Raw genomic sequence first — 109642 nt, forward strand, 5'->3', positions numbered from 1 at the left:
GCCCGGGAGCCCTCCTCGCCTTGTCCCTCCCGGGGAAGTGAGCCCTTCTCGGCTCAGCTCATCCTTTGGATGATCTCCTGCTAGCTGGAAACACGCTGGAGGAGCTGGGAGCAGCTCAGTAGCATCTCAAGGGGTTTTGGAAGTGCTGTACCAGGGTTTCCTCGTAGGTGCTCCTGATGGATGCAGGGTGGGCTTTGAAGGGACAAGGTGGTGACGCCCAGGTTCCCACCTCCCGTGTTACGCTGCTCGTGCTGGCACATGCCATAAATCATCCTGCTGGGAATCACCCTGGGGAAGCGGCACGCTGACGGGGCATCCCAGCACCCCGGGCGCCCCGCTCCATCCCAAATGCGCCCCAGGATGGACTGAGGCAACCCCCACCAGCACCCAAATCAGCCCTGCAAGAGCAACAGCAACCTACGGGGCATCGAGCCGCGGGCCTGTGAGAGCCCCAACAGTCTTTAAAAAAAAAAAAAAAACCCACGATACGAATCGTTGCCGCACAAAAAAAAAATAATCACACCGGAACCCCGCGACGTGCCTAAAAGTAAAGCTCATAACACTGGTGAAGCATCGTGCCTCGCGCAGGGCTGGGTGGGAGAGGCAGGAATTGGGGGAGAGGAGAGGACACGCACACACACACACACACACGCACGCGCGCGAGTTTCTATCACGCTTGAGGTAGAACATTGCTTTCAAGGTTTGGAAGTGCTTTACATGGGAACGACGACAAGAAAACCACCAAGGCGCCAGGTACAGAGCGTGACTGCTGAGGTAGGACCAAGCTTGTACTGACCAAGTGCTACGCTACTTGTTTTTTTGTTTTTTTTTTTTGTTTTTTGAACACGAAGGAAGACGCAGGTTTTTCTGCTTCCCAGAAGACATTCATTCCGGTTGAGGTAGGTTCTGAGTTCACTCGGGTTGTCTGTCCAAGTCTTTCAGTAGCCCTCAGGCAGGCATCCTTTGACACACACACACACACTTTTTTTTTTTAATCTTTTTTTTTTCTTCTTTTTTTTTTTTCATATCCTTTCGAGTCAATCAGCAAAAAAAGTATCCTGAGAAATAGCGAAAGTGTACAAAATCATCAAATCCACGGAGAGAAGGCCTTCCCGGGCCTCGATTTTTGGAGTCAAGTTAGGATTTCTCCGAATCCAGTCTTCTGGAAATAAAAAATAGATCCAAAAAGTAGTCCTAAAGCTGCTGATCAGGAAAAAGTCTGGGATGCCAAGAGAAGGAGGCTCCACCATATCCCCAGTCTGTCAGAGACGGGAAAGTTTGCCAAACTCTGCCAAGGACTCTTTTACTTAGCAGCTGCGCGGAAAATCCATCGTGACCAGTCTCGAGAGAGCCATCGTCAGAAGAAACGCACCGAGAGGCCCGAGAGAGGTCAGAAGATAAACTTCACAGTTTCCAAAAGGCTGTATACATATATATATATTTTTATATATATATATAAAAATAAAGCAAAACAAAAAAATAACAATCAGACCGTAGAAATCTTCAATTGACCTGAGATTGACGACTCGTTGTAAAGACATCACCAGCCGCGGGTTTGGTTTCTGGTAATTCCTACAAGAGGGTTCGAGTCTTGGCAGTTTTAGCCTTCACTGGCGGGACCGTGGGCGGGAGCCGGAGCTGCGGGGCTTTTCGGGAGGGGGTCTGGCCGCTCCTCGACGATGCTGAACTCATCCGGAGGGAGTGCGGATATCTGGGTGTCATCGTGGGCGGCCGGCGGGCTGCGAGTCGCCTGGAGAGAGAGAAGGGGACAATGCAATGATGGTGGCAGGTCACCGATGCTCTTAGACACGCAGCCGCGTCTGCGTCTCCCAAGCGCGCTCCCGTCCCGCTGGACTTACCGTTATTCCCTTATCCTGCTGCTCCTGGGATGGGGATGCTGGGAATAACCGCTCCAGCTCGTTCATGTCCAGCTGCTTTCCATTCAAGTCCCGGTCATCCCTGTCCCTGCGAGCGGCCCCGTTCAGGATGAGGCCCGTGGCATTTCGCTGGCTCCTGGGGATCTGCGGGGTTGACAGCTGCTCCTGCACGTTTTTGCACATCAGCAGCCTGAAAAATAAAGAGACGGAGCCCGAGGGTGAGCAGAGCTGGTGCCTCCCCCCCTCCCTTCCCCATACCCTGAGTCTGCCTTATCCCTGCGCCACATTCCTTCACTCCTTAAATCCCTCGTACAAAGTCACGACTCTTCCCCTCGCCGTGAAAGGGCTCTTGGTTTACAGGGAGGATCTTGCCAGAGCAGAAGCAGCGCTGCTCCCGGGAAGCAGCAGGTCCCTCGATGGGGACCGGAGCTGACGGGGTGTATTCGGAGAAGCCCGCCGGGTCTGGGTGCCCGGGAGGAGGCAGGAGCCATGCTGCAAACAGCACCCGGCATTCACGGCAGCCGGGCTGCGCAATTGCACGCCGCGGGATGCTGAGATGTCCGCGGGAAACGGCCCGTCATCCCACTGGGGGTGTGAGGCCCCCGCAGGGATACCCGCACGGCATTAGGGACCAGCACCCCTCGTGAGCATCGGCGTGAGCAATTCCTACCTTCCTCTGTACCCAAACATGAGGAAGAGGACGCAGAATATGATGCACGTGACGCCGATGTGGATCCCAATGATGATGCCGGTCGTGGAGGTTTTATTGTTCTGCTCGTCCTTCATGCAATCGCAAGGGGGATTCAGCACTGCCAGAAGAAAAGGGGAAAGGGGTCAGTGGTGCTGTGTCCCTCTTGCTCCTCCAGCTTTTGGGGAGCCCAGAGACAAAGCTGGAGCCGGGGTGGTGCTGGGAGCCGTGTACGGGGAAGAGCAGAGCAGGGCGGGGGGCCGGAAGGTCCGTAGAGGGGCAGCCCCGTTACCCAGGCTGCTGTTATTAGACACAATTAATGAACAAAAAAGACTCTGATGTTAATTTTTACAACGCCCAGTGTCCGAGGTGGGAGGTGAGAGGCGGGCTGGTACCTGATGGGAAGCACCGAGCAGGCAGATGCCAACGAGATTAGTATTTACTTCAACAGAGACAGAGCAGTAATAACTGTCTCTTGAAGATATTCCCACTGGAAGGCTTAAAAGGCTTCCAAGAGCAGCAGGATGTTTTTTACACGTAGATGAATAGGAAAGGTGTGATCAGTTAGCGATTCCCTCTAGAGATTTCCCCTTTTTCTGCCACACAATGCAGTGCTCATGCTCTGCAGCCCTTCTCCTTTCCAAAGCCATCACGTCCTCCCTTTCCGGCACCAGCGAAGGTCAAATTATCCAGGAGAGCTCCAGGAGAGCAGAGATGCTCTGTGCACCATGTCCCACCTGAGGATGGGCAGCTCTTAGCTTAGGGGGTTTGTTCATATCCATGGGGACAAAACTGGCAATTACAGGAACATCTGGTTTGTCTTCTCCACCTTGGTGAAAAAGTCACCAGGTTGAACTGTGCTGTGAAGGGGTGTCAGCTCGCTAAGGCTAATGAAGGCTAACGAGGATGGTGCAAGCCACCCCAACCAGCACCAGGTGGTCCCAGCCCCACAGAGTTTTGCTTCATCGTTATTTATGACGCGGAAAATAAATGAGCGGCTGAAAACGATGGTGGGGTAGAGCCCTGGGCGCCTGGGGGATGTGTCCGGCCTTGCCACCTTTCTGCAAAGCGGTTTTCACAAACCACCGCCGGGACGAACGTCCCGTCTCACCTGTCCTCTCCACAGTTTCCCTCAAGGACACGAAGCGGACAGTTGAATTTCCATCCCCGTGCTGGTTATAGGCGAGGAGCTTGACTTCATACACCACCGACGCATCTGTTTTGAAGAAGACACCAGAAGGGCATTTCAGGTTTAATCATTAGCGTTATCTCCCCAAGCGATGCTTAGTTAGGAAAACACCTGACCAAATGCCCACAAGATGCTGCAAACAAGTACCTGCTACTGGCAAGGCACCCCAAAAACCTGGGGGAGAGCTGCAGCATCTCCCGTTTAATGGTCGTGCAACACATCCGAGCTTTCCCGAGGTCAGGAGGGGACAGGGATCAAGCTGTCACCATACTCACCCAGGTGGGTAATGTTGTACGCTGTTACGTTGCTGGGCAGTAGCACCGGACCCGTGTACTGGGAGAGGTGGACCTTGCGGTAATACAGCTTGAAGCCTTCGTGCTGGCCCAGTTTGATGGAGGGCTCCCACGTAGCCCGGACGGTGGTGCTGTTAATGACTTTAATAAAGAGGGACGGCATGGCTGGGACTGAAACAGAGAGAGAAAGACAGTGGGTTGCACGGGGTTTTTTTTTTTTTTTTTAGTTTGCACGCTGAGAAATTCCCCAGCAGCCTTTCCCTGCGGTCACTGCACCAAAGAACGTGCTAGATGAGATTGAGAAAAATCAGGTCAGGCCAGATGCTGGTTTAACAGCTTTGAACTTCTTCAGGGAGCTGTAGGAGTCTCCAAGGTTTTCCTACGCTGGGTTCAGCAAGCACACAGGCTACTTTTACACTGCCGTTGCAACCTGATGCTCAGCCCCGTCGGGTCAGGGCAGGAATGCTGCAACTTTGGCAACACATTCCCAAATTCCACTTTTCTGCTCTCGCCCTGATGGTAGCGAGGACCTTTCGGAGTGATTAATCCCCCAGGGAGGAAAGAACCAGAAGGGATGGAGCCGGAGACATCTGTCTTAAAAGCGTGCTAGGTACCTGCACTGGCTTGCAGGATGCGTGGGAGCTTGCTCTCCCCGGCGGCTTTAGGAGAGAGGTTTGTGATTCTGTGCTGGGGACTTAGGAGAGAAACGGGGCATCTTCATTAACGCACTAAATACCTGGGCAGCCCGAGATCCCTGCGCAGCTGCGGCTGGCTTGTTTTGGTGGGCAGGCACTTACCTGGCCTTAGGGGCGCACGGGGCGTTAGCTGGGAAGATGTCCCTGCTGCTGCCCAGTGTCACCGAGACCTGATTCGAGGTCCCCCAGGATGCCCACCAGCCAATGCCCCCAAACCCTGCCCTTGTTCTGGGGGTGCGCTGCAGCAGCGGGTCACGGCCGTTCCCTCCCTCCCCAAAAAGCTGCTCAGCCCCATCCTGCCCCATCATCCTGGGCTGAAAGGCAACGATTTGCAAACCAAAGCCAATTTTCTGGCGATAGTGATAGCTGGGTTTTCCAAAGCTGGTTCTGCACAAACCCTGCCCCTGAGCTCTGTGCAGCGCCGGGGCACACAGGAACACGTTTCCCCCCAAGCCTCTTCCTTCCCCTCTCCCTCCCTTTCTCATACACTGATCGCACCAATGCAGAGATGTGTCTCAGCAGCACATTTCACCGATGATTTTTTTTTCCCCCCCACCTCGTTTCCACAAAACAACCCCAGGCCAAACGCTCCCGTCAGTTCCCCAGCCTTTGGCACCATTCAGAAGGTGCAAAGCACCGAGCGCTGCCGGCTCTGCCCTGCCCAGGAGGGAGAAGGGATTTCGGGCACTGCTAAACCCTGCAGCAAAATTACCCAGCGGAACAACAGCCCTACTCTTCCAGCAGCCTCCAAGCTTTGAGACAGAGCTATTTTTCCAATCCCACATGATTACAAGCTCGGAAGTTCCCAAATATAAGGATTGCTCGGCTTGAATTGAACCAATGCTGCTTTTTGTCTTGTTCTTCCCCAAAGGGGCTCTAAAGGATGAGGAAAGCAAACCTGGGCCTTGCCAGCGTCCTTTGGCAGAGACTTCAGCACAGCCACTTAGCGAGCGATGGTGAAAAGCGGATTGGCCGCGTCAATCCAAGACTGACGAGAGCTAAAAAGGCCGTTTCCTCCATTTAACAGTGCAGGCAGAACCGCACAGCACGACGCTTTGCCTTTTCCCAGGCACCCGCGGCTCAAGCTTTCCCACGAGGAGACTCAGGGGAAGGAAAGACATCTCTCCTGGTGAGCAGGAGGGTCTGGGCAACGCCGTCTCTTCCCAAAGAGATGCTCTCCTGCAGGTTGCAGGGGGGTTTTGCCTGACGCCCACCGAATAAGCACGGGGAGAGGAACAAGTCCCTGCTGAGTGGTTGAGCATCTCCACGTGGGTTCAGGAGGAAAGACTCAGAGAGCAGCTGTCCTCGGCCAGGTTAATGAGATCCCATCCTGCCTGAGCGCTGCCAATGGGAAAAAACGGGTTGAAGTGCTTCTTCTTGCTTGGATTTGTTCTGATTTCATTGATGGGAAGGCTGTGCTTAGCAATTTCTGGGTGCAAACCAGAGTAAATTCTATTTATACCAGAATGTACCATTCTTCCCAAGGCTGCATATATTCGCAATCCAATTAAATACTCTTTTTTTTTTTTTTTTTTCCCGGAAGTCTCCCAATTCCCTTTAGGGCAAAATTAGGAATTGTCTGGATCGCCCCTCTGAGACGTCGGACCCTTGCTTAAAGCATCATTTTCCAAATCACAGGTGAAAACGCCACGGAAAGGGAAATCACATTATCCCATGGACAAAGAAACACTGATGTGGGCCATCCTGATTTGCGAAGAGTTGGCTTTATTTTACGGTTGCAGAGCCTTACATTTAATAAAAACCACAAGAATATCTCTCCTTCAAAGTATGGAATATATAGTGTTTATTCAAACTTTGAGTATATATATATATGTATAATATTGATTATATGTATGCACTCGCAGAATGCATGTGCTGTTTATAATGTTATTACACAAATAAGTGTATACAGATGGAGTATATCGGTGTGTGTGTATAAATATATGCACACACAGCAGGGTATAGGTGCTTCGCAGAAGTATATATAAGACATAATATGGATCTACTATAAGTGAGGCATCTCCCTCATGCTAAGGGCTGGGATACTTGTTTTCCTCTTCCGTGCTGTTTGGAATTTTCCCCAGGTCATTTCAACTTTCTTCTTGAAGGCGTCTTTAGCCGAAGATGACTAAAGGAACAGTCTTCACCCTAGAGAAATGTCAAAAAGTCCTGGAGAAAACCCTAAAAAGCATTAAAAGACAAGAACAAGGAGTGTGTGCTGCTTAACGAAGCGGAGAGAGTCTGAGATTTAAAATACCACGGCATTTGTGAAACGGCGTAAAGGAGAACAACAGGGAGGAGACACGAGGACCTTCCTAGCAAGAGGTTTATGGAGGACAAGGTTCACTTGGGTAGTTTCTCTACGGCATCTTCCCTTCTACTTTCCATCCAAAATTACCACTGGCCCCAAGGAAGGAGCACCGCACTTCTAGAAAGCACTGGAGGCTTCAGCCAAGCGCGCTCTCAGCATATCCCTAGCCCTGAGAAGCCGACCTCCCCGAGCCGAAACCAGCCCTGCTCCTCGGTACCTCCACCACATTCCTTCTCCGGACAACACCAGTACAACGCGGTCACTCAGACCAGTCTCGGGCTGGCAGCATCTCTACTGGCCGCTCCGACAAGCGCCGTCCCGGCTCCGCCGAGCCGTCCCTGGCCGGCAGATGCACCCACCGTGTCCTTTCCAGGGAAAGCAGGACACGGCAGCGCGGTGACGCGGGACACCCTGCGTACGTCTCTGCACACATCTCACGCACGTCGTGCTGAGCCGCGATGGTAAAACCGAGACGTGGCGTGTCGGGGAAATCCCGTCCCTTTCCGAGGCTGTTAGCACAGATCCAGGGGCTCCCCGAGCCCGGAGGGGGGGGTGTCACAGCTCTCCAGTGCGCCTCAGGATTGCACGGGGTGAAATGGCTTGGCTGCGAGAAGAGGCAAATCTGCAGCAAAACCTTCGCTTGGTGACAAAAGCCGCTGGATCCCGGCTCCCTGAGCCGCTCTCACCTCCGTGAGCAGAAAGCAACAGGCACCCGAGCGAAGCGAAGCAAAGCAAACAAATCAAGCCAGAACCGGGGCTTTTAAATCTCTCTTCATCTCCCTACCCAAGCTGGGGTTCAGTGAGCTTAACCAGGCCAGCTTCTCCGTCCTGAACATGGAGCTAATTGCTGAAGCTTCGTTATGCAGGACAAGCCTTTTTTACAGGATATAGAAGAGAGCAGGACAGGGATGCCTTGAAACTTCAAAGAGATGGGAAATTTATGATCCCATTACCAGATACCTAACTATTCCTGTCATGACTGAAGGTAATAATGACAAAAAGTCCTCTCGCACTTGACCCAGACTTCTGCAGAAGCACCAAGCTCTGCGAAGCGTGGCTGGCTTGTAGCTCCAGTAGCTGAACTCAGAGCGTTGGGTCAACGACTTTCAAGTTTTGCCTTAGTCCACCCTTGTCTCTCTAAATTGGAAGGAAAAACAAACTCCAAGGGTGACCGATTCCCTGCAGAGTACCAAGGAAAATAAACTTGCAGGGCAACAACCCAGCAGGGCGAGGATTTTTTGGTGTTGTTGCTTAAATGTTGTAGCAAACGACTGCAAGGGCTGAAAACGGAATGAGAACTGGATCCCCCACCTCAGCCAACACACTCTTTCATTTGATCCTAAATAACATCCTCACACCCGAGGCCCTCTCTGCTGCAAATTCAGAATTACTGAGTGTTCATGAGAACGATGCAACGCTCCTAAGAAATTAGTCTCAGTAAATGAGCCAAGCCAGGATTCAGAAACCCTGGAGAGGTACCTGAGTCTCCAGGAAAACGTTCCTAAAATGCCGGCTGGGGCTGTGGTTTCCGTGGTTTCTGTGTGCAAGGATCCCACATTGCAGCACCCAACTTTCGTACTAGGGAAGGCCAAGTCAGGAAAAAAATCTTGGAGGTCACCCTAAGTTCTCAATGAAATGGCAGGCGGGGACTCGCAGGTCAAGGCAGCTCAGCTCTAGTGTGATTTCCCCACCGCAGAGCAGAAAAAAGTCAAATTCAGAAAAATGTGGTACCTATCAAGTAAAAGCTGTGAGTACCAGAGCTGCTGGAGGATGCTGAGACGCTGCTTGAAGAGGAAATCTGCATTTAGCAAGCGGTTTAGGAAAAGCCCAGAGCAGCCGCAATGCACGAGACCAGCCAGACTTGCGCTCCCCCCCCCCAACATCAGCTGCGAGAGGCAATGCCGTGTCTAAGGCAACCAGCCGGCCCCCGCGCAACGACACAAGCGAGTTTTACACAACAGCCCGGAGTACGAGGAGCAGCGGGAACGAGGTGCAGCAACACCGCAGGCTGCCTGCCAAAACGCCCCGGGGTGCGTATGGGGGTGCCCGGCGCTGCTGCTACGTGCAGCGGGTTTCAGCATCTGATGGTCCAAGCGCAAAGCGTTCCTTACCTTCTCCCAGCGTGCTCACCACTGTGACTTCTGAGGCTTTGCTGGCACCCCGGGAGGTGTAAGCCTTTATATAAAAGCTATAGCTGGTCGAGGGCTCTAAATCAGTCACTAGCTGCTGGAAGGTGCTCTTGCTAACAGCCTCCTGATACTCCATCTCTACGGGATCTGAAGTGCAAAGAAAGAGAGAAGAGAGCGGTGTTAGGCTTTGCAAGACGTAAAGAGACTAAACGGATGGTGCAAGTGGTAATTTTGGTCCCTAAGGTGGGTATGTATCTGCCCACATCATTTTCTGCTGATATTTCTGTGCGTTTTGCCGGAGAGCTAAGCGGGCAGCAAGATCTGACCACGCAGCTTCACCCTCCCCACCCTTTTGGTATTTACATCACCGTTACTGCCTCATCTCTGTCTTTCAGAAACGTGGCGATGATGGAGAACATGGGTGGCAGCATTGCCTACCGCAGTGCAGACCTAGCGGGCCGCCTTGCTAAATTACGGGAAGGCTGAGGACGCTCCAGGCGGTGCGTTGAGCACCCTACCTGCAGCTTTCCGAATGTGCAGCACGTAGCCGATGATCTCCTTGGTGTTCTGCAGAGGCTCTTTCCAAGACACCTGGATGGTGGTTGCAGAGACCGTCTCAGCCTTCACGCTCTGCGGAGGACCGGGCAGCCCATCTGCCCACAGGACCGTCAGGCGAGCGCTGGCTTGCGTGGAGCCGGCGCTGTTCTCGGCGATGCACTGGTAGATGGCTTCATCCGCCTGGTTGATCCCGTAGATGGAGAGAGTGCTGTGTGGGGACACGAGAGGGACAAGCATCTCACTGAGCTCTCTGCAGCGGACGTCCCTCCCCTCCAGCCACGCCGTGGCCCCCACGCTGGGCGATGGCAGGGCATCCCAACACGCCTCTATTTCCACGGAAAGCTTCCGGGAAGCTGTGTCCTGGTGCTTTTGGGGAAGGAAAAGCCCAGGAGGAGGACGTGGCATTCCCCGGATCCTGCGACTGGGCAGATTACCTCTGGCTTGACCTGCAGAGACTGGGGTTCAAGTACGGCCAGATGGGGACACCGGGTGGGACGGGGAGGATCTGGAACCCCGAATTCAGGAAGATCACAGCTCTGTGGCAAGTGCATCATCCATACACCCAAACCAGCTTTAACTGGCTTAGGTCCAGTACACACCAGTGAGACCCATCCAGGCACCGCACACGGTTGCTAAGCCAAGTCTAATCAGGCGCAGGCAGAAAGCCCTCTGGCGATGCTCTAATTGCATTATAGCACATTAGAGCAGTCTTAGAGTAACACCGGGATTAGCTGACTTATCCGGCAGGGTTATAGCCTCAGCTCCTGCTTCTGCATTTTCAGAAACACGATCACCTCCAGCCAAAAGCCAAAGCTGATGAGCAAGTTGCAGGTTTTGTCTGCAAAAACCTCTGAGCATCTTTCCGATGCTGGCACATCAAAGCTTGCTCTCCCAGGGCAGCAAGCAGGACAGTTCCTCCAGCCTGCTCTCAGGGATCTCCACACCAGGCTTAGGTGCTGTTTTCAGCCTCCAAGATAGAGACAGGCACTGGTTACCCTGATGGAAACCATCCCTAAACTGGGGGGACGCCGCCGCCAGTGATGTACCAGCTTCCCAAATGAGTGCGTTCCTGAGCACGGTGCCCGTCTCTGCACCAGCTCTGGGAGGGCTGTTCAGTGGCTCAATGGGCACAGGGACAACCGGAATCCGTGTACACGTGGGCACTTGGACTGAAGACCCTTTCGGAGCTGCATGAGCCTCCAGCAGTGGTTGTGTACAACCGGAGCAAGTCCAGGGCCAGCCCAAGGGTTGCACTGCCCAGTGTCTTTAAAACAATGCCAGCAAATACTGAGTCAGAAATAAACGTACAGCACATCGGCTTTATCTTGCCATTCAGCGTGCAAAACAGCTTTTCTTAGTAACATTTGTTCACAAACAGGGAGCCGTCAAGGAAAGCTCTGCTCTCTCCAGGGCTTGCGCCCCTCCTCAGAAATCCAGCCAGAAACAACACGATCCGATTTGTGACTCTCCAGCAGACACAAGGCCCCACAAATAAATACCCAATGCGTCTCCCTTCCAAGACACGGGGCAGGGAAGTCTCACTACGCTGTGTCCGGCTCCGAGCTGGACGTGGAAAAGCAGCCTTTGACATTGGAGATGTTTTTACCAAACAACATCTTGAGGCGGCAGCTCGGGTTATGATACAATACGCTTACGATGCCCTTAGTCCTCGGATGTAGGATGTTCTCACAAACAGGGCATCTTGGGGAAAATTTCTGAAATAAAGGTCCAGTAGGGGCCCAGATGGGACCAGCTAAAGCAAATATAATAAATTGTATTTGTCACTGCTATTGTGGGGATTGACTAGTCCTATACATAGGCTATAGGATATACCCCTACAGCACTGAATAAAGCACCGCTCACCACTGCCTCCCCCTCCGTTTTAGAGCATCACCCATACGTGCCCCACTCTGGATTAATCCCTATTTGTGCATCTCTATTTCCAGTCCTGCCCAGTTCATTTGAATTGTGGTTTTGCTTCTGGCTTGGCACGAACGTGGTCTGAGAGACCACGATGCCTCCAAGCTTCATCATCATCGTGTTGGCTAACGCCAAAGCTCGCATGAGCTTTTTCATTGCTATTTTTCTGTAAGAAATGACCTGAACCTAACCAAATCCACATCCACTGCTTGCTTCTGGGGAGAAATAAATTATTTTCTTCTCCTGCGGTGAATTCCAGGTGGACTCGCGACTTGACTGCACATGAGTAAATCCCAAGCATCCCCGCTGATGTGAGGGGCAGTTCACGGCTTTCTGGGAGTTGTAATCAAAGCTGCCCTTTATGTAAATGAAATATTGTACATGGGAAGTGGGAATGATAAATAACCTGCCACTTCCTGCCTGTATGTCAGAACGAACGCTTCTTCTAATTGCAGCAAAATATTGTTCTTCCTATATTAAAATTTATTATTGCTGTTGGTTTAACACTCATATTTCTGCCTTACAAATTATCGGGGCCACGGCGAGTGAGCAAATGTTTAACAGTCATCTATTTATGTCCTGTGCCTTTGTTTCCTTGGAAACATTGTAAATGGAATATCAAATGTGATGGTTTCAGCTGATATGGTGATTTTAGAGAATCAGCCCTAAGCTCCCCCCATAGCCACAGGCCCAACGTATCTGATTAAATGGAAGGAGAAAGCCGGAGCCGGGGCGGGGGGAGCGCAGGGAGGAAAGACCCCGATCCGTGGCTCAACTGTGTCAACAAGGCTTGATGCCTGCGAGGACAGATGGCAGAAGGCAGGATTACGCCGTCCGAAAGCTGTACTTGCAGCTCCGCACAAAGCAGATGTGCGGAAGGAGCGGCAGCCCTTCCTTCTGCCCCATCAATGCACGGATTATTTCCACGCGGCCGCTGCGCATCTGGGCACCCGGGAACGGCCGGGCTGGGCTGGCACATGAGTCGAGAGCGGCGTTAACCTTCCCAAGCACAAAACAGCTCAGGAACAACGAGGAGCGTTCAGGTTCCGCTGCCTCCAAGTGTATTTATTTGCTTTACAAGGAGAAGTGCAAAGATGCGGAGGGGGGGGAGAGAGGAGCCTGGTGGGATAGCGGTGCCTGGGTGCAAGGAGCCTGAGGACAACAGCATGATGCTGGGGCCAAAGACATCTCTCCTGGGAGGATTAGGGGCTGAGCAAAGCTCCTCTTGTGCAGCACAGATGATGTGCTGGATGCCAGTGCTCCCGGAGCCAGACAGCACTTGGCCACTGGGACCGGAGCTGGGCAGAGCCTCAGACATCCCAGGTGCTTCTCTGCAGAGGTCCCAGGGCGGCCGGTAACCCTGTCACACACAGTCAAGTCGGAAGAAATAAATAAAACAAATTTCTGCAAAGTGGACGTGGCAGGTAGCTGGAAACTTGCTTCAGGCTTTGAAAAGTTCATTTGCATTGAGATTTCCAAGGCGGTGTTTGGACGTACCGCGCAGCAAGAGCCTCGGCCATCCGTTCGTTACCTAGGGCCGGCGTTACCTGGAGCGATGCGCAGGCAGCGGGCTCAATAAAATGACTGGATTTTTCGGCTATGCCTATAAACCTGGGCAAGGAGCAGAAACCAAGTGATGTTTGTCATGGCTCCATGAAAGTAAGGAATTCTCCACGAGAACGAGGATTTTCTCTCCGCCGGTCCCTCTAACACCCACCGGCAGACCTCTAAAGGAGGCTGCTGAGCTCCCTGCAAGCCCCGGCGTGAAGCTCGCTGGTAGCTGCAATGAGGAGGGCAGGAGCTGGCAGGGAGTTACATGAATCCCACCACCATCCCGGCTGATACCTCTGCTGTGCATCCGTTTTCATCTTAACTACTGACAAATTCTTCCTGCCTTCGCCCACCGCATCACCCCCCAGGATGCGGGGTGGCAGGGTCTGCGTTCGGTCCAGCAGCTTTCGCAGGTTTTGCTGGGTTTTTTTTTTGTTTTGTGTTTTTTTTTTTTTTTTAAGGAAGCTCAAACAAAAGGAAAATATGTAGTTGCCGTGCGAGGAGGCGCGGAGCATCTCTGCGCGCCAACCATCTGAAATATGCAGTGTCCTTTTATTTCTTCCCATCAACAGGAAAAAAAAAATCTGTCACTTTGGGACATCTGCTGTTGGAAAACTTTCCCGCGAGTGCCAGACCGGCAGCGCTGCGAGCACGTCAGACGAGGCGAGATGCCAGAAGGCTTTCTGCTGGTCACCCAAGCCGCTCGGCGAGCCGAGGGCTCCATCACATCTCCACACAATGCCCTGACAGGCATTGATGGAAGTGGGGAGAGGAGCCGCTGCAGATTCACACCCGGCTGAGCTGAACCGAGAGGCCTCCGCCGCTCCAAAGCCGTGCTATTCCCAAGCTGTCTTCCCAGTTCATGGGCAATCAGAATGACTGATCTGATTCGGGTCAGGGGTCCGGGCCGATGACCGGAGATCGGCTTTCCAAAGGCTCCTCTGAAAAACTCTGAGAATTGAAGGAAGCCTCTTCATCGATTCAGAGGCACAAAGAAGAAGAGGGGCCCATCTGGAAGGATATCAGCGTGCGCGCGCACACAGGCGCACAAAAGAGGGAGTGTGATGAAATTAATGCAGAGAGCAGGCTCTGGCTAGCGGGGAGAGCATTTTAAGCGCTGGCAGCTACAGAAAGCCACCAGCGCCGCATTCAGACGCCCCGTCCCCGTGCCCTGCTCTGCCTCCATTTGTCACGGGTCGCGTTGTGCCGTGCTGCGCCGAACGAACCGCTCCCGGGCTGCCGGCCGGTGCCGCACGGAAAGGAGCTTTTTTCCCTCCAGTGCTGGTTGTTGGCAGCTTCGTGGAAATGGTTTTTTGAAGGTTGCCTCGTACAGGCTGAGAATAAGGTGCAAAGCTTGAAGAGTGACGCTCACCGGTCCAAAGGGACACTGCAGATCGTGCCCAGCCCTCTACGAACGTGTTCTTGCACCTCCAGAAGTTCAATAGCACGTAGGGCTTCCTCGGTGAAACTGGGTTGCGTTATGCAGGAAGATGAACCCTTTCCGTTACCTTTAGCAGGTGCTGCAGCCCGCTGGCCAGGATCCCAGCCTGCCCGCAGTTTCTGGAGGGATGCTGCTGGTCCCAGCGGTGTGCACAGTGCCCATCGGTGCCGATGAAAGGGCCGGCAAAGCTGGTTAGGGTTAGGGATGCTGCTCCTTCTCACGCCCCTGGGAGAGGATGGAGTCCGGCAGGACGGGGATTTGGCTGTACGGTGTGTTTTCTGCAGGTGGGATGTAGTGAACGGCATCGCCTTTGCTACAGGAGGCACAGCAGTGGCACCGTTTCATCCTGAAATACTGACCCTTCCTTGCTGGCTTCATGACACCTGGGTTTGCAGTGTGTGACGTGACACTACGCGCACATGCTGAACCCTTCTGGGAACCGCACCACGCTGGGGACAAGCCGGGGCAGGCTCAGCTCCACAATCCAACCGCACACCAAACGCTGTAGCACCGGAAGCTCGAGGTCCCTTGGTTCAGTTCTGGTCCATATCAGAGGTGGTCTGAGCCTTCCCAGGTGGGAAGGACACATCCAACTGGTGCTGCAAAGCAGCCCCGCCTTGGAGCATCTCCCACCACAGCATTGAGCTCCACGCAGAAGACCTTCAGCAAGTGAGTGCCTCCAATTTCCCATGTACAATTAAAGGACTTTTCAGAGGTCTGTTCCCTCAAATCCAAGGCAAAAGGTTCCAATTGGACTGACGGTGGTGGAGCTGTGTCCTCCCATCCCTGCAGAGCTGGGAAGTGCACCCAGGCAGGAGACAACAGCCAGAGGCGTTATCTGGTTATCTGGTGAATGCGTTGGCTGCCACTCAACCTGTTTTCACAAGTCAGAGGCAGCAATCACAGATTTAACTGAATCCTGTCCCAGGGAGGGAGCAGAAAAATCTTTACAGCTGCAGGACTGCAGGGAAGCACAAAACATCTCAGGAAGGGAGGGCAGATGCCTGTGTTGATAGAACTTCTGGGAGAGCTATCTGCTGCTAAATGGAACGTTCCCCCAAACCTATTTCCCAGCAAAGGGGGAGAGGTGTTGGAGAGGAAAAAGACCCGGCCTAATCCAGGGGATGTTGAGTTTGGGCTGTCCCACGACAGGCTCAGTCCTGCCTTGAAGGCTCCTGCATAAGGACCATTCTCTGCAGATGTACTTTGCTGCACCCAACAGTTTGAAGAGACACTTAAAGCCCTGAATCAGTGATGCACTTCAAGAGCAGCTCAGTGGCGCAGCACACAGAGAAAAATTATGCGGGCAGCTCGGTAGCAAAATAATCGTAGCCACATGAGAAGGAGAGACTGGTGCCCGTCACCGTTGGCTGCTCCGGGGCTGCTGCAGATCCCTTGCATGGATACGGCTGTGTGATCCCGGCACGGGATCCCTGCTCGGTGCAGGGAAGGCTGGATCACGCTGATGCCCCACTGCTTAGCAGGGCTTTGGGCGCTAGTGCGGAGACCCTCCCTGCAAAGACCATTTCTTCCAAACAAAGTCAAATCCATAAATTATTCTTAAACCAGGAGCAGCTGGTTCACATCCGAGTCCTCCACGTACTTATTTGTCATGCTTCTGGGAACTAAAATGCGATTTGCTCTCCGGTACCGTTCCCATAGCCATTAACGGTCTTCAAGCTCATTGCATAAATAACCTGTGGGCTTGCCCGTCCTCTCTTAAGGTGTCCAAATCCCTACAAATTCAAGAGTTTGTGGGGTGTGCGCACCATGAAGGGATGTGCAAACCCACCTGCATCTCTCTGCACCCAGCTGACGTGGGTTTTATAGAAAAAAGCCACCTCGTGAATGACAGGCTGTAGTTTCCCTGCGTTTGGTACCAAAAAGGTTGTCCCGTCCCAAGTACTTGGATTAAGCAACACGACAAGTGCAAGAAAAGCAAAGTTGTCCTCAAGTTTATTTGCGGAGGAATATTTTCCCTGATGAACCTTGAACATTGGTGGCCCTTGAAGTGAGTCATTCCCAGAACACTAAAACAAGCGCAAACCAGTGAGGAAGAATTTAAAAAGGAGATAGTTCATAAGCGAAGGTCACCGAGGAGAGCAAACGCCACCTGAGCCCAGGTTCTAACGAAGCCTTTTTCTGGTGGAACAAATGAAGTCCCTTAATTACCATTTTGTAAATAAAATCTTCTTGGAAAATCAATATTTAGAGCCTGGCTTCTCTGAAGATGTTGGCCTTTGTTCCTTGCTATTACGGCAATATAAACCCCATAGTGTGATATACTTCTGGGCTGAAAATTACCCCCCTGAACCTGATTGGGTCAAAGGAAGAAAAGCAATAAACCTTTCACAGAAGTAATTCAGGTACTATTTCATGCTTCCTTGTAAATTTTGAAGTAATAACCTAGAAAGCACGATTTTACACAGGCCCACGTTAACTCGGCCAGTAACCATCCCTTCCTCCTGCAGCGATAGACCTGCTTTCAGGTCGGGCTGGTGATGCCGGGTGGGAATTTTGCTGGAAATGCCCATCACACCTCTCAGGCATTTGGAGAATGATCGATCTAATTCACCCCAGGAACCATACGGGCAAAATAGCATCTCTGATGAACAGCGAGGGACAGACCCTGCGGCTGCTGGACACAGGGACGGCTCCACCAAAGTCAAAAGGGCCCCATCAGTTTCTCCATCCGAGAGCGTGGTTCAGTGCAGCATCACGCCAACAGCTATCGGCTCCATCCCCAACTGGGGAATCGCAAGACAGCCCCATCATCAGCTCCTTCAGTGATTTTTATTCACAGCTTTTAATGGAAAACCCCACAATTCCCTACGCCCGAGCCTTCATGCATTTTTCATTAACAATTATCCGCTATCCCAGAACAGCTTTTGATTTTTGCTAATCATCGATTGGATATTTTGTTCCCACACAGCTGGCATTTTCAAAACATAACAACCACCTCTGGAGAGGGCACAGCAGAAGGCTGATCTTTAATGCTAATACGCCCAGAAACCATCAACACATCAGGTGATGAGAATTCACATCCGAGGGACCGCGAGGGAAGAGGTATTTATCGGACGCAGCCTGTGAGGCTTATTTTACTCTGCTGAAAGGCTGGAAGTTGCTTAGCAAGTGACCATCTGATGTCATATCAGCAGCCACATCCAACCTGCAGTAAATCCAGTCCTGAAGCTGCTGTCCCATCTCAACAACGATGGGCTTCTGAAGTCCCCTGCCCTTGAGGGTTTGTTCTCCTTGGGTTTGCAGTTACTGCGTATGAGAGACAGCGTGGGGTGACGTAGATGCCAAAGGGCCCTTCACAATTTTGTGAAGCAACACTTCTTTGATGGACAGGTCTTCCCATCGGCTGTGGGTTTGTGCAGACACCCTACCGCCTGCAGGAGCGATGCCTCAAGCTCGCAGGAGCAGAGCGGCATCTCGAACGCACCGTGTTCTGCAGGTCTGGACCTCACTTCTAGCTGTGTTCGTTTACAAGAACGAAGTTGCTCATAATGATACATTTTTGCAATCAATTAGCACATGATATGATTTGGGATGATTTACTCTTTTTTTTCTGAAAATCCCTTTGGGGGGCATTCAGACCTTTATTGCCATATTAAGCAGAGTTTTAATCCAAATGAATTTTCTAGGAAACCATGTAATCTAATTAAAAAGCTCATAGTGCAGTTTAGTAGCTTCATTACTAGTAGATTCGAGATCCATCTTTACACAGACAAATATCTTCCAAGCGCAATAGATTGATAAATCCAAGGCATAATCACAAACCGGTTCTGCCTGGAACTAAGGGGGTTACAGCACTTAGTCATGCCCATGAGAATGAAACAAAGGACAACTTGAAAAAGCTCAGAAAAAAAAAAAACCAACACAACCGTTGATCTGTTTTCTCCAATTCATGGAGCACCCAAGCCCTGTTGTACCAACGAGGGCATTTTTCAGACTGACAGCTTTGGAAACCACCGGGCATGGCCACTTGCCTCAAGTTGGCGGTCAGAATAGACCAAGACTAGTGTGAAAGAAGCCAAAAGTTCAACATCGTCAAGTATGATGGCCTTAGGGCTCAGCTTTACAATCACGTTACTATAGCTTGAGAAGATGCCATGTGTCAGCTGAGCCCCAGTAGCTGGCTGAGCTCCCCCAGCCTGTGCCAGATGCAATGTAATCTGATCATTTAGCTCGCAGTGGAAAAGACCGACGCTAAATTGCATTAAATGATTGCCATAAGAAAACGATTACAGCAGTGTTCACCAAGTCGCAGTCCACACGCGTGTGTAGCGCAGCTCCGGGGACCTGGCCTGGAGACATGGCCATGACCAAAGACCCTACTTTTACTTTCCTCAAACAGTGACAAGGAATGATTTCACAGGGAAGACATCAGGGCGAGACACAGAGCTGGACTCAGTGTGAGTTTTGTCATGGATTTAATGACCGCTTGTAAAGTCATCGGTCACATCTGACTCAGCCTCCTGGTCAACAGAAGAGGATGGATGCTCTAATTTCCCTTCTCCTATTTCTGCTCTGTCCATATCGTAAGGGCAGACGTGCCTCAGAAACTCATGAGATGAATTAGAAGACCACGAGACTGGACTGAGTTGGCATCTGTATGTGCACACACAAAGTTCCCTGAAGCTCTAAAAACTTCCAGCTCAGAACAAACCTTTACTGATGGAAAAGATTTTATTACAATTCACACCTTATCCTTCTCACAACTCACATCCTCCCCTCCTCCACATAACAAAGCTTTATAAAAGCCTCAAACCTCAAAGCAAAAAGCCACATTATAGAGAAACTTAGAAAAATAAACCCGCTGTTCTCCCCTGAGGAACAAGCCACAGTGCTTGCACAGCACTTCCCGACCATCTGAACTGAAGGTCTGGACCCTCCAGCGAGGTTGGGTAGCTGCGTTCATGAGATGCATTTGTTAATACGGATAGCAGCTATATGACAGCATAGAGTACAAATCTCTACCAATAATTTAGGTTTGCAACACAGCTACTATTATTTTTCAGAATATTGTTCCATGCTATTTCCATAGAAACTATGTTGTCAACTTGTCATTTTCACACTAAGAGCATCCCACCGTATCATTTCCTCCGTACAAACATCCCCATCCCCTCGCAGGAAAAGGCAGCTATTTAGTACTCAGAGAAAGCACTCTTCCCCGGTGAGATAAAAAGCTGAAGTTTAGTGAAAGTCAGCTTCCACGCAAATATTATTTCAAATGTATTTGCATTTGCACACCCAGGCAGGTCAACGTTCAGGGGTTAAAGTGTGGTTCCTCCTCTGTGGAGTGAGTTTGGTCCCTGCCAAGTGCAGGAACAACACGTGGACCTTCCAGAAATACCCAGATGATGATCAGGACTGAGGACGGACTTTTGCTGGGTTCCTGCATCGTCAGTCAAAGTCTAACGTTGATGTCCTGGTACAATAAAGCACAAAGCACTGAAATGTAAGCCTCCTAAGTGCAGCTAGTAGGACTGGAGCAGTGTTTTAGTCTGTCAAAGCCCAAGTTAAATCCACAGACCTGCTTCTGAACATTACCAGCTTCACATTAGCTCTTTGCTAATGCAGAAAGAAAACCAACTTCTCTCCCGCTCCACTGGAGTCTAGAGAGTTCAAAATAATGGCTTTTGATCCAGCCCCCCTCCAAAGCAGGGTCAGGGAACATTGCGTCAGTCCAAAGGATGCGTGACAGCAACCCGCCTCACCTGCCGAAGCTGAGCCGGCTCTGAAGCGCTCCCTTTTCAAGGTGCTCAAGCAGCAGGGGTGCAGTGTTTTGGGATCACTCACGCCCCTCTCAGCCTCAAGCACATTAGTCACTGCTCAGCGTTAACGGGGCTACAGCAAAAGCAGGGCTTGCACGGCTCACCAGGACACGCTGCAGACCCCGCTGCTCTCTGCCAGCCTTCACCAACCGCTCCAAAACGAACTACTGCACACATCTGCCTCAAATCCGCTGTCTGCACAAAAGCTGAAGCCTGTGTGAGTCAACGTGCTCTTTGCCCAAGAATGACACCTGCAGGGACAGCTACTTCTGGACCATCAGGTAGGCGATGTCAGTCCTCTGTGCGTGGTAACTCCAGGTTGATGCTGGAGAACGGCACAACCCAGCTGTACGTCTCGCACTACCCTCCACCCCGTGCCGCAGGGCCAGCGGCCGGTGCACGAGGACTTACCTGTTGTTATTCTTCAGCTTAATGTGGTCGCTGGTCTCCAGGATCTGCCCGTTCCTCAGCCAAGTGATCTGCGGGGGTGGTTCCCCTTGGGCCACGCACGTGAAGATGGCAGTAGTCCCCACAGGCCTGGAAATGGACTGGGGATGCTGCACAAACTCTGCGGGGGCTGCAAGGAGGAAGGAGAAGAAGGTTGAGAAAAGTTGTGATGGTCCCACTTTATCCTGGTACAAAGAGCAAGCTCGTAGTTTGGGCTACAATAAGCCTCGTCTGCCTGGGAACGTGACAAGGAAAGCCCCAGTGCTGTCACATCCAGCCATACTTGGCCAACCCATGGTGTAGGCAGCAGACAGCTATGGTTTGGACGGTGTGTCTGTAATCGATGCAATGCTGCAATTTGGTTGCCCATCCTGGTAGTCACAGCATCAGAGCAGGCACCTGGAGGTCACCTCAGCGCTGTAGGGAGAGCAGAGGCGAGTCCCGCAAGGTTCAGGCAAACGGCGTCAAGGTCTAAGTCCCCTCACCTCTCCCCAGTCTCCCACTGAAAGCAACTCCAATGCTGAAAATAATCCATGTTTGACAAAAGTTCTTTACAAACGCATCCTGCTCGGGGAGCAGGCTGGCAGCTCGGCAGTCTCCGGTCGTTTGCACACGCACAAAATGGAAAGCGTGCGAAACCCTTCCTAGAGCGTGGCACCACACACGGCCATCGCCCCGGCAGAAACGAGCCCTCTGCCGCGGAGGTTTGCACGAATCAGCACGTGTCGCCAGTAGGAAGAGTGGTGAGGAGGGAAGGCTGCAGCTACCTGTGGCAATCACAGTATTTGTGGTTGGGGAGATCTGCTGCTTCATCAACGGCCGAGCTAGAGCAACTCCCTGGCTTTGCCCAAAGGATCCGCACGGTATTAGCAAACTGCGGGAAAATGGAAAGAAACGTATGGATGTGCGTACAGCAATCCGGCAGGGTGTTCTTTCCCCAGTAAATACCAGACTTGCTGCAGACTCTCCTAGTAGCAATAGACTGGGGAGCCCTTTTTTGCCCCAGATCTACAGCCTGGGACGCTCGGGGTCCTGCCAAGCCTGGCAGAAGACTCCACCATGTCTGTAACTGCTGCTCACCTCGTAACCAAACGGTGTCACCTTTAACATTTTTAAACGGAAAGTGATTTCCCCCCTTCCAGCAGCTCAAAATAGATTTAAAGTCATTTAAACCAGCGCTCAGCCTACAGAGCGCAGGGCCTGAGAGACGCTGCCAAATCGGTGAGTTTACTCAAGCAGTTACGCTTCAAAGGGCGAAGTGATAAATACACCCCACGGTGCTGCTGAAACCTAAAATCAGGAGGAACTGGCAGCAGCCACAATGAAGACAAACAGACGAGAGGCACGGGCCCATAATGAATTTACCGACCAGAGTCACGTAATGGATGGCTGGCGTTAAATTTTCCTGACAAAAGCAAGATTATCCAGGGAGATACACTCGGTGCCGCTCGCTGGCATTTTCCAAGCACGGGGTTGGTGAGCTCTGCCGCCAGCAGAGATGCGGGGATGGGAGAAGGGAGCAAACTGGTCCAGCAAAATGCATTGAGGGCTGGCCAGGCTGCCCGGTGGAAGCAGCTATGCAAAAGCAGAGCCTTATGGTTCACAGCCAAAAAAAAACCCCCAAACCCTTCAAGGCTTGCTGCAGCAGCATGGGGTGATAAAGCTTTTCCCCAGCTGCATGCAAGGGAAGAGCATCACTGCTGCTGCAACAAGGCCAAACCGCAGCGAAAGGCGCTCGCGTGTACGAGCGAAGTCACGCACGTTGTAAGTCCTGCAAGCAGAAATTCATTGCAGAGCCCGTCGACCTCGAAGGAGCCCCCTCTTTCATTTTTAATAATCAAAGGGAAGCGGAGCATGGCAGGTCTGACTTATGTTAGCAGCAGGGGGTGTCCGCCGGCAGAGTTTATCGTCAGGCCACTTCTGCTGGCGCTCGGGTCTATTAATGAACCTGATCTCAGCAACCTAATGGCCACCTATTTCCAGAACCTCCTGCTAAACTTCCCCAGGTGCCAATCGATCCCTTGTCCTTTTATTTCCCTCCTACATTTCTGCCCCCCACCCCACCCCCGGCTTATAAATGAAAATAAAATTCAGGATGGGTTCAATAAAAGTTGGAAGCACGGATCAAGAGGGGGAAAAGCCCCTCCGCCCTGCAGTGAATGGTCCCTTTGTGGTGTACAGTGAGAGCATTAGAGACTTGATTTTCAAGACTTCCTTAACCTCCCGCCCCCCGCTTTGTGCTGGCGCGGTTTTGCAGGAGCAATTATTTTGCAAGTGGCTGTGCACCTCCCTGCTTTCATCTGGGCTCACGAGTTGCACCCGCAATACTCGCAGGTGCAAAACCACGATGCCAAGGAAGGGCACAGCCTTCTTCCAGCTCCTCGCTGCAGCTTCGTTAAAGATCCTGCCGCTTGGCTCTTTGCCTCTGCCCCCCCCCCCCCCCACGACTTCACCAAATCTCAAACCCGCCGGTTGTTCCAGCAGAAACGAAGTTTAAATATGGAAAGAAGCATCCGGCGTAACCCTTCTGGAATCGCCGGCTCTCTTTATCCTCCCTTATTAGCCCGTGTCAAGAGGGAGTAATTGGAGCGGTGTCGCGTGTGACTCGGGGCTAACGAAGGCGCAGCTGCGGCCGCTGGCCGGGCGCCAGCGATGCTATTCAGGACCGCGGCCCCTCGGGTTCCTCAGGTCCCTGCTCCCCTCCGCCGTCCCTCCTCTTTGCCGTCTCGCTAAACACAACCAGATCAAAACCCCGGCCCCCTGTTTAAGTTGCTTAAACTCTCTGGGGAGCGGGCGGCCGCTCCTTCGAACGGCTCCCGCCTGCCCTGTGCCGAGCTGTCCCTGCTCGGTGGCATCCCTGGCTGCGAGGCACGGGACGCCCTTCTGCTGTTCCCGGCTTTCTCCAGGCATCGCTCCGTCCTGCTCAGGTCTCGCCCTCCTCCTTTGGGCGCGGAAGGAGCAGCAGCGTGGAGCTGTAGCGGCAAAAGGGCCCAGGTTGCAGCCGAAACATGGAGTTAAAAGGCTCCTTGTCCCCATCACCAGCTTCCGACAGCATCAGAGCAAGGTCTGGGTGCCACCAGGGTCTTAACACGGGGACGGACACCGCTGCACGGAGATGTCCCTCTGCTACCCCGGAGCACGGGGTTCGTACCAGCGTCCCCAGGCAGGGTGTCCTGGGACGGCTCCTGGTGCGTGGTCTCCTGGACAGAAGAATGTCTGGGTCCTCTCCCTGCCCTGTCAAATGGTTTCGACAGGAACCGAGAGTTTGCCACCTCTGGCCCCGGGTTAGCAGGAAAGGAGGAGAAGCCAAGCCCTGCCTGCTGCCAGCCCTGCCTGCTGCCAGCCCTGCCTGCTGCCAGCCCTCCTCCACCCCCCTCGTCACTCATAATTAATAGAGCATCTTGTCAGTGCTCATCTCGCCCGGCAAGGAGGCGCAGCGGCCTGAACGCCTCTCGCCCTTCCACCCTACGTGCCAAAAGGCCATTGCAGGCGGCGAGAGGAAGCGTCTCTCAGCCCGCCGTGAAGAACTCAACGAAGGTATTAATGAAGATCACTGTTACGAGCAGAGGATTCAAACCTGGCGAGGAGGAGCGGGCAGGATCCAGCCCTGGCTTGTGAAGTGTGAAGAAACCAGAGCGTTGATTATTCAGGACTTAATGGGAGGGAGGGGATCGTGCAGTTTTAATGAATATTTAAAGGCGTGACATTGGTATCAAAAAGCAATAATGCTTAATACCACCCCCAGAATCGTTAACGAAGTGCTTCAAGAGCTTTTACTGTGCTCAACAAACTGTGGTGGCATGAGGACGCGCTGTAACAGCGGGTTGTAACGGGAGACCCGGATGGGTTCCATCTCTTTAGGGACACCTCATCTCAGCAGTGACCAGCCACCGGTCGCCGTCCCCAAGATAACGAGGAGCTTTGCTGCCCTTGCTCTGAGTTTGCGGCGTGGTGCTTATTGCAGCACCCCACAGCTCACTGAGAAGGATCGGGGAGCACTGACAGCCAATGCCCCTTGCACCTCGCTATGAAGCCATCGTTAATTTTCAGGTAGCCAGAGTGGCAGGGGGAGGGAGGGAGGGGGTGAAGGAGAAGAAAGAAAAACATGGAAACAACAAACCTCATAAATTAGGCTACCAGAACCTAGAATAAGGGTAATAAAGGAGAAGGCAGGTCGACGGGGAAGTCAGTCAAGCACAGCATCAGCTCACAGGAGATTTAAGACAGAACTGCTGCCTGCTTGGCTTCTCTCCGTTGACTGCAGAGGATGCCCAGATGCTTCACGTAAGTAACTTAAATGGTGAAGCTGTAGAGCTGGTGGGATTGCTAGGGCCAAAGTCAGTGATGGGAACTTCTCGTTCCCAGCAAGGTGCAGGCTGGAGTCCTCCACAGCAGTGGGACGTGGTCCCACAACACCTACTGGAGTGCTCCTGGGAGGATGCTCAGGCACCCCAGCTCCCTCCAGCATCCCGACGGATGAGATCTGCGTGCCCGCCTGTCCCCGTGGCTTTTCTTGAGAAGAGAAATGAACGCGTGGGCAGGAAAGGGACGGCTCCACGGGGCACACTGACCCACGCAGCACATACTGAAGCTGGTTTTGCAGTATGAATTTAAGGCTAAACTTGAGGACAAACCAAGTCCCACTGAGCCGAGCCTAAAACACAGCAACCACCATACATCTGCTGCTGAATCCAACCCCGCAGCCAAGGCTTGCAACGCCAGCGAGCAAGAACGATGGAAGAAACATCAGGAAACGCAGCGGTGGCCGGATCTGCTGGACCAAGGAGCGCTGCCCGGTTCTGCCGGCACAAAGCAAGGCGAACAAGGCAGTCATTGTCAGCGGAGCCTTCAAAAACATGTCCCTAAGATGGGCACTCATTTATGAGATGGGATCTCATTTTTCTGCATAGCTTTCAGGAGGAAATGAAGCGTGGAGTGGAGAACACTGGTGACCATCTGGCCATTCACAGCCCATCAGTTTGTTATGACACCGAACACATAATAAAGCACAAAAGATTGCACAGGAGGTAGAGAGAAAGCGCTTTGATATATTTTTTTTTCCTTGCCACTGAAGCCTGCTCTTCCCTTGCACCACATGCACGCACACCCTCCGTTTCAGCCGGCAACGCATTCGGTCCTTCGACAACTCCCCCCGTGAGACTTTCATTCGCAGCCCGGCACAAAGCAATATTCAAATGGCTGCGCCAGGATCTGAAGAGAAAATGGAAACTTTCTTGTGTGAGAACCTTACAAAAGAGATCAAAGGAGCCTAAATGGCCAGGGGAGGGCAGGGAGGGAGGGAGCGGGGGGGGGGGGACGGGACTGACGCCTTCTCCTCTGAAGGGAGGAGGAATTCCCAGGAAGATAATAAGGCGGCGTTAGATGATCTGAAGGAGAGCCTGCGACACGAAAGGACGTTACGGCTGGAGCAAGGGCAGAGCCCTGCGCTGGGACACCTCTGCCCACACGGCTGCTGTGGCGGGACGAGGACCACCGCTGGCAGCAGGAGGGCGGACGTGGTCTCAGTGCCGGCCTCCCGCTAACTCCTTGCCTTACAACAGGAAACATCGCCCCTTCTCCCCCGGTTTCCCACCTATAAAGCGTGCCTCCTTCAAAAGACGAGGGCCACGTTAATTTGTGCCTCCAGGCACTTCTAGGGCCCCTACATAAAGGCAGCAAGTACCTGGCCTGGCGCGCTTTGAGGACGCTGTATTGTCCTAGCCCTGTGCTAACTTCCTCTCCAGCCAGGCTTTTGATAGCCCGCCCTTTGCTTTTATTCTCTTTACGGATGTAATTTGCATCGCTGACATCTTGACAAAGATAAAACCCACAGTCTCCCATGTCAGTCATTATCGGTGTTTTCTTCCCAGCCAAACCTGAACAGCAATCGTTTGTACCTCTCAGCTGGAAAATTCAGGCAAAATAAGATTCGGAGGAAGGAAAAGCTGCTTCCAGAAGGAGGGTGAGCGAAGCTGGGATGAGTCCAGCTGCCTGGCCAGGGTCTGCCGTTAGCTTCCCTGGGGAAGGACAGCTCCCCCCCCCAAAACCCCATCAAGCACTTTATGGATGGGCAACACAGGTTGGGGTGCTGGACACTGCAGCTCATGTCTAAGGGCTACCCCGAGGACGCACTGGCCACGCTTCTGCCTACCACTGCCCACTGCTGTGCTGATGCCGAATGCAGGAGCATCCTCCTTGCACAGCGAGGCTGGGCCCTCTGATTACCATTTTAAGGACAAATTCTCCTCTTGGTTCCCCAGGTGAAAACCCACAGTAAATCTACCCCAGACGAACTCCAGCACTAGATCAGCTGCTCAAGAGCTGATGTTCAAATCTCCAAAGAGACCGAAACTGCCGATCTGCAGCAATGAGGCGTTGTGTTACCTTTCCCCCTCTCATCCAATTGCTAACAGGAGCCGTCACCAGTATTCAATAGCTGTATTTTTACAACTTCATAGATTTTCCAAGTAATTTCTTTGGGCTCTGCCTGCCTGCCTCCTGGCTATCAGCTTTGCGTTTGGGTTTAGCAGACCTCTGCCACATGCACCACGCGCAGAGCTGTCCTGCAGTAGCTCTAAAGGGTTTGTATCAGTACGGCGAGGTTGTTCTTAACGCCTGGGTTGGTGTTTTTGAACAAGGGGACTCATAGGTGTGCCCACCCCCCACCAGCTGGGAGGTCCCCTCACTGCATTGCTCACCCAGAAACCCAACTGCGAAAGAAACGCTGAGTTTTCACCTCCTCTCGTGTCCGACCAGCACCTGGGACTCAGGAGGCATGAGCAGCCCTATATAAACACCTTTTCTACATTGCTCCTCGCTGCTCCCAAGGCAAAGGGGAAACGGGATGCCAGCACCCAGGGCCCACCGCTGCTGCACAAGCGGTGCGGTGCCGGATCAGCGCCAGCGACTCCCGGGACCTGTCAGGTGAGCATCAGGGCTGGAGCAGGGCACTTTCCCCATCACCACATGAAAGGTTCAATTAGCTCACTCCGGCAGGAGGTGTATAATTTTAGATTCAGGATATCATCAGTCAATGGTTAATGAGTGAACTGATGAGAACGCGAGATGCTTTAAGTGGACTAGCTTGAAGAGGAGGTGAGTGCCTGTAATCAGGGATGGATTACTGCCATTCAGAGCACGCTGCCAGCTGGGTTTGCCTTCTGAAATACTTGCCTGGCTCCTCTCACCATGGAGACTGGTCGCACGGAGCATGTGGAGGGGATTTGTTTGGTTTCTTGAGTGCTGATCTCTACTCCGGGCTGGATCACCCTTTAAAAGTGGCATTTCAGGACAGTTGCTGTGGGGAAGGGGAGCAACCTGCATCTCCTGGGCATGGCACCCAAAGGGTGCTTTACTCACGATGTGGCAAGGGGCTCAGATGCAGTGTCAACTGCTAAAGAAAACAGTCTCATGGACTTTTTTGGAAATGGCTTTAGACTTACTTGTGCCACTTCAGTTGGAGAACAATAATATGAGTGATATCCACTCCTGGATATCACTGCAGGAGCGATATCTGTCATGTAGAGGGGTCCAATATGAGAGCAGTGCCCACGTCCCCGTATCACTAAGGACTATGCAGGGGTGAGAGATGAATTTGGCTGATTAATTCAGCCCAGGCTTTCTGCTGAGATGTACAAGTATGATAACAAGTAAAAACCAGTGCCTGCTAAGCCAAATAAATGCCTGTGATGTGGTGGGAAACCATTGCAACCCATGCAGCTGAGGCCTCAGTTGAATGAGGTTGCCACTCATCTGCATGGTACGCAGAGACCTACGTGGAAAACCACGTATCTAGAAAAGAAGTCCTTTGCCTGATACCACCAGAGAAGCAAAGCCAGCACCTGTCCAACCCAACCCATCACAGTGCCCAGGCGACACGTAGAGCCTGTGCAGAGGGCACAGCGACGTGGGCATCACCACTCCCCAAGCCCCGGGTTTGCTCACCTTGTACAACGAGCCTGCCCTGCGCAGTCCTTCGCACCCGAGTGCCGGGTTTGTTCGCGGCGCACACATAGATGCCAGAATGCTGCACGGTGAGGTCCGAGATCATGAGATTTCCTGTCCCCAGCACCTGGATCCCCTCCACACCAATTGGGCGGCCATCTGAAAGAAGGCGAAAAGGAGAAGAGTCACATGCTGGATCTTTGTGTGAAGTTCTCCAGGGCACAGCCCTTGGTGAAGTCCAATCTAAGTACTTATGGAATGGTGCCGTGCTCTGCTACTGGGATTTTGCAAGTAAAGTCAATGGGGTTTAGCTGATGCTCTTAGCAGAACTCCCTTCTGGAGAAAACCAGGATCCTCAGTCAGATGTTTGCCCAAAACCATACTTTGTGCTGCTTAGAAAACCAAGGTACTGTCACAGGAAACGTGAAAGCTTTCAACCACGTGTTCAGATTAAGATAAGGCACCCAGAACATTTTTCAATAGAATGGTTAAACCATGTTAAATCATATCAGCTTCTGTGAGTTCTTACATTAGTCTGACCAAGGATCCAACCAGCTCAATGGCCTGCTCCCAACAGAGACACTCTGGGAAGGAGAAGACCAGCCAACCTACAGCAGTACTTCCCCGATGCACTCTCCCAGCCACCAGCAATTCATGACTTGTGGATATCCTGAGCCTTTTTGCCTGCTAACCTTTGATGGATTTTTGTAGCCCAGATCTGTCTCACTGGTTTTGGAAACTATGTGAACGCTGGATTTTCAATCCCTTAGCTCTTGAACACACAACAGCTCAGGGCCAAGGAGCCAAATGCTGAGCTGGATGGTTACATGTGCTCAGCTGCTCTGGCTTGGAAGCGCAACTGGAAGGGGCTGTCTTCATCCCGAATGCTGGGTCTGAGGCAGGCTGAAATAGCTCAGTATCAGGGAATTCACCTTTTTCCAACAAAGCTTGTTTTTGCTGGAAAATTCCCAGCCAGCTCTAATTACAATGTGTTTCATTAGTATCAGGCTATTGCTTTTTATTGTTTCATTGGTTTGTGTTTTGAGACGCTGGCTGACAAAGGCAGCTCTAAATCAGTCCTAGCATGTGTCAGAGCAGAGGGGCAAGGCAGGGGAGTAGTTTTACTGGAGGAGCAGTTAAAGGGAGCACACATCCATGAGGTGGGAAACGGGAATCCAGGTTCCTCTCTCGCCTTTGCTCATGAAAGAGTTCAAAGAACCTATAGAAATGGGATCAGCCTTGGTCATCTCCCCACCTGACCATCCTACGAGCCCTCCATATGTGTGCGCTCTGCAACAGCAGAAGAGCCTGTCTTGTGCTTCAAAGTTGTGGCTAGTGAAAGGAAAAATTAATCTGAAAAATGCCTCCTGGGAGCTCTGTTGGTCTGTGCCGTAATCTTGCTAAGGAAAGGGAAGCCCAATAAAACCAGAACTGCTCTGTAGGAAGCAACAGTCAAGGGGAAAGACCTGAGATGCTCTAGCTGGTTTCCATTCCTGTTGGCCACCTCCCAAGAGATGCTAGATAATAGCCCTCCAACCTGCTTCAAAATGCATCATCATCCAGCGGGCAGAACAGTTGCCAGGGACCTTTAGCGCCGAAGGACCTCAGGCTGGTTACCAATATTCACGGCACACAACCACTTCAGTGGCTGCTTCTGGTGTAATCCAGCAATAGGAAACCTTCACGGACAACACAGAGGGAAACTCAAGTTGCCATGGGTCTGCTGCAGTCACCCCGAGACACCCCGTTATCCTCAAGGATTTCCTTCGTAGCCTCTGGTGTACACCAGTGTGGTCCCTAACTGAGACCTGGCTCACGCTTGACCTCAAGCAGGCTTCATGCTTCAACATAGACAGGCATCCAGGGCTAGTTAAAAGTTATCTTGCCATCGTATGCTTTAGATGGAATATCAGGCTTTGCATAATAAAGAATATTACAAAGATTTGGGCCATTCATAACCAACAGGTTCTGGAACAGACTGAGAAACCATGAAAGCAAAGCAGCACTCAAGGAGAAGGACAAATTAACCATCAACCCAGAAATGGCACTTTGCAACTTGCTGCCCAGCAAGTGCTTGGATCCCCGTGGAAAGGCACATGATGGGATGGAGAGCAAGTGTCTCTGGCAGCATTAGCGAGAGCAGCGCACGTTCATCAGCTCGCAAGCCTGAGCCGTGGAAATGAGGGATCCCATTTCAGATTAACGGCTAGGAAACATCGGCAAAACACGGACCGAAAGCTGCAAAGCACTTCACAAACGTATCCCCTGCCATGCTCTTTATATATTGCTTTTCAGGAAATTTTTAAACTTAAACTTCATTAGGCAGGCAATGCCAGACAACTTCATTATTTGCATTGCAACGAAAAATGCTCAGGTCTTTTAGAGAGAGAAGAACGATGTCATTAAATGATTAAATGATCACATAGCTGGCCAAGCCACTGCGGCAGTAAATGGCTCGGTCATAAAAAGGACAGTAAAACATGACCTGTCCCACATTTAATGAGCAATAAGAAGGAACCATTCTTTTCAAACATCATTGGAACTGAAGTGTAAAGAGGTCTGAATTAAATTCAAATTGAACTTGATTTCATCTTTTAAATTAGACCTTTTAGAAGTCCATATTTACAATAGGCGTAAAAATCAAATCTCTCTCTCGGGGGAGGGACGGGACCGGTGAAAGATGCGAAGTGACCATACCTAGATGCTTCATCACGTCGTTGCCTTAAGAAATACCACAGAAATGTGACTTGAATGTCAGTAGTTTTATTGTATTATTTATAACGTGCTACATAATTTAAGCATGCAAAGACCCAGCCTGCAGCAGGTACTCCACACAATCCAAATACCAGCATCGATGGGTCCTCCGTTGCCTGTCTAGCTCCAACTATTAATTAGAGGTGTGGTGGTCTGAACATACGACTCCTGTCAACCAAGAACCTTTCCTTTCCCTGGAGAACAAAGCTCTCCAAGCTCAGAAACCTCGGGGGATCTGCCACTTGATTCAGAGAGCACGGCCACCTCTCCCAGCCAGCAAAGATCATCGTGCCAGATCATCCCATATGCCTCTTACTCAATTCCTCCCTTCCAATGAGCGCTGAAAAGGGCTTCTAGAGAAATATCTCAGCTTCCCCAGCCTGCTCCATCCTTCTTACTCTACTCAACCTGTGATCGGTTAGAAGCTCTTCGGCTAATATCAAGTCCAACTTAGTAACACTGACAACACATATAAATAATACAGAGTGTTTACACAAGAAATCCCTTGCATCCAGAAAGCTCAGCACTTTGTAGAAGTGCTGTGCAGAGGGACTCGTATCTCACACCTGCTTTGCGAAGGTTGCTATCTATTTTAACCCTGTTTCACCTACCCAGAGACCTGAAGAGTAGCTTGGATCAAGGGATCCAAACCCTGAAAACCCACCTTCCTGGCACCGTTTGCCATCACCAAGTCATCTCTCCACAGAGGACATCCCAAAGACTGCAAAAGCTAACAGTGCTGACCAGTTCCCAAAGCTCCCAGGACCCACGCAGGCTTGAAACTGCTGCTCATTTAACATCACCTTCTACTTCTTTTCATGAAGTCAAAAGCAGATAATTTGAGGGCTGCAAACAAGCCGGGCTGGGTGGAAATGTCTGACTGATTCTCCCTGTTGATGAGGGCCAAAGCGGGAGGTTCAGCTGGTTGTGAAGAGCAGATGGAAAACCGATGAATAAAGGAGACTTTCTCAAATTGGGAGACGTTCCCAAAGCATGTCCCGGCTATGGATGAGTAGAAGCTTCCAGGTTCCCCATGGGGCGAAGTCTGGATGAAAGACGCCTGGGGTTTGGGAGCCGCATTATTTATTTTCCCAAGGTGTATGTGATACTTTCTGGAGTCCACTCTCTGCCTGCTAACCAAGTGATTGGCACACCGGCACCAATTACGGAGACCCGTTAAAACGTGCCAGGCGATATGAATATGCAACAACACGAACGCCTTTCTTTTATAAGTAGCAAGTAGAAAGAAAGTAACAACTTTCTAATGTTGATCATTTAGGTCTTTTGTGAATTCTTTGTATTGTGCCATAGTAGCCTTCCACTTTTTAGACACATGGGTCTCCTGCTCCGGCGGACACCGGGCACCGTGGATTAGCATATTTAGAGTACATTGCAACAGTTGACTATTCAGAATGTGAAGTGGTGAAATTTACTCTATTATTTCTAAACACTTACGGGAACGGTGCTCCTGTCAACCAGTCAGCCATCTATTGCAAGCTTCTGTGTCCAATAAGTTACCAATTAATTGGCTCCTACAATTGTTGTATAGTTTACTTCTTGAATGGCTCCCTCTTTAGTAATTTCCTTCCCATTGTGCGACCCTTTCTGACAACTTCTGTATAACGCTATCAGATAATCATTGTCTTTTCTCTCTCGCCTCACTTTTCTATATCTCTCTAAATAGTTTATTATTCTGCCCCGGTACCTTTTATGGAGGCCAGCTCAGTGGCCTGTCAGTTAAAGGGTAAGGATACATTAAAATCGTCATTCATTCAAAAAGGGCTTTGCAGTAAGTGCCCAGGATATTCATTTGTGCGCACATACAGGTCCGAGCCTGAAGTGTGTAGCTCTGAAAGGAAAAGCCCTATCTTCCCCGAACAAACCCTTAATGATTTTACATTTCTCTCAGAGCCTGCTCCTCTAATGAATGTTGACATTTCGTGCACGGCGAGACACAGGAATTCTGGTTGTGGTCAGGGGCTACAACATATTCCCAAGGAAATTAAATTCAAAATTGATTGTGTGACGCTCAAAAACTGGCCCAGAATTTGAATGATTCCCTCCAAGCAAAATACAACTACCTTTCCCACTGAAAAGCAGCCAGGTTTTAGCAAAGCCAAAGCAAGAAGCGCAGAAGTTGCTTATGGCTTGCTTTCCCCTGCACCAGAAAACCGTAAAAGCAAAATTGTTCTTTTGCTCCTTTCTGATAGAGGAAATGCCCCAACATCAGAACGGTGAGCAAAGGCTTTGAGGGAGACACTCGGAGACGGCAGCATGCCCTGTGCAAAGACCCGGCACAACGGCAATGCCAAGACTCGCCTTTATTTCGACCAAGCAAGAAAGATGTTCGTATATAACTGACGACTTCTTTTTTTGTTTAAATTAAGCCTCTCGCTAAATCAGCTGCATCTCTCTACGACCATGTGGTCATGATTTTTTTTTTTTATTTCTGGGAGTGGATTAAAAGTGGGGTTTTTTCTAAGTTGAATAAATTATCTGGTTATTTAAGCTAAATCAGCTCTGTAGGAGGAACTTCGGGAAGAAGACCTCACACGGGAGGAAACCACACGAGAGATGCTCGGAAGACCTCCCCATCCAGCGTAAACCCCTCTCCCTCCTCCTCATCACACAGACACAGAGACACGAAAGCTCTTCCGAAACATCTACAAAGAGATGACAAACCCACCAACTCATCAGCGAGCCCGTAATGCCACGTCGCTGTCGAGATCGGTGTAATGCTAAACAAGATCTTGCGATGCTTTGGACAGGAAACATTCCTGCTGAAGGGCAGGAAAAAGAACGGGATCTCTTTCCCGTTCTGTAGCTCGAATTCTGCTGCTGAGCTGCAAAGCGGAGTGGAGACGGAATTTATTTTTGTTGGAAGGCAATGCCGAGCTCAGACCATCCAGACAAACATCGCACGAAGCTATTACATCTTCATTATTGCACCGCTCTAGAGAGACAAGTGTTTTGAAGAAGGTAATAAGCACTTATAATTAAGGCAATTATAAAGTAGTTTATTATAGTTGAGCGCTAACATAGAGCCGCCTTGTGTCCAACAGAACCAAAACAGTGATACAGCGTATCTGGGGAATTTTAAAACCAGCATCAATCTGACGGTTATGGCTCTGGAGGAAAAAAAAAAGCAGTTAGTGGCAGACACCAGCTGATTTTACAAGCCATTGGAGGATGCAAACATGGAGAAATTGTGCGATTGATGCTGGAAACATGTCCTCGTCCCCTGGCAGACAGTTCTGGAGTGGGAAGGGTCTCTCTTCCCGTGAGCTGGACCCTGACCCCTGGAGAGCCATGGGGCTGAAGTCCCACAGCCAGCACAGCAGCACGCGACAGGATAAGGATGAGGATAAGGATAAGGATAAGGATGAGGATAAGGATAAGGATAACCCCTGTTTGTGCTTCACGGCCACCGTGGGGCACTCGGGGAGGTTAGCATCGCCAAAATGACGAGACCTCGCACACCGCAAGGGCTTGGGAAATACTGACTGAACCCAAGCCCACAGTGTGCACAGGTGGAGTTACGAGCTCCGGAAGATAAAACAAGATCCGTTGGCTCTTTGCTTAGCACGGATTTCTGTAGGGCAATGGAAGTGTCGCTCTAAGCGAAACAGTTTCCGAGCTCCTATCACAAAGGTAGAGCCTGAAATAACGCTTGCTTTCAGACTGGGAGAAACACGGCTCTTTGCTCTTCCTCGCTTGTGTGATGCCATCAGACACTGCCTCTGGTTACCATGCAGAATAAAAAAAAAAAACCACGGACCCCAGCAGCAAGCATTTGTTTTTTCAGAGCTTCAGACACGCTACTTTAAACACTCTCTTCCCCCCCAAAATTTTTTTAAAACTCCCTGAGCAGGCAGCAAGTTTCTTTCAAGTCTGTTTTACGTGAAAGGTGTTTGTGTATGATTTTGCTTCTCTAGGCCAACAGCGGTGATGTTTTTGATGCAGCTGAAGGAGATGCTGTCACTCGAGGAAAGATAAAATTATCACCTTTCATGAAACATCTCCAGGTTTAACCAACCCACTTTTCTAACAGGTGAAAACAGGATCTTGGCAGAGAGGAAAAACAAAGTGTAGACATGAGGATAAAAAGCACTTCAAGCCTACAATTAACTTCACTGTGAATGGAAAGGGTGAATCACTTGTTGCGTGAACTAGTCGGTGGCACCCACCTATTTCCCAGGCAATGGCAATGGAGAGGAGGAGGAAGAAATCCCGGTCATCCCGGGGCTTACCTAGGCGGCTCCAGGAGACGATGGGCCGGGGGTTGCCCGTTGCGATGCACTCCAGCACAGCGGTCTGGTGCACAGTCAGCGTGAGGTTCTCCGGACCGACGAGAATCATGGGGTCCTTGTAAACGGTGGAGTGGGAGCCTGCGAGGACAGCATCATTGTTAAAAGGCGTCTGATTCTCTCTTGTTTAATGGAAACACCGAGGGCTTAATGCATCCTCAAAGTACAAACGACGTGGCTGGTGTAATCCTCACTAAATTTGAGATATACATCAAACAAAAGGAGCGCAATGTTCGCGTGGCACTCACATTGTCTGACCGTGTTTCAGTGTGCACTGATATTCCTGGGGAAAACCCCGCGGAAAAGCGAGCCAGCCACAAGCAGCCCCGTTAACACCCAGATACGGGCAGCACAAAGAAGGAACCGCGCCGTGAACTGCAGCGAGCGGGTGCGCAGGAATAAACGTGTTACGTAGGGATGACACAAGCTGCAGGACAGCTCGTGCAGGGAGGGATGCCGATAACTGAAGGAGTTGCTTTACCTTTCAGCATCTCAAGCCATAAAGTAATCTGTGCAGTCCACAATGCCCACATCTGCCTCTCTGCCAGCATCCTCTCTCGCTGCTGGTGTCCCGGGACACAGAGAGCGATGGAGGTGCCAGTCCCTGACTCCTGCTGAGGATCTTTTTTGAGAAGGAACCCAAGGAAACTCCTCTGATGACTGCAGCCCACAGGGTGGTCATCTCCTCACCTGTCCTGGCCCACTCTGGTGTAACTGGGTGCAGGGAGAGGATGCAGCCCACTGCTCTGATATAATCATGATACAATCATTGCTCATGATGCAATCACTAATCGTTCATTTGCACTACAGTAGCACCAAGTGGCAGCAAGCAAGAATGAAACCCATCGTATGAGATGATGCAAAGACCCATAATAAAATAAAATCCTGGCACAAGGACTCTGGAAACCAGACAGGCACAGGATAAGCAAAAGAAACTGCATTTCACCAGACAGGAGGACAAAAACGTCATCCTGTGTCAGGTACAACACAGCTGAACCCACATCTCCTGAGTCCCCCAAAAGTGCCTTACCCCTGGGCCAACGCTCCCGTCAGCCTTCACTCCTATATCACAACTATTTGTTGGGAGCAGGAGAGGAGGAAGAAAGGAGATATTCTCCATCAGTAAACAGGAACACTGAGAATTTTGCCCAGAAAGCAAACTGTATCCTGCATCCAAAGCAGCGTGACCAGCAGGTCAAGGGAGGAGATTCTCCCCCTCTACTCCGCTCTGGTGAGACCCCCCTGCAGTACTGTGTCCAGCTCTGGGGGCCCCAGTACAGGAGAGACATGGAGCTGTTGGAGAGAGTCCAGAGGAGGCCACGAAGCTGATCAGAGGGCTGGAGAACCTCTCCTATGAGGACAGGCTGAGAGAGTTGGGGTTGTTCAGCCTGGAGAAGAGAAGGCTCCAGGAAGACCTTAGAGAACCTGCCAGTACCTGAAGGGGCTACAGGACAGCTGGAGAGGGACTGGTGACAAGGGCAGGGGGTCACAGGACAAGGGGGAATGGATTTAGATTAGATGTTAGGAAGAAATTCTTCCCTGTGAGGGTGCTGAGGCCCTGGCAGAGGTTGCCCAGAGAAGCTGTGGCTGCCCCTGGCTCCCTGGCAGTGTTCAAGGCCAGGCTGGATGGGGCTTTGGGCAACCTGGGCTAGTGGAGGGTGTCCCTGCCCATGGCAGGGGCTTGGAACTAGATGGGCTTTGAGGTCCCTTCCCACCCAACCCATTCTGTGATTCTATGATAACCTCCCCATTTCCAACAAGAGCTGGATTATACTCCAGAAATGCTGAGGTCAAGCAATGTTTAAGGAATTCCAACAATCTGACAGTTGCTGCTGGCAAAAATGCTCTGTATACCTGCAGAACTACTTGGGCTGGTCGTCTCCCCCCGAGAAGGAGAGGGGCACAGGGAGGGCTGGGGAGCTGAGCTCTGCCACAGGCCGGGCTTTGCTGTAGGGACTGTCCCACGCCAACTCTTGTACGTGGACTTTCCAATGTCCAAAAAGAGAAGTGATCCACCAAAACCCATCTGCGAGGGCTTTTCTCCAAGAAAAAAAATTTCTTTTCTTCCTGCACTTTTTAGCGTTCCCCTTTCACGGCAGCTTCGGGGTTGAAGTCAGGGTATTAGCAGGGGGATTTCGCAGCGGTCCAAGGGCAAGCACAGATCAGAGCGGCTCGTTTGTTAATTGTTCCTACAGGGGCTAAACGCTAAGGCGATTCAGAGGTTGTGTCTAAATGGGCAAAATCCAAGAAAAATCACCGTGTCAGGGTGACTTAAGAGCTGACTTTCTCTCTAAATGCATTTCACTGCAAGCCATAAAATGCAGATTTTTTGATGAGAACCAGAATGCACAATAAATTCATATGACCGGCTGGTTAACCCCAAGAGATCTGAAAAACAATACCTTCCCCCTCAGTACCTCGGAGTGCCTTTAAAACCCAAGTAGATTTATTGTTCTGAATCACAATACTAAATGTTCACGCTTAGAATAATACGACTTTATCATCGTATTATATAGTGATTTCAATATTTCAAAACACAGAGAAATGAAATGAATTTCCAAGGTCACCCAAGAATATCAGTAAACAGGAGCTGAAACAAAAGCAGAATTTAGAAAACACTCTATTTTGGCAATAAAAATTAAAAAAAATCACACTCTCTGATTTATATTCTGATTCCTAAATATGCATTCAGGTTTCCAGGTGCGGGCTCAGCTCCCTGAGTCTGGCCAAATCCTGCCCAGCTCTGGAAGCGGCATTTCCACCGCTGCTCACCTTCTCCTGCAAAGGCCACGTAAAGGTCCCTTACGGCTTTGCTGCCTCCTCGATGCCGAGCCCAACGCCCACGGCAGTGCCAGCTCCAGGGCCAGAAGGGACGGTGACACGGGGGGGGTCAGACGCCAGCACCATGCAAAGGGGCTGATCGTGCCCGACCATCGAGGAGGAGGTTTCCTTCTGCAACCAGAAAAGCTCTTTGCTGCAGGGTCAGGAAGGAAGGAGTGACAAATCAAGAGACTCGTGGCAGGTGAACGTTGCCGGAGCACAACAGGGTTCAGGGCAACGCGGGGGGGGATTGTTTTGAAAGGGAAAAAGGCTCTAATGATGCACGTGGTCCCCAGGGACTCTGCCAGCAGCAGTCGCGAGGATGGGGAGGTCCCCGGCACCGCCAGGAGTGACAGGCACTCCGGCAGGGATGGGAGCGTCGCCAGCGCAGGCTGTTAGATCTTGATCAAAAGGACAGCAGCAGAGAGAGCCGCAGCTCGCGCTGGAAAGGTGTCAGCGCAGGCAGCCCCTCGGGAGCACCTCCGCTAAGCAGCCACTTGAAAATAATCAATCAGTAAGGCTGGAAGACATATCCGTGCCGCTCGCTGCCAGCAGCCCCACCACCGCTGCTGGCGAGAGGAATGAAAGTGCTGCGAGCAGGCTCCTTCGTCCCCCAGAGGCAGCCACCCTCCTCCTCCTCCAGCCGGGCTGTGGCAGGGGCTCCCAGCGCCCACCTCCATCCTCTCCCTCCTCCTTCCCCACCCAGGGCTCAGTTTGGAATCCCCGGAGAGGTGGACCCGGTGGGTGAAGCATTGGCTGAAGTTGCTGCCCCATTAAGAGGAGAGGGAACCCTCCCGCCACGACGAAGAGCAGAGAGCGCCGTTCCCTTTACCTCTCTACACAAAAGGGAAGCGATGGACAGATTTGCAAGGTTACTGCTTACCCCATCACGCCTAACAACGTGTGCACAACGGCACTCGCGTTAGCTCAGTATTTACTGACGCGACACCCGCACCAGGGAAGCAACGTCTCCGTGTTACCTCTGCGGCACAGCACAGCCGCTGCTGCTGCGCCAAAGCCTTGGGTTAACATCCTAGCACGTACCTGCTGTCTTGGTCTAACAGGTATTTATGTGCGAACACCACAGAGCATAAACATTTCTCCCTGAGGTGCAAGGGGTTCTCCATGGGCTGAGAGCATGCAAACGTCCCATTACAGCAGCTCTGAAGGTCCAAGCCCTTCGACAGACACTGACACGGTGCACTTACATCATTCGACTGCTTTAAGGAAGAGAAAACCCACAAACGCTTCACAGACAGGAAACCTGGAAAAAATCTATCCGAAATGAGGGATGGTCAGATGAGAACAACTAGCACTTTCTGCCCTGCGAGAAATAATAACTCAGGCCAGTAAATGGATGCAAAGATCTTCACCGCATTGATAATTTACTGTTCCCTTTTCTCTCCGTGTGGCTACCGTTCCCATTGATCAAGAAAACAGATCAGTACCAGGCATCAAAAGCTCCCGGGTCTTTCAGAACCAGTTAACCCGCCTGCTTTCCCCGTCAGAGTCGATACACACGGCATCACTCTTTCCTCAGCTTCACCCCATTGCACACGTGCTGCTTTTTTACAGTCGGCAGAAACTAAATCTGACACTCGGTTACAGGCGTTGGGTCTCCTACTCCAGCAGCACTGGCCAGGCAGCGGTTTCGGAGGGCGAAGGCAGGCTGTGAGATCGGAGCGGACGCTGGCAAGCCTCCAGCCACCGGGCACCAGCAATTCCGTGTATCTGCTGGACAGGAGCATCACAGCTCACGGAGGGGGGAAGACCCTTTGCTGCAAATAAAAAAAGCTCCCAGAGAAACACACCCCCCCCAACCGGTCCTGTGCACATTTCCCTTGGTTCTTATCTCCAAAACTGTCGTCTCCATTTCCACAGGGAATCTAGGCTGGTCCCCTACCCAAGAGCCATGGACACATCACCACTGCTGTCGGAGGGGACCACAGTGGGTACCCAGCATCTCAGGGGGGGTTCTGTCCTGCACGGAGTCCTGTATCTCAGAGGCCACCCTGCCAAGTGACTACTTCTTTGGCACTCTTACCTTCTCTGAAGGTAACCCACAAATGCTCTGCCAGGAAAAGCAAGCTGTCCTGTTTTCATACGAGGAGGTTGAGCATATCAAAGGCATTTCTAAGAAGAGGGCACAAAGGTGTCCTGCACTCCTGACTGCTCGATCGGGCTGGGTTGTATGATTTGACTTAGTACTTCCCACTTCCTTCATACTAGGAGCAGCTACTGAAACATCAAGGGAGGTTTCTGAACCTAAAAGCATTTTAAATTAGAAAGACTGACAGACAAAGCAAGCCTAACTAGAAGGTGACAATCTAATACCAGGTTTAGAAATGGGCTGATGAGTTATTGCTCGAAAGAGGCTCTAAGAGGTCAGCCTGGGTCCCACACGGACAGCTAACAGGGTCCGGAGGGCAGCACAGCCATGGAAACCTGGTTGTGTATTTGCACCCTAATCCTTCCTTCCCTGCGCCCAGGGTCAGCGCTTCCACATGCCACTCTGTGCGCTTTCATGAACAGGCCAAACGTGCGCACATGCAAAGCGTGGATGTGGGTCGCTTGGGTTTGCCCTTATAGCTTCAGCACGTCCTACCTCCGGCAGCATGAAACCAAACAGCAAGTGTGTGATTTTGGCCCTTTTTTTTGGAGAGGAGACCATAAGGCATCGTCATTTCTTCAGCTGGAGCTTTCAGAGGTGAAAACCTGGTTCAGCCACTGACTTCAAACGTGAAGGAGAACCAAGTCAAAGTTCAGCCCGGGGTGCTCAGGGCTTCTCCTTCTCGTCTTCCAAAGAAAGGTTAGCCCGCTTCGGTCGCAATGCAATGCTAACAGCCTACAGAACATAATTCCCCCATTAGATAAATAATTGATTACCCTGTGTGCTGCAATTACTTCCAGAGTGGGCAGGTCTCATAAGGAAATGATGAATCCTCCACATTTCCAAAAGAATTTATTTAATGTAAAGCTGCTGTAACTCATTTTCTCACAGTCCTTCCTCTACCCAGCAACTGGCGCTAATTTAAAGGCAGAGAGACAGATTTCTCTGCTACCAAATGGACTGATCTGGCAGGAACTAATAACAACCCAGACCAAGGAAGGTGCGACGGCTGGCCAGAGGGATGTTCTCAGTGCCGTTGGCCTGAAGCTCACTTAAACTGTCCTGGTCCAGAACAGCAGTGGGAAGAAGACAACAGAAAGACGGTCAGGACAGCGTTTACTGGCACTAACCTGACACGGTGAGTCTGGCCTCCCGGCTGAACTTCACATTAGCAATATTGGTAGCGACGCAGTGAAAAATCCCACTGTCTTCTGCCCTCAGTCCCGTAATCTGCAGGACCCCCTTGGGAAGCAGCGTGTACCTACGGGAAGAGAAAAGCAGAAACAAAAACTTGCAAAGCAGGCCACGATGTGAAAGCAGGCTGCACACCCAGCCGGGTGAGGCGGGCTGGCTCCCCCCATCCCGCTCCAGAGGTGACAATACCACCCGAGAATCAGGCTGAGCCCACGCTTATCACTGCATCAGTTCTTTTTTTTTTTTTTTTTTTGATATTTGAGCCTCTGGTGTTCTTTTACAGGGAGATACGTTCCCTTTCTACATCTTCTGATGCATCCTTGAGAAAGCGTGACTTCTGCTGGAAGGGTACAAATTAGATGCTTCCTATTTAACCTGTGGAAAAGCTTTGGCGGCGCATTTGCAGGTGAACACGGCTGACGCGTGGGTTATCACTCAGCAGCTGAAGCACAGTGACCGTGGACCAGCGTCAGGGGAAGCGCGTGCTCCACGCTCCCAGCTCCAGGTCCAGGACTCACATCCACATAACCTTAAAACCTCAAACGCGCGGAAAGGCATATTTGAAGTAGATATTGAGTGGACATACACAAATATCAATAAATATTTTATATATTTAAAACATAGGTACATTTAAATCATGCATGCATACACACATATATGTATACATACATTACAGGTTGCTTGGCAACCGTGTGTTTAAATTGGCTGGTAGTAAGTCATTACACTGTGATGAGTTAATAATCCATTTCCGTCTGGAAGATGAAGAATATCTTTTTCCATATCAGCATATGGTTAAGTGCCTATAACCTGCTCCCTGCGCTGGGTTCCAAACGCGCGGCTCGGTGTCGGTGGCAGCGTGACAGCAATCAGTTTTACACGTCCCGTAAGTTGATTGCAATCTCTCTGGGACTTTAAAATGCCCATTGTTTTGGATGAATTATACCACAAGAAGCCTTCATTTTTGTTAACAATCTGCCCACAGCATTAGAAGATTCAATTCCAAAGCTATTATTCTGCCTTCAAAGCTTCCAAGTGCACAACTCAGCATACAAATTTATATACGCTTTATACGCAGAAATGCACCAAGTGTGATTAATGCAGAAATCCAATTTAGTTAGAGAAGCAACCCTCATCACCCAGGCCCGTTGGTGTCAGAGATTAATCTACTGAGCTGACAATAAAAACCTTCCCTAGCAGCTTTACTTTTACAAAAGACCAAATCTGTTCACAACCAGGAGACACTGAGCATAGGGAAACTGCTCCTAGCCCATGTCCTCCAGGGCTTGGGCAGGCTCCCACTCCCCGGAGGAGAAGCAGCAGGGATGAGCACAGCTTGGGGCTCTCTGGGTTGGAGAAAAGTCTTGGAGCTCCTCAGTCTTGGAGCTCCTCAGCCTTGGAGCTCCTCAGCCTTGGAGCTCCTCAGCCTTGGAGCTCCTCAGCCTTGGGGCTCCTCAGCCTTGGGGCTCCTCAGCCTTGGGGCTCCTCAGCCTTGGGGCTCCTCAGTCTTGGAGCTCCTCAGCCTTGGGGCTGCTCAGCCTTGGGGCTCCTCAGTCTTGGAGCTCCTCAGCCTTGGGGCTGCTCAGCCTTGGGGCTCCTCAGTCTTGGGGCTCCTCAGTCTTGGGGCTCCTCAGCCTTGGGGCTCCTCAGCCTTGGGGCTCCTCAGTCTTGGGGCTGCTCAGCCTTGGGGCTGCTCAGCCTTGGGGCTCCTCAGCCTTGGGGCTCCTCAGCCTTGGGGCTCCTCAGCCTTGGGGCTCCTCAGTCTTGGGGCTCCTCAGCCTTGGGGCTGCTCAGCCTTGGGGCTCCTCAGTCTTGGAGCTCCTCAGCCTTGGGGCTGCTCAGCCTTGGGGCTCCTCAGTCTTGGGGCTCCTCAGTCTTGGAGCTCCTCAGCCTTGGGGCTCCTCAGCCTTGGGGCTCCTCAGCCTTGGGGCTCCTCAGCCTTGGGGCTCCTCAGTCTTGGAGCTCCTCAGCCTTGGAGCTCCTCAGTCTTGGGGCTCCTCGGCCTTGCAGAAAAGAAGTCCTGGTCACTCTCAAATCCCTGCCACATGCCTGGTCATCTCCACACTCGTGACTCTGGGCTCAAGTGGAAAGGGGCAATAATGCATGAAGGACTTCAAGGGAACTTCATCTGTCCTGCTACATCTCACTGGGATGCACACAAGGCATCAGGCCCAGTTCTGCACCCCTTACTTCTGCTGATACCAGCTTGGACCAGTCACCCTGTTCTACCACATCCCCAGTTTAGCGCTTGTGTGAGTAAGGAGCCTTCAGAGGAGATCAAGTTTAAGGAATCAACCCTGTGCTGGGCTAAAAAAAGCTCAGATGAAAAACACAAGGAAAAACAAAACCTGACAGTTGCAGTTTTCCACAGCAGGGTTGGGCCTCTTGGGTCGTTCTACTGTAAGTTCACCGTAACACTGAAAAGGTCAGGCATTGTTCCAGCCCTCGTGTTTTCTCCTGCCTCCAAAGAACCCAACCACGTTCTGCTGCCGAACTGACATTTTTAAGAATAGGGGCTTTCAGGAAAATATTTACAGCTTCCTGGTTTCGCCTATTCCCAACGCATGGATGTCAATTCGCGATCGAGGTGTCCTGCGACCGATTGTCTCCCACCATCGGTTGTGTGGTTCCCGAGCCACAGCTGGGACCGCCGGAGGCTGCCGGCACGGAGCACGCGTTTCCTGCCACCTGTCCTCCGACGGGCCCCACCGCCGCTCAGAGGATCAAACCGTGATGAGGGACGTTTCCGACACGAAGGGAGCAGCCTGTCAAACACAGGAAGCGAGGACGTGCCATCCCAGGTCTAGGCTGGGGAAGGGGGGCAGCTGGGGTTTCTCTTCAGGGTGGTTGCACGGGAAACGACAGCCCGGGGCGCTGCGGGATGCTCTCTGCAGAGCTTCCCTGCTGCCACACACAAAGCATCATGAGGGAGTCCACCTGGGAAGGGAAGTCTAGCAGCCACAGTGTAATTCAGCATTTGCAAGAGCACAGGACCCACATGGAAGACCCCGAGTGATGGATCTGGCTCGGACAGACTTGCGCAAAATAGAGCCGTGGAGGGATGACGGATGCCAAAGCTACCCTGGCCCTGCTAGGACTGCTGGGTGGGCTCTTCATGCTGGAAAGTAAACCTGGAGGAGGGCTGATCAGGGAAGGTCAATGCAAGCCCTTGCCCCCTCCAAAATCAACTAACAGGCTTTATCTGCCTCTCCTGGGAGATGCAGTATTTCTACATGGTGTTTGGCCAGATGGAGCCCAGATGACCCACACCATTAACTGAAAGAGCCTTCCATGGCAGAACGCTGGCCAAGACCCTCAGCCCCAATCAGTTGTGTCCTAGCACAACTGTGAGAGCAAGAGCAAGCCTGGCCACCTTTTTTCCACATGGAGAAAGGACAGCAGTACGTGGTTCGGACACGTCCTACCTTTCATTGTCTGTGTTGACCGGCATGCGGTTCTTTTGCCAGAGGATGACCGGCTCAGGCAAGCCATGGATCTGGCACTGGAATCTGGCTACACCACCTTCCTCCACCACTGCGTTCTGAGGGTGGATGTGGAAGTCGGACATCGCTGGAAGACACAAAGAGAGACAAAAATATTCACATGTGAAAAGAGATCCACTGCCAACAACTTCACATGACCTAGAGACATCCCGATTTCCCAGAGACAGCAAATGGGATTGTAATGCAAGATCAGAAGGCTGGTTTGCAGCCTAACCTCCTGCATGGAGAAACAAGACTGGTGGCAAGTTCTTGCTATACTTCTGCCTCTGCACATTGAACTGATTGACTCAGCCAGGACAGGAGATGGTGCTCCATGACCCACATGCTCCACAGCAACATCTACTGGGGTAGTGAGATGCACGGACACCGCACTGGCATTTATCCGAGGTCATTCTCAACAGCTTCAGCAGGTTTTGGATCCAAGCTCACATCACAAAAGAGATGCCTATCCTTGCTGTTGCTGCTAATGTCTTTTTTGCGGTAAACATCCTTCTGACGTGCATGGGCTCGACTATTTTGCTTAAATACCTTGACCAAAAGAGCTCACAGATACTCCAGTAAAACTCCCAGCCCCTGACTTCCATCTCTGTTTGGCATGTGCTCCAGCTCATTGCATACTCTGCCTTCCAGCACCGCAGAAGGAACGGTCACATCCCCGCGCTGTGGAGCAACAGGCTTCAGCCTTTATAGCAAGAGCAGCTGCCAAGAGCCCAGCAGCTCCGCACACCGAGGCTGTTGGGGATGGGACCACCCGACGGCGAACGACAAACCTCAGCGTGCCCACGCAGGATGAATACAGACCAGCCTGTTTCAGCACAGCCACAGCTGTAACCATTGTGCGGAAAGACTGGCATGCTGTTAGAGCTACATAAATAATACAGTAATTATTACTATTAATTAATTGGAAGGTGCTGCCTGTTGACTCGGCAATAAACATACTCGAAGCTAATAAACATCCCAGCGTTATTTAGCTCATGATTCATTTATAGTGCCGCATCCGCGGGAAGATCTCTCACATTATCATACAAAATAAACTCCAGGAGAGCCCCCTGCTCTGCCACCCCAGCCCGATAACACCCCTCTCCCCGGCGAGAAAGCCTCGTCCCCTTTTACATGCATCAAGTGTAATGAATGTACCTCTGCTAAGGAACAAGCTGCATATGTGTCAGGGCAGCGTAATCATTCATCTGCAAACTCCAGTTGGGCTCAGGCAGATGGGAGATGGCCATTAGCAATCATACATTAAATATGTGTTGCATTAACCCGCACGGCTCCCGCAACCACCGCTCTCAACCCGCTGACTGCAGATTTGTTAAGCTGATCAAGTAATATGTAAGGTTTTGCAGCCGTGAGGGTGGGATGGGCAGCACGGCCCCACATCGGGATACAGCGACGGGAGCAGGACCGGGAGGCGTCCGTGCGATGCTCCAGCCGGATGGGAACGCACTAGCACAAGGCGAAGATCATGCAAAATTTTATTTCCCTTTCCCAAGATGAAAGTTAATGCAAATATCCTCTCTGGTAAGGGATGGACACCAACGGTGGAATGGCAATTTACCCAATTCACACAGATTTAGCCTTGAAATGAGACTGTTCGTGGCCCAGAGCACTCGGCCATGTGGGAAGGAGCCCAAAGGCTGCTGGCGGGGGCGGGGGGCACCCACACCAGGTGATTCCCCTTCCAAGGTGGCAAGGGATGCTTCAAAAAACGGGGGGTCTGGGGGTGCCCATGGCAGGAGGACTCGAGGGAGCCTGCAGAATATTTCAAGGCTGCCATTTGGAGGTCCAGACCAGGGCGAGCATCTTGCAACCAAAGCTTATGAACTCTCACCAAGAAATGAATCCAAGAATTAATGAGAATGACACAATGCTCGTTAATAAAGAAAAAAACCAAAACAAACCCACAAAAAACCAGACTCAGATGCCTGCAGGAAAATTCCTTTCAAATGTACAGATGCTCAGGGCTGAGGTTTTTCGGTGGCTGACAGGGTTGATAAGAAGAGGGAGGTGTGAATGAGAACAGCCCCGGCACAGACTTCGCTCTGCTGGCTACAGAATTCATTGCTGTTCCTTTATTTCAAGAATATCACCTCTTATAGGTAAAACTGCAGCAATAACCTCTACTCTTAAAGACACTAGTATTAATATTTATCATGAATAAAACATGGGAAGTTATAAATAATTCAGTTATGAGGATGTTAAGTAAAATATTACTTTTCAATGACCCTATAATGTGGCTTTGAAGCACAGTTTTATGTTAAATGCCTAGGAAACACTGTGACCCTTGCCAAGACCAGCTGGTTTGCAGAAGATGCATTAAAAATTCATGCACCGAGCTACAAAATGCTATTTTTAACACAGGTTTACGAGTTTATTTACAGTTGCAGAGACAAAAGCTTTTGTAGCATCTCCTGTAAAACAGCAACAAAACTCGAACGCGAGTGATTACCTGGGATGCTGTTTTCAGCCTGGAAATAAATCACTGGGCGTAAGGAGAGGAGAGGGATAAGAGTACAGCTGCTTCACAGGGCATCGCTCGGAGGGGCTACATCTCTGCTGACCCACGTGAGGGTTTTATATACGTCCCAACTGACTGTAACAAACTCATACAGAGGAGAGCTTGCTCCTATTTGTCACTTGTCTTTCAGCGGCGAAAGCCAGGACCCCCGTTATCAGCCGGGCGCTATTGTTTCAGCCGCCACGGAGAAGAGCTGTACAGCAGCCCCGGTGGGGTTGGCCAGCAGCCAGGGAGCTGCATCTCATTTCTATGCTAATGGCTATAATCATTTTAAAAATAAATACATGCAATCACAATATTCACCCGCGAGCTCCTAAGAGGGGAGGCACCCTCTAATCCATCTGCCTGCAGACTCTGTCAGCCAGCAGTGCAGCATCCACGTGCCAACGGAGGAACTGGTGCTGCCCCAGGCCCCTTCTTACTGTCATCAGACAGGGTGAACGTCACCCTGTTCCCACTAAACTTCCCTCTGCCATCTCCACGTGTAGCATGGTACCGTCTGCACACACCGTGAGCGTAGGGTAGTCACCCAAGCCATGAAATCAGACCCAAATCACGCGCACGTTCATTGATGCTCCACGACACGGTGTCTCAGAGCTTCTGCTACCATCACACCTGGATTTTGGCCATGGTACACACAAAGCAGCACAGGGCAGGGAAAGACGGAATAAAATGGGCTCACAGGAGATGGGGAATGGTCCTAGCAGCCCTCCCACGCTGCAGGCATGGGTGCACCTTCTCCCAAAGACGTTGGCCAAGGCTAGAGTCAGGCTGAGTTGTCTACAGCCACACTAATGCACGAGGGAGAGGAGTTACTCTTCATCTCTTCTTCCCCTGTATGGTATCATGGAGGACCTCAACTAGGATGAGCTTGGATCACAGGTGAGACTCTTCCCTGAAAAGAACCTCATCTCAGGATCTCCCATCACCTAGCCCTCACCAGGATGCAGTTCCCGAAGGCATGTCCTACGGACCTAGTGCAGGTGAGCAGCAATGCTTATCCTCATCCATATCCACAGAGGATTTGTTCTGGTAAATGAATTTGCTGGGTCTCCTCTAATCGAAGCACACTCTCTCCATCCTAACATGCCCCATGGAAAGGTCGATGGAATAAAAATGAAAATAGGTATCGAATTAAATTCTCTTTACTCCATGAGAAACTAAATTGAAACCATTAGTGGCCAATCCTTTTTTGCTCAGTATAGCATTAGTGCTAAGCTGGAGATTGACCTAGATTTGATATAGAAAAAGAAAACATTAACTTGGTATGTCAAAGCAAATCCCAGGCCTGTTAGAATCATTAAAAGGCAAATATTATTATCAACTGCAGGCACAAGGGGAGGAAGAAGACTTGAAAGGTTCAGTGCCAAGCCTGGTGTTAGGAGAGTATTTGGGAAGCCCAGCTAGCCCTGCAATCACATTGCTTTTGGCTTTTAAATTACTTACGGGCAAACAGACAGCCAGGTTGGCTCTGACACGGGAGGATGCTGGGGAGGAGCTGAGCACCCCCAAACACTCACTGACACCAGGCAGCCCGCAAGCAAAGACCTTTTCTCCACGTTTCTGGCACCAACCTGTTAAATTCAGACCTCTTCCAACGGAGGCACGTGGGTAAAATGCCTCCAAGTTAACACGGTACAAGGAACAGGAGTTTAACGGGGATGTGCCTGGGCTCCGAGACGCTCCTGCCAAGGAGGGCAAGCTTCGTTAGCTCCATTACCACTGATGAAGGTGAAGCCCAGGAGGCAAATGGTTTGCCCGGTGTGAGAGAAGCAGCCGTGGGCAGAGCCGACCCCTTCCATGAGTGGCTCCGTCCTGACGCTGGCGACAGCTGCTGATTTTCATACTGAATTTCCAACTTACTAATAAAATTGAATTTCCCGTCGGGTCAGCAGAAGTCGGGGCAGTTATAAATACAATGACCACGATGCCAATTAAACCCAGCCCTGAACCCTTCTCAAATCAGACTGACAGCTCCAGCAGGACCAACCCGCCGTAGCTGTAAGATTCGTTACGCACCCATCCTCCTTGGCATCTCAACTCCTTCCCAAACACTTTCCCTACCCCAAAGCAAGCAGAGGCATCACAACTGCTTCCATTCCCTCGGGACTTAGGAGACCATCACCATTAAGTTAGCAACCTGCCAGGGAATATTTTCAAGGAAGTCGGCAGGAGAAGGCTTCGCAAACACAGGTCCCTTCTTTGCTCCACTCTGCGCTCTGGAAATGGAGGATTCGCTTGCAAGAAAGAGCCGGCACAAAAGATGGGGGGCGTACGGACACCACAAATCCCATCCTCTCCTCTCTTCCCCCTGCCATCAAACAGGGACGCTTTCCCAAGTCTTTAAGAGAAAGACACTCTATCTTCTTTCTCTCCAATTTTTATTTATTTAATTTTTTTTAAGATGCATTTTTATAAAGATTAAAAAAGCCCACGTCACAGTAGCCCGGTGGCTACTCCAGCTGCAGAGCAGCCTCCGTGCCTGCGAGCCGGCCCTGCGTGTCTAATGATGCTATTGTGCGAGGTTGTTGCTGAACTGCCATCAGCCCAATTTTGAATGCAAGTTGCTTTGTGCATAGTGAAGCGTGAACAACAGCGCCGCCCATTTATCTATTTAATTCTCCAGGAGTAGCAGGAGCGGGGGCCTTCGCTCACATCTAAAGGGAAGAAAAATCGCCTTTCTCTCAGCTTTGGAAAGGGAGGGAAATATTAAAGACCAGCCGTGCCTCTCCCAGCACAGAGGAAAATCCCCTCTGCCCCTGCCCACTAATCACAGGGGTGAAAATCCCAAATCTCTATTGTCCGCGTTGGGCCTCAGATCTCAAAAGAAAACGGGCTGCAAGACTCTGGAGGGTTTGAAGCAGGGAAGACATTTTGGAGGAACGTAGCTCATTTAAGAGGAACCAAAATCCACGGTGAGATGAGAGAGCGAAGAAGCCCCATCTCCCTCCGTGCTGGGCAGACGCAGAGGGAAAGAGGGTCGGTCCTGCACACTTTCTGTTTGCAATATTTGCAAACAAATGCTTATTCCTCTTTTGCTTTGGCTGTTGGTTCCTCCCCTACCCCCGAGCTGATACAACTGCCCAGAGCGGGGACGGAGGATGCTCCGGGCTCTCCACTCTCTGCATTTCGCATCCTCGTGTCTCCGTTGTTACCACACTCAATCAAAACTGAGTGAAATAATTTAAACAAGACTGAGAAGACAGCCCATCAGACGGACTTCTCTGGTTGAGGAACAATGTCTCCACCTGAGCTGGTTTTTTTCCCCTGTCCTAAGCCCCTGGGATGGGGATGAAAGGGAGAGAACTGAGCTAATGCCTTGCAGTGGGACACAGCAGCTGCCCACGGGAGGGAACGTGCAACAGAGATTTTACGAGAGGAGGGGAAAAAACAATCTGCCGCTTCATGACTCAAGTCCACCAGGAAGCAAATTGCTGCCTGAGCTGGAACTAATGCTTCTCAATTTTTTGCATAACACGTGAAATGACTGTGAGCCAAATCCAGCTCAGGTCACCTCCCCGCCGCACTGCAACGAGCGGTGCCGATGGATTCTACCGCCCCGTGATTTATTGTTTGTTTTGGTGCTTTGAGAAGCAAGTGGAAAAAAACAGAGAGCCCTACTGGGGCTGATAAATATCCTCGGAAGGTAACGAGCACATCCCCACTGCACGCAGAGCGCGGGAGGAACAGGGTCAGAGGGAACGTGCCCGGGGGTCCCTGGTTGCTCCCCCTGCCCTGCAGAAGCAAAGGACCAGGGCTGGGAGGAGAAGGACGGGTCGTTCCTGCAAAGGTCCCTGGAGGGACTTTATCGTGGCACCTGGAAAACCTTCAAACGCCCGTGCGGCAGCTCTACTCCTCTTCCTGAGGCTCCCTTGGACGCGCTCCCCACCGCCAGCACATCCTGCACAATCACACGTTGCCTCCAAGTCGGTCTCCCGATCCTAAAGAACGTTTAGTAGATTTATGGTATTGATTACAGCTCGCTTATTGGAAAAATAACTACAACGCCATCAATTGTTGATGCAGGGGTACTCTCCCATGAGTGGGAAAGGTTTTTGTCCGGATACGTGCAGTCTCTGCGCCACGCATGGAAATGAACGGGGCCCACACACCCCGAAGGCTGTTTTAAACTGAAATATCTCGCAATTTCTATACGGCTGACAAAGTGCCATCCCTCCGGAGAGATGCTGTGCCCACAGTGTCCCAGTAGAGCATGCCAGGGAGCATCCCCACCACCCGACACCCCACCACCCTCGCTACCTTGACTTGGGAGGACAGAGAGCTGCCTGTGCCAGAGGAATCCCCTGAAAGCTGCTGGCCTTCACCACGCTCTCCCTCGGGCAGCCCAAACGCTGCCTGCTCAGACCCAAGACCTCCTGCAACACGGCTGCAGCCAGAAATCATCCCAGCCTGGACACAAGGAGCAGCAAGTGCCGGTGCATCAGCACAAACGCTTTCTCGGAAGCCCGGCGAGCAACCAGGGCTGCCTGAGCATCCTCAAACCTTTCCGATAAACACGTCGGTCAGGCACAGGGGACACAAAGTGACGCTCACAGTCACAACCCAAATCCTGCGCCATCCCTCGAGTACCAATGGCACGCTCTACCCACGAGGCGACGCTGCTCCTCAGAAATCACTTCAAGAGATGCATCTTGGCCATCTCCCAGACCCAATTTCTCACTTCCCTCCTTGTTCGGAGTACGCGGCAGAATACCATCACGTTACCTGCTAGGCAGAGCAGCATGGCAGACAGCCCAAGGTGGTTATTCATCTTCCGGCACCCTCTTGTTTTGCAGGGGAATCAACTAATAAACAGCCCTTTTAGCACTCTCAAATTGGTTTCAGGGAGAGAAGAAGTTTCTGGCGGAGAAGGAGGCATTGCTGGGAGAGACCTTTATCAGGGAGCGCTATTGCAGTAATTTTTCAAGACGAAATTGCTCTCTGGCTCATGACAGCGTTTAGTGTATCCTGAGGCGACCATTTGCAAAGGCAAACCTGTGGTCCTGCCGCCCTGCCGCTGGAGGGAAGGGGGAGTATTAAATGTCATAAACAACTCTTAATTTGCTCGGGCGGACCGCATATGGGGCTAGCGATTCTGCAGTGCAGGAGGAGGTTATCCGTCATGGTTACAGTGCTCCGGCACCGAGGGTGATGCTGGCCGGGCAACACTGGCTGCTGTCACACCTCCCAGCGGTACTAGTCACCACGAAGGGCTCCTGCGTTTCTGCGGGGTGACTTCTTGAGTGGGGGACACCCCGGCACCACACGAGGGTCCCCCATCCCAAAGCAGAGCTCCCCTCCAGCATCCCAAGAAGATGCTCCCTCCTGTTGCACCCACAGCTCACCCCGCTTCGGGCAACGGCTTCTTCAGGACCTCGCCGCCTCCCGGGCTTCCCTCCGAAGCGCGCGTTTGTTCTTTGCAAAATACCTATGAATTATCCTACTCGAGTGCCCCTGCAGACCCCCAAAATAATGAGAAAATGAAAGGCAAGATGTCCGGCAAGCCTCTGGGAGAGGCTGGCTCGGCCAGGGCAAAGCAAAGCGTGCAGCACGCTGCCAGCAGGCAGGTCTCTTCCTGCCAGATTCCCATCCGGAGCTCCTCGTGTTTTTCCGACTCCGACATACACAATTAAGACAAATTACATAGTTACCATTTTGATTTGTTGCACAATAAGAATGTTTTCCCTCCCTCTCCCAAATATTGATGGAGATGATGGAAGAGGAAGCTCCCGCGCAGCCGGTTTTGGCCCCGGACCACTTTGTTTGCAGCCAACCACTTCCGATATCGAGCGTGGATGAGCAATCCTACTTTTTATCAGCTTGGAGAGGCAACGAGCCATCCCAGCGCGAGGCGTTATCCTGCAGCCCTTGCAAGACCTCTAGGCAGAAACATCCCTGCTCAGACCTCCCGCTCTGCAAAGCCAGCGGCCATCCCGGATTTTTTCGTGCTCGCCAACGAGCGCACGCATTGTTTCGGCATCTCTGGAGGCGACGGTGGAATCCAGAAAGGTGAAGGAAAGGAAGCTTTTCATCGTGACTGCCCACGGAAATGCCATCAGTGCCGCTTCAAGACAGGGAGCTGTCCTGATTTACAGGCTAATGAATTTTAAATGAGATGCATTTTTTAATTTTTTGTTGTCAGCCCCCATTTTTCTGCTAGCAATCATTCCAATAATAGCTTTAAATTTTCAGCATCTGGTTTTACCAGCTCTCTTGTAATTAGTTTACTAATGTATTTCACTGCGCCTTTGTTATTTTCAGAGAATTACTTCATTCCCAGCTATCAGAGATAGTGCACTTCAGTCTATAAGGAGTTTGGCCTTTGTTCCCTCGTGGTTATTCACATGGGGGAAGATGGCTCAGTGAATGACAAGCCTTTCTATCACCACACATTCTCCATTTAATGTCTTTATACTGGCTCATTAATTATCACAGAAAACTCCTTTCCGAATGGAACCTGTGATTTATAGAAGACTTGGGCAAGGTGCCATTTTTATCGGGCCGACAGCAAACAGCACCAGCGCCGGTAATTCACTCTTCATTTTCCCTTCTGCTGCAGCGGGGTCAGCCCCACCGCGGTGGGAGTTTTGCCTGGGCAAGGGAGCTCAGCAAGTGCTCGGTGCTGCCGAGCCGCGGCCATCACGCTGCTCCTGCACGGCTGGGACGACCGAGTCCATGGAAAACGGAGTATGGAGCTACAACCTTCTGCCTGTGCACATGGTGCCTGCCGTACGGACCGAGATAATTCCCCCGGGCAGTGGCTGGATGAGTGCCCGGAGGAGGTGGGACTGCCTCCAAGATGATGCCCTGCATCTTTTTCTCAAATCCGGTGGTCCGAGGTGTTGCGGTTCACACAACGAAGCATCTCTTAGCGCTCGGCAAAAACCCAAGCGCAGTGCGGAGAGAGGCTCAGGCTTTCATTAAGGAGCGGGCAGTCGGACACGACGGACTCTGTGGTACCTAGACGCATCTCTCTGCAGCGCCCCGTTAGAGAGGACGGCAAGTTTGAGTCCCAGCTGTATCCCTCAGGCTCTAGAACATAAAACTTGCAAACCTCCCAGCAGCGCGGGGTCCGGCCAGGGAGAAGAGCCGCGCAAAGCCAGAAGGCAAAGGCTCCCTGCGGACCCAAGGCAGCTACAGCGCGGGAGCAAGGCGGCTGTCCTGCCTTCGAGAGGGAGTAATCCGAACAACGGTCTCTCTGTCCGACGGAACTTAACTTCAACTCCTTCCGAACAGTGTGTCTTTCACCACGTCCACGCTCTGTGTCGAGCACGATAGACTGCCCCCTTCTTTATTAAGGAATGAAATAGAGGTGGAAACGGTGCACGTGTTGACTGAAGAAGTTATTCAAAGAGAAAAACAATCAGGAGAGGCTGGGTTTCCATCGCGTGGCGCAGAGCAGCCGCCGCACGGAGGAAACGCTCGGCATCCCCCGTGCACGTGGGGAGGAGAGAGGAGAGGCCGAAGGGCCCGAGCACAGACGAAGAGCACGTCAGGCACAGAGTTAGCATTACAAAGGACTGCTCCAAAGCTCCTTTCTGTTCATTTTAACTCTGGGTTTCACTCGAAATGCCGGTGATTTTCCAAAATGCTGAGTGCTCCTCTGCTCCCATCCCTTGGCGCTGAGCACAGATATTGTGCTGTGATGTTGCCTGATCCGGATTGCAGGTGATGATATCAGAGATGTAGAAAGGACCGAACTGCCGTGACACTGAGAAAATCCAGCTTCCTCCAAGCTCTGCTTTTCCTCCCAGCAGCGGCTAAGCCGTTAGCTGTCATCTCATCCCCGTGGCGGAGTTACATATATAAATTCCTGTTCGCTCCTTGGCAATAGCAACAGCTTCCTATTTTGCTGGCAGCGATCCAGGGGAAATTCAAGCTGAATTACAGCCATTCTTCAGAAAATAGGCCAAATCCACGAAAGCAGGACACATGACCGCAGACGCAGAGCTCGTCCTTTTTCTATTTATTTCGCGGAGAGAAGCCCCGTTGGCTGAAAATAGCTTATCTTTGGAAGTCTCCCTTTCCGTTCGCGGCTGCCGCTCCTGGCTGCTAGCCAAACTATTCCCACCTCAAAGAGAAAGTTCATCGCTTTGGCGCATCGGCCCCGCTGTACGGGACGTGCGGTTTGATGTTTTCGCCGATTTCTCTCTCCGGGAGCTCGGAGGAGACGGGGATTGTATTTCTGCGCACGAGCCAGCGAGTGTTAACTCCTTTCCTGCGCCTCTGCTGGGACGGGTGTGCTCGGGGTCGTAGCCCAGCATCGCTTGTCGGCATATACAGAGCAGCGTGCGTACGTGTGCGCATATGACGCGGCACGGGCGGTAACGTGGGTCCTGGGTCCCAGGACGAGGTGAGAGCTTACATTTCACACCAGGGCCATGTGAAGCGGCCGCGCCATCTGAAAGCACCTCTGCACCCCCAGCAAGTCCTGCCTCCTCCCCGCGCACCCCACAGAGCCCTAAATGACACCGGGAGACACGTCACCCTCCCGAAACACGCGGACAGACAAACACAAGCGAGAACACAGGAGAACAGTTAAGAAGGATGGGGCGGATGGTCACACAGAGGAAGGAAGTGATGGCAGAGTTACAAACCGCGAATCTCACCATCTTCATCTTCCTCACCATCTTCATCTTCATCTTCCTCGCTATCACCAGACCATCACCAACGCCGAGGAGCACGGCCGCATTCCAGAAAACACAACTCTCCAGGGAGGACTGGCTTCTGGTTGATAAGAAGCAGGGAGGCTTCTCCCCAAACTCACAGCGACACCTCACCCTGGGCCCAGTTTATCGAATTAAACTCATTACCTGCCAGGGCTCGTTAAAAAGAGGTGGCAGGAGAAGAGTGGTGGGTCAAGGAGGCAACGCTCCCACCACCCTGCTGTGCCGCTCCCGGCTCAGCGCATCCTTACCGGCACCGAGCCGTGGCCGGTGGGACACCACCGCCTGCGAGATCGGCACCAGCACCGGGACGTCCCCGAGCGTCACGTCAAGGAAGCAAGCTGACCGAAAGGGGAGACGCGCTGATTTACTGCGAGGCGTCCCGCGGCTCTGCGGTACAGCCACACCATCTAGGGCTGTGCTCGCTGGGCGCGTTTTCTGCACGTAGGATGGTTTACAACAGCGGGTTTCTATATGGTAGAAAGACAACATCACCGTGCCTACGGGACAGCGTTGCACCAGGGATCCATCCTGTGTCATAACCAAATACAGTATTTTGCATACGCATCTATCACTGCCAGGAGAAATAACCAACTCCTTTCTACAGGGAATTTTTAAAACGAGCAGCCAAGCAAAACAAAATTTCAGCTTTGAACACTTTGCTAAGGTATTCAGCTATGGTTTTTTGCTTTTTGCTTGTAGATTAGACAAACACCGGTACCCTCAGGTGGTGTCTCTCCTCTTCTCAAAGACCTTTGGTACCATTCAGAAGATGGGAATAGGGTACGAGAGGCCCCGGGTGCCACGAGGCGCGGGCGGTGATGCTCGGGAAGCCTTTGAAGATCGTAATTCCCGAGGGGTGCTCCCGGGCGGGATAACTACTAGCTCGCAGGGCTACACGGAGGGGCCCTATCGATTTGCTAGTGGGAGGGCAGGGGGAGAGATGGGAAGACCCTGTGTTATTTCCTACTCCGGAATTTGCAGATATCTTAGCCAAATGAGTTTCAGGATGAGCAAACAGGCGAAGAAGCACAAACATGGTGGGTTGGAGTGGGCAGGCTGGTGGACCCCCCCGAGCAGTGGTCCTCTGACAAGGAGACACAGATTCTCCTGCGGGCTTGCGGCAACCATCAGATGAACCCTCTGCAGATACACTGAGCCCCTTACGCCCTCCATCACTCTGCAGCCATGCTTCCAAACAACCCCTGGCCACAAAATTCACTGTCATGGACAAAAGACAAGAGGAGACCTTGATAAGAAACCCAGCGCCCGATGCCCAGCCTGGAGAAGGGCTTGGCACCCGCAGCTTCTGCCAAAGGAAGGAGAGCTAGAAGAAAGGCTGGACACTCAAGGAGCCATGCAATCCAAACTTAAATACCAGTATTTGCCTTCAAAGGCTCTCAGTGATGGGAGAGCCATACAAGCCTGCAACTGCCCAGCAACGACGCAGAGGAGGGATGTGGCCATGTTCCTTCTGCATGTTCCTCCCCGACTTTGCCAGCTGGGTGCGCCCATGGGAGACGGCGATCTCACCTAGGACCCCTCCATCCCCATCCCTGCTCACGCACTTGCTGTCCCCGTTTGCTCCCCGGCCACATTCCCATCCAGATGCCAGGGTTGACAATATCTAGCCACCTAAGCTCCCTGTACCATCATGAAATTTCATTTTAATTAAGGTTTGTTAAGGGTTTGGGATGCGTACGCGAGTGTGGAAACCTGCCTGGGCTGGAGCGATGCTAAACGTCGAGGAACGGCAGCATCGCAAAAGCGATGTGGGCTTTAGAGAGCAGGCAGGGGTCAAACGCTGTGTCTGAACAGTGGGGTTGCAGAGGGGGCGGGGGGCATTTTTACTGACTTTAAGCTCTGAACTTGAGCTTTGCCCCAGTGTTTGCAGCACACTGGGGAAATCAGAGCTAAAGCTGATCTTCAGGGGGCCTCCGCGGGGATGCTCAGCCCCTCCTGCACCGAGCCTGGGGAAGTGGTCCTCTCGCTCCTGAAACGCGCATCTTCATCAGAAAAACACACTTGCACCCCAAAACAGGCACCTCTCTGATATTAAAAAAAAGAGATGAAAACTCAGTAACAAACATGCAATTGTAGAACAGACTTTGAGAGACCTGAAAAACTGCTTGGACATCCAAAATATTCAGGACAGTGATTAAATCTATCTTAACAAATCCTCGTGGTACATAATGACTCCCCAGGAGACCCACTATGGTACCCTAATAACTCGTTTATGTGACCAAATTGTCCAAGAAGAGATTTCGTGGGGGTGTGCATGCACACAGGACTGCGCACCCCACGGGCACATTCAGGCGGGGAATAAAAGACGGGAAATAGCAAAGTCCGTAAGATACTCGCGTGGGACAAGGCAGGAGCATCCGGACGGAAAACATCACCAGCAACTTCACAGCCCTCCTCGCCATGAAACAAAATAAATAAATAAGGAGAGCTCCAGGAATTAGCTGTGAGGATGACAGTGCCGAAGGAAAATGAAAGCAGAAGCGGGGTGGGTGGAGGGGAAATCCAGCCCGGCTCGCTTTTGTGTTCTCGCACAATGGGGCATGTCAGCTCCGGAGCCTCCGCAAGCCATCACCCACCATCTGGCACCGGGCTGGACCGCTAATGGGAGGCCCCGGCACCCCAGCTGACTCCCAGAGCCACGGGGGAAATCAAGCTGACGAGCTCCCCGCATTAAGCCGCCTAAATTAATGCAGATACGCGGCCCGCTCGCGACAAATTCGGCTGGTGAACGGCGGCAAAGAGAGCGGCGTGAGCCGGTTGCAGCGTGCCACGAACCCCGCGCCAGCCCGGAGATACGGCCCAGCCATCGTATTAAGTGGGGCCAAGGCGGACGCGAGCCGCCCTTGCTCGTTTGCAAGACGAGGGGATCTGGAAGCGCAGCCCTTTTCACCGAGCGCTCGCAGCTCGAGTGCGAGATGCGCAACGCCGGCCAGATGCAAATTCTGCAGCAGCGGGGACGGCCCAGAGGAACGCCGCCTGCCCGACACGCGGCTCTGAAACCCAGCCTCATCACCTAACGAGCCTGTCATGCCGTACGGGAGCAGAGTGGCCGGGAAATGACTGCGCGTGGGGTATACGCAGGGAAGGGGATGAAGGTGTCGATACGAGCGCTCGGGGCCAGGTTTGACGGCAGGACCTCTCCCCAGGAGCAACCCCACTGATTTTGGCAGGGTGGACCCCAGAGGACTCATCGTCCCAGAGGAACGTTTACCGCCATGAAGACCTGATCTCTCTAAGCACGATGGTACAGAACAAGGGTGCCAGAGCCTGGCACTGAATTACAAGGGAAAATTCAGTGCTGTCCTGCTGGAGCAAAGGGTTGACCGAGCACCTCGCTGAGGACACGATGCCCAGCTCCAGCCCCTTCCCTTGCCAGCTGCTGCACGAGGAGCGAGAAGAGAACAAGCCACAGGGGATTAAGGATGCACATCACTTCCCAGGCATGGAAATGCGTGTCGGAGAGCCCACCTCCAGCCCGTGGGGGACATGAGATCCCACCTCCTCCCCTGCTCCTCACACAGCACTGGGCTGTGAGGGACCTGTGCCTCCAAAAGCTCCTGGGCTGCTACCCTGGGGAAGTCTGGGTGTGCTGATGGGTATCTAACGCTGCTTCTGTGGTGTAAGATGCAGGTCAGAGCACGCTGAAGGGACGCGGCTCTGGCTCGAGCATGCAAAAAGATCTGCCCCCTCATTTCTCCGCTCCATCACTGGCTTTGGAGAGCTGCTGGGAACTCAGCTCTGCAGCGGCCTGAGCTGGGGATCACAGGTGGCGGGGTTAATTCCGAGAAGAGCCTGGGACGATCAAAGGAGCATCCCGATGAGCACAGCACACCAGACGGCTCTCACCGCTGCGGTTTCGCTACGGCAGATGCCACGCGGAGAGCAGCACTGCCTGCCCGCAGCCGGCCCCACGCACGCTGCCTCGCACCCCGGCACGACAGAGGCAAACGATGCCCTCGCTGGCTTTTTGCACGTAACCAGCACCCTGCTCATCACCAGTGCCAAAGTGTGGCCATAGACCTCCCCGAGGGTGATGAATTCAACCAGCAGAGACCTCCAAGGAATTGCTGTGCCAAACGTCACGCCAAAGAAAAACCAAATCTTTCGCACCTGAGGCACCTTTCAGCATCGCTCGGTACACGCCGCTGTTGCACAGCCCAGGGGAGCTCTCGGGGCGGCAGCGATGCCTTGCAACAAGCAGGTATTTGGGGATCCATCGCTGTCGCTGACGGCTGAGCTCCTGCTTACAGCACCAAGGGTAAACCCAGACCCTTTCCAATGACTTTGGATTCATAACCTATTCCCACAGATGGAAAATTTTGTTCCCGAATGCGCAGAGACCCACAGAGCAGCAGCTTGAGTGATTACGGTCTCTGCTCTGCGGAGCTGCTATCGTTTGCAGAAACACCCCCATTTTACCTAAAGGGAGGGTGGTAGCATATGGTAAGCGTAGGTTACACTCAGCCCCAGGAGCAATGCTGTAGCTCTCACACAGCTCACGCCGCCTCCGAATCGCGTTTCAGGTCTGTAACGTCCCATCAGAAGAGAAGCAGAATTTTTACAGGGGTAGGAAAACAGGAGAAAACCTCTTCACGCAATTCATTTGCCTCCAAATTCAAGCTAGTTGAAATAATCTGATGGTAAACACAAAGCACCATTGAGATAACAGCTGAGCAGAGGCTTATATTAAACAAGCATCTTCAGATGAAAATATCACTCATCTAAAAGGCATCACCATTCATTCATGCTCAATAAAACACAAAATGGTTACAGATAGGGCTGATGGAAAATGAGGGAGAGGAATGGAAGTAAAGGTAAAGCTGCCAGGCAGGAAACAGCACAAGAAGGGAAAAAAAAAAACCCCAACACTGGGAAGAGGTTGATTTAGCATTCTGCTTTAGGAGAAATTTCAAAAGCAGGTTTTAATATCTGATAAAACTTCACTGCTGGTTGCCACGCTGCCTGACGGAAGCACAGGAGGGGACTAACAGCCCTGGCGTACGACATGATAAAACATTTTAAGCCGCATAGCTTTACTTGGACTTGCTACTTTTAAGGACGTTTTACGGTTCACTGCTATCCCTCAGTGTCCTACCAACAACCCCTGAGCATGCACAAGCTCTCATCTACCCGCCAGGCTGGGATTTTCCCCCAAGGCTGAGTTTTTCCAGCCTGTGGATTGGCACAGTTGAATATCAGCGCTTGGCTGCATTGCTGCGAGGGGCCGAGCGCGGGACCGACGGGCTGGTGGCTCTGGTCTTCTCGCCTCACATCTGGCTCCTTCGGGGCTCTCCAGCGCCCGTCCCACTATAACAGGACCACTTCGAAGCCCCGCATCGTGCAAACCCTCCATCCGACCGGCTGGATGCTGCTGACTCAGCATTAATGAGAGACACACGGTCTCGGTTTCAAATACACTTCTGCTTTATAGATGATTTCCCAATCTAAGAAAGAGGCAAAAATTTATCTGTATTTTCTTCCCTTGTTTCCCAAGGAACAATAAGGCTGGAAACATCTTTATGCTTCACTAATAGAACTTTTATAACCCCCGTCCGTGACAGCCCCTGAGCAAGAGCCCTTTTCCCAACGAGAAGCCTGGGATAAGCAGGGAAAGGAGCGGCACGATCTGTATTCCCTGCCCGTCCTAGCTCAGGTGGCGGCGTGGAACATCGGAGTCACACTTGCATGCGGGCTGCAAAAATACTGCCCTTCGCCGGCTGCCCAGGGATTGTTCTTGCCAGTCAATGCACGCAGAGGGCTTTATTGAACGCAGGACAGGAAAAGCCCCACTGCCACTCCAGGAAAAGAAAAAAAAAAGGCAACTAAAAAAATAAAGGCAACTAAAAAAATAAAAGTGACTAAAAAAATAAAAGTGACTAAAAACTAAAAGCAACTAAAAAAGTAAATGCAACTAAAAAAGTAAAGGCAACTAAAAAAGTAAAGGCAACTAAGATGGGGTTTGTTGGCTGGTTTGAGTCCTTTTTTTTTTTTTTTTCCAGTGGTCTAGTACCAGCTTGTATTTCCTGGCAGCCATCCTGCCATTTTCAGTTTGATTTTACATTAGGGGAAGAGTTGAAAACCAGGCAAATGTGGCCATGGGAGGGACAGGTCTACCCGCACATCCCTCTGTACGACCGCAGGTCTGGGCGCAGCCTGCAGCTGCAGGACAAACTGCTCTGGTTATCAGACAGGCTCCGTAACAGCAGAAACAGCTTTTTTTGACCTGTATCTCTGCATTTCCAGGATTGCCAAACTGGTACAGGTGTATGGGCAAAACTGTTGAGACTACAGAGCAGGCTGTAGATACCTGGAGGCAGGAGATGCCAGCAAGTTTTCCAAAAAACCATACGGTCGTCAGTGCCAGAAATGAACCCAACAGGTAGCAGTAATTTCCACGCTGTATTTCCAGCTGGAAGGAGGAAGAATCAGCACAAAACAGGTTGTCTGCAAGCAATAATCTCTCTCGCAGTCTTGCCTGGGACGCTGGCTGATGCAAAGCAGTACTTTATAAACCATCCCTCCCCGCGTGGGAGACAACCCCAGCAGGACGAGCGAGAAGAGGCACGAACCCACTGACTCACATCACAGCTCTGGGGCTGCACTGGGAAAGGACAAGGTTGGCCAACGCAGGTAATTACTGGGAAACCCTAATTAGAAGGATGAAGAGGAAGAACATGGAAGAGGAAAAAAATAGCCGAAGCAATATAGCTTAATCACCCTGGAAGAGCCTTCCCCGACGGTCTGCTACCGCCTCTATCCACACACGGATATCTTCTAAGGCTGTTTCTAAATCCAGGAGAGCTCTCCTGGCTACAAGCACAGGGTCAGAACGGGGAAGAAAGGGGGAAGAAAGCTACCGAGGAGGAGGGCAGGAAACTTTTTTTTTTTTTAAAATCACATAAATCAAGCCCAGGAAAAGCCTTCATGCCCCAGAAACCCAAGGCCAGGTTACTCATACATTCAATCATAAACTCCAGGAAAAAGAGGGTTTTCTTTCTGCAAAACGCTTTTTTATGTCAGGAATGGTTTTAATTAGCGTGCCCAAAGCTTGCAAGCAGCTCTGGGAGCTGAGAAGCCTGCCTCGTTAAGGGTCGCAGAGAAAGCTGAGCACCCCAGCAGGATTTGTCCTGGCTCTTGGGGACAGCTCATCCCCCCGGCTCCACATCGGAGAGCAGGCAGGAAAACGGAGCACAGGGTAGGTGTCCACGTCATGGGAGACGGTCAGGTTTCCAAAGGCCCTCACCATTTCTTGGCAGACCCGTGCTCCGCAGCAGACTCCAGGTACAGCTTCTGAAGGGTTTGCAGAGCTCAGGCATTTCACCCAGCGCTGCTCCAGCTTTCCACACGTGCCTGATATTGATAAGAGCTCCACAAGCAAATATCCCATTACCGGTCCAACTGGGCGCACCTCGCCTGCCCAAAGGTCCATTTGCAGGGGACGCGTGTGACACCCATGCGTTTTACAGGTGGCCTGGACCACAAGTTTGCTCGGATCCTGGCTTGGCGCACGGCAAACAACTGGGGAAAAGCTCCTTTTGGAGGTAGCGTTACCCTTTCCCCATACTCCTTTAGCTCAACCGATGATAATAACCGCTCATTAAAGCAAAGCCTTGTTTAGAAGAGCACGCACCACCTCCCTCTACATTAAAATAGCAACCTGACCTCGATAAAGTATAAAACAATTAACTTACTAATTAGTCAACAAATAACTGTTTCACCCAAGTAGATACTAAGTTGTTAGGAAATCTATTAGCATTTCCACTGTAATTTCATGCTTTGCTGATGATGAATAAAACAAGGTTGAATGGGACCTATTCACGTCCAGAGCACAATGCCCAGAAGCTGTAAGATCACTACTGGGAAACTTCCTCAAAAGAGCCAAATACCGGGACCAGAACCACCGGCCGGCCGGCATCACCGATGCCACAGCAGCACCAAAACCTGGCAGGGATGGCATGTGTGGCCAGAAAGAAAAGCAAGGGCTGGGAGGCTGCTAGGGAGGAAGCAAGCTCTGCCTGCATTTCCCATCCAAGGTGTAGGACAAGGTCATGCGTGCAAGTGGATCAGGCCAAAAGACCCCCAACGTTTTGCTTAAATTGATTGTTTTAAACGCTCCCAGCCAGCTCCACCATAGACAATAGAAATTTTACTAAAAAAGCTATTGTTTTGGACATATCTCCATGTGCCCTTGCGCTGTGGTCAACAAGCAAGGCCATCAAAAGCCACCAACCCATAGACATCTCCTCTCCACTCCCTTCCAGAAAAACCAAGCACCCCTCGAGCGCACGCCAGAGACCAGCAGGCTGGATGAAGACCCCTGATTTACAGCATGCTGCTACCAACCCTTCCACTTAACGTGGGCAAGCGTTAATGTGAGCATCCGTGCTGGTCCCAAGGACGAAGACTGGGGTCTCCCAGTTATCATCCATTTACAAGATCCTCTTCCCATGTCAGGACGTGCTCCTTGGTTGCATCCTGAAGCTGCAAGAGGGAAGATCTGAGTGTCTTCCAGCCCTGCCAGCCTGCTCTGGCTGTGAAACCCTGGTGTGCAGGCCAGATGGGACACCATCACAGGAAGGGACAAGGTCACAGCCAGCTCAGAAGGTAAGCCTAGACGGTCTTGGATGAGCACACACAACGTGTCCTAACAAAGACGTTCAAAGACAGCGATGAGAATACCCAAGTCCAGAAAGAAGGGGCAAAGCGTGCAAGCTGCTGTTCACCAGAACTTCCTTAGGTCTGTGGTGTCCTTCCTACCTATGTATGAAAACCACCTAGAAAATGAGCGTGGAATTTGGATCCAATGCAGCGAATCAAGAGGTGCCCTGGGCTGTCAGCCAGGCAAGGCCCAGGCTGTGTGCCGGGGGAACACGCAGCACGCACGCTGGTTTCACAGCCGTTTGCTGGGGAGGGGAAAGGAGGCTGCGGACTCAGGCTGTCCCACTCACGCCAAAGCGCAGGGATTATCAAGCCCCACGGCAGGGGCCTCGTAGGGAAAAAAAAAAAAAAATGAGTCGTGACGCTTGGATCAGGGAAATATTCCGCAGCCATACGCAGGTCTCCCTGTCCAGGCAAGGGCTGCTGTTCGGTTGCATTTAACCAGCACTTTGTTCACCCCAAACCCAGCATCCTGCTTAGCATCACCTGGTGATTATCTGCTCGCGGACCTTGCAGCACAACGCGCCCAGCCAGAAACAGGTCGACGCGTCCAACTGCCTGCGGAGTGCCCGATTCCTCCTGCGTTACGCACACAGCCCCTGCCTTCCTTTCATCCTAACGTACGCCCGCTTTGGAAAAAAATTTGCATGTTAGAACAATTAGACGTGAAACATTACATGCCTTATCTCAATGATATTACATAATTGGATTTGCGGCGTATACAGATAATGAAAGCCAGAGCTTCCAGCAGCCAGAAATATAAATCATACGCTGGATTTTCTGCAGTTAAAGTTCGGGAATATTTTAAGAGGCCCCAACAAATACGTTGTTTATATTAAGAAATCGAATCACGTTATTAGGCCCTCCATTTGTCTAGTAAAATCTTTAAAAAGCTCATAAACTCGTTACTTTATTAGTTCAGACTTATTATATGTATTTGAAGCAATACTCAGAGGTATTGTTAAGCTACTGCAGGCAAGGGTTACAGGTCTTATGTATTTTCCTTTTGGTCGTACCAGATGTGTCGGAGGCGGCGGGTGTGCTGGGGGCTTGTTGGAAAGTTCACCGCTCAGAGCAAGCCCAAGCGAACTTCTGTGCGTTGTTCACCTCTGGCGTATTTAGCCCACAGGCAGCTTCGCTTTTTCCGTGGATAACTCTTCACCCGGCTGCCCACCCCTCCAACCCATCCTTCCCCAGGAGGAAAGGCCACCTGAGAGCCGTCTGTGCGAATGCAGCTGTAATCCCGTTCCAGAGGTAATGACGCCTGGACTTCTTGCGCTAATTAATCCAAACGAGTTCCTGCTCTGCATCACCGGAGCACCCACGGAGAGCGTGCAGGAGCCTAGTGCGACTTGCGTATCAGGGAATAGTTTACAGAGCTGCTCTCGCAGCAATTCATCTCCATCACCCTCTCGGATCCAGAAGATTTATGCAAATAGCTTAATGTGTTAATTTACATATTTGATGAATATGCATTGTCGTGCCCATAGAAGTGACAGCAAACATCCTAATTACCAGCATACAAGCCTGATCGGGTTGGAAGGAGCTCGGGGAGCAGAGCTGTGCCACGTTTCTGCCGGCTCTGGCTGAGTTACATGGAACGCTGCCCCACGCCTGCTCCCAGGGCTGCTGCCCCTCGTCTCGTCGCCCCGCTCCTCCGTCGCCTCCCAACGTGTGCCGCGCATCGGGGTCCTCGGCTTTCGTAGGGGCAGGTCAAAGACCATCTGATCCCAGAAGCTTCCCAGCATTGCCAACATATGTGCTTTGATCTCCGGCCTTGCAGCGGCTGGCGTTCCTCCCCGACCTCGCTTGCGGGGATCTGCAGGCGGATCTCGGCTTGGGTGGGAAAAAACGAACCCATCCCCGGCGGCCACAGAGAAAAGCCTTGATGGGGGACCCTAAAGCATCCTCAAGGTCCAGAGCACAAAGTCACAGATCCCCAAAATGAGGGGGATTTTTTTTGTTCTTTCCTCCTTTGGTAATCTTGTCATTTTTAACTCACTCTCTTGATTTTTGGGGGGTTGGATCTGATTGAGACAAGCTTAAAGCTATCCAGAGCAGGATGCGTGAACACAAGGGCACGGAGCCTTGTGACCAGCCTCCAACATGAGCACCCCCAGCAAGGAAAATCATGCTCCAGAGTCTCCAAGAGACCTGCAGAACCCCATTACATGATTTTAGGTAGCACTGCTCCAAGCGGGCTACACCTCCAACAGCAGCCCTAACCCCCAGGCAGTGCTTCACCATCGTCCCGGCACCGCTGAAGATGCTTCACACCATCACCCCGGCACGCAACCCGCACACCGATTTTGGCGGGCTGCGGGGTGAAAGGCATCGGCAGCGTGGTTTTCCTCACGCTGCCTCCTCCATCCCTCTGCTTTCCCTGGGCTCCTTCCTCCCGGAGCAGCTGCGCACCAGGTGGAGCCGGAGCTGTGCACCGGAGCTGGCCCGCGGGGAGGCTGGGCAAGGGGCTCGCAGCCCCCCACCGTGACCCCGCAGCTCCTTTCCCCCCCCTCCCCGATGCCTGCCTGCCTTTGAAGCCCGGCTAATGACAAAATGACATCCTGCTCCCTCCACCACCCCTCGCCTGACCTTAAGGTGTGACGGCTCCTCAGGTTCAAAGCAGGGAGAGGATGCTCGGAGCTGAGCCCCAGCCGGCTACGGGGGTGCTGCCTTCGGTGGGAGGGCTGGCGGGGGGGGTCGAAGGGGGGTCCCGCACTTCAGCTCTCCCCTCCGACTGCTCCTCGCTGCCTGGCCAAGGGAACCGGCCATTTCGCAGCCCCAGAGGCGACAGCTCTAATGGACGTTGCAAACCACCACGTTTTTCCTTGCGCTGCGGCCCTGAAAGACTCAGGAAAAGGCTGCTTTTCTCTCGCTCTTTTTTTTCCTTTTTTCCAACCGAGACGTTAGCAGATTCAATCACTACGCTGGGAGTTTCTCCCTGGAAATCAAGCCCTTTCCAGGCGATCGGCCACCACAGCTCCCTGTGCCACCAGAGGCCAAGTACTTTATAAAGTCTAATTATTGATGCACGCAGACGAGGCTCTGATCGCTCCTTGGCAGTGTTTCAAAGAAGGATCAGATGAGACCTAGCTCTCTATTTGATATGTCATTTAATCAGTTTCCCCTTACCTGCTTCTCAGCTCAGACACGGGCGAAGAGAGATGAGACTATTTCTTCACGTGATTCCTATCTCCTCTTTAAAAAAGAAAAAAAAAAAAACAAAACCCCACAGAAAACTTGAACAAAGCCCTCCCAAGCTTTCCAAGCAGTCAGGGAAAAATATTTTTAATCTCTCCCTCTGCAGCTTAATATGAGCAATCAGTTACCATAGGCTCAGATTTATTTAATGGGATGTACAGCATGAACAAGCAACCGTCTGCTATTAGAAGCTGGGGATGCAAAACTCCATCACTGGCGGCTGCAGCCATCGTAAAGGCCATTAAGGGAGCTAGTCTGCCTAAATGCACATAATCAGCAAATTTATGGCCTGGTTCTTCTGTTCAGTGAGGAATTGGTAGAGGCAACAAAGATGTGCGATGCTGACAGCTTACTGGCAGGGCTGGTGTGCAAGCTCAGAAATACCGGCTGCCCAAAACCTGCAACAGTTTGGTGTACAAATGTGCCACGCATCTCACGACAGCTCCATCGCACGCGTACGCAAAGCTGCCCGCTTCAATCTAATTGATTCCCCCAAGGGCTTTGCTATGGGTTTTATAGTGCATAACTAATACTGATAAGCAGGCATGATAAGGTAGTGTTATTACCCAACTAATGGGTCACTTCATCCACAAATACTTTCTAATTTAATTGAAAATAGGAACACGAGCTGCGAGCAGCCAAAACCTCCGGTATCATCCGCACCAGCATTCCTGGCAGGTTTTTTTTGCTCTCCCCTTCCCACCTTCAGTAGCTGGTGAACCAAGGCAGATGTCACGAAACCGTGTTTTGCAGCTACGGATTCACAGCTGAAGATCTCTGGATTCAATTCAGCCACGCAGCGAGGAAGTGCAGCTCCCAGGAACTTCAAAGAGAATTGCATCCATCACTTTCAGCAGGGCTGAATTGGCCTTTGCTTATACCTACCTCCCTAGGTCTGCCCTGGAAAGGAAATTCCTTGAATAACTTTCATGTGCTTAACCCTTCGGAAATGGTAGGCATTAATAAAGCCCCTCCTCAGCATCCGCTTGCCTGGCAGAGGTTGGAGGCCATCCGCGTCTGATCGGCAGAGATATTTGCCGGTCATTAGCAGAAAAACACACCTCCGCGTTTCCATTCTGCTGGAAAAGAGCATATTTCCAGTCTCTCCCGAGGACATTCCTGAAGAGCACAGCTACCATTACGCAAATTGCTTTAACGAGAGCCTAGCCTCTAATACAGCTACGGGACCAGACAGAAATATCAGATGAACTTCTCAGTTACTGGGGTACTGGAGAGAAACGCAATGGCTTCTAACTCACAGAGAATAAAGTATTTTCTTCATTTTCAGCTGGTTTAGTGCTAGCCCTCCTCCTCAGGGGTATTTTTGCCCGTTCTCGCTGACCCCGTGCTCGGTACCGTGGGGCCACATTGCAATGCTCTAGCTTGGCTCACCCTTGGAAATCAGAGCGATGCCTATCGTTGGAACTGCAAATTATTGAAGTATTAGTGATTACATCTCCCCCTTGTGCCTACAAACTCTATGAGAGGCTACCAGCCCAAGTTCTGCCACTGTTTAACATCAGAAGATTTTTTTTTTTTTTTTTAAACTAGGAAAGCCAGACCTTAGAGCAAAACTGAGCCCAGTCCGGCGGCAGAGGGCAAGGGCTTGACATGGTCCAAGGACCAGAGCATCGCTTGTGCCGTGGGTGGGCACGTAAGCGAGCTCACACCATAAGCGCGTACCTCGTCCGTCAGAAAACACTGGATTTTTGCAAAGCTCTGAAAATAAAATGCTTCCCAGCCCGTCCGTGAGTGCATTTCCCTTCATTAGCACCAAGATCAACAATTTAGCAGGCGACGGCTAGGGGATAGCAAGACCAATCCAAACAGTTTTACTTAAATTCCATCTAAATGAACCCGGTTTTCTGGGCTTTTAGCAACAGAGGGATAATGTATGCCTATTAAAGAGCATGTCAAAGCCCCAGTCACACAGTCTGGGCATTCAGTTAAAGGGAAGGTCACAGATCTGTGCCCTGGGGCCAGGGGAGAAAGGCTCAGAGGAAGAGGAGTGGCCATCTGGTCCCCCCGCTTATGCAGAGGTCACTGCTTTCTGTCACCCCCCCTGTGCCCTCTGACTTGGAGAACTCAAAGGAGGGGGGGGGAAAGCCAGGCATGATGAAAGCGGAGCCCTGATGTGCTGAGACAACTTGCTAAAAGAGCTCTAACTAAAACCAGCCACACGCTCCGTACAGTTAAAGGCGCAGCTCTCCCCTTCCCAGCGCCCGCTGCAACCCCGGCTCCTGCGCGGGAGCGTTTTTCCACGCGTGGAAAATAGCTGGGATGAAATACCGAGCACGGTAAAAGCCTACCGAGCCATCGGCACGCCAGCAGCTGTAAGGGGGAAGCAGGGAGCCCGGTGCAATACACATGAATATAGCAGCAGCATGATCAGGATGGAAAGCAAGGGGCAAACCAGAAGTACAGCTTGTTCGCAAAGCTCTCTGAAGTGCCAGATACTCGCACATGCCTGAAAATAAGATTGATGCTATTCATGCCCGGCGTGCTTGTTTCCTGCTCGGCAATGGCATGTGCACTGAATCGAATCCGCTAATTGTTCCGTCCGCACCACGATTTGCAAACTAGATCGCTTAGGAGCCAAGAGGAAAATAAATGAGGTGTTTATTAGAAGGAAGGCTGGTTTCATATTCTTCATAAAAGCAAACCAGCTCTGATTCTCAGCGCCGTCTCCGAAACGCCTTTCTGGTTGAGATGTGACTTTGAGCTGCCAGGGCTTTTATTCCTCCGGAGATACTCATTCAGCATTCAAAGCAGAAAGGCATTATAGTAACTCTGCCATTTATTTTCAGAGTAAACAGGTTTCTTGTTCATTAATTACATGGGTCTTCAGATAACACACACAATTTCCCATTACCTGGACTCTGTGCAGTTTGTTCCCCGCATGCCAGAACACTGTAGACTTTTTATCAAGCAATTCTGCCTCATTTTAATCTGTGATTTATCGGAGGGCCCAGCATCGGTGTCTGAAGGGTATTGTTTAAGTAACAATACTGATGTACACATTCCCACATCAAATGTCAAGGGAGAAGAGGGCCGCTCCGGAGGATGCATGGGCTCAAAGGAAATCATTAAAAGCCACCGGCCTGCAGAAACTAAATTGTATTCGAAAAGAAAAACTAACAACAGACAGGAAGCTACTGGCAACCAGGCATGGCTTAGGAAAGCGGCTCTGGGGGGAATAGCTCGGTTTCCCCTTACAAACTCTCATGACGGCCCAGATTTCTCTTTTTAGGCAGTGACAGACACAAATTTAAATTCCAGTTCATACACACAGCCCCGGTGCGTGGATCGGTGTCATTTGGATTTAATTCTCGTTTTTTCCCCCCAAAAGTGCAGCGGCGTCTTACCACGTCCCCTGGAGGCAACGGCAAACCTGCCACGGCCCGTGGACGGAGCCGGGATTTCACTAGCCTTCCTCCCTCCCCATCAGCTTTGAAGCCACTGGAAATTAGTGCAGCCCCATCAAAAGCAACAACTACAATTAAAAGCTGCTGAGAACCTTTCCCACCTTATATCCCAAATGCGCTGCTGTTAAAGCACACCCTCGAGCGAGCGCAAATCAGTCTCGGGGAACGCCGCAGTTTTGTGACAATAGGAAAAGAGATGCCTCATATTCACTGAATCTTCCTCTATTTGCTCAGGAAAGAAGAAGTATTTACTCCTAGGATGCGATCTGCACTGCAATCGACTTAGAAGCTACTTTTAAATGAAGGGAAGGGCGCGGGGCTATGTAAAAGGCTAATCAGTGCAACGCAGGGAGAAAGCAAACCACTAGCTTTGTCAGAATAATTTTTAAAAGAGCTAATAAAGCAAGACGCCATTATCTCATCCCTGCTGCTCAAAAAAAGGTCAACAGATGCTACCACCACACCAAGGATGGAGGGCAGCTTTCAAAGGTGTGGTGCAAAGAGTCCTCAATCCCGTGGAGCAGTAAGGCACCTGCACAATTTACAGCTGAGAGTAATGCCACCAAGTGTTGACTTTGTGGTCCAGATCCTAGAAACAGCTAGGAGAGACCCCAAGGCGACGGGTACTACAGCCCTCTGGAAAGCCAAGCTGTACACGTTCCTCCACTGGAGCCTATGAAGGACAGCAGACAAAAGAGCTGGTGGTTTCATTTTTTTCAGTAACAGATCATGTTAACGAAGTTATGGAGGTCCTCTGCAAACACGGAGGAGCCATGGCCCTGGCATGCTGGCAGAGACCCACACTGATGCCACTCTCTGCAGTCACATCTTCTCAATGAGTGTCCAGCCCCATACGTACCTGTTCTCTGAGGGAATGGGGCATTTTAGGGAAGAATTTGGGGCAGGACTTTGAGCCCCAGCATCATCAGCTCTTTTCCTCCAGGAAGTCCAAGAGTTTTGCAGATCTTCAGGAGCACAGGGCACAAAGCTCTGGAGCACTTCCCAAGATAAAGTAGCTACAAAGGCGCTATTTCCTTAGGAAACTAATACAGAGCAGAGAGGGAAAAAAGGAGGATGGATGCCCTCCTAATCTGGCACTGAGCTAGGCACCACCAACCTTCACTAGCCGGCAAAAGCACAGCTGCTTTCATTTTGCCATTGTTTTACTGTGTTTCGTTCAAAATCAGACTGCATTTTACCAATTATTAGCAGAGCAGTTCCAGAGGTCCATGTTCCTGGCTCACTAGTATGATGGTGCCTCCAGCAATTAGCTCACAAGAGTGAATTAACCGAATTCAGGAAACATCCCACCGAGGAACAGCCGAGTACCAGGCTCAGCCTGGTTTTAAAGGGTCTTCAGCCCACACCTTGGTGTTCTCCTGATTAGGGATGCTTTCCAAGAACATTGATCACATGAAAAAACGTCACCTTGCACCATCACCAACATTTTACCGCAGGCAGTGGGACTCTCCCAACCGAAGGACTGACAGCTCAAACCACTTGCACAACTCCCAGCTACTTCTTTTCCTTCTTCCCCAAGGCTGAGGCCATTTCTCTGCTTTAGCCACCTCCAACATGTTGTCGTGAGCCTGAACTTGCAGCCCACGTGAAGCCCACCAGCTCTCCATGACTGCAGCAGCCTGGGCTGCAAGGTCCCAGAGACACGCGTTGCTTTACCACATCCAGAAAGCAATAGCATCACCAGAAACGCCACTTAGCACTCAATAATCGATAGACATAGCTGTATGTAGAGCAATTGCAGTGTGAATTCAAACAGCAGCTCCAAGATAAGCTAGAAACGCAGCAGATCTCACGGATCTCCTTTCAAAACAATACAAAATACCAATGTCTTCAGGGAAAAAACCCATTTCTAGTGTACTTCACAATAAGGAAGGAATAGAGGAATTAGATGCTAATTCATCTGCAAATATAATTAAACTCTGCAACACTAAGACTTCACTGTTAATTTACTTGCACGTCCATGTCATATGTGCAACAAATCAGAAACAGGCCTATTAATTTACAACTTTACATATAATATATTCAGAACGTAGCATAAAATGGCAGGAATACAGGCAGTTCCATCTAAAACTCTGCAGTTGGTAAATTAAATCTATTTGCCAGCAAAGTAAATTGAAATACATACTGAACTTATTACTGTGTCTAGTTTAATATCTACAAATGGGTTGGATTTCTCCAGGTGAATATTAGCCATATGCAGGGGAAAAAATTGGCTGTTTCCATCTCTCTGCTCACAATATCGCTCTTGTCCTGGAGGGGCTACTTAGCCCCGACTGGCACTGGGGGTTTGGGGTGGATCATGTGGGTGGAGTTGCCAGCACACAAAAGTTTCAAAATTTGACTGTCCTCCAAATATTAATAGGAATAAATATTGTATTTTCAAAGCATGGCAGCGTCTTGAAGTGTCCCTGCAAGATGTCAGACACACAACTGGAAAAATCAAGGTGTTTTGGTCCTTTACAGAAGCATTTAGATGCCTTCATACCCAGGGGACCGTCACACATGCACTCAGGAAGGTCAGGGATGACCCACAGGCTATTACAGCCGAGGCCTTAGGAGACAACTCAGGGTCGAGCAGAAATTTGAGGGGTAAGAAAATACTCATGAAGTGTTTTTTCCACCCAAGACGGTCTACAGGATCCCTTTGCCCCTGAGCCAGCAGACTCAAAGACAGCTGGACCGAACGTCTAACCAAGACACCCAGCCTGAGCCATGCAAATGATTTCCTAACTTTATTTAAAGAAAATCTGGACCAGTGCATGAGACCGTGCTTAAATTTAATTTTCAGGAAAAAAAAAAAAAAAAAAAAATCCCCTTTTTCTACCCCCACCACACTGCTCCTGCCTCAGGGGCTTTATTTAAACACGACTCACCAACAGCTCTCCCCCCACCCCCCTTAATACTTTCAATCCATAATGCCTGAAAGGCTCTTTCCCTGGACCTTGCACGGTTTATAGGGTTAATTGAATGCACACTGATCTACTAAGTGTCCATAAGAAGAAGCGCCATTCTTTAAGATGTCATTTTTCCCCCCCGGCCCCCTCCCCGGCCCCCCGGACAATGCTACGGGGCTGTGCCCGGCCAGGCTTGGCCCCAGCGAGGTATTGTTCCCTGGACGGGGGGGCTTTGGAAAACAAAGCAAAACAAAAGAATCCCTGACATGCCTAAAAAAGGAGACTTCATGCCAGAGCTAACCTTTGAAGATTTATTCCCCGCTGCCCTTGTGACCCAATTCAACCTCCATTACTCAGGAATTCCCCAGACAAGCCCTGAAAGGTAGGGATGGAATTTCGGACTTTCTAACTCATTTGTTTGTGCAGGACAGGGTGGTCTGGCAACCCCAGCCAGACAAGGAACTTGTGTGCTGGGAGAGGCTTTATATAAATATACATCTGTATTTATAGGTACTTTAGGTATTATATGTAATTATCATGACGATTCCCTCTCCCTCCGCTTAAAATTGCAAATCCCCACCTTGCACAATGCGACTGGATTGTAATAGGCTTTTGTGCGGTTGCTTCCCTCAAGATTTAGAATTCACCGCCTACTTTTGGGGCTGGAAACTGGAGAGAGAGAAGAAAAAAAAAAAAAAAAAAAGAGGCTCATCTACATTATAAAACTGAAGCATGTTTCTCTTGAGAATATCTCTAGTGGGGTGAGAACTTGGGAAATGCTCATTTGGGACATCTGCTCCAAAATACTTCTTGCAACAAAGCCTTGGAAGGGCTGCGGGGTAATGGGGTGCACGACGTGCTGGGCTGGGCAGCCCTTAATGCAGGGCCATGGGAGATGCATCTATGCCTGGCAAAAAGTCAGCGAAACCCTAAAGGAAAGATGTAAGAACCATGAGGTCAAGACGGACGCACCCCCAGGAGCGTTAGCTCTGCATCAGCCTTCTGTCTGCAAATGGCTTTCCCAACAACACCGGGGGGCTTAGGGGGAGGAATCCAATTTAACACTAAAAACTTGGAGGAAATAGCTTAGGAAAGAGTCATAAAAATGTCACATACTCCTAGTATCATTAGTCCAGCAAGGGACGTATCCCCCCCCACCGCACCAGAACGCAAACCAAGCCGGAGAGCGTGATTATCCCAGGTCCAATTCAAACCTCTGAACGCCATCTCTCGCCGAGCCCTGCCGAACACAGGCTCCCTCGGGGACAAACCCCGCAGCCCCACGGGGCGGCCGCAGCCCATGAGCGACGCTGTAGCAGCCATTGAGGTCCGGGGCAGGAGCTGCACCCTCTTCGGAGGGTCCGCTTTCTCCCCCCGCACAGTAACGTGCGTGAGTTTTTTGGCCGTGTTTTGCTCAGGGCTCACTGATCAGCCATGGTTACCCTTGGACCTTTGCTCCAGGACGGCGAGGGGGAATTTGCACGCCTCAGGTGCTGGGAACAATGAGGTCTTGCACTCTGGAGGAAGGGAAAAAAATTCTCTCCCCATGGGTAGCGGTAGGTGACAAAACCTGGCTGGATGGAAAATAACTGCCCGGTTCTCCAGCTGCCCACCAGCCATGTTCTGCAAAAACAGCTACAAGCCGGCTGCAGAATTCCTCAGCTTGGGAATAACTCAGGCCAAGGCATCTCTGCCTCAAGCCAACATCTCCCATGGTGGAGGGGGACCTCCCCAGGGAACGGTCCTTACTCCAGCCCCACTGCATTGTGCTTGGTGGAGAAAAAGTAACACCTTTAGAGCTGGTGAACACCTCAGAAATCCAGAAGCCAACAGAGGTTCATCTGCAGGAGACCTCAGAGACATTTGTCTGGATGAGAGAAGGTGCTCCACACTCCCACAGCACAAAATACTCCCACCGCTGCTTCCCTCTTCCAAAAGGCACGATCCTGCCTCCCTACCTGGGCAGGAAGGCAGAGCGCGCTCACAGGCCAGCAAGCCAATATTCTGGGCCAAATGGAGTTTTTACACCGGCACAGATGTGCCTCTTCGGAGAGCAGGCAGCTCGTGCCCACTTGCGGAGCGGCAGCACCATCCAACCTCAGAGGCAGACAAAACCCCTGCTCCTCACTTACAGCGCCGGAAGGATTTCACCAGCTCTCAACACTCACAAACACAGAGCATTTAATTGCTGAAGTTGGTTAAGTGCAATAATTAATGACCTTACTGCCATTTGTGCGTTAAAAAGCATTGAATTAGAGCGGGACCTTTTGATGTTGGCTCTGAATGTGCACAAATGACTTCAGCAGAGCGGGACCAAATTCCTCTCCGGGCAGAGCGCACAGCCCCGATGAGGGACTAAAGGCTTTCACGCTCCACATCAGCTCTGCAGCAGAGCTCTGGACTGTCTCAGCATCATCCTACCCCTCCTATTCCTTCGTGTCCCCTCTGAAAAACGACAGTGATATCATTCACCTGCTTCGCCGGCCCTGCGAGAATTCCTTCGCTAATCTTGGCGTAGCCCTTCGTAGATGGAGGGCTGTTCTCAGCTGGAGCTGTGCTGATAGACGCCAGCTGGAGGTCTGTCCCATGAAGGGGTAGGTGTTGCTCGGGTCTACGTTCACTACCTAGGAAACAGGCTTGAGAAATGAGGTTATGCACACAGCGTGGTGCTGCACATGAACTAGTAAAAAAGAGCTTTACTTCTGCCTAGCTGATGTAGTCCTGAGTGACTGGCTGATTACTCCAGCTATATACAGTAAGGCTACACTGTAAATATGTCAGCGTCGTGTCAAACAAACCTCAGAAGTGGTAAGTACAAGGTGAGAGTCTGGAATGTAAAAACAATCCTGGTTTTTTTTGGCTGGTATCTCGCTAAGTATGTTGGCTAAATGTCTAAAGAGCTTCAAAGTGACCGTCGCTTCGCACAGCACACGTCTCGGATGTATGCAACGCAGCCCGATGCGCCACGCTAGCCAGGGAAAAGTTGTCCACAAAATTCACTATATCGTTATCCAAATCATTTACCAAGTCACAGCAGGCATGCTAAAAAGTCTCCTGGATTTCTTCTAACACTTCTCTCCCTAGGAAAGACTTCGGAGGACATCAGCATTAAATCCCAGCTAGCCACACTACCCGAATTAAAACGTCTTGGGCACCCAAAATGTAGAGGTATATCTCCCAAACAAACGCAGGGTAGGCTGAAACACCCTCACCAAGCAAAACTCCATTAAACTCCTGACCCTTCTCATTAAGATAAACGAGGTCTGACTGTCACTTTACCTTGCCACCCTTTCACTTAAAACCGAAAAGGAAGCAGATGCTTAATTAGCATCCATCATGGGCGTTCACAGGTCTCGGTGTAAGGAGCAAGCAATCTGCTACTTCTGCTTAGAAATCCTGGGTGACATCCTCCACCCACCGGCAGCGAGGCGTGCTGCTGGAGTCCCTGGAGGGGACGTCTGCGAATTGCTGCGGGGCACAGAGGGACAAAACTCCAGGTGTGAAACCAGGGCTTTGCTAGAAGCTCATCTCTAACCTCCCACATTTCAAGGCAGCCAGATGCCCAAGTCAAACACCTACAGCTACAAGGTCTGTGTGATCTCTGTTTCTGTGGTTAAGCTTAAAGATTTTCTAGCTCTTAGGCAAGATAACTCATGCACTCCAGTTACAGACCCAGGAATGGAGCACTGTACAGTCAAAAACCCCCAAACGCTGTTAGATGTGCATAAACTCCCATTAGCTGGGGAGAGGCTGGGTGGTGAATGAGCTAAATTGGCTGCACGACAGAGAGTTTTCTTTGTTATTGCTTGAGACTTTCCTGCCATGGGCTGCAAAACTTCCGAATCAAGGAGCGCTGAAAGGCTTCAGGAGAAAAAAAAAGAAAAAAACCAAAACACCCCCCCCCAAAACTCCAGATCTGTTTTCAAAATGTTTTCAGTACCCAGGGTTTAAGTCACTCATTTGAGGACCAGCAGCTACAAGGTGACACTGACACAACCTATAGGACCTAAACAATAATTGATGTGTATACAACTAATGGAAAGCTCCAGTCTCCTTTCAGCCCCACAAGGACAAGTCGGATTTAACACCACCACGAGCTCCCTGGTCCTTCTCCCTGTAGGACACACAGATGCTCAGCCAGGAGGCAGAGGGAAGCAGTCTGCACTTAGGCCAGCGTGGTCCAAGGTCACAACTACATGAAAAGCCAGTCTCCTATAAGCTCTGTTCGCACCCCTTGTGCTTTCCTAACATTTTGCAGCACCCAGGGAAATCAGAGAATCATTTAGGTTGGGAAAGACCTTTAAGATCATCGAGTCCAACCGTAAATCCAACACGGCCAAGTCCACCACTAAACCAACGTCCCTAAGCACCACATCTACACATCTTTTAAATACCTCCAGGGATGGGGACTCCACCACTTCCCTGGGCAGCCTGTTCCAGTGCTTGACAACCCTTTCAATGAAGAAATTTTTCCTAATATCATTTAAACCCTCCTTAGTAAACGGTCCCTTTGGGATCTGGTGCCAAGCCCAGTCTGTTTGCCCACATTTGTGAGGGTCAGCAGGCATCACATCCTGCTCTGGTGTGCCAGACACGGGGATAAGGGTCCGGCCTCAGGTGAGCTCCAGTTTCCTGCACTTCTGCCTTTTCTGGCCATGGTCCATCTCGTGCCCGTACTCTTGTTTGGTCAAGTTGCTTCACCCAAAATACTGCAGCCATCAAGAGCTACCCAGCTCCTCCAAGGAAGACAGGAAGAGACAAAAGTAGCTCTTTGAGAAAACGAGGAGGAAAGAGACCCTGGAAGGAAGGCACCGGAGCAGCGCTGCAATCAGATCCCAGAAGGACAAGATCTCCACATCCAAGGTGGATCCCCACGCTGCCGTGCAGGAGGTCATCTCACGCCACCTTCTACTGAACAACAGCTGTATTGCTCCTGCGACGGGAAAGCCAACCGGAGCTTGCATCTTCCAGCACTGCTCATCCAAATCTGAGGGAGGAATTACTACAAGGAGCACCAACGAGGAATGAAATCCCCAAGGTGCCAAGATTGTCGAAATAAATCGCGCTTCGAGGCGCGATCCAGCCGTTCTTGTTCCCACCTGACGAGACACTCGGTGATTTTCTCTCCGGTGAAAATACAGCAAGTCTCCAAGTGAGAAAGAGCAACAGATTAGACCCCTTAAGAAAAAGATAAAATGGACTATTGGCTGTTTAAAAGTCCTTGATTTGAGGAGGATGGGATTGCGGTTCAATTTTATCAGCTGCTCAATAGGTACATTTAATGAACTGCATTGCTGGTGGTCTCTCAAATCAGATGGGGATTAGCATTAAACTGGGAAAAAACAAAGCAATTTGATAGAAAAACACATGACTGGAGCAAAGCGAGACAGAGACCACTTTGACCTCCACAAAATAATGGAAATTTCTGGCTGAACCCATTAAAAAAAAGTCCACAAATATCCCAGATTAAAAAATAAAATCCCCAAAAGTCACCTTTAAGCAACCCTCCATTTACTTCCCATTAAAAACTCCCGCTTGTGTAAATTGGATTCAAATGAATGTATTTACATTTGCAGTAGGAACCTGAAGTCAAGCTGTCAAAATGTCATTCTGTCACTCATGTTTTCATCGCACCCCGTCACAACACTGAGACGTTTCCCACCTCCCGCTCCTCGACAGCCTCCGTGGACACAAGGGAATGAGTGGCAGGAAGGAAGGACGGCTGCTGGGAGGGTGTCTCGTAAGGATGCTGCAGTGGAAAAGCGTTATTTGCCTGTGAATTCTGGCACGCTGGGCTCTTATTGTCACTGGCTTTCAGCCAAGCACTGCCAGGACACAAAAAGTCAATTTATGTCGGGATTTTCATTGACTCGCTACCCCTCATTCCTCACGGTTTTTTGGGGGCAACTTACTATGAAAGCTGGCACTGGCCATATGCGGAGTTTTCACGTAAGCGTTCATCCTAATTAACAGCATGCCAGGATGGAGAGTAAATTACAGCGGGCCAGGATTGTGTTCACTGTGAAAAATAGTGTGTTATTAATCTGGGACAATCTATTATATGTCAAGGATTACATGACTTCTCCCATTTTCCTTAAAAAAAAACAAACAAAAAAACCCCCAAAAAACAACAACAAAAAACCCCAACCAACCACAGGGGGAAAAAAAAAACAACCAGTCTTTAACACCAAACAGTTTAGAGCCATAAAATCTCGCTCCTCTAAGTGAAGTTTCTGAAGGCAGTAAAATCTCCAGAATGAAAATAGATCCCAAGTAAGACCAAGATTTACCACTTGAGGCAAAACATTCAAGGGAAAGCATCAGTAACTTATTACTTTTCATTTTGTAATAGGATGCTGATGGTGCAGCGGAGACGAGGGCTGCGTTTGCATCAGTCCCTACGCAAGGGCAGGGCAATGACAAAAGGAGCTAACCCCATCTTTATTTTTTTGCTTCTCCCCAAAAGAGCTCTTTCCAGGCTCTGTCCCCAGGCCTTTTGGGTAGCAGCTCCCAAATATTTTGGGACTGACTTTTTTGGGAAGACAAGCTGGAGCTGCACGTGGGATGGTGAGAGGAGAGCAGCATTTTAGAGGAGACACCCACGCAACCCAAGGGCAGAAGCTCATCTCCTTTTTGGCTACTACCCGATAGATATGTTTGCAAGACCAAGCAACAAAACCACAAACCGGTACCACTCCTAAACAGAAGTCAGCGCTAACAAAGCTGGAAAACAGATCCGCAGCTCTGAGAGCCAATGACAAAGTATACGAGCTGCTGACGGAAGGAAGAAACATCCAGCAACCAGGTTGTGCACGGACAAGGTCCACGGCAGCACACGGAGGCAAGAACTAAAATGAGCAATCCCACGGTTTTTGCCTCGGCCAGGCTCTCACCCTGGGGATGAGCAGGTCAGCCTCGGGAAACAGGGAGTACGTCTGACTTGGAGTAACGTTCTCTCTGGGAAGAGAGCCACGGAAATAAGGCACGTCAGCAGAAAAGCAAAGCACACGATGGCAAAGCTGGCAAGTAATGCCACCTCCAGTAAGACACGGGAGATGGACTAACCCCTACAGAGCATCCAGCCACGGGCAGGGTTTAATCTGTGACGAGCGAGTACCGGTGCGATGGGAGATCTCAGTTGCCTGCATGCACGGCTCTAGTGCTGGCCTTAATTCTTCCAGCCAGGTCTGGAAACCTCCCTGGCTTTGCAAACGTGCCCTCGTCTCTGGCAGGGAACACGACTGCGGTCAAACAGCACTGAGAAACACTTAAAAAACACTGCCCAGTGGAAAACGAGGCATGAGCTTGGGTCCAACCGATAGCATGAGAATGACATCATTATCCCAAAGGATGCGTCAGTCCCCCCGGCTACATTGCTGGACCCTGGGTTCACTTGCCCTCAGGAAAAATGCCACCAAAGCCAGAATTGCTAGGATGGGGTAAGGTCTTCCAGCTCCTGCCGAGCTGCTTACCGTGCCAGAGCAGCCTGCTAGCCTTCCTGGGCCCTATGCCATGAAGAAAAGCTGGAAAACGGGATGCTTACAGTCTCCAAAACCAGGACACAACCCAAGATATCTCTTAGGAATGATCTCTAAGCCCAGATTCTGATTTTTAAACAGAGCTGCTCCCGATCCAGAGATGGAAGCTCATCCCATGTACCAGAATATCCCAGGTTTTACTAATCAGTTATTAAAAAAATAAAAAAATAAAATACTTCTTCTTAATACCCACATCTTGCCCTTTTCTCTGAACCAGCTGGCTTGGACCCTGTCAGAGTCAGGAGACTGCGTTAACCAGAGCTGATGTACTAACCCATCAATTCTGCACTCCTCTGAGATGTTGCCTTCAAGCTCATTATCCAAAGCCTAAATTGCAAAGAATTAAGATACCTTCACTCTGCATGCCAGCAGGAAAAGAGGCGGGGGGGTGGGGGGGTGGAAATAAAATCAAATAAAATTCACAAGCCCACAATCCAATTAGGAAAAAAAACTTCCAGTCCTGAAGCGTTTGTCAGTTTTTCATCCCGCAAAATGCATACTAATACCCTCTCCCCTGCGCCCTGCGTGCGGCTGCCATCACGCTGCTTCCATTGCAGGCCAGGAGCGAGCAGCGTTAGGCCTTCCTAATGTGTCTCAGAAACAATAGCAATTACAGAGTCGTCCATTCATATCTAAAGGCTTACCAGACTCCAACTTCCCTCAGGAGGCTAAAGACATTTCATCGAAGCAATTATATTTATGTAGCATTAAAGTACCTTCTTTAAAGCCACGGCAGTTACGGTTTTCGCGTTAGAAGCAGAGACGTAACGAGGAGCCCTCTCACCCGATCCAAACTCCTCCGAGCATATTTTTTGCCTGTTTAAAGATCGCAAACACACACACACACACACACACACTTTTGGGGTTTTGCTGCCTTATTTTTAGTGTTATTTCACTGCCTTACCCAAGGGATCTGACATGCAGATTGGAGCCTATTTACATGACAAGGGACCAAAATGGAAGAAGCTCATCAGTTTATTCAGCTTTCCCAGCTCTCATCATGTCATCAAGGACCTTGTGATGTCTGGCAATGCCGTGACGCCCCAACTTTCGGCGTTTCACAGCTCTGTCAACCTTAGCTCTCGTTATGTTAAAAGCGAGATGTTTTCAAGCTTTTTCGTCTCTCCACGAATCGCAAATGCTAGAAACATGACTTAAGTGTATCATAACAGCTAAAAGTCAACAGACAAGCTAAAGGAACTAGTTATTCATTGTTTTTTAATATCAAGAATTCAGAAACAGTGTTATGATTTTGGGAGAGGAAAGACAGCTTGACTCGGGTTTTGGATGCCGGAAGCTGTCAATATAGTACATTATTTATTGTCCACTTTTTTCCCCCCTTTTCCTATAGGAAGCCAAACAGCTCCCTAGAAATATTCCACCCATGAATTTCACAGCATGTATCAAAAAAAAAAAAAAAAAAATAAAAAAAAATCGAAACACGAAGCCTTGGCGTGACGTCTCAAATCTCTGCCATTCAACAGCTGATCATATTTTCCCTTTGAGCTGCACCAGCTGCACCGTACCGGCACGCCTGGCTTGCGCGGGAATGCCGGGAGGTGCCGGCAGCAAGTTCAGCAGCCGGGATCCTGGCTTGAAAAGATGTTTCCTTCAAAGCAAAGGCTGCAACTAGCTCAAATACGCAGGGGGGAATTTTTTAGTGCTTGAAGCACTAATAAGAGGAATGGATTCCTCGTGTTTGACCAAAATTTCCTTGGATCTGGGCTCTCCATCTTCCTTCTCGAGCTCTTTGTGTTGGAGGGCAAGAGCTATCACGACTCTGCACACTGGTGCTGCCCAGCTCAGGATCCCAAAAAGATCGCCCAGCAGCTCACCTGTCCTTTTGGGATAGGAAACCAGCAGCCTGAACTTTGCGGCTGACAGAGCATCTTGCGGGCACTAAACCCAACCCCATCCCTCCCGCCTTCCCGGGTCCTTCTGGGGATGCCGGAAGGCTGGACCGGCTCCTGGCCGCCTTGCCCCGTTGCAGCCGACCGTTCTCCTGGCCTGAGGATGAACTTGTTGCCATGGCAGGAGTCGAAGCACGCGTTGCGCTGCCGGCATGGCGGCGAGCGACAGCACGGAGCGCCGGCTGCTCCTCCACAACGGCTTTTTTGTTGTTCCTTTCTCACCGAGGCGGCCCCGCCACAATGCGCCCATCCTCTCGCCGTGCTGGAGCAGCCTGGCAAAATCCAGCTGACCGTAAAGCACAGGAACACCGTGGCCGAAGGCCCAGCATCGCATTTCTCTGCTGCAAACTCTGCCTCTTCCCTGCCTGCCGCGGCGCACGGCGTGGGAAAGCAGACGCCACGGCGCAAGGCGAGGCTCCCGCTGCAAAGACAGGACGTAAGGGGATGCCAAAGTTTGGAGGCAGGAGCTCCGTCCAACACAGGGAAGGAAATTTTAAGCGAGGGGAAATAGCATCGCTCGGAAAGGAGGTTGTCTCCAGGTAATGCGTTTCCTCACTGCTGCTGGGATGTTTGGGGCAGGACAGGCTGAGCTCGGCTGCCGGGTAGTGCCTTTTAAAACTCCCTTACAGCTTTGATTAGCCTTGCTAAAACTAAGGGCATCTCTCATTCATACACTAATTAACGGCAGGCTCAGAAGTGGTTGGTATCCCTCACCGCTGCAGATTTTAACAAGGAGAAATACAAAGGTGGACTTAAAAATAAAAGCAATGCTCCTTCCTGAGCAGCGGTTTCAGTGCCTCGGAGATTACAAGCCAGCCCTGCTCTGTGTGTCAGCAAGCCTTTCCAAAATAATGAGCCTGCTTCCGTCCCAAGCAGCTCCTGTTGCACTGGAGAAATGAGCAGAAAGGTATTATGGGCTCACACTCACCAGATGGATGTCCTGCTTTGTTCTCCGCTTACAGAAAACCCTACACATACAGTTTGGATTATCTTCATTGTAATTCTAATCACCACCTCTCTGTAAGGGAGGGAGGGAGGGAGGGATCCTTGCCTCGGTCAGGAGAGCTAATTAAAAGTTGTGAGTCATCCAGACTTCTCCGCACGCTGGAAATGCTTTTGGAAGATCAGGTAATCTCTCATTCTTGGGGGAACCGAGTTAGCAAAAGACAAATTAAGCAGGCTCCCCTTGGGCAGGGAGCAGTACGAGAACAAATCCCGTTTCCCCCGCGGGATGCAGCAGCGTAAATCGCAGAGGTGCTTCAAACGTATGCAAACTACGCTCTAAAACAGAAAGCCTTGTACGCGTTCCCCAGCACAGAAACACAAACACCTCCTGTGTACGTGTACCCACGCTGGCTTTTAAAAGTCCTTGTCCAAGAGGCTTTTGCATACAAACATATGATGCAGGGACCTCCGCCTTCCCCTAAAAGCACTTCTGAACCCTCTGGCCGGTTCCCGGATGGTTGGGTACAAGCTCAAAGGTCTCAGAAAAACCAGACCCACGACCCTCGTGAAAATGGACAGCCGGCAGCGACGCGAGGTCCACGGAGCACCCCGACTCCTCAACTCCGATTAGCCGCAGAGCAATCAGCACCGAGCAGCGCGCACGGAGACAACCGGCCTCCCCAGACCCGCTGCGGTGGGAACGAGCTGCCGGTGCGATAACGAGCTCCAACAGCTCCCAGCAGGGTCAGGGCCCCCCCCAGCACCAGCTCAGCGCAGGCGATGCGCCCCCAAATCCAAAGGGGCTGCGAGGAGCTGGGGAGCACCAACGTCTCCGTCCCCAATTCCTGAAGACACCAGGGCATCGGGAGGGTTGCCCAAGGTCACAAGGGACGGCAGTGGCGGAGCCAGGCTTACCAATGTGTCAACCGCCATGCTGCTTCGGCCAAAACTGTCAAGTTTGGGTGGTTACAAGTAGCGCCCAGGCTCTGTATTTAGGATGTAGACCAGCTCCTGTCATTCGGAGGTGCTGGGCACCTGCCGAGCCTGAGCTCTTGTGAGGGTCTAGAGCAGCTTCTTTCTCCCTTGGGAGAACTATGGGTGTTTTCTCTTTGGCTGCTATTAAAAGAAAATGTTATTTTTGTTGTCATCCTTCAAATGGCCAGTCTGGCATGCAAAGACTTTTTCTCCTCTCTCCACTCTCTTTTTTTTTTTTTTTTTGAGAGAGTTCGAGCTGAGCCCCTTGGGGCCCTGTCTCTCCTCTCCCCCCCCCCCCCAGGCATTAGGATCACTAATGAAAGATGCAGTCAGGACTTTCCCTCCCACCCCTTTACACATTGCCGGGGGAAACCATGGTGAGCTGGACATGGATGCTGCTCCAAGCAAACAAAGTGCCTCGGCAAGTACCCTCACCGCGGCGGGAGCTGCCATGCTGGGGACCAAAGGGACGTGGCCGCATTGCTTGGCCACTCAGGGCAACGTCACCGCAGAGAGCACAGCACGAAAGCAAACCCCTGGAACAAGGCTGAACGTCTCGCTGCCCTCTGGGGAAGATGCTGAGCTGCTGGGAAAGAAACTGGTAATGGGCAAACCACACCAAGGAAGGTGGGAAAACAGGGGACTGCCGCTTCCGCCGGATCGTTCTGGAGGTTTGCTCAGTACCATTAATCTGTTTGGGGTCAAATCCATTAGGTCTTTGCTCCATGGGAATCCTGGGGAACCTTCTTGGCAAAAGGATGCTCCAGTCAATGCTCCCACCTTTCTGCCCAAGGCAAATCCAACCAAAAATAGACGTGATGCAAATGACCATCAAACTGATTTTAACTGGCACAGCTTGGGGACCTGGACATTTGCAACCAGCTCACCCCAAATACACGTTAGCTCTGACTTTTTGTTGTATGTGAAGACTTGGGCTGAATAAGTTTTCTTCAATGCTCAGCAAAGCCATGAACCCAGTTTGCGCACTCTTGGCTTTTCCTTGTCCCTTCTGCTGCATCCATGGCATCCTCCTTGATGAGAATTCACCGTCCCCCTTCCCTCCGACACCTCCTCCAAATCAGCGTTCCTCTGCAGTCTCAGCAAAGCACTGCAATCCCTTGTAGAGCGCTCTATGGCCTGAGATGAGGATGGGCATCATCCTGCCCAGAGAGGTGCGCAGGGAATGCTGCGCCCAGAAGCCACCAGCCAATTTGCAGTGCCATGCTCCAAGATGAGCAATGCGATTGAAGAAACGCAAGCTCCTGCTCCCGGCCAAAACCATCTCACAGGGATCAACCATGACTTGACCCGGCAGATTTGCTGTCCATGCCCTTTCCTGGGCACAGCGGGCAGGAAAACACTTGTTTTTATCTCGACGAATATGCGCAGAAGGATCTATCGAATGCAGCGGAGTACAATGGTGCAGCTGAAGTATGCACACACTGAGCCTTTTCTGCTACAGCAACACCACCGCTCATTTACACACCAGCAGCCTAAAACTATCTCTTTTGTACACCCAAATTGATCCTCACTCTTAATTAGTGCTCTCAGTTGCAGCAAAATTTCATTTGTTTCTTCCAAATGTGGCCTGATCCATTGTCCCTCTCCCGTGACCTGTGAAAATTAGTCATTGAGCTCAGTGACAGTGGTAAGTGCGAAATGCAGCATCAAAGGGACATAATGGGGGCCTCTCAGGACGCACAAAAAACCCCACCATTAATCAAGGCACGCTCAAGAGGTGCCAACTTACTGAGGCATGCGAGTGGCGCCGGTCCCGAGCGTGGGCCCTCCCGCGGGAGGCTGGAGGCAGAGGGATGTGCAGAGGGATGTGCGGGCGCAGGAGAGCTCCCCGCCGCCCCCAGCACCGCAGCCAGGGGAGGAACAGCTACGCCAGCATCACTGCTCCCTGCGCAGATGGTCTCTGCTCTGCAAGTCCCGAGGATTTGCCCATCTGCTTCTTCCAGGCAGTGGGGAATGTCTCGTGGCACCCAATGCGCTGCTTTAACCACATCCGTGGCCCCTACTACTGTCAGGAGCGACGCATGGAACACCGCACCGGATCAGGAAGAAGATGTCAGCATCTCCATCTGTGTTTCCAGAGCTAAGAGGAGAGCCTGCAGCCTCCCAGAGCCAAACACACGCCGTCGTCCATCCAGCAGCACTCTGCACTGACCCCTTCAGCGATCCCAGGACCAAGCTAAGGGGGAACCACAAACAGCACAGGCAGATCGGAGTGCTGCGGAACCTGCAGCAAAATCACCCGGGGAATTACCCCGGGGATCGGGGCTGAGAGCCCTGAGGACAAATCTGTGTGGGTACAAAGCCAGGGCAGCCCTGCCGAGGCGGTGAGATGGCAGCGGGGCAGCTGAAAGGGTAAGGGACCAATTTTAGCTGGTCGGGGCAGAGAGGGTTGTAACATTAGAAAACCAAAGCAGAGAGGTAGATCTCTGCAAAATTCAAACCTCCGCCACAAAACAGCGTGTTTAAACCCTGTCCTGCAAATCCATGTCATTAAACAGAGTAACTTGGACTCGGCAAATCCAAATGACTCTCACTTTCAAGGTCCTGCATTCAGGAGCCCACAATGGAGAACAATGAGGTAGAGAAAAAGCTGAGGATCTTGACGCCGCATTCAGAAGGCCATCTGGTCCGGCCGGCACAGCCAGCGCTGGGAACGGGCAGCATCGTGGGTTGAGATTTAATCTGAGCCACTTATAGAGTGACCTCAGGCGAATCGTTTGACCTCCTTTTGCCTCAGTCAACCCAACTGTAAAATTGGGTTTAAAGCAAGAACCTCTCTGAAAACCATATGCTGTGCCTACGAGGAGCGGGAGCAGACTCCCTTCCCAGCAACAGGGCTGCGACGGCGGGTAGAGCCAAAACTGGAGCGGAAGAGGCGGCGCATGGAGCTGGGATCCAGCATCCCTCGGTGTCGGGGAGCTCTGGCCGATGGCTCTCGCGGGTCTCATCCCGCTTGCCCTGGGAAAGCGGCTTTGGCCCCCGCACGGGGACTCACCTGTAAGATGGGATTTGCAAGGTCTGCCCTTGCTCGTACCACTACTGCACCCAAAGGCTCCCGACATCCAAAGCAGGGTCCCCAAATCCCAGTCTCAGAGCGGGCAGGGATCAGCACAAAAGACACGGCCCTGACAAAATCAGGTATCCTTCTCTACAGCTTCCGTGCCCTTTTATTTATTTACCTATTTTTGCTGTTTTCAGTAACTGTGGGTTACAGCCACGACCAGAGCTTGGAGGCAAACGCAGCCATGCTTTCCTTTAACTCGCTGGATACCCACTAGAGCAAGAGCATTGATTGCTCTGGTCAAATGTCCCCAAAAATCGATTCCTACTCACAGCCTTGGCAATGAATGGCGGCAGAAAAGCAGCCCCCCCTCTCACCTGGGCACCGGCCTTTCCCCGGCACTGCGTGCCCTTCGCCTCTCGGCAGGCTTGCAGGGCAGCGACGGCGCAGATGAAACACCATCCCCAGCTAACGCGGGTCTCCAATAAACACAAAATAGCAACGTGCCCTCCCAAGATGCTCACCGAGATGTGCAAATGATGGCGCTGAGGCAAATCACTGAGGTTCAGAGAGGGGAAACTGAGGCACAGCTGGTGCATGGATGTTACCGGCCATACCATGGCCAACTTGGACCCTTGTAGGGCAGAATAAGAGTGAAAGCCATATATAACTATCACACCATCACCAGCCCGCTGGAAAAACAACCGCATAAGTAGCGGCATTACAAATCCTTAAGCTGAGACAAGCCTAAGCAGATAAAGAGCTGCTCTAGGTGACAGCACCAAAGAGATCCCAGGGCGATGACTGCAAGAAGAGTAAGGTACAGCAGAGACCTGCCCTCCCGAAGAAAATAAGAGAGGAGGGTGGCCCCACGCTTCGAGGAGAGGCTGGAGCAGAGCAGCAGCCAGAGGGATGAGCAGTGTCAAAGGACGCAAGGCTGAGCACCGTGCCGTCTCCACAGAGCTGCCCGCACGGGTACCGGCAGAGCATCGCCCCACATTAAAAAAAAGCAGGCAGCAAACTCGGGAGCAGCCTCGTGCTGCGGAGATGTCAGAACTTCCTCAGCTGTGCTCCAAGAGTTAATTGAGACAAATAACTCAACAGTGCTACCATTAATGAAATTCTTCTGATATATTTCCCCTGAGCTTTCTATAAATGACTAAGTGACATTACTGCCTGCAGTGCAAACCCCCTATATGAGAGATAACATTGCCGGAGCTAAGGTTGGCGCATCCACGTTAGAAGCCTCGCGGAGAAGTGCAAGATGATATTTAAATAACTATCACACTGCTAAGAAATGAGCAGCCAAAAGAAATATGGTCTTATAATGTGCTCAAGTCTCAGGATGAATCCTGGCTGTTACATGCACACTGAAATGCAGTGGGTGGTAAGTGACAAACTCTTTTAATCCCACAAACCTACTAAAATTCCCAGTCAAATCTCTCCCCATCCTCCCCCTGGTGACTCCTATATTTGTACATTTGTTTTGCAGCACACGCAGGGCCAAATACTGCAACAGTACGGATGTGAGAGGCAGCATCCCATGAGCCAGCATGTCCTAGAGGCAGCCAAAAGAGCTGATGGAGGGAAATAACCCACTCACCCATCATACCCATCCCCTGGAAACCTCTCTTTTTGCTTTACTGAATTTCTTTTTCTTTCCTTTTCTTTTTTTATTAATTCCTCATGGGTATTTTTCCTCTCTGAGACTCACTGCTACAAGCCCAGAACTTGCTCTGGGCTTACAAAGAGCCGTAAGCATTCAAAGCACAGACAATAAAGAAATGTCACTGGCATCAGGACTGAGCCCTTCGACTCGGCATTTGAGAAGAAAGGGCATTAAACGCAAGCAGAGCCACAACTGAAAAAGAAAAATAATCTCATTTGTGGATGGAGGAAACTTGGCATAAAACACCAGGGGTTAAACCGCAATAAAACGCAAGGGACCGTTGGCCAGAAGTTCCTGGGAGTAGCACAGAGCCGCAAAGTGACACCAGGGCACTTGCTTTAAAAGCGTACCTTTACCTCCTGCACGAGCCTCACATCACCACGGCGTGTCATCGCAAAAGCATCCCCCTTCCAACTGCGGGAACAGGTTCCCTTCATCTAAGCACAAGCTATAGGTAGGGCTCTGCTGACAATACGGATGCTGTACGCGCACAAGAAAAACCGACAGCAAGCCCATGTGTTTAAGGTCCGCCTTGATGTTTTGAGCTGGGACTCGCAATCTGCGCCCAAACAGTGGCATTGCCCAGGAAATACCTTGGTGACAACTTTGGTGCCACCTTATTTAAACCTTAATTTAAAATGCTAACTTCATAATGAGTGGAACAAAACTGTGTAAAAACATTTCCCACTCTAATCCTGGTTTGATCCCCCCCAGTATGGCCTTCTTTTGTAATTACATCCCTTTGTGATCTCACTCTAATGCCTTGTATTGTGACCCATAAAATAATCAGCCCCCTTTGTCTCTCCCTAATCCTTTTAGACTTCCTTCTTGTCTCTACACTCTTATAAATGCTGCCATTATTTGGGCTCAGCAGCTCTTCCCACCACCCCTGAGCCTGGAAAGGGGGCTGCAGGTTAAACCCTGAATATATTCTGTGCACAGGAGCTGGAACGATGGGAAGATCTTTCCTGCTTTAAAAGCCCCGCAATTCCCAACCTCCTCCCCTAGCCACGCAGCTTGGCAAAGAAACCAACTTGCAAGAGCACACATGCACCAGACCTCCTTCCTTTTTATATTTTGCAGGTGACCTTGAGACCCTTGGCCCGGAGGTCGCAGCGGCCAGCGCGTTTGCGGGGAGAGCACGCTGGCCCCGGGCTGGGCGAGAGGAGCTGGAGCTGCTGCTGTCTGCGGGGATCAATGCAGAGAAAAGACGTAACATCTGCCTTGCCCGGGTTATCAATCCTGCCCTCCCCGCCGGCAGGGTAAGTGCCGTGGACAGTGGGATGGAGGAACACATTTGGGGCAGGATGCAGAAGGGAAGGGGGTAAGGAAACGGAGAAGGGCACAGGGATGTGTGATGCTATGCTCGGCTACAAAACAGTCCCCCCACAGCGAGACACGATGAGGAAAACATCTTTACAAGCCCAGATTTCTCCAGAGCTATTCTCAGATCCCATGGTACTTCAAATATTGGGCAGGTCCATTTTGCCAAGCCTCAAGAAACCTCTTTGGCTCTAAGTTGCACAATTGACTGACTTTCCCTCTTTCCTGTTTTTTATAGCACCAGATCAAACAGGGAAAATTGCTACTCTCGAGCCGGATGCGTGCAGAGCCTGATCCGATACCCAGTTTGATGGTGATTTCCAATTAGTGGTAACTGCTTGTTATTGAGTGATATAATCAATGGGTCTAACTCCACCGACCGGGCTGTGATTTATGATGATTTGGAGCCGGCTCCATCAAATTACAGCATCGGCAAAAAGGGCTGGAAATGCCACGAGACAACACGATCAGAGTCAAGTAAGGCCAAGTTAGGCAAAGGGTGGTGATGAGGAGAAAGGTGGCTGGCCGCGTTTTGGGGAGCTCACCTTCCAAAGGAGCGGACTCTAGCCACTACTATTGCTCGGAGGGTATCCTCATCCACGGACGGCCACGGCGTGCATCACCTTCTGGCGCGCGCAAGGGAGACGCAGCTCCTCAAAGAGACCCGTGAAGACACCGCCAAGCAGTGCCTCCAGAGAACGCCCTGCCTACAATACTGATTTTAATTAAGACAGCTTGGAGTCATGCGAAATCAGAAAACTGTCATTAGGAGAAAGAAAAGATCTGTATTCAATAACCTGATCAGATTATAAAAACATGTTGCATTCCACAACCTTTTAAACTAACACACCAGGGTTTGAACAGACGCAGAAACAGCAAGCGAAAAAATTCCAACCGGCGTGTTAGGCAGAAGGGGAAATGCCGAGAGCCTAAGCTCAACTCAGTCACGCGTAGGCTTCTTCCACACTTGTACTCGTGCAAAAGATGGTTACGCTACAAAAATAGTATCAGCCTGTTTAGCACCTCACCTGCCAATCCACAAACCAGCCAGGATCCACTTCCCTCCGCTGAGCATCTTCGGTTAATAACGAAGACAAACAGAAATTCCCCTGAATTTTAGTTAAATAAATTTAATGAGACAATTTTTAGGAGGAAGGTTTTAAGAAGTGCCCGCTCCATGGGGAAACCGCACGCACCTCAAGCCCGTCGGGGCCGCACGCGCAGCGGCTGCGAGCAGCATATTCTTCCAGTTAAATTTTACTCAATGCCAAACGCCGAAGTAAATTTGAAACATAAAAATATGATATCCAGCCCACATTTCCTGAATGCAAATATGTACATTCCTCCGAGCCAAGAAGATTATATTCCAAGCAATAATACAAAGCCAGGGTCTGTAACGGTGATATGAGACTAACAGCCTGCCTTTGAAGACAGCGAAAAGTGCAGCAGAGCTCTCGAGGGGCTCCGGTCTGTCAGATCCCTTTTATTCCTCAGTAGCACAGCCTTGATCAACTTTCAAGATTTTTGTTTGTGAAAGGTTTTTATTTCTCCTTTGCTTTTGTGTTCAGATGTCAGGCTCAGAGGGAAGAAGAGATCAGCACTGGGATGAGGTTTTACCCACCGGCAGTATTTACTCTGCTTCGCAAAGGTCTGCTTAGCGCTTGGGGTTTGGGTTTTTTTTTTTTCCTTCCAGGCAGCCAGCACCCATTTCTTGGATGCAATGGTCCCGTCATCGCTAAAATGGGGATAATTACTCTCCACCTTTGTTTGACTTGCTTATCAGGAGTTGGGGCGAGGAAAATCGCTATTACTCGTGTGTAACCACCCTGAGACACGGGGGCTCGAGGGTACAGCTGTGATTCATTCTTAGGAGATTTCATCTACGTTTAAACCAAGTCCTACGCACAAGTGCGTGCTCCTGCGGTTCAGGCACAGCGTGGGAGCTCGCCCTGAGCAGCAAGTCACATTTGGCCGCAACATCCCGTTTTATTCCCATTATCCGCAGGCACCTGTGGCATCGAGGCCAGCTGCCCCGTGTTTTGTGCTGGCTTCACCCAGACCTTTTCTCAGGGTTGGCAAGAAACCAAGCCTGAAGCCAGAACAGGGTCCAGAGCATTTTCAACACGATCCCTTTTTCATTTCAATTCACACAAAACTACGGCTACAAAAGGAAACGCTACTCAGGGACACACAGCACATCACATACATATTGATGCAGGAGCCGAGATAACAGTGTTTATTGACAATCTACTATCCCAAAGGTAATTCCTCCGGCTCTCATGTCTCCTGTTTACAGGTCGGAGAAGTTTGACATTGTGCTTGTGCGTCAGCCAGCTCCCAGCTCATAAATGCCAGAGCCGTTCACCAAAAGCGCTCCAAGGTTTAGCACCACAAGACCGACAAGTCGGAGATCCAGCTGCTAATCTGGCACGGACCCAAAGCCCTTGGCTCCTGGACAATGTCACTTCTTACACCACTGAAAAGCTAGGTTTGCAGATGGCCACTTCATGCACTCGGGGATTGTTATACACAAGGGCTGGAGTGTTCCCTTGGTGGGCTGCCAGCCGGCCCCGGCGCTGCGGGGAGCGGGCGGCAGCGCTCCAAAAGGCCCCCCGGGTTTGGGACCCCGGCCCCAGACTTTACTGTAGAGTTATCCTGCTTTGCGCCAGGAAAAAAAAAAAAAAAAAAATCACGGTGCGATTTACAAACGCAACAGAAGTGGTCGTAAGTGGCTTGCGCTGAAAGAAGAGCGGTCGCCATCTCCCAGACACGTTGGAGAACCCTTCAGTATAACTTAGTGAACAAACCAGCATCCGGCCAGGTCTCGGGGCTGTACCGCACACCCATCCTCACACCTGTACATAAATTCCACCTTCTGGTTGAACGCAAAAAGGATTAACCAGCTGCACCTCCAGAGCCCGCAGACGTGCTGCGGGCAAAGCTGGCCACCAACACAGCAGGGACAGAAACCCCCAGGACACCTCAGCTCTGCCAGCAGCCCCGGGACAAACTCAGACCAGCGACCAGAGCCGGGAAGGGGGAAGCCTGGCCGGAGAGCCAGCGGGACCAACCGCTCCGGCTGTGGCGACGCAACAGGACTGCGCAGGGCTGCCCTGTAATTCTTCCTCCCCCACCTTTAAATTTCATTCCCTCGCTGACATTTTCATCTCTCTCCTCCTCCGGGCTCCCCCATCAGACAATCTGTCTGGCGTTGTTAGCCTTGCCCCCAAAGGCACTGCCACGCCGGGTAGTAAATAAGACCTTGCTGCCTCCACACTGCCTGCCTTAAATAACAAAATGAAAGAAACCATGACCTTCAGAAGGTCTTTGCCGACGGTTTGGAAAACGCTGCCTGCCGAGCAGAGCCCAGCCGTGCTGCACCGCTGCAAAGGGGCTTCCAAACCCACCGCAGGGGACACAGGAACCACGGACTATTTCACTGTGTGACTTTAACGTAACTTACCCCTCCGAGACAGGGAATTTACTGCTAGAAGGTGGCTTTTAGTTTTCTCCCCCTGAGAAGGCTGATTAGCTCTTCTTTCACACCTTGACAGCTATACAGATGCCAGCCAGATCCCCACACCAGCTCCAGGTTCTTTTTTCTCTTCCTCCTCCTTAGTCCTCCCTCCCTGAACACCCAGCTCCCACCACGCTGCCCTCCTGCTTCCCACCGAAGCCAGTGCCGCTCGCGGGATTGCCCCACGAGGTGCGGGTGGGACGATGTCCGTACTTACTCGCTGCCTGAATCTTCGCCTTTCGGCTCACCACCAGCCCGTAGTGGTTTTGCGCCATGCAGTCGTACTCGCCTTCATCCGAGGACCCGTCTCCCCGGACCCTCTGGAAGCGGGAAACGTAGAGCGACCCGTTGGCCAACATGAAGGCATTCTCGCTGTCCACGATCATCACGCCATTCTTCCGCCACGTGATGGTGATGGGCTGGATGCCCTCCACCTGGCAGTAGAGGATCAAGGGCTGCTCCTGCACAACGATGTCATCGCTAGGCTCCACAACGAACGCCAGCTCAGAAGAACGGCCAAAATCTAAAACGAAGAGAGAAGGACAGAGTCAGCAGTGCCTCCACAAGAACCAGCGAGAGCCAACTGCTACAGCAGCTAACGGGAGGATGAAAACACTTCGGACAGAGCGGGCAACAATAGGGCTAGAGGGTGCAAGTGTTTCGGAGAAACACAAAACCCTTGGGCATGCTTTGCCTCCCAAGGCTTTGCTATCAAAACCTCTGGGCGCAGTTTCCAACGGCTCAAAGACAGGCACAGACCTTCACGGCTGCGTTTGGAGACTCCTGTGAAGGGGACGGGCAGGCGCACCCCTCCGGTGGCTTGCCAAACCCCAGCTCCCATTCCTACATCCCCTGCAGATTGCCTCTCCACCTCCCCTTGCAGGGGTGCAGCAATAGGCAATAAAAACTTGCATAAGCACGGGGCATCAGCCGTTCCCACCCCAGGAGCAGAAGTTTACACCAGTGCAAGAACTCCGCTCCTCTCCCCCACGTAACCAGGCAGAGAGGGGGCTGCACCGCGCCCCAGACCTGTTTGCGGCACAGCCGGCGGGGGTGACGAGGGACATCGGCAGCTCCCGGTTCAACCGTATTGTCACCGACATCTTCGCGACGCTTCTCCCGCTTGGCAGAGCAGGAGGCTGTTTGCCTCTCCCAAGTAACACCGTGCCCTTCCGTCGCTTTGGTCTCTCTCACGCCGTAAAGGCAAAGGACGGTGCTATGGAGAGCATCTTCTCTTAATGAAGAGCAAGTTAAGCACCGAAATACAAACGCGCAATGTTCTGGCTCAGCGACACAAAAGGTTTCTTGCAAAGCAATTACGCTAAACGACGTCCACGAGAGATAAGTTATTGCAGAATTTGCACCAACAATAGGCAAACCCTCGTTTCCCTTCATACAGATACATCCTAATTTACTTCTTTTGCCAACAGAACGTTTAAACACTACGTCTTTGGCATGTTATGCTTCACTTGGTCCAGCACACCTTTTTAGGGTATAATTTGCCATACAATCATGATTAGACACTACAGAAGATGACAGTAATAGAGCTATTGTTTAAAGATTAGCCCAAAACACACACTGACATGAAAGACAAAAAGCGGCCAAGTCGTATAAATATTTGAAGGGTGTAAATGCAGGGATGGAGGCAAATTTTTTTTTTTTTTTTTTAAAGAGCAGCAACAGAGAAGAAATTTCAACAGCGTAAGAAAACCACAATTTCATCCGAATACAGGGAACGCCTGTCTAACAGGTCTCTCGTGCAACAGCCCCTTGATGGGTGGAGGTTTCCAGCTTTTCCCCTCTTTCACGGGCTCAGGGGGTCTGACTCCGCAGCCGCCCGCAGAATTGGGACGCGGACGGGCAACTTCTCCTGGCAAACATCAGCCAGGGCACAGTCTTTGTAATGCCTGTCCCTAATACGGACCCCACCAAGGACAGGATCCCACTGCACTAGGCTCATAAAAAGAGTGGGGGGCAGATCGTTAATGCACGGTTAAAAAAAAAAAAAAAAGACATTGAGAGACGGCAGTTATCGTAAAGAAAAAGAAGCAAAGCATGTCTGTCTTTTCTGCTCTGCAAACCCACTGAGATTTCTTTCTTTCTTTCTTTCTGTAAATCCCCATTGCTTTCTACGGCAACTTAAATTGGATTACGGGGGATAAACATTGAGTGCAACCTGAGCCGAGGCAGATGGACGGAGCAGACAAAGAAGGCAGGGGTAGTGCACGGCAGGTCAAAGGTACTGCCGTCAAGGTATGAGTGTGTGCAGGGAATGGACAAACTCTGCTTAGTGACAGACACCTAAAACACACACTTTATTAACCCATTAAGTCTTAAAATGTCAGGCTAGCTCCAGCCATCTCCGTGATCTATCGCTCACTGTGACTTCTTTTTTATGAGATAGCCCTGGGGTCCTCTCAGCAAGTTAGACTACAGCCAGCACAAACCCATCAATTACTTTTCTTTTTGTTCTTTTTTTTTTTCTTTTTCCCCAAAAATTAAGGAATTAGATGAATGCTCTGCATTTTTCTGCAAAGTGGCCAGAGTCTCAACAGCACCTACCACGCTGGGGCCCCATTCCCGGAGTGGGCACTCCTGGGAATTAGGTAGGATATGGACCCTCACGTCCGGACTCCCTGCTGAACCAAGGGGGACTTCTGACTCCAGAAAGATTGAACCAGATTTCAGGATTTAGCCTAACGGGCAATCAGGAAAAAAAAAAAAAAAAAAAAATATCCCTAATGAAATAAATGCCCCGTCTTCCCCCAGCTCCCCTGTACTCTTAGATAAAACAGCTTATTATTATATGTACAATAAAAGGAAGAATCAACATAATTACATGCCCTTCCCACAATAGCTGTCATTATAATAACCATCATTAAGGCCTGTGATTGGAGATAATCATGTTTACCTCCATAAACATTCGGTCTGCATCCTAACTCCGGGCTGCGGGAGCAGCAGCAGTGATGACACTCGTAATTAGGACCGGTGCCCTCAGACACACGCCGGGGTGGGGACAGACACTGGCTGGTCCTGGGGTCTCCTCGGGCTGTGGTGCCTCAAGGCGTGACACTGCAATGGACAGCGTGCAACTGGTTTGTAACCTGCAGACACCTCGCAGTGTCCAGAAGCACCCAAATTCCTCCTCAATGGATGTTTATTTTTTCCATGGGATGCTTTTCCGCCCTTGAAGAAATCCCACTGCCACTTTCCTGGGGCTTCAGGGCCAGGCCACCAGAAAACCAGAGACGTGAGGGGAAGCAAGCCCGCTCCATCTGGGGATGGGGGAGAAGCCAAGCTCTAGCTCTTTCACCCCACCATGGGCTTTCCACGTAGACTCAGCCAAAAGTCTCTCTTCTCCCCACATGCTTAGATGCTTAGAGAGGCATACACACCTTTCCCTGGCACCACGGGCACGTGAGACATCCTAAAGCTGCATACCTGCATCGTTAAATAGATAGATCCGAAACTGCCTTAAAAAAATGAGCTTTGGTCCTCAGGGGCCTCGGTATCTCACTCTGCAAAACCCACGGGCTCTGTCTTCCACGGGGTAAGTGTCTGAGTCTCACAAATAGGTAAGTCATTGGTGGCACGGTCGGCAAGAACCAAGCCGGCAAGCTGACCTGAGCGTGTTTCTGCACCACCGTGGCACTGCAGCACAGCAGGTCCCCAGCACGCAGCAAGCTCTGAGGAAGCAACCATGGGCTCTTCCCCAGCCCAAGGTCACCTTGAAGCCAGCACTATTCCCTATGGCCCTCAGCCTCGTGGTCTAATTTGGGGGCACAGAGTGGGCTTGGTGAGAAGGACATCCCTCTCAATGCTGTGCTTCTACAGGGCATCATGTTCCTGGAGGTTTTCTCAAAAAAGAGTCAGACCCTGGGATGCTGCACACCATCAGGAATGGGTCTGAGAATCTGGCCCACAAACAGCCCAACCTGAGATCCGCACGGCCAACGCACAGCCGCTCCGGAGAGAAGTGGGTGCAAGGCATGGTAGAAACTGTGCACCTTACACCTTCTTCAACCCCTCCTAAAGACCCTCCTTCAGCCATTTGGCTGGATGAAAATAAACCATAGGATTATTTGCATTAAAAGTGGTTTTCAAGGACCAGGGATGTTTCCAGGATTGGCAACGTGGGGCTCCAGGTCTCAAAGGCTGATTCGGAACGCAGAGCCCTGCCTCCCCGGGATGCTCAGGATGAGAGACAAAGGGACCGGGCCACTCACAGAGGAATGTCCATGGTGGGACAAGAAGGCTCCTGGTACAGCAAGGAGCATTTGCTGTAGAGGTCAGCTCAGACGGGGCAGGGGGAGAGCACGTACGAAGCAAGGAGGTAACGAGGGAAGAAAGGGACCCAACGCCGTTGGCATAAATAACTGATTGTAGTTAGCAGCGAGGCACAGAAACGATGCTGCAAAGTTGGAAGTAAACGACACTCCGAAGGCACATGGAAACAGTAAAAGTGCAATTAACTGAGAGAGACAGAGAGGAAATCGCCGCGGCCGTCTGCATTCACTCGGGGAGTCCGAAAGCCCCATCCCTCTCCAACAGCCGGCTGCGTATCCGAGCCCAGCTCATCCCACACAACGTCCCGGGTACCTCCCGAAATGGACTGCGAGGCAGGGAGGCTCACAGCCGCTCTCTGCTCGATGCAGAAACCGTAAAACTTGGCTCACGGCAGCTTGAGTTTGTAGTTAGAGGCAGGGCTGAACAGACAGCTTGTCTTGACGCCGGCAGGCTGCGCCGGGGAGAGCGCGAGGGAAAATTGCTTGGCTTTCTGCAAAAGGATGGAGGGAGGGAGCGTTATTAGCTCTGACATAAAGGCCACAAGAAAATTATTGGAAACCTCATTCTACTAGTCCCCTTTTGAGAAACATTTACCATCTCCCTGAGCAATACAATATGTGACTATATGTGCAAATATTTAACAAAAACTACTTCCCCTATTGATCAAGCAGACAGGCATACTCAGGGAAACCAATTAGCACTTGTGCTTTTGAACCGAGAGATTTATTTAGTGCTGAGAAAAAGAACTTTGAATTAATGGGAAGCTTAAAAGACACTTTGAAGTACATTTAAAAAAAAATAAGTTTAATTATTTTTTACTTGACACTGTGATTCATGTTCAAAGCTTCAAAAGAACTTGCTCACACTCTAGCATTGTCCTTTTCCATTTGGGAAACACGATTTTGGCTTTCCCCCCCTGTGCTTCTGAAAAATACAGCAGCTAATCTCACTCCTCTAATTAGAGGTGACATCCATCGCAAAGGACCTCAGTCACATCACGGCTCATCCTCCTGGACCCTCTCCAGACCCACAGCCAGTGGGGCCATCCCTGCCCCGGCAGCACGCGGTCCCGACAGATGAAGCCCGTATTATTCCTCCCGTTCTAGACAGGGAACATTAATCACGGAGAGATGAAGTGACCTGCCAAGGGCCCGCTCTGAGCTCGTGGCAAGGCGAGACATTGCAGGAGCAGTCAGGTCCACCCGGCAGCATCACCGGGAGCACCGGCGAGGAGACCGAGGCAGCCCCAGCTCCTCTCTCACCACACCGACAGCACAACTTCCACCCGCAAACTGCCTCTCACGAGCAGAAGTTTGCCCTCTCCTGATTTTACCGTGTTTGTTCTCGGCATAACAACGAGCAGCGACCCACCGGCGAGTCGTACCACCACCCAGGATAGCCACTCCGGTCCCGCTTCAAAAAGAAGATGCCCCTGGAGTCCCACGAGCCCAGGACCAGAGGTTTTTATACTGGGATGCAGGTTAATATCAGGACCAAAAACCCGGGTGCAGGTGGGGACAGCCCTACAAAAGACGGCTCCTGTTTCTTCGGTGGTGTTGTGGGGGTTTTTTAAACCCTTCTGCAAAGGAGAGGATACGGAAGGAAGAGTGATCTGGACCTGAAAGATGTTCTGCAGATTATAACAGGTTTCAGGCTGATGAAATTGGCCACCTGAAAATCCAGCTGGTGCCACCTTAAATCTCCTTGAGGCTGACCTAGACCCTAAGGAGAAAAGCACTACACCGCAGTAAAGTGCAAATTGGCTCTTTAGGGCATCCAGAAAAATTTACATTTAAAGAAGAGGAGAATAGGCTGTAACAGGCCCAACATCTTGCTGGCAGTAAAGTTTACTAGCTCAGAATTTTTTATTCCCTTTCCTTTCGGATGGGAGGTTATATAAAGCGATTTTTCCATTAGGGCGCATAAACCACATCCACTCGTTAAGCGATCGCAGGAGGTCTCTGTCGAGGATAACACGACCTCTCGGCCACCCGATGCGGAGCCCAGAGACATGCCCGGCATCACTGCCCTCGGTGGGGGCACAGATTTTACCTGAGGAAGGCAAACACAGCCCGAAGAGCCAGAGAAGTGGCCCCAAATAATTTTCAGATGTTCAAGACCAGACTGGGAAAATCCCAGGAGGTCGCTTGTTAAACACAGCGTGGAAGCTGGAAGCGTTCACAGCACAAAGACCCTTTCCAGGACAAGCTTGGAGTCCTTGTGGGCTCCCCCAGGTCTGAAGAAAGCGGGGTGCAACCTGTTGGTATAGCTGGGAAGGGCAAAGACCTTCTCAGAGTTAATTGCCCGCAGTAGCTCCATCCACAGTGAGGCGTCCAGAGAGCGCGGCAGCAGCAAGCCGAGCGTAGGATGTGTTGTTATTTGCATTCCCCACGTGTTTCACAGCCCTGACCGGCTCGCAGTCTCACCGCTGAAGGCATCGGCGATACAAATACAGAGCAGGAAACAACCGCGCACGAGAGGACGGCAAAGGCGGCGGCCAAGATGGGAAACGCCGTGCCCAGAGCCGGGGTCCCTGCAGGCTTCAGCCCCCAAGGCCGCTCTAACGCCGAACGGGGGTTTCTGTCCCCTGACTCTGCAAGAAAGCAGCCCGGAGGCGGCCGTCCCCATGGCCGGTGCCTTGCACGGACCCGGCAGGGCACAGACCGGCCACGTGGTACGTAACGATGCTCGCGGATCAGAGGCACGGCGGCTGGGAGAAGCACGAAGGCGTGAGGCTGCCGAGATTGCCGCAGGCACCCTGGCATCGCGGTGCCAAAACCACCAGCCAGCACAGCCCTGTCACCCAGCCCCTGAGAGTCAGCTCGAGTAGCGGCGGCAGGACTGGATGGCGTGCAAGGAGAGGAAAGGCAAGGTCCTTCTGGGGGAAGAGAACTTTCTGTGCACATTAAAACGTTTGAAACTCTCAATTGCATCCAGGGGATTCAAAGGAACCACAGCACTCTCTCCTCCCTGCCATCCCCTCCGCCTTACCACCTCCCACCCTGAAATCCAGGATGAAGGAAAGCATCACTGAGCACCGCACCGATCCCTGCTTGCTCCAAAACCAGAGCCATTTCAACGAAACACCGACGCTTCTCTCCCTTTTCACGTACTCTCAGGTTTCGGCGGCAAAGACCCTTTTGCAAAAGCATCTTCACAACTCAGCGGAATCACCGGCCACAACCCGCATCCTCCCGACTTGCCATTAGCTTCATCAACACAATCGCATGCGCAGGAACAACGACAACAACAAAAACAACAAAAAAGGCAGCAAATCCTTGACTCTGCTCTGAAACCGGTTTTAAATTACCAAGGCAGGAGCAGGTCTAGGTTGTTAAGTGACTGGGCTCCTCTCGAGTGGAGGGTGCGATACAACGGTGACATTTGATATAATAGCAAGGCCAGATCAGTCTGCTGTCTGCTTTTCTCAGTTCGCTTGCCTGTTTGCCTCTCTCTTCTCTTAAAAGTGCAATTATTGACATGTTCGCCTCCTTAACCATCAGTTTTATATGCTTGCCAATGACTCCTGAACATGTGTAAACAATTATTTTTATTTTCTTGCAAAACCAAAATGTTGCATATTCTTTTGGATGAACGGACTTGGGTAGATTTTCATGAGCCCTGCTACATAATTTATTAGTTTCTAAACTCTGTAAAACTAAAAGCTCCAGTAAAGTTCAAATAAGTTTGTGATTTCAAAGTAATTTTGAACGGACTATTCCTGTTCCTGCCCAACCTTATTGGGTTGATTTAAATGGGAATTCTTAATCTGCAAAGGGGGGTTCCTGCATTGCTTTGTTAGATCAAATAAAAGGACAATATCCGGGGTCAGAAGCCCAGGAGCGCAAAGCATGAAATATCGCGGGGGGGGGAAAAGGGGGGCACAGAAAAAAGCTTCTTCTGTCCCAGAGCTGTTGCAGGCTGCAGAACGAAGCGCATGGTCTGCTCGACCGCTCGCTGCTTCGGGGGGAAAAGCCAGGGCCGGCAGCGGCTTCACACGAGCTGCACTGCACGCTGCTCCCCGTGCCGCAGCCCCGCGTCGGGGCCCCATCCTGCTCCCGCCGGAGCCAGCGCTGGATCCTAACGCTCCGGCGAGGCCAGCGAGGCGGGTCCGGCCATCCCAGCGCGGCGGAGAAAGACGTTTCAAGGGACTGGGATGGGGAGATGCAGGGGGAGCAGCGTCCCAAGGGTTTGCGAAGCAAGCGGCTGGCGTTGCACGGGGGCACGGCTTGGCGCTTCACACACTGCGACATGGGAATCTCCAGAAACAGGGAAATCAGAGAAAGAAAAGTTCAGAAAAGAGGGAGAGAGGCTTTCTCATTTGCACACATAAAACGAGAGCAGTTTTGCAGCTCCCTGCCAGGCAGTACTGCTCCGGAGCTGCTCCACGCTGGCCCGTGCCGGGGTGATGGAACCGGGGTACATGGGCCAAAACCGGGACTGAGCAGGAAAGAGAGGAGCGGGGAACCGGGCTGTAATCTTGGATCCGGGACCCTCTGCCACTGCCAGCTCCTAAGCGAGTGCCGGAGCTTGTGCCGTGCAAGGTCCAGAGCCAGACAGGTAATGAGAAGAGGAACAATTAGACTAGGTTAGGACTTCTAACTCCCCCTACGGGGGGTGTCAGGATGGATCAGGAGGGGACCAACCCGCCCTACTCCCCTCTCTATCAGCTGGCTTTTAAATACTTCAGTGAGAAGGTTAGGTTTGGCACCGCGGTGGCCCCGGTAGACGTTGGCGTGCCGCTGGCACGGGTGGCTGCACGCTCGCACCCCTGCGTGAGCTTCGCACCCAGCGCCGGTCCCAAACGTGGTGCACAAGCGACCGCCCCGTTTCACAGGCTGCCTGCTGCGTCCAGCACGCGGGAAAACCACGTCCTGAGATTCTCCTGTTGAACCCCCCGAGAGAGACGAAGCCCAAACGTGGGCTTGGATTTCATATAGTGTCTCTGAGTGTTACTGGGGAAATGATACCTGATACCCTCTATGTATATTAAGAAAAAAAGATGAGGTATTACACCAACTTGGGAGAAAGCAATCCTTTTTTTGCATCTAAAAAAAAAAACCAAACCAACAAAGCCACACAGAGCAGGAATTAGTGAAAGCTTATAGCTTCAATAATTCAGAAGTTAAGCCTACTTAAATATAAATGACGATGTTTAATTCCAAGGCTGTTACTGAGCAGAGCCGGGGAGCCTCTCGTATCCTATGCCTGCCTTTGAATGCCGGGCTCAGCAATAACAGACAAAAGCTGTCCACCACCCAGAACAAAGAGCTCCAGGAAATTAAAAAAAAAAAAAAAAAAAAAAGAAAGAAAGAAAATAGTGTCTCACTGCTGAGCCCACTCCAGCGCGCTGACCAGCAGCTCCCAACGCCTCGTTCGCAGTCGCCAGGCCAGCATTTTGGGGAGTTTGAAAACCGCAGGGGTGGGAGCGGAGCATCCCGTCCCGTGCAGCGCGGCACCGCTCCGACGCTGCATCCGTCCCCGCGGCGAGGCTTTCTGCTCCGGCGCTGACTGACACCGACGCGGGAGGGTTTATTAAATTCAACAGAGCGCAGCAACGCGTTACCTCGCTGTCTCTGAGTGTATAAACCCACCAAGGCGGGGGGGAACCTCAGAACAGAAAAACTTTTAAAGTTCAGCCAAGCACTCTTAAGCGGGGCCAGAAAAACACACCCCAAAGTCAGGAGCCACCGACCTGCCAAGTCACAGCATAAACAAACACACGGGGCAATTTAGACAGCAGCAGGCGATAAACTAGACACAAACTCAACTTCCTAAAGTTTTGCTTTCAAATATTCGCTTTTTTCCTTTCCTTCCCCAAAAAAGAAGTACTTTTTCAACCATCCTCATTGCACTGCTACATACCCAGGAATCCCAACAGAGTAACGAGACCCGACTCGTTACATCCACTTCACGGATAACTTCTATTTTCTGTGAGTTACACTGGCTTCTCCTCCTTGCTGTGGCTGCTACGAACCACATGGCGAGATTTATTATGGGAATAGCCCACTGCCTGGTTTCCTAAACACCCCGGCAGCTAATCTCTGATTAATCTAACACACGTTTTTCTCCCTCTGACCACGCTGGGCTGCTTGCATATTTTTTAAACTATTCCTACTTTTCATCAGCTTTCAGGTTTCTAAGCGAAGAGGGGCCACAGAGATATTTCGCTGCAGAAAGGCATCTTTCCAGGTTAGACCCATGCTTAAGCAGCATCGCCAGCAGAAGGAAACCATTGCAATTTATCAGCAGGGCATGTGCACAGTAGGTCCAAGGAAAAATCCCTTTGATGTTTTTTGTAGTTTGGCCCTGGTCCGGTGGGTGATGTTACCGGTTGTGGCTGTGAAGCAAGCCAGGCGTTACAGGAGAGCACAATACTTGTAGGTTCAAAGTAGCTCTCCATCATCCCTGCAACTTGCAGCCCAACAGCTCTTTCTGTAGCTAACGCCTTTGCTGACAAACACAACCTCTCCCGCTCACGTTGCCGGTGATGATTTCGGGTCCGGTCCCTGAGCGCGGATGCCCAACCACGCCGCTGCCACGGCAGCCACCCCAATCCCTCCCCGGCGCTGGCCAGGGGGGCGAGGGCCCCACAAACACCATGGTCCCCTCCCCGGAGCCCCCTGCGCAAGTGGGGTTTCCAACTGCGAACACAGCTTTGGGGGGACACTTGGGGCTGTCCAAGAGAAGGCGTTGGACGGGCTGATGTCGAAGTCTTGCAGCCGAAAGCCGTGACCCCAACGCGCCTTCCCGGAGGGACGAGGGATGCTGACACGGCGGGTGACACGAACAGCCGTGGCCGTGCACCCCCGCGCTGCACAGGCGGACACACGCCTGCCGGAGCCGCGCTCGGTCCCTCCCAGCCCCCGGAGCTGTTCGGCTCCGTTCAGCCCCCACGGGGGCCCGATGCCACGGGAACGGGCTGGGAGGGACCGGGAAGGCGTGCGGCGTTGGGACCGCCTGGGGACGAGCCGCGGGGCTGGGAAGGGACGCGGGGGGATCGAGGACGAGCGCGGCCCCGGCCACCACCGGGGTGATGGAGGGATGCGGAGTACGGGAGGGACCGCGGACGGGACCGACCGAGCGAGGGGCGAGGGCGGCGGGGAGCAGCGCCGGTAGGTCCGTCCCCCCCCCGCCCGCTCCCCAAGCCCAGCCCGGCTCTTACCTCCGCGGCAGCCGAGCAGCAGCAGCCCCAGCAGGCAGGCGGGCAGCGCGGAGCCCGGCGGAGCCATGGCATCCCGGGCGGGCGGGCTCGCCTCCCTGCGCCCCACGGGGAGGGAGCAGCCCGCGCAGGAGGGAGGGAAGGAGGGAGGCGAGGCGCGAACCACCCCCCCAGCTGGCGGGGGTGGGGAGGAGGAGAAAGAGGGGGAGGAAAAAAAGGGAAGGGGGGGAAGGAAAAAAAAAAAAAAAAAGGCAAAAAGCGGATTTCAGCGCTGCTCCCCTCCGCGCGAGCACGCCGCCGCGCCGGGCGGGCGGGGGGGCGGCGCTGAGGGAGCGGGGCCGCGGGCGGGCGGGGGCGGGCGGGCAGCGCCTTGCGCCATCTTGCGCATCCGCCCGGGCGCCGGCAGCGGCTCGGAGGGTCCGGCCGGGCTGCGGGAGCGGGGTGGGGGGGCGAGGGGGCGGTCCGCCTGTGGGGCAGCTCAGCGCCCGGGGTCCGCGGGGACTGTGCCCGCACCCTCGGCGGGGCTCCCCTCGGCCCAGCCCTGTGACCAGAGCCCCCTCAACGGGGCCACTTCATGGGTCTCCCCTCACTGGGGCACCTCACAGGTCTCCCCTCAGCAGAGGCCCCTCTTGGGTCTTCCCTCCCTGATGCTGCCTCATGGCGTCCCTGCAGCCCAGCCCCACAGGGTGCTGTGGGCCCCCCCAGAGCAGGGAGACCCTCCAGGGGCCCCAGGGCCTCTCTCTCCTGCCCCTCACTGCTCAAAGGGACCCGGTCTGGGCAATGGCGTCCAGGTCTGCCGCAGTGGGCAGCGTCCCGTCCCAGAGCCCCTGCAGCCATGCCCCTGGCCAGGGAGCTGCCTCTTACTAGCCCTTAGGGACGGGACCCAAAAATCTGGTGTTAAAACAAGGAAAAACGCTAATCAGACGGCATGACTTCCAACTGGTTCCACCAAGGGTTTCACTTTTGGGCTTCGTTTTGAAGAACAAAACCACCCGCCAAGGTGGTGGCAGTGCCTGGAGGTGGCTGGTGTCCCCAGGAAGCGCGGCAGCAGGATCGCAGAGCGATGACCACGAGGGGATCCCACCTCTGGGAAGTCCCGGAGGACGGGAAGGAAGAAGACCTTGGCTTATCCCAATGCTCTTTATCTTAAATATACCCAGGTCAGTCACACAAATGGTGGACCAACCAGCTCACCTTTGAAGAGGCTCTTAGATCTGATCCTGCCTCCTCCCCTGGCCCACGTTCTCTGCAAACAGAAATCCCTATCATCATCAGTAAAACTCATCTCTTCAATGGCAGCTCAGTCTTTTGTGGTGTTTGCTTGGGGGGGGAAGTGGATCCTAACTAATTTATTTTTTCAGAATAAAAACAGAGCTTGATGGACTGGGTTACTAAACACTGTAACCGTGCCCAGAAACCTGGTGAAAAACACTTTGTAAAGAGGAGCACGGCTCCCCTGGATAGTGCACTGCGAGCGTGTTGGAGTCGGCTAACGAGGAAAGAAGACGTCACTACATCTGCTCCACATTAAACCTCCCCTCATTTACCAGAGGGCTGAGCTGTACAAGGTTGCTTTCAGCCGGGGAAGAATTTGCTCTGGCTCCATCAGCCTCTTGGTAACATCTGAATTTCTGTGCTGTCCCTGACCTTTTGGCACCAACCCTGCTCCTGTTCCCCTGCGTCTCCCTGGCTCCCGCCATGGGGCCCCGCCAGTGTTTCGGTAACGCTGGCAGCCGTCGGGGACTTGTGGCAGCTCCTGGGATGCTGCCGGCACCGAGGATGGCTTGTGGGGATTAATAATTCCACGGGAAATGAAACGCAGTGTGTTTTATAGGGCTCGTTTTCCCCAGGAACCACAGATTTCGGGTGCTTTTGTTCCCGTGTGCAGGTGATGGCCAGGGTGGCAGTGGCAGGAGCCAGGGGACGTAGCTACATGTTTAGGGCATCAGCAAGTTCAGCCCTGCATCTTGCAAATGACACTGGTGACATCGCTGGTGTCACATTGAAAAATTGCAAGTGTGGGCAGTCCTGCCAAACAACGGGACTCACGTGAAAAGCCATGAGATTTTTAAAGAAAAAGGCAGGGTTTGGGGGTCTTAGAGCCACCTGAGAGCAGGAAGCCAGAGCACTCACATTTTTCTGTGCTCCTCTGTAACCATGGGGGCTTAAAAAAGTTGCTTTGTACTGGAGGCAGGAATTTGCTTATTGCACCGCGAGCAGAAATTGGAACCTTTTGAAAAGCAGCGGGGTTACAGGAGTGACAGCACCCAGCCCGAACCCCTTCCCTGCAGAGCGGTTCTGGGGTCCATCCCTCCATCCTGCCTCCTGCAGAGAGGCACAGGGTCTGCCCATCCATCTGTCCTCCCTCTCCACGAG

The 109642-nt window shown here is 51.5% G+C and overlaps 1 protein-coding gene across 1 annotated transcript; it reads right to left on the minus strand.

The window, feature by feature from the left end:
- Positions 1–1600: 1600 nt before the first annotated feature.
- Positions 1601–107601, minus strand: IGDCC3 (immunoglobulin superfamily DCC subclass member 3). Its single transcript, XM_075764763.1, has 14 exons — positions 107270–107601; positions 96035–96340; positions 45434–45578; positions 41948–42078; positions 35831–35968; positions 28827–28985; positions 20847–21012; positions 9701–9948; positions 9165–9329; positions 4030–4218; positions 3677–3781; positions 2548–2686; positions 1860–2067; positions 1601–1750 (listed from the first exon to the last, which is right to left on the minus strand). The coding sequence occupies exons 1-14, from the start codon at positions 107334–107336 to the stop codon at positions 1601–1603; spliced, it is 2316 nt and encodes a 771-aa protein (XP_075620878.1). The 5' UTR covers positions 107337–107601.
- Positions 107602–109642: the final 2041 nt, after the last annotated feature.

The sequence above is a fragment of the Balearica regulorum genome, chromosome 12 (genome assembly GCF_011004875.1).
Source record: "Balearica regulorum gibbericeps isolate bBalReg1 chromosome 12, bBalReg1.pri, whole genome shotgun sequence".
NCBI lineage: Eukaryota > Metazoa > Chordata > Aves > Gruiformes > Gruidae > Balearica > Balearica regulorum.

Excerpts from the sequence above, each read along its gene's own strand:
- IGDCC3 (XM_075764763.1), bottom strand. The coding sequence starts at position 107,336 with ATGGCTCCGCCGGGCTCCGCGCTGCCCGCCTGCCTGCTGGGGCTGCTG. Across the intron at positions 9,949-20,846 it reads AAGCTGAAGAATAACAACAG|CACTCTCTCCATCTACGGGA; the intron begins GTAAGTCCTCGT and ends GTCCCCACACAG. Across the intron at positions 2,068-2,547 it reads ATGTTTGGGTACAGAGGAAG|GCTGCTGATGTGCAAAAACG; the intron begins GTAGGAATTGCT and ends TTTATTTTTCAG.